At 47.6% G+C, this 137,798-nt stretch overlaps 5 protein-coding genes and 1 long non-coding RNA gene across 11 annotated transcripts; 3 read left to right on the forward strand and 3 right to left on the reverse strand.

Moving 5' to 3' along the window:
• Positions 1 to 16,161: 16,161 nt before the first annotated feature.
• On the reverse strand, positions 16,162 to 22,916 carry LOC131907200 (sperm motility kinase 1-like). Its single transcript, XM_059258198.1, has 3 exons — positions 22,809 to 22,916; positions 19,702 to 21,359; positions 16,162 to 16,359 (listed from the first exon to the last, which is right to left on the reverse strand). Exons 1-3 carry the CDS (start codon positions 22,849 to 22,851, stop codon positions 16,186 to 16,188), a joined length of 1,875 nt encoding a protein of 624 aa, XP_059114181.1. The 5' UTR covers positions 22,852 to 22,916; the 3' UTR covers positions 16,162 to 16,185.
• A 5,453-nt stretch (positions 22,917 to 28,369) lies between these two features.
• On the forward strand, positions 28,370 to 30,137 carry LOC131907201 (uncharacterized). The gene is made up of 2 exons (XR_009378327.1): positions 28,370 to 28,552; positions 29,907 to 30,137. It is a non-coding gene; the product is annotated as an uncharacterized LOC131907201 (long non-coding RNA).
• An 8,598-nt stretch (positions 30,138 to 38,735) lies between these two features.
• Chchd4 (coiled-coil-helix-coiled-coil-helix domain containing 4) lies at positions 38,736 to 47,793 on the reverse strand. 4 transcript variants are annotated; one of them, XM_059258201.1, is made up of 4 exons: positions 47,569 to 47,793; positions 44,397 to 44,562; positions 42,200 to 42,298; positions 38,736 to 39,765 (listed from the first exon to the last, which is right to left on the reverse strand). In XM_059258201.1, exons 2-4 carry the CDS (start codon positions 44,458 to 44,460, stop codon positions 39,470 to 39,472), a joined length of 459 nt encoding a protein of 152 aa, XP_059114184.1. In that variant the 5' UTR covers positions 44,461 to 44,562; positions 47,569 to 47,793; the 3' UTR covers positions 38,736 to 39,469. The 4 variants fall into 4 exon arrangements, with proteins under 4 accessions (XP_059114184.1, XP_059114183.1, XP_059114187.1 ...); XM_059258200.1 differs by lacking the exon at positions 47,569 to 47,793 and adding an exon at positions 45,981 to 46,780; XM_059258204.1 differs by lacking the exon at positions 44,397 to 44,562 and having other exon boundaries at positions 47,569 to 47,790.
• Tmem43 (transmembrane protein 43) lies at positions 46,896 to 64,123 on the forward strand. The gene is given in 14 exon segments (XM_059258199.1): positions 46,896 to 47,829; positions 47,937 to 48,153; positions 51,728 to 51,877; positions 52,738 to 52,872; positions 53,253 to 53,347; positions 54,141 to 54,190; positions 54,464 to 54,533; positions 55,797 to 55,867; positions 57,069 to 57,190; positions 57,403 to 57,477; positions 59,461 to 59,484; positions 59,486 to 59,563; positions 62,238 to 62,355; positions 63,758 to 64,123. Coding segments are annotated over 13 exon segments (1,203 nt in total). The 5' UTR covers positions 46,896 to 47,829; positions 47,937 to 48,141; the 3' UTR covers positions 63,961 to 64,123.
• Positions 64,124 to 66,509: 2,386 nt separating this feature from the next.
• On the reverse strand, positions 66,510 to 92,811 carry Xpc (XPC complex subunit, DNA damage recognition and repair factor). 3 transcript variants are annotated; one of them, XM_059258206.1, is made up of 17 exons: positions 92,616 to 92,808; positions 87,855 to 88,056; positions 85,799 to 85,908; positions 84,001 to 84,121; positions 82,248 to 82,332; positions 81,462 to 81,619; positions 80,889 to 81,009; positions 79,419 to 79,508; positions 78,024 to 78,606; positions 77,758 to 77,918; positions 75,644 to 75,804; positions 73,477 to 73,558; positions 70,126 to 70,260; positions 69,877 to 70,046; positions 69,308 to 69,401; positions 68,414 to 68,503; positions 66,510 to 67,462 (listed from the first exon to the last, which is right to left on the reverse strand). In XM_059258206.1, the coding sequence occupies exons 1-17, from the start codon at positions 92,707 to 92,709 to the stop codon at positions 67,247 to 67,249; spliced, it is 2,673 nt and encodes an 890-aa protein (XP_059114189.1). In that variant the 5' UTR covers positions 92,710 to 92,808; the 3' UTR covers positions 66,510 to 67,246. The 3 variants fall into 3 exon arrangements, with proteins under 3 accessions (XP_059114189.1, XP_059114188.1, XP_059114190.1); XM_059258205.1 differs by having other exon boundaries at positions 77,758 to 78,606; XM_059258207.1 differs by lacking the exons at positions 66,510 to 67,462; positions 68,414 to 68,503; positions 69,877 to 70,046 and having other exon boundaries at positions 77,758 to 78,606; positions 92,616 to 92,811.
• A 45-nt stretch (positions 92,812 to 92,856) lies between these two features.
• On the forward strand, positions 92,857 to 102,010 carry Lsm3 (LSM3 homolog, U6 small nuclear RNA and mRNA degradation associated). The gene is made up of 4 exons (XM_059258208.1): positions 92,857 to 92,990; positions 95,608 to 95,718; positions 98,596 to 98,691; positions 101,670 to 102,010. The coding sequence occupies exons 1-4, from the start codon at positions 92,970 to 92,972 to the stop codon at positions 101,748 to 101,750; spliced, it is 309 nt and encodes a 102-aa protein (XP_059114191.1). The 5' UTR covers positions 92,857 to 92,969; the 3' UTR covers positions 101,751 to 102,010.
• Positions 102,011 to 137,798: the final 35,788 nt, after the last annotated feature.

Raw genomic sequence — 137,798 nt, forward strand, 5'->3', positions numbered from 1 at the left:
CCATACAGTTTGTAAGCAATATAAGTCTCTGTGTTTACTTGGTTGGGTCTGAGCAGCTATAGGACTGGCGGGTAAGAGAGATTTGTCCTGACTGTGGGCCAGGCAGGAAAACTCTAGCTACACTCTACCACTGTGGAATAGAGGTGCTCATGGTCTCTGCCTGTAGGATGAGGAAGACAGTGGGTTTCACCAGCATATTATGTACTAGGAAATGACCCTTTACACTACCTCTGATTGCATGGGTCCTTATCCCACAAAAGGACTTGGAAGTCACACAGGGTCAGAACACAGAGGATGGTCAGATAAGACAGTACCTTGCAATTTCTGACATAGCCTAAAACCCAAGGAAAACTGTAGTTGGAATTTACCTTGGGCTGCCAACCATCTCCCAGATAAAGACGCAGAGACTTATTATTAATTATGAATGCTCAGCCTTGACTTAGGCTTGTCCCACTACCTCTTTTAACTTAATTTAACCTGTTTCTATTCATTTACATTTTTGCCTCAGGGCTTTTAAACTTTCTTTCATCCTGTAGGTCCTACTTTCCTGCTTCCTCCATGTCTGGTTGGCTGGGCACTGGCATCTCCCTGGTGTCTCTTTTTCTTTCTTCCTCCGAGCCTAAATTCCTTCTCCTACTTACTCTCCCTGCCCAGAAATCCTGCATATACCTCATCCCTCGATATTGACTGTTCAGTTTTTTATTACACCAATCAGGTGCCTTAGGCAAGCAAGATAAAACAGCAACACATCTTTACATAGCTAAACAAATATTCTGCAGCAGAAAACCACTGGCCAGGGCCTTTCTGAGAACTCCTAAAGGACAAACAGAACCTGTGAGACTCATGCTAGTGATAGATGCAGAAGCCAAGAGCTCACTGTGTTCAGAAATGATCAGACACGGTAGAGTATTAGCTGTCTTAAGCAGCTAGCATTTCAGTTAGAACCTTTTAACAAAAACAAAAAGCAGCAGTTTATGGCAGTCCCCAAGGAAGAGCCTGCCTATAAAAATTCATGGGATTCCAGCTTCTTCCACAGATAAGAATAATATTAAAATGTAAATCATGGAGAAAATTAACCAAAACAAAAAGCTATAATGATAATATGCACCAAGTGTTAGGGCAAGAGGCCATAATGGGATCTAGCATTTCTGATCATCACTGTTCTACTCATTCTTTTCTGGTGTGTGTGTGTGTGTGTGTGTGTGTGTGTGTGTGTGTGTGTGTGTCTGTCCATGTAGAACTCTTAGTCCTTCCAAACACCATTAGCAATAGGTTCAGAACAGTATCTCAGGTGACCAAAAGCCTGCAAATTTGCTTTGTGTCACTATGATTATACATGCTTAATTTTTTCCATGTGCCATGGGCCTTTTGACAACTTCTTTGGCTAGGGGTGTATTCAGGTTTTTCATCTGCTTTTTCTATTGCTGTCTTCTTATTAAGTGTTAAGGGTTCTTTGTATTTTGGATATAATTAATCATGCATATTGTTTGCAAATAGTCTTTCCCATATCATTCAGGGATTTTTAAATTTTAATACATTGAAATATGTTTTTTTTCTTGCATGGATTGTAGCTTTGTAGCTGAATCTACAACCTCCTTGTGAAGCCAAGGCCATTTTGATTTTCCCTCATGTTATCATTTTAGAACTTCTGTAGTTTTTACTTTCAGGTCTGTGAATGCTAGAAGTTAGAATTTATTTTTGTGGACTTTTGCATGTCAGTGTGTCAATGTTCATTTTTTAGGTAAGAATGTTGACTCTTCCAGTACTGAAGTCTAAAAACTTTCTCCTTCCTCCATCAGTAGCCTCTGATCCTTTGACAATGAACCCAATGTGTAGGCGGAGTTTTTCATCCAGACCACTAGCTCCCCAATAACCACACAAAGTCTTATAATTAATTATAAATGCTCAGCTGATAGCTTGGGCTTGATTTTAGATAGCTCTTATAACTGAAATTAACCCATTTCTATTCATCTATATGCTGCCCCGAGGCTTCTTTACCTCATCTATGTACTTCCCGTGCTGCTTATTCTGCATCTGGCTGGTGACTCTTGAGACCCCATCATTCTTCTTCCCAGTGTTTTCTCTGTCCTGAAAATCCTGCCTAGTCATCAGCCAGTCAGTTCTTTATTAACCAATGACAGCAATACATATTTACAGTGTACAAAAAGATTATTGCATAGAATTTCTCCCTTTTGTCTAATTAAAAAGGAAAGTTTTAACATTAACATAGTAAAATTATATACAACAAAATTAGTTATCAAGTAAGAATTGCAGTTATGATATCTATCCATCTGTATTTGGCAAATTTAGAGAAAATATTCTACGATCTATCTTATCTTTGTGAGTTTAAAATTTTATACCTAATTTACCTTCTATCATAACTAAGGAAAACTTTACATCTAATTATTAAGTCTTTAACTCCATCAAAAACCACAGAAGGGTGTAATGTTACCTAATATCAGGGACATCTGGCTGCCTGAACAGTCACCCAAAGTTCCTCTGTAATTTTGAGGCATCCAACTTTGGCCTATAGGCCTAGCATATTTGACAAACATTTTTGAGAAGCAGGGAATTTTGAAAAACTGTCCTACCTTGTCTTGGCAAAGTTTGACAGTCATTTTTTTGTACATCCTGTTGGTCCAGTTTGGACAGTATATGATTAGCAATTGAGGCAATGGCAGTTTCTTTACCCAAATGATTAGCTTTTGCCATAAAGAAAGTAAACTCCAACATGAAGGTTCTTTGATGCCCATCATCTTTTGAAGTAAATTGGTGCTGTCAGGAGCAGATGTGTCTCACTGTCATGAAAAGCCTTAGGTTATTAAATATACTAAATGCCATAATCTTTAGGTCTTTGAATTGTTTGAAGACCATCTATCTATCTTAATATATCTATGTATGATCTTGAAAACATACCTAATATGACTACAAGTTTTATTATAACTACTAACCTGCATTTTTAAATTAAATATTACATTTTGAAATGAGTTGCATAAGCACAATACCCCAAACAAAAGTAGAAACATGCATATAGTATAGCAAAAATAACTTTAAATTTGTATTAATAAAACAAAATCCATACCAATCTAAAATATTTTTAGATTAATAGTTGTTTTATGGATTAAAGTCGATTCAATAATCTACCCTATTTTCCTGTTATTCCTATATCATATTCACCTTTTTTTTCTTTAGAAAGAGATCTTGGAATTTAACTCTTTTATTTAGCTTTTTTTCTGACTATGACCAATAACAACTTGTAACCAACCCCCCTTAAATGATAACAAACATTCATAATCCATCTTTCGGGAATTTGGGTGTTGTTTTTTCTAGACTGCTTGTTTTTTCTAGACTAGGGGTACTAGATTCTTTGGGGCAATCTTGAGAAAATCAGGATAATTGTTAAGTCCTGGCTGGAGTAGTCAGTGAGGCTGGACAATCTCAGCCAGTAGCCTTGAAGCTGTTCTGGATGCAGAACTCTGGGGAAACTTCAACACAGGTGCTCTGAGATATTGGATCGTCTGGGCCATCTATTTTTATTGGTGTCTGGTCCCCTTGTTCTGAAAAGTACATAAAGTTTTAAAGGTAACATACATATCTGTATTAATACAAGCATAGATTGTGTGTTGTACACAAGTTAGCCAAAGATGATTTTTTGTTTTATGTTTGAGCAGGTAAAATATACATTATGTGTTTTGTAGTTTTTCTAGGTTTATTTTGTTATATCTGTAGCCAGGATTTTCATGAGTCTTCCCTGCAAATCCAATCCATATCAACCTTGAATGAATCTATAGCCTCTCATTTCCTGTGGAAATAAAATCATAACCTCTTCCCCAAAGCAACACATCTTTTGACTTCCATTTTGAAGTCAAGATATTTTAAAAATATATAGGTTGGTTTAATCAAGCAGCTTTCATAATCCAATGCCTCTTAGCAGTTATTGCTCATTCATCAGCACTCAAAAAATTCAAAGACAATACAATATCATACAGGATCCAGACTCTCTTTGAATTTCCCATCTTTATGTGGCTTATTTTTTTTTACTTTACTTCCTTTTTTAAATTTTTTATTCATTTTACATATCAACCACAGTTTCCCCCTCCCACTCCCCCTCACCTCCCCACAATCCACCCCCTATCCACTCCTCCAAAAGGGTAAGGCCTCCCATGGGGAGTCAACAAAGCCTGGTACATTCAGTCAAGGCAGGACCAAGCCCCTCTCCCCTGGATCAAGGCTGAACAAGGCATCCCACAACAGGGAATGGATTCCAAAAAGCCAGCTCATGCACCAGGGACAAATCCTGATCCCACTGCCAGGGCCCCTCAAACAGACCAAGCTACACTACTGTCTCCCACATGTTGGTCTAGAGTTCATGAGTTCCCACAAGCTTGGTTCAGTTGTCTCTGTAGATTTCCCCATCATGATCTTGATCCCATTGCTCTTACAATCCCTCTTCCTTCTACTCAACTGGACTCCTGGAGTTTGGCCTGGTGCCTGGCCATGGATCTCTGATCTGCCTCCATCAGTCACTGGATGAAGGCTCTAGCTTCTCTGGCGCTGTGGGTTGTAGTCTGCCTATCCTTCACTTTACATCTAGTATCCAGTTATGAGTGAGTACATACTGTGTTTGTATTTCTGAGTCTGGGTTACCTCACTCAGGATGATATTTTCTAGTTCCATCAACTTGCCTGCAAATTTCATGATGTTATTGTTTTTTACAGCTGTGTAAATGTACATTTTCTTTATCCATTTTTTGGTTGAGGAGCATCTAGGCTGTTTCCAGGTTCTGGCTATTACAAATAATGTTGCTATGAACATAGTTGAGCAAGTGTCTTGTGGTATGATTGACCATCCCTTGGGTATATGCCCAAGAGTGGTATCACTGGGTCTTGAGGTAAACTGATTCTCAATTTTCTGAGAAGTCACCATACTGATTTCCAAAGTGGCTGTACATGTTTGCACTCCCACCAACAGTAGAGGAGTGTTCCCCTTACTCTACATCCTCTCCAACATAAGTTGTCCTTAGTGTTTTTGATCTTAGCCATTCTGATGGGTGTAAGATGGTATGTCAGAGTTGTTTTGATTTGCATTTCCCTGATGACTAAGGATGTTGAACAACTCTTTAAATGTCTTTCAACCATTTGAGATTCTTCTGTTGAGAATTCGCTATTAGGTCTGTACCCCAGTTTTTAATTGGATTATTTGGTATTTTGATGTCTAATTCCTGAGTTCTTTATATATTTTGGTGACCAGCCTTCTGTCAGATGTGGGGTTGGCGAAAATCTTTTCCTATTCCATAGGCTGTCATTTTGTCTTATTTACCATGTCCTTTGACTTACAGAAGCTTTTCAGTTTCAGGAGGTCCCATTTATTGATTGTTGCTCTTAGTGTCTGTACTGCTGGTGTTATATTTAGGAAGTGATCTCTTATGCCAATGCATTCAAGGCTACTTCCCACTCTCTCTTCTATTAGGTTCAGTGTAACTGAATTTATGTTCAGGTTCTTGATCCACTTGGACTTGAATTTTGTGCATGGTGGTAGATATGGATCTATTTGCAGTTTTCTACATGTTGACATCCATTTATGCCAGCACCATTTGTTGAAGATGCTTTCTTTTTTCCATTGTAAGTTTTGGCTTCTTTGTCAAAAATCAGGTGTTCATAGGTATGTGGATTAATGTCAGGGTCTTCAATTCACTTCCATTGGTCCATGTGTCTGTTTTTATGCTACTACCAAGCTGTTTTTATTACTATAGCTCTGTAGTAGAGGTTAAAGTCAGGGATGGTGATGCCTCCAGAAGTTCCTTTATTGTACAATGTTGTTCTAGTTATTCTGGGGTTTTTGTTTTTCCATATGAAGTTCAGTATTGTTCTTTTGAGGTCTGTGAAGAATTGTGTTGGGATTTTGGTTGGAATTGTATTGAATCTATAGATTGCTTTTGGTAAGATTGCCATTTTTATTATGTTGATCCTACCTATCCATGAGCACAGGAGATCTTTTCATTTTCTGATATCTTCTTCAGTTTCTTTCTTCAAAGATTTAAAGTTTTTGTCATATAGGTCTTTCACTTGTTTGGTTAGAGTTACCCCCCAAGGTATTTTACATTATTGGTGGCTATTGTAAAGGGTGATGTTTCTCTGATGTCTTTCTCAGCCAGTTTATTATTTGTATATAGGAGAGCTGCTGATTTTTTTTTAGTTAATCTTGTATACTGCCACATTACTAAAGGTGTTTATCAGCTGTAGGTGTTCCCTGGTAGAATTTTTGGGGTCACTTCTGTATACTATCATATGATCTGCAAATAGCAAAAGTTTGACTTCTTCCTTTCCAATTTGTATCCCCTTGATCTCCTTTTGTTGTCTTATTGCTCTAGCTAGAACTTCGAGTACTATATTAAATATATATGAAGAGAGTGAACAGTCTTGTCTTGTTCCTGATTTTGAGTTTAATCTCCATTTAATTTGATGTTGGCTGTTGGCTTGCTATAAATTGTTTTTATTATGTTTAGGTATGTTCCTTGTATTTCTGATCTCTCCAAGACCTTTATCATAAAGGAGTATTGGATTTTGTCAAGTTTTTTTCAGCATCTAATGAGATGATCATGTGGGTTTTTTATTTCAGTTTGTTTGTTTATATGGTGGATTATATTGACAGATTTTCATATATTGAACCATCCCTGCATCTCTGGGATGAAGCCTATTTGATCATGGTAGATGATTTTTTGATGTGTTCTTGGATTCAGTTTGCCAGTATTTTATAGAGTATTTTTGCATCAATGTTCATAAGGGAGATTGGTCTGTAATTCTCTTTCTTTGTTGCATCTTTGTGTGGCTTGGGTATCAGGGTAACTGTAGCCTCATAAAAGGAGTTTGGCAATGTTCCTTCTGTTTCTATTGTGTGAAACAATTTGAGGAGTATTGGTACTAGCTCTTCTTTGAAATTCTGGTAGAATTCTGTGCTGAAACCATCTGGCCCTGGTCTTTTTTTTTGTTGTTGTTGGGAGGCTTTTAATGACTGCTTCTATTTCCTTAGAGGTTATAGGTCTATTTAAATTGTTTATCTGGTCTTGATTTAATTTTCGTATGTGGTACCTATCCAAAAATTGTCCATTTCTTTTAGATTTTCCAATTTTGTGGAGTATAGGTTTTTTAAGTATTATGTGATGATTCTCTGGATTTCCTCAGTGTCTGTTGTTATGTCCCCTTTTTCATTTCTGATTTTATTAATTTGGATATTCTCTCTTTGCCTTTTGGTTAGTTTGGATTAGGGTTTGTCTGTCTTGTTGATTTTCTCAAAGAACCAACTCTTTGTTTCATTGAGTCTTTATATTGTTCCTTTTGTTTCTATTTTATTGATTTAAGCCCTCAATTTGATTATTTCTTGGCATCTATTCCTCCTTGGTGAGTTTGCTTCTTTTTGTTTCTAGAGCTTATAGGTGTGCTGTTAAGTCGCTAGTGTGAAATTTCTCCAACTTCTTTATGTAGGCATGTAGTGCTATGAACTTTCTTCTTAGTACTGCTTTCATAGTTTCCCATAAGATTGAGTATGTTGTAATTCATTTTCATTGAATACTAGGAAGTCTTTAATACTTTTGTAAAAGCTTGTATTTGCCCTTAACAGCTTTGTTGGTAATGACTTTGCCATTTGCCTGAAGTTCAGCCCGCCTTTCTTCCTCAGTCAGGTTTTGCATGCATTCAATTTCTGCTTTCTCCTTTTCAAGCGCTTCTCGGTCTTCTCTGTCCCTCTTGATCTATTTTTTATTCTATGACTGTATTAAACACACTGTAACCTGTTTAGAGGTTTCTTTTGTTCAGATCTGTCTTTACTGAGTATCTGTAATCTTTTTTGTCTGTATGAGCAAAACTTAAACCACTGTGCAACTTAACCCATGACATGCTGGTGACTGGCTCCTTCCCCCTTGGTTCTGAGAGCTTAGCCTCATGGTGGAGGTACTGGGAATCGTATTTACCACCCCAACTCTGGAAAGTTTTGGGGTCCATGCTGCGACCAAGTAGCATGCCACCTACTGTTCATAAACCCCATATAAGTGTTCAGTAGCAAGGCCTCTTAAGAGAGCCACACATCTGTTTGTTGCTAGCACCAAGCCTACCTGAGAGAAGGCAGTTACTAGGAAGCTATGTTTGGCTCTGTTTTTCTGTTCTTAGAACTCTTTTTAAAGCTTTCTCGTGTTTTATGTGGATCTATGTGTTGCCCCACATTGGAATGTCATTTGTAGGCTGAGTTTTTCATCTGGACCACTGGCTCCCCAATAACCACACAGAGATTTATTATTAATTATAAATGCTTTACTGATAGCTTAGGCTTGTTTTTAGCTAGCTTTTATAACTTAAATTAACCCATTTCTGTTAATCTATGTGATGCTCCAAGGCTCATTTACCTCAATTATGTACTTCCCATGCTACTTATTCTGCATCTAGCTGGAGACTCCTGAGATTCCACTCTTCTTCTTCCCAGTATTCTCTCTGCTCTGAATATCCTCCTAGCCATTGGCCAGTCAGCCCTTTAATTAACCAATGAGAGTAAGTCATATTTACAGTATACAAAATAGATTATTCCACAGCACTATTGGACTTGTCTAGGTCACTTTTTGGTCTCCCTGTCCTGACCCACTGACTTCCTGTTGTGGTGATATATTTGTAACCTAAGAAATAAAGCTTTCCTGAATATCAGAGGACAGAGCCAGCCACAGAGTTGGCCACAGAGGTCAGGCAGTAGTATCACACACCTTTAATCCTAGCACTCAGGAGGCAGAAGCAGAGATCCATCTGGATCTTCATAAATTCAAGGCCATGCTGAGCTACATGAGATTAATCCAGTCTAAAAAAGAAACAGTGCCATCAGGCAGTAGTGGCACACACCGTTAATTCCAGCACTTTGGATCATACACTTTTAATCCCAGCACTAGGAAGGATGGGACAGGAAGTGATATGGCTGGGCAGAGAAAGGAATATAAGGCGGGAGGAGACAGGAGCCTTGCAGAGGCTCTGTCAGGCTGAGGAGTTGGTGAAGTAAGAGGTGGTAGCTGTGGCTTGCTCTGCTTCTCTGATCTTTCACCCTGATATCTGGCTCTGGGTTTTTATTATAAGACCATTTAGGACTCGTGCAACACCCTGTTCTCTCTCCAATATATGGTGCCAGTGGTTACTGTGGATTACAGTAGGACTGGAGCCCGGGATGATCCTACCTGAACCTCTCCTCTCAATTGAGACTGACTGCAGAGATCTCTTGCATTTCCATGTGAACTTCGGAGAAGTGATATCACATGAACTTGAACTTCTTTCCATTTCTTCCCATCAGTTGTTGCATGTCTTCAGACTGACACTCTGCATGTGTTTCTCGGAGCTGGACCTAAGTGTGTCTTTGTGCTGATATAGATGGTTTTTCAGTTTGCACTTCCATTTCCAGTGTTCAGCTGAAGTGTAGAGAAACATCTGGCTTTTCTCTGTTGGCCTTGATGCTACGGCTTTAATTGGTTGTAACTGGCAGGAGGTTTATTAATCATCTGGGGTTCTCTTCATGAAAAAGATACTTGCAAACAGGAAGTTTCATCTCTTCTTTTCCCACTTGCATTCCTTGCTTTTAGTGTTTCTCCTATTTAATGTTATTACAGGGCCAATGAGATGGCCCAGCAGGTAAAGCCTGATGTCCTGGGTTTGATCCCAAGAAATGGTAGAACTAATTTTCACAAGTTGTCCTCTAATCTCCATAACAGTGAAAGAAATGAGGGAAGGAGGAAAGACAGGAAGTTAGTTATTGCACTAGAACAAAATTCTAGCTTGGCGCTAAATAAAGTGTGTAAGAGGGACAACTTACCATATTCATGACCTTCAGAGAAGACTTGACGTCCCACTGTTAACCGTGGCATTGGCTCTCCGTAGTTTTCTGACTGTTCTTTATCAAGCTAAGGTGGTTTTCCTCTTTCACTTGTCTCACCATAAATGGGTCATGGATTTTGTCAAGTGCTTTTTCTGTGTCAGTCGATACAGTCGTATGCCTTTTCCTTGAGCTGTTGCGATGGACTCTACTCAGTGATCTTCACCTTCCAGCCAGCTTAAACACCTGGGGTGATGCACACTTGCACAAGGTGTGGACTCCATTGACAAACTGCTGATCCACCTTGTTAATATTTACTGAAGCCCTCTGCATCCATTGTGTTCTATAGTTTTCCTTTCTTGTAATGTCTTCTCCAGTTTCATTGTCAGGGTGATTCTTCCTCAAAATCAATCGGGTTTCTCTCTGCTTCTATTTTCTGGAAAGGTTTGTAACAAACCAACAGTACTACTTCTTTAAATGTTTGGTAGAATTCATCAGAGGAACTATCTGGTGACAGTTTTTGTTTTATTTTACATTATTTATTCATTCAATTTTTTCAGTGATAGGATTCCATTATAGTCTCTATTTCTCCTCTAGGAGTTTTTGTCTCTGAAGGAATTAATCAGCTTCATCTTAGCCTTTAACACTCTTAGAGAGCTTCTCTGTGCTCCTTTTCATATTCCTAGAACATTCATGTTATCAAGAGTGGTAATTCCTCTTTCATTTCTGGTTAGGTAAATAACATTTGAGCCCTTTTAGAAACTAGAATTGATACCCATTGATTTATTTCCCCTGTTAATATTCTATTTTTGGCTTTTAAATGATTTTCCTCTGTTTCTTTCAATGAATTCACTGTTTTCTAATTTACTCAGGTGAAATTTAAATTACTGACAGCAGATTTTTCTTCTTTCCAGGACACACAACCAGTGTCATGTATCTCCTTGTTTTTGCTGCAGACCAAGTTAGTAAGTTGGTTTCATTTCATCCTCCCCCAATTTCTTCTTTGTCCCTTATTTTCAGGGATAGACTCCAGGGCCTCACTATGCACATGCTAGAAAAACACTTCATCACTGAGCTACATGCTTAGCCCCTTTTTTTCCGATTTTAATTTGACTTTTTGTTTTGTTTTTCAAGACAGGGTTTCTCTGTGTAACAGCTATGGCTGTTCTGGAACTTGCTTTGTAGACCAGACTGGCACAGTGATCTGCCTGCCTCTTCCTCCCAAGTGCTGGGATTAAAGGTGTGCCCCACCACGCCTGGCTAATTTGACTTCTTTTAAACTCACATTTAATTTGACTTGCAGCTTAGAAGTTGCACAACTCACAACTTGGAAATCATGGGAAACACAACCAATATCATCTAGAAACCAAATGCTGCGTGTGAGAATAGATTAAAGGAGGGCTCCTGTCACATGAAGGGAGAGGACTCTTGAGTCTATGTTAATCTCACCGATCTAGAATAAGACCACTACCACAGTTTAAAGCCAAATTTGAAGCAAGCTTTAATTAAATACTGGCCAGGTGGATGGGCTCTGGCCAGGTTCATACCCAGGTTCCTGGGAAATGGCCCAGAATCACAGTTTGTAGCAGCTTAAGGAGGAAAACCCATAATTCATTGCATTTCCCATCAAGTCCAGTCAGGGGCAAGCATACATCCTGACATACCTCCAGCCTGTGAACCTCCTGCCCATATGTGACCAAGCACATCTGGTGCAGATGTGTCAAACAAACTTGTTTAGGGGAATGAAAAACACGTAGCTTGTTATCTCCCATAAACAACAGCCTCCAGCATTTCAGGAACTGTCTGTCCTTGAGCAAGGGGCTTGCAGATCAGAGGCATTTTTGTTTTCATGGATCTCTTAGGAATAGTAATTAAACCTTAAAATGTAACTTTGGCTCTACTAGGAACTCACAGGAAGTACCAGGACTCTGACAGGACAGGAGAGGCAACACTCACCATAAAATAGATTCCAGTTGATTATAACTTGGGACCAATCTTAGAGAATGCATGTGTGCCACAGGGAGTCAGGGTCTGTGTGTACGGGCCATGTTTTGTTTTTCCATCATTCACTGATGGACAGCCACACTGCGCCCAGGACTTGACGAGTGCTACACATGGTTGTGTAGGTGTTTGTATTCCTTCAGGAGTGGCAGTCCTTGGTGACTAGGAGATAGATCTGCAGTGAGGTTTTCAAGAGAAGCTGCCAGCCCTAGCAGCTGCCCCCCACCTCATGCATTCCTCTACCCCAGAAGATGTTTTCTGAGTGGTCCAATAAGGAAACTTTCTTCTCCGGGTATTTCTTTTAATTTTGAGACCTATATAATTAGCTCATTTGTGTCATGAGAAATACTAGTTTTAGCTTTCTGTTTGTTCTTTAATAAGATAACTTAACTAGCTAGAATGAACAGTACTCATTATCCTTATTATTACTAATTCGAAATACTATGTGTTCATATACATATTATCAGGGAAGTTATGTCTTAATTTCACAGTAATTAAATACATTGCTTTCGCCGGGCGGTGGTGGCACATGCCTTTAATCCCAGCACTTGGGAGGCAGAGGCAGGTGAATCTTTTTGAGTTCGAGGCCAGCCTGGTCTACAGAGCAAGATCCAGGAAAAGGCGCAAAGCTACACAGAGAAACTCTGTCTCAAAAAAACCAAAAAAAAAAAAAAAACCCAAAAATACATTGCTTTCCTTTTTTATCTTTAGAGATAAAATAGGACAGTTGTTGATATAAGTATCTTAAAGATCTTGAGGAATTTTTAACAATATTAAATGCTTGAGAAGGGAGTGGAGTTCATGATGAATACCTGCTCTCATGGTGGACACTCAACCACAAAGCATATGCCAGTGTTTATTCAGGAAAAATTATTATCCAAAGTTTACTATCAAAATTACAAGTGAATGAATGGCATTAGCTCTTTTTTCTTTTTATTATTACATTTTTAAAATTTATTTTACATACCAACCTCCCTCCTCTCCTCCTTTCTAGCCCCTTCATCCACTCCTCAGAAAGGATAAGTCCTCCCATGGGAGTCAACAAAGCATGGCTTTGTTAAGTTGAGGGAGGACTAAGCTCCTCCCCCTGCATCAAGGCTGAGCAAGGCATCCCAATATAGGGAATAGGTTCCAAAAAGCCAGCTCATGCACCAGGGACAGATCCTGGTCCCACTGCTAGGGGCCCCACAAACAGACCAAGCTACACAACTGTCACCCACATGCAGGGGGCCTCGGTCGGTCCCATGCAGGCTCCCTAGCTGTCAGTATAGGGTCAGTGAGCTCCCATAAGCTCGGATCAGTTGTCTCTGAGGGTTTCCTCATCATGATCTTGACCCCCCCCCATGCTACAATCCTTCCTCCCTCTCTTCAACAGGGCTCCCAGAGCTTGGCCCAAGGCTTGGCTGTGGGTCTCTGCATTTGCTTCCATCAGTTACTGGATGAAGGTTCTATTATGACAATTAGGGTAGTCACCACTCTGATTACAGAAGGCTGGTTTAGGCACCCTTTCCACTATTGCTAGGAGTCTTAGCTGGGGTCCTTGTAGATTCCTGGGATTTTCCCTGGCACCAGGTTTCTCCCTAACACCATAATGCCCCCATCTATCAAGATATCTCTTTCGATGCTCTCCCTCTCTTTCCTTCCCCTAACTTGACCACTTGCTCAACTATGTTCATAGTAGCATTATTCCTAATAGCCAGAACCTGAAAACAACCCAGGTGCTCCTCAACTGAAGAATGGATGAAGAAAATGTGGTACATTTACACAATGGAGTATTACTTAGAGGTAAAAAAAAAAAACAAAAAAAAAACAAAAAAAAAAAAAACAATGACAACATGAAATTTGCAGGCAAATGGATGGAACTAGAAAAAAATCATCAGAGTGAGGTAACCCAGACCCATAAAGACAAACAGTATGTACTCACTCGTAAGTGGATAGTAAATGTAAAGCAAAGGATAACCAGGCTACAATCCACAGCCCTAGAGAAACTAGGTAACAAGGAGGACCCTAAGAGGGACACATGGATTGCCTTGGGAAGGGGAAATAGATGAGATCTCCTGAGTAAACTGATGGTGGGGGAGGGGAGGGAGGAGGGGAACATGAGGCATTAGCTCTAAAACAAACTAAAAGATGTATCATAAATGTAAAACCAATTAATCTGTTTTCGAGTTCACACCCATTCATATTTGCTTGGCTGATACAGTAGAATGCATATTCAGTAACACACACACACACACACACACACACACACACACACACACACACAAACACACACAACCATACCACTGAAATAATGTGTCTATGAGTCCATTCAGTCCATTGAGACTCAATGCTGGGGAGGGCCAGAATTCTTCACTAGTACATTATCCTTCCACTTGAATTCACCAACAATCGTAGAAGTTTTACAACGCACTTGACACAAGAGGAAATAGTAGTTGGCAGCTCTTTCTATAACGCTTGGTAATCTTTAATGCACACAAAAGCTTAGGCACTAAAAGGGCCCAGCAATGGATACACACCCCCAGCCATGGCTGGGGAACCGTGGGGCCGATGATGCAAGTGGTGGTAAAAATCTTCTCCAGTGTTTCTCAGACATTTGCTATGTGGTTCTTTGCTTCAAAGACGAGAAAAACCAACAGACTGTGTCATTGCTATCTTAAGAAGCCCCAGTCATCTTCCACATCCTCGGGTTATTCTCCCCCCCCACACACACACACAGGGTTTCTCTGTGTAGCTTTGCGCCTTTCCTAGAACTCACCAGGTAGCCCAGGCTGGCCTCGAACTCACAGAGATCCACCTGCCTCTGCCTCCAAGTGCTGGGATTCAAGGCGTGCACCACCACTGCCCGGCTGCATTTCTCTGCTAAAGCACTTCGGAGGCAGAGCCAGGCGGATCTCTGTGAGTTCAAGGCCAGCCTGGTCTACAGAGCGAATTCCAGGACAGGCACCAAAACTACACAGAGAAACCCTGTCTCGAAAAACCAAAAAAAAAAAAAAAAAAAAAAGCTGGGCATCACCTGACTTCTAGTTATTCATTTTATGAGTCTCCGTATATTCTGGACATTAATCCTGTCATGTTCAGCTAGCAAGGTTCTGTAGTGTCCTGCTCCACCGCGCTCCAAACGCGCCTTCCCAGGGCGCCCAACCTGTAACGACCCCCCAGTCCTCAGATTCTGCAACCCACTCCTGGAACCAGAGACACCTGAGCCAGACGCGAACCTCTCTCTAGGGCGCCTCGGTAGAAATACCGGCAAGGGTGGCGCATGCGCAGTGGAGAGAGCCGTGGGTCTGGCAACAGCAACGGCGCAGTCTCGTGGCGTCAACAGAAGGCGCGGGTAAGTGGCGTCATCAGGCTGCGTCCCTGCCTGGCCGTGGTCCCTGAGCAACGCCTTCGGACCCGCCCCCCTTCCTCTCAGATCCTTCCCGCCGCTTTGCCCCCTGGAATGCTTCACCGAAGTCTGCTATAGATCTGGAGAAGGGAAGCGGCCTACAAATGAATGTATGTGAACAGTAACGTCCAAGCACTTCGCATCATGGTAATAGGTATCAAACGAAAAGGGAAAGCTCGCAGGCACGTTTCTGCCATGGCAGAGGCAGCCCTCACAAGGCTTCAGAAACAGGTTCCCCGTGTTCATCTTCCTTCCGGTTCCGGAGGCTTGGTTCCGGGTCTTCGATTTCCTTAACAGTAGTAGCACGTGGTGGGACTCAAATTAGTCCTTGCTGCTTGTTTCTAATCCCGAGGCTATCCGCAGACTCATTGTCAGCCCTTCCCTTTACTACAGGTGCTGTGAGACTTCTGAGATGACTATGGGAGTGTACTAAAATGGAAAACAATGCCAGTCACTGTGTGAGTGCCGATAAGAGTTCCCTGATCGCCACAACTGTGCCCTGCAGCAGCTGTTTCTACTGTCAGGCAGGAGGGGAGGAGCTGTCCTGCCTGTGGGGAAGCAGGCCCATGGGTTAGCAGACCAACTTGAGTTCACCCTAGGTGTGGTGTGGGCAGTCCACACCTCTCTGTGCTCTGTCTGTTGTATAGCACATGTTCCTGTTCATCTCAGGAAGCAGCCGAAAGGGTCAGGATGGTCCTGGAACACGAAGCCACTGTTTCGATGAGATTCTGCATGAGTGCTTGTCCACACTCATGGCCTGGAGAATGATGTGGCTTCCAGTCTGTCCCAAGCTGTGGTTAGCTGTAAGGAGTCACATGTGCCCTGAGTCCCTGTGGCCTGATGGGTTCCAGCCACCCTTTCATTTACTGGCACAGAGATGTGGCTTTGGGCCCATGACTGTTGAGCAAGGACAGCTCACAACCTGTCAGACTCAGGAGCCCTATCTCTGCTGGATCCCTCTCATTTCATGGGGAGCATCTGGGTGCCTCACTGTCTCTGGATCTACATCCACAGTCCCTCTTTGCAAAGTACCCACAGTCACACCTGGGTTCATGATTCAGGTTTCTGTCCATGGCCTCTAGCTCCCTGTGATGAAGCAGAACATCGTGGTGGCAGGTATGGTGAGCAGAGTGGCTCATCTTAAGGTGGCCAGGAAGCAGAGAGCAGAAAAGGCAAGGGACCAGTATCAAAACATACCCACACAAGTCACACCCTATTGACTTATTTACAGCAAGTAGACCTACCTTTAATAGTTCTGCCACTTACCAATAACCATTAGAAATATCATCCTTAACAGGTGTATCTGGCGTGTGACCCAGGGCCCACAGGCATCCCAGGAGCTATGAATGTAATCCAATACATATGTATATGAAGTCTATCACAATGTCAAAATGTGGACACCCCTGGAAAATACAAATTATTGTAGCTAGGGATGTCCTGTATGTTGTGAATATATGTTGCTATGATTGATACATAAAACACTGATTGGCCAGTAGCCAGGCAGGAAGTATAGGATAGGCTGGACAGAGGCTGGGGGGCGGGAGGGGGAATGCCAGGCTGCCGTCCAGGGAGCATCATGTAAAGGCAGCTGGTAGTAAAGCCACGGAACACGTGGCGACATATAGATTAACAGAAAATGGGCTGAGTATAAGAGTAAGAGCTAGACAATGGTAGGCCTGAGCTAATGGGGCCAAGCAGTTTAAATAATACAAGCGTCTGTGTGTTTATTTTATAAGTGGGCTACGAGACTGCCGGGGCTTGGCGGAACCCGGAGAGAAAAACTCCAGCTACAGATTATACCAGACACAGGTGTGTGAGTTTCTAAAATTCTTGGCATCTCTCAATCCTCACAGTGATGCAGTGATGCAGGCCATCAGGAGGCCCTGGGATCAGGTAGACAGAAAGGTCTTGAGTTCAAGCGCAGCCTGGGCTAGAGTGTGACTCTGATTCAAAAAAAAAAAAAAAAAAAAAAAACAACACTCAAGGGCTAGGGATGCAGCCCAGGGGTAGAGTTATGCCTCCCATAGGCCAGACGCTGGCATCAATCCCGTTACACATACCACCCCATCCCTCTCCCCTACAAGTGTAGGGGAGGGTGAGTGTAACAATTACAGATACAGACACTGTTTGGGGAGGAGGAGCAGAAGATAGACAAGACTGAGGAATCGAACACAAGCTATGGCGGCTCACATAGCCATTGAGAGGCAATGCAGACACTCACTAGGACCACTCATATCATTCCTGTGTGCCTCATTTTCTGTGCCTTAGCCTGGGTGGGCTCCCCTCCACTTTGCTGGGGAGGTGGGTGTTCCCGGTCTGTGTTCATCATGTATGCTCAGCACAGGGCCTGGAAGGTAAAACGAACCCTGGAGATCCCGCTCATCAGAGATAACCACCTGCTCCAAGTCCTCCTCATTCCCCAGCCCCCTCCAGCCTCACCTGGCAGTGTTGTAATACATCCATGACCGCTACACCTTGTGGGAAGCCACTGGGCCCAGAGCAGGAGGAGGCTCCAAAAATGGGACAGAAGGGGGACCGAAGAAAGAAATGTCAGAGCAGAGATCACCTGAGTGTTAGGTCACCAACGTCAGATACTATTCTCCAACTGACACCCTCTCTCCAGAACCTACATTCCTCTGGACTTTTCCCAGGATCCTGAGAGCAAATAACACCACAGCCTCACTGAGGCCACGCTTGGTTTTTGTTGCAACTTTACTTTTTCAGAACCTTCGTAGATAGTCTACAACTAGAGCTGTTGGTGTGACAGTCACATCAAGGACAAGAATCTACCTGTGACCCCCGAGCAATGACAGGCACACAGGGTGGGAAGAGAAGACACCACTCAGGTCTGGAGGAAGCGGGCTGTGGGATACAAAGACACAGACGGAGGCAGAGTGGCCGGAGGTGGCTCAGGGAGGAACTGGAGGAGCCTGGGAGACTCCACACTAGGATGAGCCCATCCATCTCTCCTCCTCCTCCCTCCACAGGCTGCTGCTCTGTACCCAGACCAGATTCCCAGGCACAGCTGGGCCTCCACCAGGAACACTCTCTTCTCTGCACCAGCTGGCCATACCCCGAACTCCTCCAGGCTCCGATCTTCCAGGGTCCTCACTCTACTCATGTTTGTCCACAACCTCTGCCCCACCCCCAACACTCAACTTTTTCTACTGCCTCAGGTGACCAGTGTCTGAGGTCAACCTGTCCCCATGGAGGTGCCCTGAATTTTGGAGATAGCTTGAGGCTAGGCCTAAGATCTCAGCAGAGCCTTGGATAGGCTCTTGTCCCTCAGCTTCTCATTGTAAAAAGATCTGGCAGCAGTCCCCCACAGCCATGCTGAGCTAGAACAGCCACCATAAGTAGGGCATTGGCCCCAAACACCTGTCACTTGGTCACTGTGAGATGCTGCAGCTGTTGGTACCAGCCATGGAAGCTGGGCTTCCAATGTGGTCATGTTGGTGGATGGATCAAAGTGGATCCAAATAGATCAAAAACATAGAAGCAGGAAGCTAGATGATCAGGGGCAGCATTGGGAGAAGGAACACAGCACTCCCTTGCCCAGATGAGGCTTTCCCAAGCTTTGTGTTCCATTGGTTCCCAGGAGTCACACACATGCACCGCACTCTGTTTTTGTGGACAGGACAGCAGGGTCTGGTCTACAGAGGTGTACCACAGGGCTGCTGCTGGGTGCATTCTCATTCTTGTGACCTCAACCTTGATACACATGGGCTAGCCTGACCTGTAATTATCTGGAGGTGACAGCTGTCTCATCCTTTACTGAAGACCACTTCCCCAGCAGAGAAACGTGGACAGAAGGAGAGAAGAGCAGGGCAGGTCAGGGAAAGGCTGTCTGACCTTCTACCAGGAGGGGCCCTACCTTGGCCCCAGGAAGCTCTGGGCATCCTTTTAGCTCAGTGTCCCACACTGAGTGCTGTGAAAGGCCAGAGTGGGGTCCTATTTCCCATGACTAACTGGGACTTAGCTTTAAAGACCTGCCTCAGTGTCCACACCTGCCCAAAGACCTCAGGGTTGTGCACATGAACACACAGCAGCCTACACTTCCAGCCTGGCTCACTGCTGTGGTGGCCTCAGTCCTTGCCAGGCTGAACTCACCCCATGGTTCACCATCCCCGAGGCTGGAGGGCTGCCCCCTCGCCACTTAAAAGCAGACAAACGAGAGAGAATCCCTTAGTGACTTTGAGACCCACACAACTTACTCCTCACCATGTGATAGCTGCCTGAGCTGATGCCTTGGGTCTTGACCTATGTCTCCGTCTACCAGCACTTCTCCTCCCGCCCCGGCCCTGGTTTCTACCCTCTGCTGTCCACATATACTCCAAGGTCTACATAAGTAAGTTCTGTGGATTTGTCCTCTTGAGATAACAGACACATTAAACCACACGCCCCACGCAGGTGCACAATGATGTCAGTTGAAAAGCACAGTGCAGATGAGGTCAGTGCACAAAAACATCTCAGCGCCTCACCTCCTGGCTTTGGGGGTCTTGCCATTGCCCTCTGATTGGCACCTCTTTGTTTCTGGAGACCTGAACTTTCCTCTGAACAGTCACGCAGCAGCACAGTTTTGCTACACAGCTCACCACTCGCCTCATCACTCTCTTCCAGCCTGAGCAGTGTGTGTGGGTACAGGCTATCATCACACCGTTAGGCTGGTCACTGGACAAGGACACTGGTTCTGGCGATAGATCCCCAGAGGATGAGCTGCTCTCTGTTGTACGGGCACCCTTGGTGGTCAGGGTCCACAGTTCCTCCCTGGGAAGTGAGTTGTTTTTTGGAAGCGTGTCCTGAGGGCCCACATGGCTCCCTGGCTCAGCACCGTAGCTACTCATGGAGTGGGTACAAAGGGCAGCGTCATCACCATCATGGCAGGCTGCCCTGAAATAAGAGATGGTCCTCTTCAGAAGGGAGCACTGGGGAGCAGCAGACATGACGGCCCTCTTGCCTCCCTCCGTCCTTAAACGTTTGTCATCATTGGGAAGCTGACATTTACAGGGGAAGGTGTGAAGGGCAGGCTTGCTGGCCGTCTGGTTCAGGGGAAGAGGGAAGGTGGAAAGATCTGCTGGGGTCACACAAGGTGGAACACCTGGCTGCCCAGGCTTCACTTGGTTCTCCTGGCTGTTCTCCCAGGGGCGCTTGTGTTGTAATATCAGATACGTAGCCATTGTTTCATTGAAGGTTTGTGCTTTTAAAGATTCCAGGACCTCATAAGGGTCATACCCCAAATCAGCCATAATGGTTATGATAATGGGGTTTGGGAGACTGGGGAACTCCTCCAAGGAAAACTCAAGAGAAGGCACCTCACCTTGCGTGAGCCATGGGTGGTGCATGATGCAGTCTATAGTAGCCCTCTTGCTGGGGTCCAGGGTGAGTAACTGACCGATTACATTTAGGACATTTGCAGAAAGATAAGATGGGCTGTAGTACTTCACACACAGGATCTTCTGCTTTATCCCGGGATTGGTAGGTGCTTGAAAAGGGAGGCACCCCATGGTCATAAAGTAGAGGAGGACTCCCAGGCTCCACATATCAGCTGCGGGTCCATCATAGTCTTTTCCCTGAAGGAGTTCTGGGGCACAAAAGGGGAGGCTGCAGAAGAAAGAGTGCAGCTTCTGCCCAGGGCTCACCTGAATGCCCAACCCAAAGTCACTGAGTTTGATGTTGCCCTCGCCATCCACCAGGATATTCTCTGGCCTCAGGTCTCCATGCACGACACCTTTTGAATGACAGTAATGCACAGCGCTCCCAATCTGCTGGAAAATTCGGCGGGCCTCCTCCTCCTGTAGATGTCCATCCTCCTGGATCTGGTCCAGCAGCCTTCCCCCGCTCGCATGCTCCATTACAAGGTAGGTGTTGACAGTGGTGTTGATTATCTGATAAAGCTGGGTGACATTGGGATGACTGAGGGATTTCATGATATCAATTTCTGATGTGACAATAGAGGAGTTCCTTGGCAGGATTTTCAACGCCACCTGGGTCTGGGTGAGGAGGTGGCAGGCGAGCTTCACTTCACCGAAGCTGCTTTGGCAGATGGTGTTCAAGATCTTGTAATTATTTCTGAGGGATGCCTCATCGGAGGCTGTGACCTTGAGGTCCAACACCACCATTATCGTGCCAGTTAACTGTGCTAGGTTAAAAATTAAAATAACGGAAATCAGTTCTCAGAGGGAAACGTGACTCTAATTCCCACATTAGAAAGGCAGAATGGGCCGTGCTCTTGCTACTTACTGCCCAGCCTGCCGCACCTGCTGTGTGCTCAGCAAACAAGTTGTCCTAAAATAAACACATCTCAAATAGACAATTTAATGATGCTCCTCCAGGCCACAGAAAACCAAAACAAGCCAAGCACTAAAGCAGTAGACTGAAAAAAAAAAAAACAGAGCAGAAATGAAGGAAATTGGATATAAAAGAATATGAAAGCTTATAGAGATGGAGAGTTACCAGAGAGAAGAGCTGAGCTGAAAGCCTGAACCCAGCTCCCAGAGAACGTGAATGAGAGACAGGAAAGGCTACAGTATTATAGCCGATACCACTGGCATCCAGAGCGCGAAGGAACATTTTCAAAACCCTCGTTCCAGCGAACTGGAAAAATCTGGAAGAAAAGGCTAAGTTTCTAGACACACATGGCCCATCAACATCAAACCAAGAAGAGGAAAACACCATATTGAGTACAAGCAACAAGATCAAAGTAGTGATTAAATAACCTCCCAGCAAAGAAAACCCCAGGCCCAGATGGATTCACTGAGGATCTGAAGACCTTTGACAGAAGGACCATACCAACATCTAACCATTCCCTAAGCAGAAATGGAAAGAGCTCAGCCTGCACAGCCAGGATGATCCTGACATCAAAGCAAAGGGGAAATTATAAGCCTATTTCCAGGACAAATGTAGATGTAAAAATCCTTTATAAGAATACTTAATACTCTACACCCAGTGACACATTAAGAAGGCCATACTTCATGACCAAGATGAGTTCACCAAGTAACCCAAGGATAAGGATGTTGCAACATACACAAATTGTTCACACACACACACACACACACACACACAGAGAGAGAGAGAGAGAGAGAGAGAGAGAGAGAGAGAGAGAGAGAGAGATGACAGAGACAGACAGAGACAGAGACAGACAGACAGACATAGAGGAGAGAGGGAGGCAGTGGAATGAAGGACAAGAATGACATACCTAGCCATAAAGAATGACTGTCATTTTCAGGAAAATGGGTGGAACTAGAGCTCATGTGTTATGTGAGAGCTTGATCTAAAACCTACACAGGGCCGGCCAGGTGGCTCAAAGGCAGTAAAGGTGCCCTCCACTGCCAAGCCTGACCTGAGTTCCATCCCTGGAACCCACAGTGGGAGGAGAGAACTGACTTCTAAAAGTTGTCCTCTGCCTCCACATGTGTGCTGGGGTATATGCACAAACAGACACAAAAGCAAACAAATGTGAAAAAGCAACCCAAAACCTCCAATACCTACCTATCTACTGAACCCTAAACTCCTAAGCCCAAACCAACAAGCCCAGCAGATCACCAGTGTCAGATCCAACACATCACCAACATCCAAGACCAAAACCCACCAGCCAACAGCTGTCCAAACTGTAAAACCCAGCTGCAGCCCATGCTTCTTATGGACAGGGACCTTGCATTGCTCACAATGGCTCCATGTGATGTCAGAGCAAGAAACAGACCAATCCCAGTCAGGCACAGCCCACAGAGGGCACAGCCCACAGTGGGTTTCACACTTTTCCTTCACCCAGACTATATTAGGTTTCTCATCATTGTGAGCAAAGACCTGAAACTTAGAGGAGGAAGGGATTCTTTGAGCTCATCCTTTGAGGGAGCAGTGGAGACATGGTGGTAGGAACCACTAGTACTTAAGACAGAAGCTGTGGCTGCTTGAGGTGGCTAGTCATACTATGTTCCATCCCCCACCCCAGTGACCGTCCACTTCTCTGAGCTAGACTCCAGCTCTCCAGGGTTCTATAATGTTCCCAAGCACCACCTGATGGGGTCAACTGTTCAAACACAGAAGACATTTCAAATCCAACCCATCACAGAGACTTTCCCACCTACCTGTGTCTGCCAGAATGCCAGCCCCTCCAGAGAGGACGGTGCCTCTGATGCATGGGGAAAGTGGGGGAATGAGAAAACCCACAAGCACTTGTGGGGGAGGTTTGCACTCACTGCTGGGCTGGTTGGAACATATTAACCTATTAACCAATTAACCAATCTGTTAGAAAGTTAAGTCCTTTTATAGCAGGTTTAGAAGCCTTTTGTCAGAATGCATTCATTTCTCATCTGGGTTGAACAAATGGTGAAGAGAGAAGCCTGGCATTGCCGCTGTTACTATGTTTCCTTTCCTTGGAGTGGGCTGCTTCCAAGTGAGCACATTCATTACTCAAGGGAAGCTCAAAGCAGAGAGTTAAGTCATTATCATGAACTTGCAGCTATTTTAGATTGTTATTTTATTATTTGTATAATAGTATATATTATATAATGTTATATTCTATACTATATAATAATATAATAAATAATTTTATTATCAGTGTGTATGCGTGTGTGTGTGTGTGTGTGTGTGTGTGTGTACATCGAGGCTCAGGTGTAGAGGTAAGAATTGGTTCTCTCTACCCACTCTAAGTTCTTGGGACTGAACTCACAAAAAAAGTGCTTTTGCATGCTGAGCCATGTTGCTGGCCACTGGTTTGCATTCTGGGGGGGGGGGGCGAGCTCCAGAACTGTCTTCAGTGTCTGGGTTATCTTGGTTCAATTTGACTGGACCTGGAATCAAGTAAGAGACTTGCCTCTGGGAAAGTTTCTGAGGGTGTTTCCCAAAATGGTTAACTGAGTGCCAAAGCATGTGGCACCTTCAGGTGGTGGCCCAGACACCATAGGCCTGAAGGAAATCTGTTGCTTCTTGCCTGCCCTTTGCCCCTCTGCTGCTGCCTCTGCCATCCTCTTCTGACAGAGCTCAGCTTCTACAGCCTTCCAGCATGGACTGACTGCCAGTGGCTCTCTAGGATTCCTCCAGGCCTCAAGGACAAGGCTAGGACTACTCAGGCACCCAGTGTTGAGGACTAAGCAGCTATCGAATTCCCAGATTCTCCAGCGTGTGGACAGCCATTGTGGGAGTATCCATCAGTTGCCATGCAAGCCAGTCTAACACATGTCCTTTGCAATGTATAACCCATTCTACCATGCTGTTCCTCTAGAGAACCCTGAGTAACACTCTCAGGGCAAGGCCATATGCTGGAGCAGGCACAGTTGAAGCATGCACATTTTGGCCCAGGAAGAAGTTCAGCCATGATCCCACTAGGATGAGAGAGGGCCAGTTATGCCATTGGCCTATCGGCCATGGGTAACATGAAGTCAGAGAAGGAATGAGAGAGAAAGGGATGGGTTGGATGTGGTAACCCAAGAATATCAAGGGCTCCCAAGAGAAAAGGGTAGAGGAAGGAAGAAAGGAGTATGTTTCCTGGTGAGACAGGAGCTTGTTAAGGAAGAGGAAAAGAGAGACTAGAGAGAGAAGTCTGACCTCCTGGCTGGCTCACCAAATATGCTGCCAGAGTAGGACTCAGGTTGTCCCATGAAATTCAGGTCCCTTGTATCTCTAAAGAATTGAGCAAGACACAGAACAGTAACAGTGAAAGTGTTGATTTATTAAAAGAAAGTAAAGGCTGGAGAGGTGGCTCATTCACTGAAGCATTTGTCACACAAGGATGAGAACCAGAACTCACGTAATCAGTACTGCTATGTCCTGTGTCTGTAACCCAAGGCTGGGACATTACGGTATCTAGATAGGCTTAGAGGCCGTTGAAGAGGGCCCTTACCTTCTATTTTGGACTCAACCCTGTGTTTCCTTGGTAATACTAGAAGGGAAGCATCACAATTGCCCCTCCTGGCTGGAGAGATGGCTCAGAGGCACTGGATGTTCTTCCAGAGGTCCTGAGTTCAACTCCCAGCAACCACATGGTGGTTCACAACCATCTACAATGAGATCTGGTGCCCTCTTCTGGCCTGCAGGCTGAACACTCACTGTATACATAATAAATAAATAGATAAATAAATAAATAAATCTTTAAAAAATAAATAAATAATTGCCCCTCCTTAGGCCTTAAAATGACATGCATAAAAGTGGAGATAGGGCTGGAGAAATGGCTCAGAGGTTAAGAGGACTAGCTGCTCTTCCAGAGGTCCTGAGTTCAATTCCCAGCAACCACATGGTGGCTCACAACCATCTGTAATGAAATCTGGTGCCCTCTTCTGGCCTGCAGGGATACAGGCAGACAGAACACTGTATACATAATAAATAAATAGAAGTGGAGGTATAAGGGCTTTGTTGAGGCCCATCAAGAGAAGGCTACTTTGTCCAGGGCAAAAGAATAAATTTTGAGTTCTACCCCTGGCCAAGGGAGACAAGACATTCTAAGTTTCACAAAACATTGCATACTATTGTCCCTCCCTTAAGAGTTAATTCAAATGTGCTGTGGAACAATCATTTTCTACACTATGAATATGCATTACTCTCACTGGTTAATAAAAAGCTGACAGGCCGGTACCTAGGCCAGAAGTTAGGCAAGAAAGCCAAACTGAGAATGATGGGAAGAAGAAGGGCAGAGTTACAAGAGATGCCAGCCAGCTGCTCAGGAAATGCTAGAGGCTGGGTAAAGCCATGAGCCACGTGACAAAACCCATAGAAATGGATTAATTTAAATGTAAGAACTAATTAGTAATAAGCCTGAGCTACTGGCTAAGCATTTTTAATTAATAAAAGCCTTTGTGTGATTATTTGAGACTGGGCGGTCAAGACAGGAAATGCCTGTTTACATATGGTGTTCAACATGGAGCCAAAATTTCCACACAAAACCTGACAAAGCTTTAAAAAGGATTCTAGACACACAAAACCAGAGATGAGCACAGCTTCTTGGTAGCTGCCTTTATCTCCGGTGAGCTCTGTTTGCTGGCGGTGAGCAGAGGAATAGCTCCTTTAAGAGACGGCTTTCTGGCTCAGTGCTAGCAGCAAAAACGGGCAGCTCTTTTGAGAGGTCCTACTGCCAAACATTTATATGGTGTTTATGAGCAGCCAGTGGCACAGCTATTCAGTGGCGGTATAGACCTAGGAACTTTCCAGAGCTGGGATGGTAAACATCCCAGAGCTGGTGGTCAACGCATGAGAACTAAACTCTCAGAGAACCAAGGGGGAAGAGCTAGCACCAGCTCACCACGATCTAAGTTACACAGCGGGTTTTCTTGCTCATGCAGACAGAAAAGGTTACAGATGCACAGTAAGAACAGATTCAGACAAATGAGCCTATAAACAGGTCACAACATGTTTAAAAAAATATGCGTGGGCTTGGGAGAGGAAAAAATATAGTTTTTTTTTTTTTTCAAGACAGGGTTTCTCTGTGTAGTTTTGGTGCCTGTCCTAGATCTCACTCTGTAACCCAGGCTGGCCTCGAACTCATAGAGATCCACCTAGCTCTGCCTCCCGAGTGCTGGGATTAAAGGCATGCGCCACCACTGCCCGGCAAAATATAGTTTTAAAATAGTAAAATTCTTTAAAAAAAAAAAAGGAATAGAGGAATAAAAAAATATAATAAGCCACACATAAAGATGGAAAATACACAGAGTCTGGATGCTGTATGTTATTGTGTTGTCTTCAATTTTTTTTTACTACTAATGAACAAATGATAACTGCTAAGAGACATTTGATTATGAAAGCTGCTAGATTAAATCAACCTATATATTTTAAAATATCTTGACTTCAAAATTTAAGTTAGAAGATATGTTACTTTGGGAAAGAGGTTCTGGTTTTATTTCCACAGGAAATGAGAGACTCTGGATTCATTCTGGGTTAAGAAAAATCAGGTTTGATTAAGGAAGACCCCTGAAAAATCTACAATGGGAATGGATGTCCCAGATGACCCAACATTTAAGAGTGACTCTGTTGCAGTTTCTTCTGAGTTCTGCATCCAGAATAGCTTCAAGGCTGATAGCTAAGATGATCCAACCTCACAGAATACTCCAGTCAGGACTTGACCATAATGCTAAATTTTATCATGGTCCCCCAAAGAATACCAGTGCCCCCAATCAGCAATCATCTAGAGAACTACGCCCACATTCCCAAAAATAAATTATGAATTTTTGTCATCATTTAGAGGGGTTGTTACAAGTTGTTATTGGTAATGGTCAGGAAAAAAAGCTGAACAAAGGGATCTCATTATAAAAAGAAAAAGGGGGATACAGAAATAAGATAAAAGGGTAGATTATTGAATTATTTTTAAACAAAAAAGCCAACTACTAGTCTCAAATACTTTATATTGGTATGGATTTTTGTATATTGATACAAATTTGAGGTTACTTTTGTTATGCTGTATGTATGTTTCTACTCTTGTTTGGGATATTGTGCTTAAGCAGCTCACTTAAAAATACAATATATAGGGGTTGGGGATTTAGCTCAGTGGTAGAGTGCTTGCCTAGCAAGCGCAAGGCCCTGGGTTCGGTCCTCAGCTCTGAAAAAAAAAAAAGACAAGAAAAATACAATATATAGTTAAAAATACAGGTTAAGGGGGCTGGAGAAATGGCTCAGTGATTAAGAGCACTGGCTGCTCTTCCAGAGGTCCTGAGTTCATTTCCCAGCAACCACATAGTGGCTCACAACCATCTATAATGAGATCTGGTACCTTCTTCTGGCCTGCAGGCATACATGTAGGCAGAACACTGTATACATAATAAATAAATAAATCTTTTAAAAAAATACAGGTTAATAATTAGTCATCTATAATAATCACATATATCTATCAAACTTATAGTTATGTTAGTTAGGTTTCCTAGGTATACAGAGAAATATTTCAGATATATAGATAATCTTCAAACACTTCAAAGACTTACAGAATATGGCATTTAAAATGTTTTTTTTTTAATTTATTTATTTATTATGTATACAGTATGCCTGCAGGCCAGAAGAGGGCACCAGATCTCATTACAGATGGTAGTGAGCCACCATGTGGGTGCCAGGAATTGAACTCAGAACCTTTGGAAGAGCAGCCAGTGCTCTTAACCTCTGAGCCATCTCTCCAGCCCCCCTAAAATGTTTTAATAACAGACCTTTTATGACAATGAGACATGTCTGCTATGGCAGCACCAATATACTTCAGAGAAGATGATGGGCATTGAAGAAACTTCATATGGAGTTTGTTTTCTTTATGGCAAAAGCTAGCCATGTGGGCAAAAAAACTGTCCTTGCTTCAACTGCTGACAGTTACTGTCCAAACTGGACCAGCAGGATGCAAAAAAGGTGACTGCTGAACTTTGCCAAGACAAGGTAGGATAGTCCCTGCTTTACAGGAAAGTCTGTCAGATATGCTAGGCCTGTAGGCCAGAGTTGGATGCCCAACATTACAGAGAAAATTTGGGTGACTGTCCAGGCAGCCTGACGTCCCTGTCATTGGTAACATTTCATTCTTCTGGGGTCTTTAATGGAGTTGTTATATATAATATAATAGTTATAATTATAGTTTTCCTTAGTTATAATAGAAAGTAAATTAGATACAAACTTTAGACTCACCAAGATAGATAAGTATTTTCTCTAATTTTGCCAAATGCAAATGGACTGGATATTGTTATCATAATTCTTACTTAACAACTTTGTTATATAGTTTTGCTATATTAAAGTTAAAACCTTCCTTTTTAATTAGACAAAAGGGGGAAATGCTGTGGAACAATCCTTTTCTACACTATGAATATGTATTACTCTCATTGGTTAATAAAAAGATGACAGGCCAGTAGCTGGGCAGGAAGTTAGGTGGGAAAGCCCAACTGAGTGTAGTGATAACGCCTGCGCTACCACCACCCGTTCACCATGTCTGAGTGAGGGGCTATGGATTGAAAAACAGAGACCAAAGACAGCTGGTCATTCACCTCAGCAGAATGCCGAATGCCGTTTATTGAAAGAGGGAGGAAACCTTAAATACAGGTTTACAGCATAATGGGAGAACCTCAGAGGCAGAAGTTCGCTACTGATGTTTATAATCTTGCATCTAAGCTGTTAACACCCAATATGCAGGATACACAAACAAGGAACTTCCCTTAAGCATTTGGGAGGGTGGAAACCAGCAGGGAATTAGCATAGGGAGGACATCAAGGTCAAGGTCAGCAAGCAAGGCAACAGCTACCCAAACCGGGGGCCAGGGTCCTACCACTGAGAATGATGGGAAGAGGGAGGACAGAGTCACAAGAGATACCAACCAGTCATCCAGGAAACAAGACATTCTAGAGGACAGGTAAAGCCACAAGTCATGTGGCCATACATAGAAATTAATTTAATAGAAGATTAATAGAAATGGGTTAATTTAGATGTAAGAGCTGGTAAGTAATAATCCTGAGCTATTGGCCAAGCATTTGTAATATAAGCCTCTGTGTGATTATTTGGGTCCAGGCTGTTGGGACAGGAAACGTCCATTTACACAAATGGACCTGTCAATCACCCTGGCAGGACCACTCCCCAGGAATGCAGATTTACCTGAAGACATGCTCAGATGGGAGGAATAATTATTCTTTTATGAGAAAATGTACTTATATATCTCAGAAGGCTCTCCCCCATGTAGTTGTTCACAGATCTTCACTGCTAAGCCTGCCTGTAAGCATAATTCTTTCTTCTTCTTATCTCTCTTTTTCAGATACCAGCCAAAAGCTTAAGTATGCGTTTCCTGTTGTCCTGGGCTTTTCCTCTTTCTCTAGATGTCCCCTCCTGCTTCCTACAGCAGCTTGCTGATCTCCATGCCTGATTTAAAAAGCATGACTTTCTCTGTTCTCAGTCTCCCATCTCCTGGTGGCTGCCAGGATTTTCAGCTTGCCTGCCCTGTTGTTTTTCACTCAAAATCTAATAAAATGGTCCTGAAGCCATCTTCTGAGTTCGTTGTTAGATGTTCTCATCAAAGAGACAAAGAATCCACAAAAGGAAACCTTGATAACCTCATGATAGGGAGGTGGAGACAGCTCTCTGGGGCTTGCTGGGTAGCCAGGCTAGCTCTAATGTGCAGCCACCAGGCCAACAGGAGACCCTGTTTGTTTCAAAAACCAGAGTTGGCACCTGAGGGAAGATGATACCTGATGGATGCTGTCCTCTCTCCTCTCACATACAGAGAGGGAGAGAGAATAGAAAGTAGAATAGTGGTGGGAGTGCAGCAAGCATGTGGCTCAAAGGGTTGTTTCTGGGTCAGGGTCTTATTACACAAGGGAAGGGAACTTCCTGGAGGGTACACCATTCTCAAGCTTTCAGATGGGACTGGTTTACTTTGATAGGTGAAGGGTTGTACAATCCTGAGGTTGGTCCCGGGCAGCTCTCAGTTTTTATTTATTGTTTTCTTGCTGGGTCCCAGAGTTAACCTTATGATTCACCGACTTAGGGAGGCTGGCCATTCCTTCATGCCTCACAGTGGTTTTGTCCATCTACATATTGTGTATTCCCGGTAGACTGGTAGTGTGGTAAGAAGACACTCTCCTTGTGACTAGGGACTGGAGGCTGAAACATCAAGGTTAACCTCTGAAAGAAGCCAGTTTGCAGAGGAAGAGTGAAGGGCCTTCTTTACTCAGGCTTCATTTAATGAACAGAACATGATTGAGAAAAGCCCAGGAAAAACAAATGGGCAAGGTGGTTTTGTAAATGTATAGAAGGCCATGCCCCTGGAGGCCCAACGGCTTCCCCGTCAGTTTACTAGCCCACTTCTATCCTGGAAAGTTCCATTTTCTTAATAAACTGTCTCTATTTCTGTTTCTAAGCCCATGTCCCTAGTAAAATCTTTTATTCTGCAACATGACTCAGGAGCCTGGGATGGGGTGCCTCTGAACTCAACTTGTAGGTCTGCACTGGGCATGCTTTCCCTTTTCTCTTTTTCAGATACCAGCCAAGAAACTGTGCATATGTCCCCCACCATTCTGGGCTCCCTTTGATTCTCTGACCCCACATCTGACTTAAAAGGCCTGGCTGTTTCTGTACCTCTATTCCTCCTGGTAGCTGTCAGGACTTTCCACTTGCTCTTCCTGCTGTTTTCTCTCAACCTTTAATAAAATTGTCTGGGGGATTCCTTCCTGTTCCATTTTAAAATTTTATTAATGAGAGGTCCAAAAAGAGACCTCTGCTTCCCTGATAACACTACCACTATATTTCCCGAAAAAACCCTTCAAACCACACTTACTGGAACAAGCCTTGAGGGCTTCACTCTCTCCTACCTGTTAGCAGGCACTGGACACCAGCCGTAAATAATAGCACAACACACCTTCATGCACGAGTCTCCCTCCCTTGATGACTTCCTGACACCAAAGTATAGGAACTGTTGTGTGATATTTTGATCATGTCTGACAAATAAAGCTTGCTTGGAGTCAGAGGGCAGAGCTAGCCACTAGCCAAACAAAATTAACCACAGAGGTTTTGGAGGACTGTAGACAGATAGGACAGGAAGTAGTAATGTGGGGCAGAGAGAGATCTCGCACTTTTTGGAGGAAGGAACAGAGCAGGTAGGAGAGGACTGGTGGCTTCTCTGCTTCTCTGATCCTTCGGGTTCTTACCCGATATCTGACTCCTGAACATTTATTGATAAAGAATAATTAGAATAATGCTTCAAGGAACAGTTTTGAGTTCCCTAAATGAATCCCCACGGTGTTTCGGGATATTTGATCACACTCTGGGAAGATATGTCTCTATCCTTGCTTGCCTAAGGCACCTTATGATTGGTTTAATCAAGAGTTGAACAGCCAATAGTTAGGCAGGAAAGGATAGGCAGGTCTTCCAGGCAGAGATAGGAACTCTGGGAAGAATCTGAGGTGGAGGATTTGCCAGAAAGATGTGGAGGAAGTCAGACTTACGGTATTGAGAAGAGGTAGTAAGTCACATGGCAGAACATAGATTAATATAATTTTATAATTTTAACTTTATAATTATATTAAATTATAATTTAATTACATAATTAATAATAAAATTAATATAATTTAAGAGCTAGTTGGGAACAAGCCTAAGCTAAGATCAAACTTCCATACTTAATAAGAAGTCTCTGTGTCATTATTTGGGAGCTGGTGGTCCAAAGAAAGATCTACACCATACTACATTCCTACAGCGTGAACCACAGACCTGAGCAGCCCAGCACTATGACCTCCAGAGAGGTGGGTCTTTCAGATCAGCACTGCCCTGGCATTATCTGGGGGATCTGATTCCAATTAATACTCTCACCTCAGGCCAATGAGATGGCTCAGCAGGGAAAAGTGCCGGCTGCCAAATCTGACTACACAGTTCTACCCCTGGAACCAATTCCCCAAGGTTGTCCTCTGACCTCCATAGGCGTCCCGCCCCCCACCCCACCTGATGAATAATTTGTCTTTAGATTATTTTTAATTATGTGTAAGTGTATGCCATATATGTACCGGTGCCCGTGGAAGCCAGAGACATTAGATTCCCTGGAGTTGGAGTTATAGGCAGTTGTGAACCACTAGACTTAAGTATGGGAACCGAACTTGGGTCCTCTATAAGAGCAATGCCTGCTCTTAATTCCTAAGCCATCCCTCTAGCCCCTAGAAAAAATTTTTAGTTCACAAATTTATTATGCTCTTATAAACAAACAAACAAAACTTTCTGGGGGCTGGAGAGATGGCTTAGAGGTTAAGAGCACTTGCTGTTCTTCCAAAGAGTTCAGTTCTCACGGAACTGACCATACTCTGTGACCCTCCCCCACTTCCTTCCTTGTTGGCCTGACTTTGCTGAGGAGCATATAAAACTTTACCTGTCTTTTGGGATCACCCCAAACTGCCTCCTCTGAGACTTATTTTTCTGGTCATGTCTGCCTTGCTTCATTTCCCACTTTCCTACCAATTCTCTTTATCCTGGATAACCTCTCCCCTTCAAGACCTTTTAGTAGTCAACAGGAAAAAAAAAAATCACCACCAAGATGAAAGTCCCGAGTCCTGGCTCCCACATGTAAGGACCTCAAGTATCTCTGGACTCAGAAGGAAAGCATAGCTAATGTCTGGAATGGCCTGTAAGCTGTCCCTACAGTCCAGAGGACAGCTGGGAAGACTCCTCAATTTGGGTGAGAGGTCTTTTCAGGTTGAAGTGGAGACAGCCAGAGGCCATCTGGCAGATTTTCCTAGTTAGTAGCTCAAAGCTGCCAGGTGGTTTCTCTGAAGATGATGTCACACCCGATAGCTTCAGCAGGTGAGGCTGCAAGAAAGGCAGCTCACAGCCAGGGATTCCAACCATAAAACTGGGAAAGATCTGGCATGGCTTAGACTTTTGTAGTTGAATAATATAGGAAATCCCAAGAATCCAGGATCAAGTCAAAACTGCAAGTAAATAATAAAAATCGAAAGGCAGTAAGCTAGGATATTCATGCACTGTAGTTTTCTTCTCGTTTCCCCATTTGTAAAATCTTGAGTAAAGTATAGTAAGAAGGGTCACTAGCCACACAGGCTTTAAGTTTATTTTTTGCAAAACTTACTCCCACCACCACCACCACCTTGGGGTGTATCGGCACATACCTTTAATCCTAGCACTCAGGAGGCAGAGGCAGTTCTTCATAAATTCCAGGCCAGCCTGGTCTACATAGAGGGTTCCAGGACAGACAGGGCTACATAATGAGACCCTGTCTCAGGAAAAAAAAAATGAACTTATGACCTATTTTTAATTATGTGTATATGTGTGGGAGTGTATGCCATGTTGTACAGTTGCTCAGTGGCCAGAAGAGGATGTCAGATCTCCTGGAGCCGGAGCTGAAGTTGCACGTGATTTCCAGCTGCCTGTCATGGGTTCTGGGAACTGAACTCAAGTCCTCCGCAAGAGCAGTATATATTTTAACCACTGAGCATCTGTCCAGCCCCAACCTCGTCTTAAAAAAAAAAAATCTGGCTCAGAGTTGACTTGTAGAAACTTGGGTGAATTTTCTGAGGCCCTCATGACAGGAGACTCCTATGGGCTGTTTGGATGTGTCATTTTTTTTTTTTTTTTTACAAGACCAAGAACCCCAATATAAGGAACAAAGCCAGTTTTCCAGGGCCACCTACTGATCTGTTTTCTTTAAAGCTTTCTGCTTACATTAGCTAAGATATTCCAGTTTGTGGTTTGAATGTGAAATGTCCCCACAGGCTCATGGGTTTGAACTTTGGTTACCAGCCAATGGTGCTATTTTATAAGGCTGTAGTTCCCTAGGAGGTAGAGTCTGGAGGAAGTGTGATTCTGTCTCATGTGCCTGTCATAATGCTTTCCTTGCCACGATGGACTGTTTCCCTTCAAACTGTAAGCCCAAACCATCTCTGCCTGCCTCCAGTGTTCTGTTAAGAAGTCCCTCTAGTCACAGCAGTGCACACCTATAATCCCAGCACTTGAGGTGGAATTGCAGCAAGTTTGAGGACATCCTGTGGCCTACTTACTGAGCTCAGGCCAGCCTGGGCTTCATAGAAAGACCCCATTTCAAAACAAAACGAAACAAAATAAATAAAAACCCATGTGGACACTGGGTGCTGGCCATCATCGTTAAATAACAGAACACCGTAAGCAGTTGCCCTTGACTCATCTCTCTTCCTCTGACCCCCAAGGCCATATCCTTTAATAGATGCACAAATTACAAAGATTTCCTCATAGTCTTGAGTTGGGCTTCCCAATATTTATATGCAGAGGGCCTAGGTCAGTCCCATGCAGGTTCCCTGTTGTTTCATTCAGTCTCTGTTGAGCCCAGGTTAATTGATTCTGTGGGTTTTCTTGTGATGTCCTTGGCCACTCTGGCTCCTACAATCCTTCCTCCCTCTCTTTAGGATTCCCTGAGCTTGGCCTGTTTGACTGTGGGTCTCTGCATCTGTTTTCAGCAGTTGCCAGATGAAGCCTCTCTGATGACTATTGGGCTAGGCACCAATGTGTGTGGGGGGGAGGGGTGTCAGGACTTTGGCCTGTGTGGCTGCATTCTGACTGAGCTACTCCCAGCCTGGCTCCAGAGAGTAGCACCTAGCCCTGATCCATCTTTTGTTTAGCAGACACCTTTTGTTTCTCTTGTTGCCCTAGGTGAGTCTTTTCTCAGAGTCTCTCAAGGATACAAAGCCCTATGCGAAACTTGGTTCAGGAAACCTGGAAAACTGTGGTACCTGAGAAATCGAGGAATTTGCACTTGGCATTGTCTTTTTGGGAGCATCTTTCAGGTTATTTTGAACATATGGAAATCAATTGGCTGAACTGTAAAATATAGAGAAAAATAAAAATGCCCTGAGTGAAGGGAAAGTCTTTTAGTCCTTAGAGATTGGATCCCCCCTGCAGCCACAAATGACTAAATTCATTCTTAAGGTGCCTCTGAGTTTTCTTTCCATGGATCTGTGTGAACCCACAAACCCATGCCGCAACACTTCAAGACAGGCTTGGCCTCTGGGGGGTAGGAGGCTTCCACCAGAGGTGTAGGCTAGGATCAGTTCAACTCTCCTTATAGATAATCAACTCTCCACTTATCTGTCATTTAGTTCTCATCAATTGTTTTTGCTTATGGAGACACATGGCAGTTTAAATGGGAATTATTGGGCTGGAGAGTTGGCTTAGTGGTTAAAATCATGTACTGTATGAACTGTTTTTCCAGTAGACTAGCGTTCCATTCCTAGCACCCACGTCAGATGGCTTACAATCACCTGTCAGCCAGGTGATGGTGGCACACACCTTCAAACCTAGCACCCCAGAGGCAGAAGCAGGAAGATCTCTGAGTTTGAGGCCAAGCTGGTATAAAGAGTGAGTTCATGACAGCCAGGGCTATATACAGAAAAAACAAAACATCACTTGCTAACTCCAGTTCCAGAGAATCCAACACCCTCTTCTGGCCTTCACAAGTACATGAACATACACACAGACACATAATTACAGATATAAATCATAATTATTACTTGTAGAGAGTCTAGCAGTACTGTGTAATATCCATCATTCTTTTCTGCTTTATGTGTGTGTGCTCCGTTCTTGCCTAGTTGCCCTGACAGATGCCATGTGTCATACTCTATACGGGTGTTGGGTTTCTTGAACCCATCTGTGAGTAATGCCAGACAAGTTTGTACATCAGCAACACCTTATGATTGAAATTTTACCTGAAACCATGTTTTGTTGTTTGTGTGTGTGTGAAGTTGCATCCAGTGAAATCTTCAACACTGTCACACTTCTCAAATTTGGCCAGCTCCATGGCCTGGGCTTTTTAAACATTTAAACAATTTAAAATTATTATTTGGGGGGCTGGAGAGATGGTCCAGTAGTTAAGAGCGCTGGCTGCTCTTCTAGAAGACCCAGGTTTGATTTCTAGAATTCCCACGGCAGCTCACAACTGTCTTAACTCCAGTCCCGTGGGATCTTGACATCCTTTTCTGTCCTCCGTGGGCGCCAGGCATACATGTGGTACACAGTCATACACGCAGGCAAAACACATACTTAAAAATTTTTATGTATGAGTATCTGCATGTATGTGTGCTATGTGCACATAGCATCTGAAAAGGACATCAGATCCCTTAAAACTAGAGTTACAGACATGGGTGCTGGGAACCCTCAGGCCTCTGCAAGAGCAAGTGCTCTTAACCACTGGGCTATCTCACCAGCTGTTTTGGCTCTGATCTAAGATTCACAGCTCTCTATCTCTCCACATCTCAACTTTGTGTATGGGTGTTGTACTGGTAGTTTTAGGTCAACTTGACATGTTAGAGTCATCAGGAGAGAGCCTGAATTGAGAAAATGCCCCATAAGATCAGGTGGTGAGCAAGCCCGTAGGACATTCTCTTAGTGATTGATGGAGGAAGGCACAGCCCATTAAGGGTGGTACCATCCCTGAACTGGTAGTCCTGGGCTCTATAACAAAGCAAGCTGAGCATGCTGTGAGCAAGCCAGTTAAGTATTCCTCCATGATCTCTGTATCAGCTCCTGCTCTCCAGGTTCCTGCCCTGCCTGAGTTCCTGTCCTGGCTTCCTTTGATGAACTGTGATGTGGAAGCCTAAGCCCCCAATAACCCTTTCCTCCCCAAGTTGCTTTGGTCATGGTGTTTCATCACAACAGCAACTCTAAGACAGGTGTTTTACTTGCATATATGTCTGTATACCACATGAATGCGGTACTTACACAGGTTAGAAGTAGGTGTTGGATCTCCTGGGATTGGAGCTACAGAGGGTTGTGAGCCACCATGTAGGTGCTAAGAACTGAACCTTGGTCCTAGCAGCAAGTGCTCTTAACCACTGAGCCATCTCTCCAGCCCCAACTTCTCAAAGTACTATGCTCTCAAGCTTTACAGTGGCAGCACCTGCCCCAGTGTGGCATGGCAGCATCCTGGTACTCAGGGTGGAGTATAGGCTGGGCCCACTTCTCACAAAAGCTGTGGCAGTGGGGGAAGCAACGCCACTAACTGGGGGCTCTGTGGGGGTAGCTTGAGGAGTGTCCCTCGGTTTTTGAGATTAAATTACAAAAAGGCTTCTTCTATCTTACTCTAAGGTAAAGTCCACATGGCAAAGAACCTGAGTCCTGCCAAAAGTGAGTTTGTGAGGAGCTGGCCAAGGCTGTAATTCCAGTGAAGGGAGGACCTAAGAAAGCCATGCCTGGGCTCCACAGCAGCAGAGCTTGTGAGGAAATCCTTATTGCGTCAAGGTTACCCTTACACAACAGTAACTAATGCACTCAAAACATCTGAGGCTCCATCACAGAGATGGATGCTGTTACTTAGCCTGGGTTGACTTTATTGGAGACATGGTGTCACTATGTAGCCTTGGCTGTCCTGAAACTCACTGTGTATCAGGCTGACCACAGACCTACCTATCTCTGACTCTCCTGAAATTAAGGCATGTGCCACCATCAAACTGGTTTACTAATACCTCTGAAGAGCACTTTCAATTTAGTTAATTTTTCCTAATTTTTTATTTTCTTCACAGAAAAATATCAGTAGCTCAGCACGATGTTTGGGAAGCTAATTCAGGAAGATCAAGGCCATCTTGGCCAACTTGGTGAGACCTTGTCTTGCTGTGGGATAGTCTGTATGTCAAGTGTGTTGCTGATTGGTCAGTAAATAAATCACTGATTGGCCATTAGCTAGGCAGGAAGTATAGGCGGGACAAGGAGAAGAATTCTGGGAAGTGGAAGGCTGAGAGGCAGACACTGCCAGCCGCCACCATGACAAGCCGCATGTGAAGATCCTGGTAAGCCACGAGGCAAGGTATAGATTTATAAAAATGGATTAATTTAAGATATAAGAACAGTTACCAAGAAGCCTGCCACGGCCATACAGTTTGTAAGCAATATAAGTCTCTGTGTTTATTTGGTTGGGTCTGAGTGGCTGTGGGACTGGCGGGTGAGAGAGATTTGTCCTGACTGTGGGCCAGGCAGGAAAACTCAAGCTACATTGTCTCAAAATTACGAAGAGCTGGGAAGGTGGCTTCCCAGCAATTCTTGCCTGGCACATAAATCCTTACACATGTTCAGTTTCCACCATCCCAAGAAAGCTAACAACTTTCTAACTAGTAAAAAGCCACATTCAAAATCAGACAGAAATTGTTTCTTTTTAATTGAGTACTTCATTCAGACGTTTCCTCTGTTGGCTTCTGCTCTGGAAGCAGCTAGGTCCCCACCTCAATATCACAACTGACTGGATTGAGTGAACATGGGCTCCAAACCAGGGCTTTCAGAACAGCAAAACAATAAACCGAAAACCAAGCCTCTCCTTTCATTTAGGAGGGACTGGGAGTCACAGGGTCCAATCCCACCCTGCAACTGTAGACACCTTGGAGTCTGGACTGCTAACACAGAAACTTGGGTGCCTGGACCAAGGCGGCAGCCCCATGCACTCCAGCTCAAGGATCTGACCACCAACCTCTTCCAATAGGAATGGACACTCTTGAAGGAGTTCTGGCATCTACTTAATTTCCCAAAGAGGTGTAAAAATCTACCAAAAGGGATAAAATGGGTCAAAATAAATCAGTTCTCTCACGATAAACTTTCCTGAGTAACAACTTTTGGTTGCTGAGAAGCCTCAGCACAGTATTTCAAAGTGGCAAAATCCAGGGCAAACACGGCGTACATCCAGCAGTAGCTTAACGCTCAAGGACAGGTTTATGCAAGACATAGGTGCACACCCCCCGCTTTTCTTCAGTGTATATGGCAAGTAGCCAAGACCCTTGATCATTAAAATAAGTTATTTTGTACATTACAGTGCATAGAGGGAAAGAGCTTTCATAGAGGTGACCAAAAGGCATTGTGCACAAAGTCCTGTGGCCTTCAGGAGCTTGACTCCTGTTCTTTGGCTGCAGAGGCTGTAGCAGCTGTTTCCTCCGCCTGCTCCGCTGGCTTTGCCTCCTCTTCCTCCTCCTCGTCTTGGGGATAGAGGTCCGGGTACTTCTGCATGCACTCCTGCATGGCCCGGAACTGGTCTATACAGTCTGATCCCTTGATTTCTTCTTTGCTGTAGTGGAAGCAGGAAAAGGCAGACTTGAACTGTTCCCCACAGGGGCCACTGGCCATTCCCCCAAGACATGGGCAATTCCAGTTAATATCTCCATTGGGCAGTATCAATCCTAGAACAGGAAGATGGACAAGGGAAAGGTGAGAGATCTTCTCTATGATCTTACACATGCAAAGTATGTTTGTTTGGTCTTTATTGTGTGGAAGGCGTCCCCCATGACCTCTCTATGTGTGTTCTGGTCTACTGTCTAAGCCACCTCCCAGAACTAGATTCAGAACTCTGAGACTTAAATACCAGGAGTCTCCTTAGCCAGAGCAAGTACTGATCCTCCAGGCCCTGCTCCCTCCCACAGCCCCTCACCATGCCTCTGCTCAGCGCAGTCTAGAGAGTGGTACAAATCTTAAAACCTGTTGTACAATGCAAAACAAGAGCTTTTAGACTAGTGGGGCTGGATTCTTCCTATACAAATCAAACATTAGGGTGGGGCATAGCACAGAGGTAGAGCAAGGCTTGCCATTCACAAGACCCTGGGTTCAATCCCCCAACCTGTAAAAAAATAAATCAAACTTTTAAGTTATTTATTATGAATGAGCTGGAAAGTCAGGTTATAGATGGGTTTTTAGTAAATGCTACATTGGCTTCTTCCTTTTGAATTTGGCTTTTTCTATGAATTTGTTCACATCTAAACAGAATTTTCTAGTTTTCCAAAAGGTTCAAATGACAATTCTACTTTCAGCTTTGTGATGGACACAGAAGGCAGTTCTCCTGAGCCTACGGAAGCAGAGAATGCTGACAGTTGAGCACTTGCCTCTAGTGTTGAGGATCCTTGCCCTGCAAAAAAAGGAAAAGAAGGAAGGAAGGAAGGAAGGCCTACACAAACTGAAATGCCACGTGATCCTTTACTCCAGTGCCATGCCCAGGCGTGGCTGCAGAGCTAGTGTCCAAAGTCCTAGGCTGAATCCTGCCTCTCCACGCCAGCTCTGAAAGCTTCACTCATCAGCAAACCTGCCCCAACTGTTTGGGGACATCAGGAAATGTCACTGGTGCCCGTTAGCAGGCAGCTCATCGGCAACGCCACAGCTGCAGAGTAAGTTCCTGTGCATGAAGCTGCGTGGCAACTGAAGTGTGCCCTCTGACACCACAGGTGTCTGGGCTTCAGAGCCAAATCAGGACAGTAGTAAGGCCCATCACATCCCCAACCCCCACTCCTCTACCTGCAACCTCTGAGGGACTCCCAGTGCTGAATATAATGCTGGCATTGCGGGTTCCAACGGGCTAACCCCCAGAACACCTTTCAAAAGAAAGAAGATTGACATTTAAAAACTGTAGCCCAGATGCTATCTGTGGTGGCACATACCTGTGACCTTAGCCTAAGCTATTGTTTTGGGACAGGGTCCTAGCTGCACTGAAGTCTGCTTTGTAGAGCAGACTGGTGGGTCTTGAACTCCCAAGTGCTCTTGTAGAGGACCTAGGTTCCATTTCCAGCACCCATATATATAAAATAATAAACAGTTAAAAACAAAAATAAAAGCACAACTCAGGTCTGCAGAATTCCTTGTTTTATTCTTCTCAGAGCCTCAGATAGGACAGGGTGCAATGTGAACTGGGACATACAACACACACTCACAAGATGGCAGCTTTAGCAGTCATAGTGCAGAAGTACATTTAAACACAAGCAGACATAGTCTGTCTGCTCACACCTCCAGAGCTCTGACATATGTGCAGCTAATGTGGACTCAAGGTAAACAAAGGACCAGAAGTGACATGAGTTCACAATTCTTCATTAAGAAAGACTGACTCAGGTCAGCTACAGCTGTCACTCTCAGAATACTAATTCTATGACATCTGCTTTGCCAATATTCCCAGCACGGTGCTAGGTGTTCACCCTTACTTGGCAGCAGGCTAACAGGTGAAGGTCCTGCCCGGAACACGCATCTGCTTTAGATCAGGTCTGAAAGTCCTGGCCACAAGCCTGTCCTCCAGGGCTGCCTGCTTTAAGCTCAATCTTACTCACCAGCAAGTCTCACCTGAAGCGCTTGTTCCAGTGCTGAATTGAGTCTTGTTGACACTATATGGACTGGGAATGCTGCATCCACCTACCCCACAGACTGGAGTACCTACGCGTCTAGCCCAAAGCCTAGAGAGTGACATCACGTGTCCAAGGGGCTACTGTTATATTTGGAGATGAGCCCAGGAGTGTGTGACAGCTCTGATTTAAGAGGGAGAAGGACCAGCTTGCTTGGTTGCTGCTCTCTTGCCTGCAAATTAGCTGGTACACATGGCAGGGCTCATCCCAGTAACCTGACAGGGCAGATATAACTTCAGTCCCTCTTAATCTCGTCAGGACAAACACGTAGAACGGAGACAGAATGTTTTAGTAAGAAGAAACTGCTGCCTGCTGGCTTGGCACAGTCCCAGCCCCTGGAAGGGAGACACAGCAACCACAGAGCTGGACATCTGTCCACGGCCAAGGGAGACGAAGTGGGAAAGCAGTGCTCAATACCAAGCCTCCCCTGGGGTGTGTCTGTGGGTCCCTCATCTCTCACCGTGCTCCTCATAGGGATCATTGGGGTCATCAGCCACCAGCTCTGCACTGCTAGGAGTTTCATGGTCTTCTTTGGTCACAAATATGATCCGATCCTTCCCTAGGGTTTGGAGCAGAGGAAGATGGATTCATTGGAGAGAAGTGAAACAGAGAACAGCCAATCTGAAGACGGTCCCCTGTATCTGTCCCCCATCACTGACGAGACAGCCCAGCAGCCACTTCCGATGAGAGCCAGCTGGAATAAGAATTCCACTCAGGTGGTGGGTGAGAAGACTGCATAACATCTAGCTCTCTAAGCTGAGGGGCAAGAGGAGTGCGTTCCCACCCTCCCCTTGTGAAGAGCCAGAGGACAACTCACAACCAGGAGGAAACTGGAGCACTGTGACCTGGGGACCTCAGCCCACAGCTGATGTAGCTGTCAGGCTCTAGAGCCAGCCTGGGGAAAATGACCCAGGCACCAGCCTCTGAAAGACAGAGCATATCCAGGGTCAGACATGGTGAGGAGCCTGGGAAGGGCAGATTTGAAGCACTCCTCAGAGGGGTCTTGTTCCCTCTTCTCAAACAGGCCCTAAGGGGACAGAATTCAACCTTCGCAGTCCCCTGCCCCCTTTACTTAGGCCTAGCTAAGCTCCTGAGGCCTCAGGGAAAAACACAAGGAGCAGGCATGTTAGACATCAGAGTTTCTCCCAATGGTGTGGGGACAAGACATGTCTCTTTGACAGAAACCTTACAGTGACCCTGTGAGGAATCCTGATGACCCCAGCTACTCAGAAGCTGAAGCAGGATAGTGAGTTCAAGACTAGCCTGGGCTACACCGAGAAACCCTGTTTCAAAAAGCAAAAAGAAGTCAATTTTAAAAAGGAAGACAACAACGGGCTAGACTGGCTCTCCTCAACACCCCGCGCTCTCCTCAACACCCCGCGCTCTCCTCAACAGCGCTCTCCTGAACACCCCGCGCTCTCCTCAACACCCCGCGCTCTCCTCAACACCCCGTGCTCTCCTCAACACCCTGTGGCTATCAATTGTCTGCCCCCCCCCCCCAGCAGCCACATATCAGGCATTTCCATTGTGGTGGAACCTTTCTCAGTACCCACAATGCACAGGGTGTCATCTGTTTCCATGGTGGTCCCTTGGGGGCAGACCTGGACTGGTTCAATTCTGGATCCTGTATAACAGGCAGCCCTCGACCCACCCACCACTCCTGAGGAGAGCAGCAGTGCCCTCTGTTCATAGTGATGACTTACATGGGCTGGAACCTCCAAAGTCCCTCCCGCCCAAGCCTTTCCAGCACCCACACTGTTCTCCTCAGCACACGACATTACTGACCTCTGACCTGAGCACTGAGCGTAACAATAAGGGCAACAGAGACCCACCCAGTCCCGGCCCCAAACTGAGGAGGAGGGAAAGGTCAAAGTCTGAAATCCCTAACCCTCCCAGGAAAAGTGCAAGGGCAATCCTGAGTCTTCTGACAGCCCACCCTGACCCTGGAGACCTGGGGTCTCCAGACTCTCACCCAGAGAGCACACTGGAAGACTTTTTCAGGTATGACTAACCCTGCCCTTCACGAGTAGCCCTGAGGGAGGTAGCTACTATGAAAGCTGAGGCCAGGCTGCAGACAGGCAGCTCCCTGAAAGCTGCCAGCACTGTGTCCACTTTCCTCCTGTATTTTGGAAAGTTCAGGTCCAGGCACGTGAAGGAAAAGTAAGGCAAAGGGTTGGGACCATGCTTGAGCTGGAATACCCAAGGAGGAGGTCTGGAGAAGGCAGACCATCAGAGGCTACCTTAGTAAAAAGGACAGTTTAGGGACAGAGGTCTCACACACTGGCAGACAGTAGCAATGAGCAGGTCTCTGCACACCAGGCTGGCCCCCCTGCCCACCTGGGCTCTCTGCCCAGAGGCAGTCTTGGCCTTAGCACCTAACACAGTCAGACTGCTCTTCCCACTGCTGGAGAAAGCATCTGAACAAGGCCACTGGGCCATGTTCGAGTGCCTGTTGACCCTGGAGACTCTGGCCAGGTTCCAGAACCCCTAAAGCCATTTGCATAACTGCTGAGCGCTAAGCAAAAGCAACTGACAAAAAGCTCTCAGCTCAGCTCTGACAGTTGTGACCTCCGCTGAGCATGGGCCAGAGGGAAGGGGACAAACCTGGACAAGTTCCTGAAACCCCTGGGATGATACACGCAGAGACCAGACCTCACCCTGCCAAGCGCAATCAAACTCTTTGGCACATCCATATGGCCCTAGGCTCCCGGACACTGACATCCAGTCTGGTTGGAATGAAGCAGCTTGGTATTCCTTTACACTTGTGAATTGTTAGCCCTCCTATCAACGCAGAAGCAGGTAGATATCCTCTACTTTCCTTTCCTGAAAGGCGAAGCAGGCAAAACACTTACATGCAAAAAAGAAAAAATGTTTTTTTAAAAAGGAAAGGAACTATGTCCATAAACCTTCAATACTTTCTGCTTGATATTAGGATTTGGGGGTGTCAGCACTGACTATGACACGCGCATCAAGTGAAGAAAACTGATTGGGACAGGGGCTGTCTTCAGAAAGAAAAACAAGTAATTCGCGGGTCTGGATTCCATCTGGGACTAGGATAGAGTTTAAAGGGACTGGGACCATCCCTCAGGTGGTAGAATGCTTGCCGAGTGTGCGCACAAATAACGAGGCAGAGTAGCCCAAACTTACAGTCCAACAGAGGCAGAGGCAGGATCAGGAACTCAAGGCCAAGTGAAGCCTGAAGGCAAAAGGTGGCTCTAGGAATTCAGGGTTCATTCTCCCATGGTCTAAAGACTGGGAAAGTTTTGAGGAAACTGCATCTGAAATGGTTTTCAAAGCCCTGGCAACCCTGCGGAGTCTTCAGTACACTGACTCAGCACTTTCCCTCTTACTTAGCAGATAGTAATTCTCCATCCATCTGGGAGTACTTTAATGCCAACCTCTTCTCATTCTGCGGACACAGAGAGTCTGTCACCGTACTACTACATGCCCAGTGGCTGGCATGAAATGTCTGCAATAAAAACGAAGAGGGCAGGCACTGACAGAGACACACTGGCAGCACAAGGCCAGAGTGAGGCTTACCCACACTGTGGGACTCCCTGAATGTCAACCTGAGATGTATGGACCTTTGACATACATGTGTCCAGGCAACCATTTGCTTAGAACAGAGGATAGGCATGGACCTGGGGTCATTCTATTAAATCCTGAGCACCCACTGTATACCAGGCCTCCTGCCAACTCTCAGGTTGGTGGGAGACGACAATAATTTCAGAGTTTATGAAGACACAAAGTATCAGGGAAGACCTGGAGGGAGAAAGCACCTGACAAAGGCATAGCCAGAGCAGCTGAGGAGCAAGTGGGAAAACATGAGGCTGGAAGAATAACGTAGTATGGTCACCTAAGGCCTTACATAGTTTATTTATTTATTTATTTTGTTTGTTTGTTTGTTTTTGAGACAGGATCTTACTATGTAACCCTGGCTGGCCTTGAACTCAAAGCTCATAGGTAAAGGAATATACCTTTAATCCCAGTATTTGGGAGGAAGAAGATCTCTGAGTTTGCAGCACATATCGAGACTATTTCAAACAAACAAAAAACTAAACACACACACACACACACACACACACACACGCACACGCGCGCGCACACACACACACACACACACACACACGATTGTTATCTTTCAAACCACGAAGACAAGTTCAACGCTGTAGTAGCAGCGAATGGACTCCTTCCTGGAGAAGCTGAGGCCTGTAAGCCCTTCAAGAGGCAGCAATGTTTACCTGCACAGCCTCCTTTCCCCCGACTCAACATCAACCCGCCAACTGGTGAACTAGACTTGGACTCTTGCTTTCAGGCACTAGACTTGGAGGAAACAAAAATCATGACAAGACTCTCCTGCCTAACAGTGCTGGGAGTTGGGGGCTTTTGTATAAGGGACACCAAGTGCTAACCAACAGACATAGTCCTCAAGAGAGATGTCAGTCAATTATGATGCTGGGAAGGGGGGGGGGTTCCTAGAGCAGGAGGAAAAGGCTGTGCCATGTAGACTGGGCCTTCTAACTAGATGTATGGCCTTGGGTGGATTAGTTCCTCCTTTACCCTTCAGATTCCCTAGACTTACAATGAAGAAGCTGGCCTACTCATCCTAAAATTCTGGATGACCCAAGTCTCTCTGTAGCTTTGTAGTCCCAGGAGTCCTCCAACCCATCCTTGCCCTGGGCACATGCTGTGTGAATACCACAATAAACGAGGGCTGACCTCTCAATTTACAAGACTGGGAACTAGGGCCTGGAGGGGTTGGCTGGCAGCTCAGACACAAGGAGCCAGTTAGTGCCGGGAGGCCATGGTGAAGCCCACAATCCTAATTAGTTTTAACAATAAAAGCAGGGAGTCAGATATCGAGGGTGAAAGCTGAAAGAGCAGAGCGGCAGCCACCTCTATCCAGACTGGGGGACCAAATGGGGCGAGATCCTGTCTCTATCCACCCAGTGCTGGGATTAAAGGCGTGTACCACCACCGGACTCTGCCCACCCATCTAGTGCGGGGATTAACCGTCTGTCTGTTTTCTATTTTAGACTGGTTCAATCTCGTGTAGCCCAGGGTGGCCTTGAACTCCTGATCTTCCTGCTTCCCCCCTCTCCCAAGTGCTGGGATTAAAGGTGTGTGCCACCACCCTCTATGGTTAACTAGTGGCTAGCTCTGCCCTCTGATCTCCAGGCAAGCTTTATTTGTCAGAACACAAAATAACACACAACACCATGGCGCAGACTAGGGCTGCTGCCTACAGGTAATAGGGAGAGGAAGTGAGTGGTCCTCAACGTGGCTAGAGACGGAAGAAAGGAAGGCTTTTAACAGAGGGCTCCCCACTGGTACTACAGCTTCATGACCGTAACCCGTCTCACTTGATAAAACGTGGACAATAACCGAACCGACTTATAAAGGTCGCTACGTGAAGTTTAAAGAGTGCCTGGTATACAGGAGGAGCTCAATAAATACTCCTGCCAGTGGCATTTCACCACGCAGCACAGCCCACGCGGTAATTTTTCGGGATAGTCGAAGAGCCTGTGCGGGATACAAACACGTGGGGCGTGCTAGGGACGATGGGGACTGATTCCTAACAGTCCCCGATTTCCAGCCAGATACAACGTGCTCCGCACTCGCGGGCCCCACGTGAGGCCTCCGAGGCCAGGGTTTGAGTTTCACGGTGACCTTGGACCAGCCTCGTTCCTCACGGAGCCTCTCCTTTCTCATCTGGAAACCGCCGCGTGGGGCCCACGATGGGCCCACGGCCGCCCTGTGGAAACCACCCCACCGCGTGTCTCTGGCAGGCCCGCGCCCGACCGGTCTCCATGGCAGCGCCCGACCCACCTTCTTGCCGGCAGTAGGACATGGTTGCTCCCGACGCTCGCAGCTCTCGAAGACAGCCGGGGCGGCCGTAGCGGATACACCTTCAACGCCGTGACCTCCCTTCTCTCCCCAAGCCTGGCGGGAGGCAGTGAGGCCCGCGCGGACCCGCCCCCTCCAGGCCTGCCCGCCGCGCGCCTGCCTCCAAGCCTACTAAGCACCAGCGCCGCTCCTCAGCCGAAAACTACGTTGCCCAGCAGCCCCTGCGCCCCTCCACCGAGGCAGGTACTACAATTCCCAGAAATCTTGCAGCACGCACGCGCACCAGTGAAGTAATGGGTGTGTTGCAATTTTGTGGCGAAAGTGTCCGACCAGCGGACTACATTTCCCAGCAGGCCTCGAGATGCGCAAGCTCAGACAACTTGCGGGGCGCAGACAACTACCAGCGGGGCGGTAACTCTTGTCCTGAGTCCCGCCAGGTCCCGGATTCCACGCGGAGTCTTGCAGCTAGCTCTGTGGCAGACAGGAGGTCACCGCATTCTGCATTCCGGTCGTTAGCAGAGCAGTGCAAGACCGCGGAGGCGAGCCGGGCCCACCATGGCCGCAAACGTGAGTACCTCCTGGTCTCCGGGCCACACCATCATCCGGGCCGCTTCTTCCCCGGGTTCACGCTGGGTCCTTCGTCGATGCCACCCCAGTGGGTGCGGCGGCCCTGACCTCCCCGCTTTCGTCCATCTGTCCAGTCACCATCAGGCTTCGCGTTTGTCGGACGCTCCCCTTTGTCGAGTCCGCTCGTGCGTGGCAGCTCCTTCCAGTCCTAGTTTCTGTCTGGGCCCCTGGGGGTATGAAACTCGGGGACAAGAAGGATCGCGGGGAAAGTGTCCCTCGGTGGGCAGATTGGCGAGGCGATCCCACCCGGGTGGAGCTGTCCAGCAAAGGCTGCTCTGGCCTCCGTGCCCTAGGGGGTGTGTACTCTTAGGCTGTGATGCTCCTGTGGCCAGAGGAGCCTGGCTGGATGACCAGGAGAGAGAGGCTTTTCTCTACTGCCTGGTCCCTGGTGCTCTTATTTGATAAAAAGACCCCTGCTGAGAATAGTCTCCCCACATCCACCCCCCAGGTCTCTGGCTTCTTCTTACTGCAACTAGTCCTTAAGAACTAGTGAATCCTAACATTCATTCAACAAGCGAAGCAGCACCACTTACTAGGGGACTGGGTGTGGGAGAAGCTGGTGACTCACCACTGCTTCTGGCGAAAGCGCCTCTGAAGCCAGCTCAGGAACGCTGCCAACCCTGGGCACATCCCCTCTCCCTCCTTGGTAGAGTGTCATCGCCACCCTCCTCTGGCCTGTTACACCCTCTTCCCCGGCCTCTCCTCTGTCCGGCAAACCTCTTCTTGGCCTCCTGCATCTCCCGAAAGGCCAGAGTGTGTGTCACCCACTGCCCAAGCAATGGCTGTTTGGCACATTGACAGGCCCTGAAAGGGGAGGAGAGCCAGAGGTCAGGAAAGCTGCACTGGAGCCAGAGGAGAAGGCAAACCTGTAGACCAGCCTAACGGGAGCAGGTAGACTCCTGCTGGCACCTGTCATCATCATCATGATGTTCTACAGTTCCCCAGCGGGAGACACCTGCCCGGGGGCTCTAAGCCAGCTTATGCTACAGCACCAGCCTGGGAAGGTGATGAGGGTAGGCTTTGGAGTCAAGCCTAGAGGCAAATCCAAACTCTTCCACTCTGGCTTCTCTGGGTTCACTCTCTCATGGGATCAGTTACTTTGAAATTTGAGAAAGATTGCTAGGCACAGAGCCTGGCACATGGGAGGTACTTAACCCATGAAAAAGGCACTCTTACAGGCTAGTACACACAGTCCTGGTAGGCAGAGACCATCTTGGGTGTGCTGGGGTCTGACACTCACTCATACCAATAAATATAGACACAATGGGATATCTTCAGTAGCCATGCCTTTGTCCATCCTTTGTTACACTACTTTCCTGGGAAGACTTGAACAAACACCCATTCAATCAGACAGGATAACTGTGAACCAAAGGAACAATTCCACCAACTCCATCTTGGTGAACCAAGGAGGTTATTGGGCATGCTTGCAGGAGCATAGGTAACCCCCAAACAGCTACATCACCAAAGTCCCACATCAACATGAGTGACCACCCCTGGAAAGCTGCATAGATAGTGTCGTCCCCTTGGCTCCCAACCCCGCTTCAGTTAGCCTTCTGCCTCCTGTGTACTCTAGCAGTACTCCATATTGCTGGGGGTGAGACATAGGGGAGGTGAGTGGCTGGACTCTCAGCTGAGGGTATAAAGACCCTCTTCCACTCTTCCAGGGAACATGCCTGATCATGTGAGGGGCTCATGTGGGTAATCAAAGCTGTTCTTATTTCAAGATGGCAGTGGCTCTGTCAGGCCTGGGGGACAGAGTACCAGAGTACCCATACTGTAGCTCAGCCACCAGGCAGGGTAAGCAAGAAATCTTAAGACAGTGGGTGGAGCAGAGGCACCTGAATTCAGCATAATGACTGTCCCATCAGGTAGGTATTACCAGCAAGTGAGGAACCAGGACCAGAGAGGTAGAGCATGTTACCAGGCTCACACAGCAACAGAGCTGGAATTCCAACCCTGGTGTGCTAATTTCCAGGCCCGGTGTATTTTCACCTATTGCTTCATTGCTTGTTGATTCTGAGCCCAGTGTGTTAGAAGTGGAATATGTTCCGGAGGATACATAAGTGTAATTATACACATGCATATACACACACCCATATAGGTGTGTCTTCCATCTCAACCCTCCCCCAGCTGGACGAACATCCTCCTGGCCTCTCTTCCTTTTCTCCTGCGCTTAGGAAGAGCAGGAGGAACACAGGTCTACTTTTTCTGCTTCCAATTGTTCAGTTCACATTACAGCTAAGCTCACGTTACAGTTAAGTGATAAGGAAGACAGTCTAGGGCAGAGGGATCTGCCTGGGTTTGAACACCCACTCATTACTTACAAGGAATTGATCTGGGCCGATATCCTAAGCAGTGAGTCTCGATTTCCTCATCTGTGAAATGGGGCAGTGGTACCTCTTCTACCTTGAACTGGCTCATGGCTGGCCTGGCTGATGGTCGCCTTCTTGTCGCAGTGATTGTCTCCACTGAGTTTCTGATGGTGTCATTCTGGGTTCAGTGGGTGTCCTCAGCAGGCCTGAGCCAACAGTGGAGAGCGGCTAGAAGTGGCATAAGCTGTCCTCACAGACTCCAACTCAAAACCATCCTCTGATCCTGGGCAGGAAGGGACCTGGCTCTTTGAGGTGACCACTTTGTATCACTGTGACTTTCATCCACACCCACAGTCTGGGTGGCAGCCCCAGTTTCAGTTATGGAGAAATCTGATAATGTTCCTATTTGCTGTAACTCCCACAGATGCCCATGAGGCCCAGGCACTGAGCCACCACCCCAAGCATTGAATGTCCACCTCCACTTTACCCATGAAGAGATGGAGGGCCCACAGCTAGTGGGTGGCAGAGCCAGGATTCAGGCTCAGTCTCTGCTTTTGGTGATAAGCACTAGACATACTTCTGACAACAGCAAGCTGGGCAAAGCCCTGCTCCACTGTCCTGTGGCTTGTGGCCTACTGGATGTTGCCCGGGCATGCCCATCTGCTCTGTCTCTCTACCAGCCCTCCACAGCCAGAGCAGACAGGATGCCACTCCACACCATTGCTCCACAGTCCCCGGCTGAGGGAACCCTTGTCCTGAGGTCTGCCTCTATGTCCCCTCCTCCAAGTAGCCTGTCTCGATGCCCTAGCTGGAAGGTGCACCCAGCACTGTGCCCACCTCTCACTAGACACTCAGCACAGCCTCCTGGTAGTTCTTAGAACTGTGACCTCACTGCCCCAAAGGCCACCTACCACTCTTCCAACCTCACAGAACAGCACAGTCCTCAGGAAACCCAGCCATTACTTCTCAGATTTAATTGAAAGTACATTTCTAGCTGCTCTGTAAAATACCTTGTTGGCATCTTTAACATATGCTTAAACATTTGCTTAACATATGCTGGACTTCTGGCCCAGAAATTCTTTGCCAAAGTAGAGCTGTCCCCCAGTGTCTGGGGAATGGGGTTCTTCTGAGAAGAAGAACAAATGATTTTCGACACCAAAATCATTCCTCAAAACTCATTAAACTATCGATTTCCTCCTCAGTACTCCAGTATCGGCAGTAGGAAAGAACATGTCAAAGTGACATCTGACCCCCAGCCAGGCTTCCTGGAGCGGCTGAGTGAGACTTCCGGTGGGATGTTCGTGGGGCTCATGACCTTCTTACTCTCGTTCTACTTAATTTTCACCAATGAGGTAAGGTGCAGAGCCCAATGGCTGGGCTCCGAAACAGAAGGCCTAGGTTTTACAGGAGGGAAAGGTGCTGAATTCAGAATTCTTCCTACTGTGACACACCTCAGTGTAAGGCAGCAGGCAGTGAGTCAGTTCACACACCTGAAAACCTGCCTCGGGCATGGCTGTGTTCGGGCACTCATGCTGGATTACTGGAGTTCTGCCTCTTTGTTGTGACATTTTTGGGGGGCAGCCCCTTCCCTTGGGGCAATTTCAGTCTCATACCCGAGCAGCTTAGACTCTGAGAGAACAGAGGGACCAGGCCTTTTTAAGTCAGTTTAGCAGAAGTTACAGCTTTCTCTCAGGTTCTTAGCTTAGGACTCAGTTCTTTGAACCAGGACCAGACTCAGCCCCACCTGACTACATGGCCTGTGAGGGGAAGGGAGTAATCAGGAGATGCTGGAAAAGGTCCCCTGCCACCCTGGGTTCTCCCAGAGGCTCCAGGCACCTTTGGGTGAGACAGCTGAAGTGTCGGCTAAGCTGAGAACACACCTGGTTGGCCAGTCCTGGATCGCATGACTTGGACAGTGGTTCAGGTTGGCCTTTGTAAGCCACATGGATTGGGAGCTGGGAGAGTGGAAGGCAGAGGCAAGTGGAGGCACAGGACTAGCACGGGACAGGGAGACACAGAGCTGTTCCCAACTTCGGGCAGTCTGAGATTGGCGGGGTCTGCCTGGGGAAGCAGGAATCCTGGGTTCCAGGTTGACTCTGCAGTTGCTAGACCTCACCATCTCTGCTTGCTGAGGCCCATCCCTCTCTGTGCCCACAGCAAGGTGTCAAGCAGCGCCTGAGCTGTTGAAATCCCTTTTTCTACCCTCTGACAGGGCCGCGCACTGAAGACAGCCAGCTCTCTTGCAGAGGGCCTGTCACTTGTGGTGTCCCCAGACAGCATCCACAGTGTGGCTCCGGAGAATGAAGGGAGGCTGGTGCACATCATCGGGGCCCTGCGGACTTCCAAGGTAGGCTGGGTGATTGAGTTGGGCCTCAGAAAGAGACCCACATAGGTGTGATTATGTGATTGTACCCTCTGTGGCTGTGTGGTCAAGTCACTTCCCAGTCACAGTGTCCCCTGTGCTAGTGACAACAGTCTGACAGTCATGTGGTGAGAGCATGTCAAATTACAGTTAGCACACAGTCTGATGATCGGGGCTCGGCTGTTGTCTGAGCTCAGGGTCATGGGCGTTGTGTTGAGAGCCGAGTCTGGCAGCTTCATGCTAGTCTCCTTCACTTCCAGTCCTGCCCATCTTGATCTCTCTTGCAGTTGGGCTGCTCTGGGCTGGGGCCCCTGGCCTGCTATGAGTCTGACCTTATAATCTTGTTTGTTTGATTCTTTTTGAAGCTCTTGTCTGACCCAAACTATGGGGTCCATCTTCCAGCTGTGAAGTTGCGGCGGCACGTGGAGATGTATCAGTGGGTGGAGACAGAAGAGTCCAGGTGAGGAGCAGGCATTGAGGGATTGGAGGGCACGAGGGCCTCAGGTGTTAAGAGAAAGGGCGGTGGCTTTCATGTAGATGCCATTTAACCAAACTCAGAGCCTAGTGTCTGCCTATCAGAAAAGTGTCAACCCCGGCATCAGTGCATGGCGACCTTTTATTTGGAGGTGACAATGATCTAGTGCAGAGTGGGCCAGAGCAAGAAGGGAGCTGCTCAGCTAACTTACCTGGACATTCCAGGCTGCACAGGCCAAGGCATGACAGGCTAGGCTCAAATGGTGTCACTAGGATTAGTGTGGCCTCCCAGCACTTTTCCTGCATTGGGTCATGCTCTCACAGAGGGCACAGGTCACTTCCCAATTAACTCACAGCTCATCCAAAGGTCCAGGGCAGGCTCTGAATGGCCAGAGGGGGTCACCTGGAGCCAGAATCTAACTCAGCCCCACCTGAACTACATGGCCCATAAGGGGTGGGAGTAATCAAGGAATACTAGAGCAGGTCCCCTGCCACCCTGCATTCTCCCAGAGGCTGCAGGTGGATATCTCTTTGAGCCCAAGGCTAGATGCCTTTGGGTGGACCAGCTGGAGTGTGTCAGCTAAGCTGAGAAAGCATTTCCCTCCAGGCAGGCCTTCAGAGATAGTGCCTGTCCATAGTGGCTGGGGAGTGTCTGTTCCTGAGTCTACCAGGCTTCCACTCCCTGTGGGGAGCTGGGCCTTGAGGCTACTTCAGACACTTTGAGAGTAGATGGCCCTGGGTGCCTGCACTGACTCCTGCTGCCTGTGCTTTTTCTGCAGTGAGTACACGGAGGATGGACAGGTGAAGAAGGAGACCAAGTACTCCTACAGTGAGTCCCAGACCCTCTAGGCCTCTGCCAATCCCCAGGACACGTGACTTCCACCCTAGCCCAGGCCGGCAGTGGTGGGCAGCACAGTGGGGTTGTGGGCAGGTGTGGAAGCACCAGGCTGAGTTCCTGGATGCCAGTCCTCAGAATCTGCATGCCCACCATCCAGGGAGGCCTGAGCAGCCACCCCATTCCCCAAGGGTCGTGGCTCCTAGTAAGAGGATGCTGAGACTATTCTTAACTGGTCTGAATTGCCCCTTCTTTCTCTTCATGCAGACACAGAGTGGAGGTCAGAAATTGTCAACAGCAAAAACTTTGACAGAGAGATTGGCCACAAAAACCCCAGGTGAGAGCTTGGCCTGGGCCCAAGTCCGGTCTTGCTCACCCTTACAGGTTCAGCCTCAGTTTCTTATAACCTGAGTGATAGGTTGAGTTAGCCCTGCCCCACAGGTTGGCAAACACTCGAGATGTAGTGTTAACACCACGCTCATGTTGGCGTCAAGAGCACAGATCAAGACCTGGTCTTTGCTGACCCTCAAGTTAACACAGGCTTGATGAAAGACTGAGAGGTCCGTCTGTGCAGCCAAGTGCCTTGTTCCTGTTAGCCAGGCATGGGGTGAGGACGATGATGTAGCACTTGGGCACGGCTAGATCATATGAAGCCATGGTCCAGGTTGAGCCAGGAAGATGGTCAGTATTTGGAGACTGCCCAGGCTGGGAGTGATATGTGGTCCAGAAAGGTTCCATTTCATGGTTGATTGTAGCAGGCTTTCTCAGACCACCAGCCCTCAAATCATGACATGGAGACTTAGGTATGAATGCTCGGCTTTATCTTATGCTTGTCCCGCTAGCTCTTGTAACTTAATTTAGCCTGTTTCTCTTCATCTACATTTTGCCTTGAGGCTTTTCGCCTTTCTTTCATTCTGTATGACCTGCTTTCACCGCTTCCTCTGTGTCTGGCTGGCTGTTGGCCTCTCTTTCTCCCTTGTTCTCTTTTCTCTTCTACCCCTCCCTCCTCTCCCTCTCTACCCCTCTTCCCTCCTTCCCTCCCTCCCTCCCTCTCTCCCTCTCCCTCCCCCTCCCCCTCTCCCTCTCCCTCTCCCTCTTCCTCTCCCTCCCTCCTTTCTTCTCACCTAGATTCCTTCTCCTACTTATTTTCTCTGCCCACCAGCCCCGCCTATCCCTCTTCTGCCTAGCTATTGGTTATTCAGCTTTTTATTAGCCCAATCAGGTGCCTTAGGCAGGTAAGGTGAAACCGCAACACATCTTTACATAATTAAACAATGCAGCATAAATGTAACACACCTTTACATCGTTAAAGTAATAGTCTGCAACATAAACAAATGTAACACATCTTTACCTAGTTAAAGTAATATTCCACAACAGCTAATAGGATGGGACAGGCTGGGTAAGAGAGTGTGAAGCTCTGGGTGACAGAATGGGGGTGCTCAGCCAGAGAGGGAAACAGGAGTTCTGGGGGTCATACTATGCCTATTTGCAGGACCCACTTCCTGGGTAGGGACTGTCCCCAGCACATTACAACCCAAAGGTGACCAGACAGCTCCCACCCTGGTGCCCCATTGTTGACTGTTCCTCCTCTCTCCCACAGTGCCATGGCAGTGGAGTCTTTCACAGCAACGGCCCCCTTTGTCCAAATTGGCAGGTTTTTCCTCTCAGCAGGTGAGTAGTCTTCAGCCTTCTGTGGAGGTGCCCATCCAAAGGCCTTTCCATCCCGTTGACCTCCTCCAGGACCAGGACCCCAATACCAAGCAGGCCCACAGCCTATGGTGGTCGGTATCAGGGTCAGGTGGCCCCCATCTCAGAATCATACTCTGGACTGGGGTCAGAGGGAGGTGAGTCCTTAAGGGGTAGAACCCCCACTCTAGGCAGTTCCTCTGAAGCCTGGATTGTTCTAGAAATTACCTCTAGAAATTACCTCAGGTGCTACACCCTTGTCACATTTCTGTGCATGTCTGTTCTGAGCAGACATTGCACCAGAGATCTGCCTCAGGCAGCCCTCAGCCAGGAGTGTACACAAGGCCCTCCCTCCCTCTGACCTTTGGTTCCATCTGTGAGCCCTACCTGGCATCTAGCTCTCCCACAAGGAGGTACATCACAGCCTCCTCTGTGACTGTAAGAAGAAACCCTCAAGGTTTAAGGTGGCACCATGAGTCATAGTAATGCTTGGGTTCCATCTCTGGGCCTAACCTGGGAAGGTGACAGAGGAGACGCTTGAGACCCTGATAGCCAGGCCTAGCCTGAGCTGTCCTAGCAGCTCTGCCACTCAACTAGTGCCTGTGGTCGGGGGGAGCTCCGGCCAGATGGGGACGAGTATGTTCTGAGGAGGGATGACAGAAAGCAAGGCCACTGTCCGAACTGTGGCCAGGCTGGCTTAGCAGGACAGGGCATGGGAAAGCCTTCCTGGAAGAGTTAGTGATTGAGTTGAGCACAGGGAAGTTCTGGAGATGGAGTTAGAAAAGGGGGCATTGGAGCCTGTGTGGTGGCACATGCCTATCATCACAGCACTCAGGGAGCTGAGGCAGGAGTATCACAAGTTTGAGGCTAACTTGAGCTGCATAATGAAACCCTGTCATGGAACAAAAAAGAATCCAGTAGTTGAGGAGTGAAGGCAGGACGATCAAAAGGTCAAGGTCACCTTCAGCTCTTAGTGAGTTTGAGGCCACCATGAGCTATATGAGACCCACTACCTAAAAAATAAGTCCACGGCATTTGGGAGACAGGCAAAAGCCAGAGGGTGTAGACTGGGTAGTAGTACATGGCCCTGCTGTCCAAGGGCTTCAAGGACAGTGTCAGGCTACAGGGTTAGCAGAGCAGGGTTTCTCACCGGAGCCATGGTTTCTGAGCATTCTGCTTCCCTCAGGCCTCATTGACAAGATTGACAACTTCAAGCCCCTGAGCCTGTCCAAGCTGGAGGACCCCCACGTGGACATCATTCGCCGAGGAGACTTTTTCTACCACAGTGAAAACCCTAAGTACCCGGAGGTACATGGACACAAGGGGCAGCTCAGATAACAGAGGCCAGGGCGTTTGAGTTGCTCTGAGGGGAGTGTTGAGCAGCTGAACCCAGGCTACACTGGGCCAGTGAGACTAGAGATGGGCAGGCCTCCTGGAACAGGACAGTCTCCGTGAAAGAGTAAACACAGTCAGGTGCTGGATCACCTCACTAATCTCTCCCGCTTCTCTTCCACCCTCAGGTTGGTGATGTTCGAGTGTCCTTTTCTTATGCGGGACTGAGCAGCGATGACCCTGACCTGGGCCCAGCTCATGTGGTAACCTGCTTCCCAGTCTTGATTCCCTGGGCCCAAACACCTCGGGATATGTCCTGACCGCTTTGTGCCTCCTGTGCACAAGCAGCAGGCATGCTCTTAGGCACTTTCAGAGGTCTGTGTCCTCCATAGTGGCTCTTGGACCCCAAGTCTTAGTGGGGCTAGTCCAATCATGGCAGCCCCTTCACCAGCCACAGTACTTGGTCTTGGTTCTTTATAGTACACAGTCAGAACGCCACCCCAGGGCCTGACCTAGGAGGCGGACAGAAGACTCTTAGGGCTCAGTCAGCCATGGTGGAGAAAGTACAGATGATCCAGGCCTGGACTGGTTGCTTGGTATGCATATCTGTTGTCATTCATCTGGTGCCCACTGTGACCACCAGTCCTAACCATAAGTAGCTCTCAGTCCAGAAGGACAGCAGGGCCTGTCCCTGCTGGAGACCTGCTTTGGCAGGGATTCAGGTCCCAAAGAGGATGTGTAGAGGCTGGGGGTAGAGCACGGACATGATCTGAGGGCGAATCAGGATGGCTGCCAGTGGCATTTATTGAAAAAAAAGAATACCCCTTTTATACTCGATAGCTGCACATATATGGGAGAAAATGGGCATGTGAGCTGGGTGTGACTTGAGATCAGGAGTTGAGGAATCTAGCATTGACCTTGACAATAGGCACCAGCCTTACATTAATGGAAGGGCCACAAGTTCCTCTTGCCAGAGATAAGAAGAGTAACTTCCTTTTAGCAAGCAGGAACTTTCTTCAAGCTCCTGAGGGAATGGGGACCCTTATACCAAATGCCTGACCTTGGGAAAAGGCCTTCTGGGACCAGACACTCCACTACAATTTAGAGCAATTTTCATTCCTCTAGAGGATAAGCCCTGAGCTGTTCCCTAATTGTGTCCTTTTGTGTCTTAGTCTTACTCTGTGGGTCTGTTCCTCTCATAGCTCCCCAAAGGGAAGGTCCTGATTCTTACTCTTGTCCCATTTCACCATACCATTCTGATTTCTCTACACCTATTGACTGAACTCTTGGCCTTAATGGCCCTAGGCTCTGGATCTGAACTGTAGGCATTTCATCCTTGGGATCAGGTGTGTCTAGTAAATCTCTGTAACTTCCCTGTTCTTGGTATAATTAGGAGTGCACAATGGAATTCCTGGTTCTGCAATAGTTGAGGGTTTTTTTTCCAAAGAATTATTTTGTTTAGAGAGGCTACCATTGTACACATTTTCATCCTTTACCAAAGCCCACACAAAATTTCCCAAAAGGAAAGGCTTAATAGGGAGAACCATTAAAATTGAAAGTAAAAAGGTGCTGGAGAAGTGTGGTCTGCAATGTTGAAATGCTGGAACTTTGTCAAGCAACAATGGCCGCCATGTGGTCCACGCCATTTCCCCTGTCTATGTCTGCCCAACCTCTGCTCCGCCCCAGCACGGTCTTAATCCTAAGTGCCTCCCTGGAACTTGGACTGAAGCAGCTTGGCAGGAAGCACCAGGGACTGTACCCTGTAGAAACAAGGAGAGAAGCCGCAGGTCTCACCTGGCTGGTGTGGAGTCTGAGGGGTGGGCTGTGGGTCTCACCCTGTGCCTCTGTCCCTCAGAGCACCCCACTCAACATCTTATGAATTATTGCATGGTGGTGGTGGGACCCCCGAGGGTATCCCTTGCGTGCAGGGAAACCTGCTGGGCAGATGCACGACATGCGGCCATGGTGGCGGCAGCCAGTAATTCACAACCTAGATGTTGCATCCATGTGGAGAGTTTATTATAATAGAGAGATGAAGAGAAAGACAGGAAAGAGAGAGACAGAAAGAAAGAGAAAAGAGAGAATAGGTCGAAGGTGCACACCTTGTGGGATGAAAAAACGAAAGAGAGGAAGGAGGGGAGTTTTTCCTTAGAATGAGGCTTTTATGTCAGGATGCAGGGCGGCACCAAGGGGTGGGATTTCAAGGGGCGGGTCAGAATATTAACAGTATTGACTTTTCTGATCAGGTTACTGTGATTGCCCGGCAGCGGGGGTGACCAGCTAATCCCATACTCCACCAAGTCTGGGGACACATTGCTGCTCCTGCACCATGGAGACTTCTCAGCTGAGGTGAGTTGCTGCTGCCCTGCCTGTGTGTTGGGGACAGGCACATCCTGTCCTTCTGCTCAGTGCTATTTAAGAAGCCCCACCACTAGAGGTCCTGGCCAATGCAGTATGGCAAGAAAAGGAAACAGGACAACAGCCTCTGTGTGACAGGGCACTGAGGACTGGCCCTGCCCTCTCAGGCTGTCAGTCTTGTGGGGAGGAAACTAGTGAGAAAGAGGCCAGGAAGTGAGGATCCAACATGATAGATTTCTAATAGACGATCAGTTTCTATGGCCAGAGCCTCTATGATAAGTCATTTTTGTGGAGGCCCTCAAAATGAACAGTCCACCCTAGAATAATCAAGTCAGGCAGGAAAGGGTTCACTTTGCCAGTGGGTGCCAGGAGAAGAGGAGACAGGGTGGCATCAAGGTTGCCATAAGGCAGAGGCCACTCTGAGGTGCCTCTTCTTCCTTCAGGGGCATCAGTAGAGGTTTTGGAGCTGCAGTATCAGGTCCATGTGAATGAGGCAGTCACCCACACACAGGTTCCACAGTCCACTGGGTGTGCCTTTCCCATCTGTATTTGGAAAGGCCATGCCTTTCCCAGTGCTGAGAAGGAGGCATGCCGATTGCTTGGGTCTGCCCCTTTGGAACAGAGAAGTGTCGATTCTAGCTCTTGCTGGTGAACCCAGGGGATCACTGCTGGAGCCTCCCTGTGTATCTTAAGCAGATTCGTGGATTTCAATCCAGAACAGCCAGAAAAGGCCAAGGGCACAACTGGCCTCAGAGCATAGCTGTGCCCCTTCTGCTATTACTGTGTCCTCAGCTGCCCTCTGTCCTCCCTTTCAGCCACAGTGGGTCATAGTGTTTGGGCCCCACCTGCTCCTTTTACCTGGCCAAGATAGGGTGTGGTCGGTCTGTTGTTGGGGAGCTTGGTTTACAGGCTCAGGGTGGGGCTACCACCTCCCAGCCTGGGCTATGAGTCATCCTGGGAACCGCTCTAAAATTAGGAAACCCTTTTCTTCCAGGGCTTTGCCCAGCCCCTGGTTTCCAGCCTTCTCAGGCAGTCCCAGGTCTCTGGAACTGTAGAGGGTAGTGGGTGGGATGTGTGGCTGAGGAGGCCCAGGAGGGAAGGTTTGGCTAGTGTAGGCAATAGACAGACTCAGAATTGAGAAGAAAGCTGGGCCCCAAAGTCAGGATGCTGGGACTCCAGCGTCTGGAAGTTCAGGGGCCCAGACCACAGCACTGCTCACAGGTCCCTGTCAGGCTCCTGCCTAGTTCTGGCTCTGCCTCTCACCAGCCACTTGAGCAAGTCTTATCCTCTCTGAGCCCATTTCCTCATCTGTGAAATGAAACATTTAAAAAAACACCACCATCACCATCCCCATCTCATGTGGTAGCTGTTCATGCAGTCCACACTTGCTCACTGAGCACAGGCTTATCAGAATGGCTTTCTAGTTAACGGCCTGTGGTGAAGCCATGGGGTTGTGTCACAACCTCTCAGAGCCTCAGCTTCCTGTCTTGGTAAAACAGAGAAGATTTCGATTAGGTTATTTTAAGTCAGGTCAGTGTGCTTGTAAACCACGGGGCAGTGACAGCTGAATACTGAGACAGATGTCCATCTTTGTGTGTTGTGTTAGAGATTAGACAGACGTACTGTTCAGTCAAAGCCTGGGAAAGGCTCTCAGAAGAAACCACCTCTTAGCCAAGACTGGAAGAAGGTGCAGAGCTGCTGGGCAGCTGTGAGCAGACAGTCTGCACACAACAGTGCACTTGACCTGACCTCACCACAGGTGGTCCAGGCCCAGGTGGAGGGAGGGTCAGAGGTGGTGGGCATGGCAGTTCTGTGTGAGATTGAAGGTGGGGTGAGGAAGCAGGAAGGCCAGTGAGGCAGGGGCTAATATAAGAGCCCCATGAGGAACAGTGATGAGGTGGATCATGGTAGCCAGTGGGGAGACAGCCTACAGAGCTTGTTTGTATGGTGAGGGGCGGACAGACCACACTGACCACAGGTTTTGGCTTGTGTAGGTGGGTGGGCAGTGGGGCTGTGTGCTGCCATGGAGAAGACAGAGACTCAGGCTGGGTGGGGCTCTGGATCAATGCTCAGCATGCCAGGAGGCTGGGACGATGTCTAGGAGGCAGTGGGAGCCAGAGGCAAGGCAGCACTAAAGCCGTGCTGGGCGTGTAGTGTTATCTTTGAGTACAGGCACATGGGACCATGGGGTGCATGGGCGTCCTGGGCAGAGTGGATGAAGGAAGCAGCCAAAGAATATCAGCATTTACAGGCCAGGAAGAAAACCAGGGACAGCAATGGGGTCAGAAGGCACAGCCTACAGAGTAGGAAGGAGACAGTCTGGGCCAGGGGTCCTGAAGCTGCAAGCAGTGACCTGGGTTAAGGGCTGATGCTTCACCCAGGACCAGCATGCACTTTCAAACTGTCCACTTGAAGGGTGGGAGGTGCCCCCATATGGACAGCTGCAGTGGGAAGGATAGTGACCCTCTTCCAGGTGAGACCATGTGCTAAGGCCATAGAGCTCTTATTCTACGTTCTTGAGCCAGACAGGCAGAGACTTAGCCACAGGTGAGAGGTTTGCCCATCTCCCTGTGCTCTGTAAGGAAATGGCCAACAATCTGCACCCCCAGGACCCACACTGCTGGTTGGTGACTGGGTCCTGACCCCATGCCACCTTGTCCTACAGGAGGTATTCCGTAGAGAACAGAAGAGCAATTCCATGAAGACATGGGGCCTGCGGGCGGCCGGCTGGATGGCCATGTTTATGGGCCTCAACCTCATGACACGGATCCTCTACACCCTGGGTAAGTGAGGAACATGCAGGAGCCATCCTTCCCTCTTGAGGTACTGTATTCATCATACTGCACTGGTCAGCCTTTCAGCCTGATGGGATCTTTGAGAAAGACACCAAACATCTGGCCTGTCTCTATGTGCAGCCTCCCCAAGCCCCGCCTCTCCCAGTAGCTTTAAGACAAATGGCAGAGAAAGGCAGGTATGAGGGACAGGATGTTCACACCTGCTGAGGGGTGGGAGGCTGGCCCAGTTTCCATGATTTGGCCAGCTCTGCTCATCTCTTACTCCATAACTGGACAGCTATGGGGAGGCGGCTTGCCAGCCTGTGCTATGAACTGGATCTGCACCTGAAATCCCTCAAGTCAGAGTCATGGATACCCCTGCCTGGGCTTCCTTTTCTTGCCCTTGCTCAGGAGTTTCCTGTATAGAAACAGCCTCCAAAGCCAGGCCAGGTTTGTAGCAGCTAACACATCTGGAGCCTGGGAGGGGCTGCTCACTTGCCCTAAGTCTGGCATCAGAGAGCCCAGGTTTAAGTGTCCCAGTTTGGTTCAGGACCTGGTGTGCCAGGCTGATATTGCCCATGCAGGATGAAAGCCTGCTCAGGGAGACTCAGTACCCAGGCCTCTGTCCCAGTGTGTCCCCATCCAGCCTTCTTGTGGTGCCAGTAGAAACCCTTCCCCCACTTAGGTCTAAGGACTAGGAAGAGGTGTGGCTGGAGCACATCCCAGATTGGCAGCAAGTGTTGGAGGTTGAGGAGGACTTCCTCATTTACAGATGGCCCTAGACAACTGAGGTATGCTCATAAATACCAGCCACATTGTGGGCATGACAGAGAACCATCAGAATTTAAGCAGAACTATCTTGGCCATGAGACTGAGGACTGAGGACAGGGCATTCCCTCTGTGTCTCGGTCCCCATCATGTTTGAGAAGCCCTGTCTGTGATCCTGATTCTTCCATTGAAGGCATGCTGGCAGGGCAGATGCAGTGTGGAGGGATAATGGGAGCTCCGGCAGGGCCTATGTGGTCCTCCCTGTCCATCAGCCAGGGTGACCTGCTGAACGCCAGGTGCTTCCTCTGCAGGCTTGGCATAGTGGCTCAGAGGTCAAGCTCTGACTGAGCAGTGTAGAGCATCAGCATTGGCTCTGTGGGAGGGAGGGTATTATGGGTATCTTTTCAGTGGCCTCAGCATGGACTTGAAGGGCCAAGGCACCCACACTTGAGACTGGGCTGAGCAGAAATAAAGTTGTGGATACCAGCTTGCTGAGCTTCTCCTCCCCTGGATATCCTAGGCGAGTGTGAGGCTGTTTGGCTCCACCTTGTTGACCCTTTCCTCCCTGGAAGAGCTGAGAGGAGCAGTCTAGGGCAGGGAGCACAGTGTCCTCAGGGACTCATGGCCTTTTCTTTCCCCACAGTGGACTGGTTTCCTGTCTTCCGAGACCTGGTCAACATTGGCCTGAAAGCCTTTGCCTTCTGTGTAGCCACCTCACTGACCCTGTTGACTGTGGCTGCTGGCTGGCTCTTCTACCGACCGCTGTGGGCTGCTCTAATTGGCTGCCTGGCTCTGGTGCCCATAATCATTGCACGGACCCGGGTGCCAGCCAAAAAGCTGGAATGAAGCCTCAGAGGCCAGGTCCCCTGTCACCTCTGCCCAGCTCCAGCTGAAACAGGCATCTGCACACCCCACTCTTCAAGGGGCCAGTGTCTACACCTGCATGTAGAGCTTGGTGTTCACCAGCTCACATCTCCACCCCACTTCTTGCCAAAATGCAGCTTTGGTGGCCAGAATGCAGCTTTGATGGGCAGCAGCAGCCTGAGGATGGCGACCCAGCGAGTACTGTCCTGCTTAATGCCTTCCCCTCTCAGGGCTTTATTCCACTCAGCTATCAGCTGACCTGCTGGTGAAGGACTCAGCCTTCTCACTGCTCATCCCTCATCACTGAAACCAAGTACCAGGACTGCCACAACCTCCGGCTACAACTGAAACCCCAGAAAGCAGCCATCATCCACTACTTCTGGCCACATCTCATCAGTAGGACACACCATACCCAGACCTGGAGAAGGTGTACCCCAAACCAGGTTTCTGGGTAGAACCTGATGTGGCCTAAAGAAACACTGAAGCTCTTATCCCAAAGGTCACTATCACTGCGGCTGGACAGAGTTTTGGTGCTGTTACTCCACTCTTCTCATGTTCTTTCTATCCCAAGGAGTTGAGAGTTCAAAGCCCCGTGAGTGGCTCCCGCTTGACAGTTGCTGTCATTGAGATTAACTCAGCAGGAATGCTGTTTCAGTGGGTGTGGCTTGACCCTGTTAGTTCCTGAGGCCATGGGGAGGCTGTAGCTTTGCGATGCTTTTGAACATGCAGTGTTAGCGGATTCTTTCATGCTGGGTTGGGACTGTGGAGGAAGCATCCTCTTTATCCTCTGCCACCACAGACCATCTGTTCACTTGAAGGTGATTTTGAGTCTGTAGTCAGTGTTACAGGAAAAGGCTGGAAGCTTTCTAACTAAGAGGTCTCATTCATTGTGACCTCCACTCAACTGAAGCCAAGAATCAGAGAAGCAAGGTTTGCTGGAGGAGACCCACGTCTGGTCTGGTGTAGACTTTTTCCCTAGGAATGCTTTTGCCCTTGGCACTTCAGCCTCAAGTAGTTGCAGCACAGTGGTTCGTTTTGCATTTAATGCCCATCACTCTCCTGTCACCCACTAATGGACATGGTTTCTAAGTTTCCTCTCTATCATTACACATTTGAAGGGATGCTTAGCCCCAGTGTCACAGATCCTTGGTTTATCCTGTACTCGATTCTATTTGCAAATTGCCCTAGTGGTTGCTGTAGCAACAACAGTGAGTTTGGTAGGTAAGATTTCAGAACCCTTGACCCTAGTGATAAATAACAGTCCCTTTCACATCCTGTGGTATCTGTGCTTTCTGCTGGGGTTCTTGGTAAAACTGCAGCCAGAGATGGCTTACTGGGTTTAGGATGGAAACAATAGTCACTACTGCTCAGTGCATGCTGGTACAATGTCTTCTAAACGCCAAAAGATGGTTTGGGAAAACATGGTACAATTAGTGATAGCTACATACGCAATCCTCAGGATTCAGTCTGCATAACTTTTTTATATGAGTTTTACCTGCCAGCTTAAACGTGTTCTCAAGAAAAAAAATTATGGAAAAATAATTTGATGTCTTTGAGAAACTGTTTGTATTCTTTGTATTAAAATTCAAAATAAATTTCTATTATCTTTTGGTATAGGATCTTGCCAGTAGTCTGGTTGGTTTTTTTTTTTGGGGGGGGGGGGGTTGTTGCATTTTTTTTTTAGGGAAATCAGCCATCAGACTCATTCCCACCAACTCAGCTCTCTGTTGCTGTAAGTGGTTTCAATTCTTTCCGAAAGGGCAGCTTGCTATTCCTCGCCTTTGAGCCCACTTTGTCTTGGCTCTATTCAAAGTGAGTGACTCATGCTTCACAAACCTTGAGAATGTGCTAGAAGTATACAGTGCTGGGAGCACTGGTTTTGAGTGTCACACAGCTCAAGTCTGTCTTACTAGCTCACGGTGTTGGGCCAATTGGTTGCATCTGTAAAATGGGAACAGAGCCTGTCACCACACATGGCTGTAATTAATAAACGAGCTGAACCCAAAGTGCCTACTGCACTGCACCTCTTCACTGTTTCCTTCCTGTCTGAGGCACTGCCATGCTGTCACCTAGCAGGCAAACTTTCCAAACCTAACATGTCATTCCCATCATGCCTTCTCATAGCTGACACCTGCCAGAATAGGTTACATCTCCAGAGACATGGCCGTGCCTAACTAAAACCCCCAAAATGAAATCATGTTTAGGAAGCCTGTCAGGCTCTGGTGCAGGAAGTGTGCGAATACGGTTTCCATGGTGACCCTAGTTTGTTTCTCTACCAGAGTGTCCAATATGAGTCATACCCCAAGTGTTTTGTTTGTTTGCCTTGGTAAGAGTGACTCAACATTTTAAAGACGCTAAGATCAAGTAATATCGAATACAGTCACATACAAAAAGCTTCCTTGGTGTGTAAGGGGTTCCTAGCCTCCATGAAAACAATCCTGAGCTTCCCCCAAATCTCAGTGCACACAGAAGTCTCTGTTACCTGGACCCTCTTAGCTGGTTTAAGACCTGAAAGAAAACACATAGCCAAGTGCTTTTAGGTGAATGCTTTATTTTCTGTCAAGATTTTATAAAAGGGCTTTCTCCTGAGTAGCTGGCATAGAGCAGCTAAGTAAACGTATCAGTACAGAGTAAATGTATCCAGAACTGAATAAAATAGTCTAATCTTTTACTAACATTTTCATAATTCTCAATTTGTTTACCCTTTCTTGATCGAGTTCTTTGTTCTAGTCTTCTGCCAACTATAAAATCAATCCCCAAAGTGCCTTGACAAGAGATGGCCTGTGTCTCTGACAAAAGAGCACTGGGCAGTGTTGAAAACCTGACTCAGGCAAAGGAAGGCCTGAAAAGCGAATGGCCCGGGCCTGCAGGAGAGGAGAGCAAAGCATCCCGGTGTGAACAGCACTAAAGAAGAGTGTGTCCACATGCTCCAATACCCAGAATTTCCCAGGGATTTCTATTTAAAAACTAAAAGGAAAAACCAGACAAGGCATGGTGGCGTAAGGCAGGGGATTTTGAATTTGAAACCAGCTGGGGCAACATATAAGACCTCTAAAAGAAACTCACATTTCCAAAGATGGGAATACCAAAGTCCAGGAGTCAGAAGGTATCTCCCAGGAAAGTGTTCCAACTTCCGGGGTGGGTTCTGGGTAGCTCCAGCACTGCCCCATGGGTCAGACCGAACTGCAGCACAACTTCCATTTGGCCTGTAGTCCCCAGACCACCGGCCGCAGACAAGAACTGCCACCTGGCCTGGTGGGCACTCGCTTCACAGCTTCTCAAATGGGAAGAGATGTGAAGCCTCTGCTGCCCGCCTCTTCCGGGTCATCTTACGGTACTCGGGCTTCTGTTCTTCTTTAGCCTCTCGGTTTTGTGGCCAGGAGGCAGCCAGGACTCTGGCTGTTTCTGCTTGTGAGCTGGTCCCTTCCTCTTCATCAGAAGAGAGTCCGCCTCCTGCATTTGCATGGGGAGCTACTGCCTCGCTCTGGGGGAAGACAGTGGAGGAGCCACAGTTAATGGCTAGCTGCAGAGAATTGACTTTAAAAGGCAGCAAAGTTCCCAGAAGAACCTGGTCTTGGGACGGGCCCCTTGGAAGACAAGGGTTCTGGGTGGTGCTGGTAGAGCCCAGGCTGCCTTACTGGCCTTCCCCAGGCGAGGAGCTCAGCGAAGCAGGTACTTAAGTGAGACCTGCTGGTGGAAAGAGGGTGCCAAGGCCGGCAGCTCAGTCAAGTCCAGGGGCAAACGGCTACCGCTGTGCATGTCGCTTCACTGACACACATGCATGGTATTTTCAACTGCTTAGTGCTTAGGACCAACCTTCAGCACTGGGGTGGTACCCCTGGAGGATCTGAGGTGAGGCTGGCTAGGTTAGCTGGGGGGAGGGGTCCTAGATGGAAAGGAAGACAGTGTATGGGTAGCCAGGAGCCAGTGAGAACAAGCCTGATGAAGGGGTCCCTGACAAGATTCAAATGAACACATGACTAAAATATCTTTAGCAAACAGGCAACGGGAAGAGAGAGAGATCATAAAGGGAAAAGGACATTTAGAGCACGGTCTGATGGCTCTGACTTAGTACCCATCACACAACTGCTCTAGGTTCTGCCTGTATCGAGATGAAAACCCTCCCCCAACCCAGCACTGTAGACAGGGACTGCAGGTGTGAAGTGTGCAGGCCCAAAGCTGGTCACAGTACTGGGAATCCTGGAAGCCAAGAGGTGCAGACACAGAAGGCCCAACACACATGGAACTTTGCAGCAAACTAGACCCAGTGCAGGTGTCCAGGTTAGGAGGGACAACAGGACAGGGCAGGGGCAGCTAGCTGAGGCCAACAGGCAGGCTTCCTAATATAGAGCCACTCTACTGTGATGTCCCAGAATCTGGGCCAGTGACTGAGTGGTAACCAGGCTTGTTTTGTCCACAAAGGCCCCACGCTGACCTTGGCCCCATATCGGAGTTGCAGCCTCTCTCTGATGAGCAGTCCTCTGACCAGCAGCTTCCAGTTCCCCAGCGCCCGCTTCTCCTTCTTCTGCAGGCAGAAATAAAGGGAGAAAGGTGAAGCCATGGCATCACAGAGAAACATAAGGCAGAGCCTGATGCTCTGACATCTGTCTATGCAATTCAGGTTGGAAGAATCTTCCTGCCTGGGGAGATGCCCAGTGGTTAAAGCACTTGCTGCACAAGCGTAAGGACCAGAGTTTGGGTCCCTAGAACTCATATAAATGCTGTGTGTGTGTGGCAGGCCTGCCTGTAATAGAGCCTCAGAGGGTGCAGACAGGATCCCCAGAGGAAGCTGGCTAGTTATCAGTGAGCTAACTTCCTCAACGAGTAAGGTGGTAGAATGAGGATTCCAGATATTAACCTTGGGCCTCCACATGCCATCAGTGCCCCTGCCCCACAAGCATGCATATACACATATGCATAACACACACACACACACACACTGGGAAAAGAAAACAGATAGGGTCTCCCATCACACCAAGTCTTGCTTCCAAACCACAAGTCAGATTTAGTAAGTGACATATGTAAAAGCCATTAGTAACCGAGTCTTTCAGAACCATCACTGAGTGGAAGGCAGCAATCAGGTCTAGGACCTGGGCTTTCCAAGTCAGGGCCCAGTCCCTGAGGCTGCATGCAGGCAAGTAGGCGACACATGGAGTGTGGAAGGGAGCTGTTTTACCCAGCACTCACCCTAGGATGCCCTCCATCAAGTCAGAGCACCAGACGGGCTAACACACGGACTTCCCCAGTCTTCCATGATGCAGGAGTGGCCTGGGCAGAGACCCCAGTGGAACTTGTTGCTCTTCTCCAAGGCCCCATTCACCCTACTCACCTCCTTCTCCTTCTTTTCAATGATGGCCTGTTCATTCTCCCAAGCAGTCAGCAGCACGTCTTTGAATTCCTCACAGACAATGTAGCCATCAGTTCTGTGGAGACAGAAACACAGATGAGCTCCCTGAGCTGGTCACCTACTCCACCCCCCCTCCTTCCTTGTTCAGAAGCCAGTGGCCTTTTCTGAGTACTTGGGGCCCTGATGGGCATTCCTGGCCAGCCAGTGACAGATGCCACTCATGCAGAAGGGTTGTGGGAACCCTGTGCCTCTTCCTCCACAGGCCCTGCCTGAGTGCTAGAGTGAGAATTCTCAAGCCTAGTCCCCACTTCATACAGGAGCGCTCAGGAACCAAGGGCACTGATCATGGTTTAGTCCCCAGCCTGTGACCAGCACGGGGTTAGTGCTTCAGCCTAGAAGTACCAGGACACTCATTGCACTGGGTCTGCAGCTTCTTGTTAGAACCTGGGACTGATCAGGGGATAAGGCTGACTTTAAACCCAGAGTCAAATCTGGAAAATAAGCCCACCAGCCTCAGCCTCCCCACCTGCCACCGAAGGCCCCTCACGCACACTGGATGGCAGTAGCCTCCATGGAAATCGAAGCCAGTGATGGCCTGCACACAGTCGATGCCCAGCTTGCGGGCCACACGGTGCAGGTTGGGCAGGTGCATCTGGACACAACCGATAGGCATCATGCTGGGCAGGAAGAGATACACGTTCCCAAACTCATTCCGAGGTACCTGCAGAGATGGGCATGCCAGGGAGTAGCTGGATGGAAAACAGGGTGGCTGACTCTGACCCCCCCAGAGTTGTCCTTACCTTGCCATCTACAGCCACAGGGGGCTGATACTCCTCTGTCTGCCAGTGGCCATAGAGGGCCAAGTCATTGTAGTCGTGCAGCTGGGGCTCCGAAAGCCGGGCTTTCCGGGCACGGTTGGAGAAGCCTTTCACCATCTACTCCAGAGGAAACGGCCAGGTTGTAAGAAAGGCTTCCTGCTCCGGGTACTCAGCCCACACCAGGCACCGGGTGCTGTAAATCTGACACTAGTGGACCTTCACTAGCCAGCTCCTGCAGGGCACTACATGTTCTCAGTGCTGACTCTCTCCTTTAGGGAGGGGAGGCTGAAACAGAAGTTCATTCTGCAGCCCAGGCTGGTCTCCAACTCCTGATCCTCCTGCCTCAGACTGAATCTGGGATTACAGGTGTGTCATCATGCCTGACCCCTGTGCTTCAGATTACTAATCTCAGTGAGCTCAAGAGGTGCAGCCCACTCACTCCTCTCAATTTTCCAGATGTGCAACATAGGCGCAAGTGATATGCCTAAAGCCACATGAAGGCTTTTACGTTCTGTCCTCCATGACAATGAAAAAGTGGGTTAGAGATGAAGTGACTGAGTTATGGTGCCGTGGCTTATAGGTGACAATTTAACCCGGATAACCCCCATCTCTCTGTAGAGTGATCAACAGCTATCCACCTTAGTGTCACCTGTGGAAGCAGTGTTTGTTCAGGACCTCCAGTACACAACAAATGCCTAGCAGCCAAGGCTAGACTCTTCCTAAGGAGCTAAGGAGAGGAGTGGTAAACACAAGTTGCATAACACAGACAAGGGCAGCACAGGCAATGGGCTACAGATTGGTTCCTGGCCTGGGCACACAGGCTGTTCTAGTGTAGGGGTCAGGTCAGCAAGCTCTGCTGGTTAGGGTTACATGTGCCTCTCTCATCCTTTAACTCTTTTCCTTTTAAAAACTTTTGAGAAAACCAGACAGGCAGTGGTAGCCCGTGCCTTTAATCCCAGCACTCAGGAGGTAGAGGCAGGTGGATCTCTGAGTTCAAGGCCAGCCTGGTCTACAGACAGTTCCAGGACATCCAAGGTTACACAGAGAAACCCTGTCTTAGGAGGGAGAAAAAAAAAAGCCTTTGAGAAAACCACTCTTTAGATGAAGAGCCCACCAAAGCACCAAAGGGGCTCAGGCTTGGTATGGTCCGAGCTACGTCTTGAACACCCCTGTGTAAGTCTAACCCCCTAGGCATAAGCTCCCAGCCACCCCTGTGGACTTCTGGTTCTGCCAGTCTCCTAAAGCAGCTGTTTGTTCTGGTTAGGTTTTTACTTGAACTTGACACAGCCTAGAGTCATCTGGGAAGAGGGCCCTCAACTAGAATTACCTTGATCAGACATGCCTTCGGCCATCTGAAAGAGACTGTCTTGATTGATGACTGATGTGAGAGGGCCCAGCCTACTGCGTGTGGCACCATACCCGGGCAGGTGGGTCTGGGCTGTGTAAGAAAGCTGGCTGAGCAAGCAAGGAAGCAGAGTTCCTCCGCGGTTCCTGCCTTGAATTCCCGTGATGATAGATTGTGATATGGAAGTGTAGGTCAAACAAGCCCTTCCCTCCTGCAACCTGCTTTTGGTCATGGTATTTACCCCAACATTAGAAAGCCAACTAGGTCACTGTTCATCCAGCAGTGTTCAGTGGTCACTGAGCATCTCTTACATGCCATGACAGCCATCACGGGCACAGATGGGAAGAAGCAGTGCTTGCTGACGGAGCTCAGGCTCTATGGGAGCTGTAAGGAATGCTGGGTAGAACAGGAGCAGGCCACAGCAAAGCCGAGACAGATATGGAACAGGAAAAGTTGATCAGAACACAGCTGGAGAGAGGAGATTTAGGACCCCAGCGTCAATCATCACCACGTGAGGCCACTGACTGAAAGGATGGGCAGCTAGGGCAGGTTTGCCCACACAGGGCACTGTGTTCCAGAGAACCACAGAACTGTAACACAGGCAATGCATTTGATCTAGGAAGAAAACCTGACTGCTACTCAAGAAAGAGACTGAGGCAAGAGCCAGGATAATGGAGATCAGAACAAAGGGAGAACTCTAGGGTCATTCTAGAAGTGTACTATCTGTTAGATGACTAATGATGGGACTAGTCTGAACTGAGATACTGAAGTGACACACAGAATTACAAAGAAGGACTATATAAAATTTAAGTATCTCAGACATTTTGACATATTATAACATACTTTTGACATACTTATAACACATTGAAATGCTACTTTGAATATATTTAAATGTTTTTTTTGGTTTTCATATGGTTACTAAAAATTGGGGGGGGGTGGTTGTTTTGGGTTTTTTTAGACAGGTTTTCACTATATAACAGCCCTGGCTGTCCTGGAACTCACTTTGTAGCACAGGCTGGCCTGGAACTCATAGAGAACTGCCTGCCTCTGCCTCCCAGGTGCTGGGGTTAAAGTCATGGGCCACCACGGCCAGCTTTGGCTACTAAAAATTGTAAATATGTGACTTTACTGTAATTCACTGGACAGCACTAGTCTGGGAGGGGAAGGTCGAAAGAGATCCCAGCAGGCCTCTGGGTCCAGCAGGGACTTAAGCCACTGCTGGTAGCAGCCACTATTGAAACCTGCCACCTCTTCCCACCAAGCTGAGGGCCCACCACCAGCTCCACACTTACAGCTCCACCAGGGCTCTGCTGTCTTCTGTAAATGGGCATTAATAACCACTGTGCTCTGCTACTGTGATTGAGCCAATGCCCGGAGAAATGTCTGTAACACCTCGATGAGTTAATGGCCCTCACAGGAAATTGACCTAAAGCGGTCACAGAGTCAGAGACAAGTGCTAAGAGCAGGCCTGTGAGTCCTGCTGAGCCCAGGATGTTACTAACTGCAAGGCCTACTGGCAAGTCATAGCCTGTCCGAACTCCAACCTTCTCATCTATAAAACTGACATTGTGGTATTGATCCCTAGGGTCACTGGAATGTATCAGATCACATGTGATCCCTAGGGTCACTGGAATGCAACAAATCACACATGATCCCTAAGGTCACCGGAATGCAACAGATCACATATAAACAAAATGCTTGGTAAACTGTCATGCAGGGCAACCAGCTAGTAGGTCTCTCCATGAAGCAGGGCTTGGACCTCAGAATAACCCAGCAACCCAGCTCTAACCTGCTGGCCTTCAAGCTCACAGCATGTGTCTCTGGGCTACCTTCCGGCCCACAGTCCTTACCTGGAAAACCTATTTCCTCTATATGCCTTACTAACACATAATTGAAATGCGTACGTCCTCAAACCGCACAAGGCAAAGAAAAGGCTACTTCCGGCTGCCAGCAAGCCTCTCCCGGCCCTGCGGGTGGCCCACTCTTACCTTGTAGGGCACTTCTCCAAGCCGTACCACTCTTGCTTGCTTCAGCCATGTGTCCCTGGAGTGCAGAGTATGCACACAATCCCTGAGGAGAGACGAAGGACACACTCAGTGCACTGTAAGGATGCAGGACCGCGGGCCTCACCCGAGCTGGTATGTAGCTGATGTGGGCACAGCCCTGCTGATTCTCCTCCCGGGCTTTACCTCACACCTGGAGCAGGCCCTGCTCTTTGCCCTTCCTGCACCACACAGTGCAAACAGCCTCACCCTCAGACTGCCTGTGCCCACCTGCGACCCTTACCCAGCTGGAGCTTTCTTCCTGAGGCTTTGTACCTAGCTTTGGCTGCCCTTTTCCCAGGACTGCCATTACGAGCCTAGGTTTGAGCTCTCTCTGTGGCCTGTGGGATGAGGTGAAAGCCAGCACGAGCAGGTGGCCGCACTCCCCAAGGAGTAACTGCTGAGAGTCTGACCACTGCTCAACAACATGGGGCCATGTGAATGTGTGGTAAACTCAGAAGAGGACTCTGGGAAATACCTGAAGAAGCAAACAGACTGGGGTGGAGGAAGATGCATACACAAGCAACGAATGACTCAGGGCCTGTGCTTAGGGCAGAGTCACTGTTTCACCGTCCCCAGCTCAGAGCCGCACCACAGGCCTACAACCCTCCATTGCCAAGCCTTCTTCAACAGACATGCCCAGCCCCTCTTCAGCTTGCACCCCTAGCCTGTTGAAGACAGGGGCTCCTACAAGCAGGGCATCGGGTCTGCACACAGCCTGAGCTTTGTCCATGTGCTTCCTACTGCTGTTTACGAACCTGCAGACACACACAGTGCAGCCCAGCCCAGCATGGGGACTCAACTGAAAGCTGGCAGGCCTGCGCCAGTCCCTTTACACCTCCCTAAACCTCAGCAGCCTTGTCCATCAGCCAGGAGAAGCACTCATCCTCTAGCTCACATGGCCACTGCCGAGGTAGCACTTCTCTGTTAGGACAGAGTCCATCCTGCACTCCCACTGCAGCCAGATCATCTCTGACTGCTCACAGGACTTCAGACAGAAACAGACAAGGCGCAGGCAGAGAGGCTGATGGGTAGGCATCCCATGGATACCCCTAAGAAACACAGCCAGAAAGTGCACACAGCACTCTCAGAATGAATGGCAGCTCCCAACCACTGGAACGGCTGTTACCAGTACTTCTGGTGAGGACAGTGACTGGCAGCACCATTGTGCACTGCTGGGGGAAGGTAAAAGGTGTGGCCACTGAGGAAACAGTTCAGCCACTCCCCGCAAACTCTCTGTAGTATGCAAAGCATGGACTCAACTAACACACATAGCAGCATCGCTCCCAACAGCCAAAAGGGGGGGGCCTGAGTGTCCACTCACATGAGTAAACAAAATGTGGCCTCTCAGGCAGGGAATACACTCAGTTTTAAGGACGGAGAGGCCAGCAAGATGACTCAAGGGTAAAGGTCTGGTGGGACTCCCCACCAGGGTTCAAAGCAGGACCTGTTCCCACACTCACCCTTGTGCTGGGGCTCTACAGTTCTTTTCTGTGCCTCTCGCTCTCCATTTATTTAAAGCAGCCCTTTGGTCCTTACACGTCAATGTTTTAAAAAAAAACCCTTCTTTTACTTGTTTTCTACTGCTACTGCTCAAAATCTCTGCGTCTGGTTTCCCTCTCAGCTCTAAATGCTATCATCTTTCTTCAGTTTTCCCTCTGTAAACATCGCACACTCGTTTTTTATTTATAGTACTTTCTTGGTGACTTCTTTTGCCCGCAGTGCACGAGCATACACAGAGCACAACATTTCAGCCACTCTTGAGGAGAGCTCAGCAACACCAGGCACACTTACTGTTGTGTGGCCACTGCCAGTATCCATTTCCCAACTTGTTTATTACGGACAGGGTTTGGCACACCTGTGAGTGTACCCTCGACAACTTCTTTTCTCCGCTTTCATGTGCACTGGGTAAAAGGAACATTTCTATGGTCTTGTATTTCAACTGTCCCACATTTATATAATTTTCCCTGTAGCTTTTTGCACTTGGTGTTTTATACATGTTTTGATCTCTCCTTCACAGTACACCCCTGCTGAGATTACTGTTAACAGAGGTGCCTATGCACCAGGTGCTAGTCCTAGGCCACCAGGAGGACAAGGAGGATGCTTCACACACCTGGAGTAGACAGCTTCTCCACGGCAATATCCAAGGACTGCAGCTGTCTCAGGGTAGATGGCCTGGAATTTCAAGAGGTGGCGCTTCAGGGCATAGAGGGGGTGGTTCTTATATGTCCCGATGGAGGTGGGCAAAGGCTTATCCAGGTGCTTCGCCTGAAACTGCAAAGGCCAGACAGACAGACAGTGGTGAGCAGGCGCCTAGACGAGGAAGGGGTATGAGTGGGCTGCTATACATGAACCTGTTCTGACAACAAACCGTGGGGTCCAGACCCATTAGTGACTTGGTGACATTGCCAGTCACTGTGGCCATGAGGTGCGCCAAGGATCAACCCAAAGCCAGGAAGCACTAGTAGCTGTGGCATGCACCAGCATCAGAAAGGCACCTGTCTCCAGTCTTTAGACACCCTAAGCCTCAGCCCACTCTGCTACAGATCTTCATGGGAGAAGATGCCAACTTCTCTACCATAGGCCTGACCTCAGTGATACTGTCACCTTATAGCAAAAGCAGGCTCAACAGGTTTACAGCAACTACCCTGCAGCTTTTCTGAGATCCACACAAGTCTTGTACTTCACTAAGAATTCTGGTGATTAGTAGGAAACCCCATTGCTATGAATCAAATGCTGTTTCCCAAGCTGGCTTAAGCTTTCTCTTGGCTTCCCTTCAAAACACCAAGGAACTCCTACAGACTGGCACCACTGTGTTGGTTGGTTTTTTGGTTTTTTTGGGTTTTGTTGTGTGTGTGTGTGTGTGTGTGTGTGTGTGTGTGTGTGTGTGTGTGTGTTTGCCAACTTGACACAAGCCTAGACATGTCTGGGAAGAGGGAATTTCAATTGAGGAATTGCCTCTATCAGATTGGCCTATGGGCTTGTCTATGGTACATTTTCTTGATCGCTGATTGATGGAGGAGGCCCAGCCCACTGTGGGAAGTGCCACCCCTGAGCAGGAGGTCCTGGAAGGTATAAAGCTAGCTGAATGTGAGCATGAAGCAAGTCAGTAAGCAGCTTCCTCCATGGTTTCTGTCTCTGTTCCTGCTTAAGTTCCTGCCCTCAAGGACGGACTGTGATAAGGGCATGTAAGCCAAATAAACCCCTTCTCTCCTACACTGGTTTTGGTCAGTGTTTTATCATAGCAACAGAAAGCAAACTGACCAACCACAGAGCAACTAAGGTGGAGAGTCTGCTGATTGGGCATCCTGAGGCTTCAGTTGGGTACAGTGCTACCTGCAGGATTCCCATTTAGCCTGTCAGCACTGAACAGGCAACTCCACATGGGCTGCAGCATACTCCCTAAGGCGATGCTACACAACCCCATGTCTTTCCTACCCTGAGTGGGTGTAAATCAACCTGTGGCCAGTGTAGGCGAGTTCTCACGCAGAGTTCCACCCAACACGGGGCTGCTGTACACGAGCACCTTGGACCCTTTCCCTGCTGCCAGGGTTAATTCTTGACACAGCTGTGTTACACTGGAGAAATCCCTGCTTCTGGAAGGCATCTGCTCTGCCTACTTCTTGGTTGGCTACAGAGAGTTCTGTGTTCTAAGTCCCTCCCTTCCCAGGAGACATGCTCTACAGGTGTGAGGTGTATTTGAGCTGTCTGTGCACGTGGAAGAGGGGCAGCCACACACAGGTGAGTTATCCTTTCTCCCTCAGTGAGATCACAGAGCTTGTAAAGTACCTTCAAGGTCCAAAACACTAACAGGGTAATAACTAAAGAATGCAGACTTCACATAGGCCCGAGTTCAAAGCCTAGCCACTCGATCACTTGGCTCTTGAAGCCTTTTATCAATAAAACTGTGGCAGCAACATCACAGCAGGTGAGCGTGGAGAGCAAGTCAGTAAGCAGCTTTCCTCCATGGTTCCTGTATCAACTCCTGCTTGAGTTCCTGCCCTCAAGGATAGACTATGATGGGGATGTGTAAGCCAAATGTTGGTGTGATAATTAAATATAGACAAACATATAGAAAAGCATCTATTTCTATGGCTAGTATAAATATCTTCAGAAATACATAATTAAGCCACACTAAAATATCAACATACTGCTGGGCATAGTCGTGAGCAGAAAAGGACAGTTTGATTGCTGCCCAGTGTTGTGCCTGGGTGGCAGGTGTCTTACCTCCTGGTCTTCCTTCTTCTCCCTCTCCGTAAGCGGGCTCTGATAGGGTCTCAAGGTCTCAGCCCACCACTCAGCGTCAACCCGGCACTTTCGGGTTGTGGTCATCCAGGCTGGGTCATACCTCTGAGTGACATCTCGGACCCAGCCATCATTGTCAATGCCTACGACATAGGTCATGGGTTTGGTGGCACATTTGTAACAGGTCAGAGGCTGGCCCACCACACCATGCACCAAGTCCACACACACCCACTTGGCCTGCGACTCACAGAACACCTCCAACCACTGGTCTACACCAGCAGCCTTCCCAGTTCCTGTCTCTCTGCCACCACTGGAAACCTTCCTGCCTCTCTTACTGCCTGAAGAGCTTGAAGATGCCGCTGGAAAGCTTGGCGGCTCACACTGGGTCTTGGTGGCACTCTTAGACCTGGTCTTTGTCCTCTGAGGACCTGGAGTCCTCTTCTGCTTTTGAGGGCCGGGCTCACAATCCTCATCAGAGGAATCCCGGCCCTCTCCACTGGAGAGTTCAAAGTCAGAGCCGCTGCCTGCCTCACTGCTCCCACTCTCCTCTTTGTAGGACACCTTGGCAGCCACCCGCCGCCGCTGCCGGGCCCGGGCCCGGCTCTGGGTTTTCGGCTTGGCTTCCTCTCCCTCGCTGCAGGAGGGCTTTCTCCGCTGCCCACTGCCCGCAGCGGCCTTGCTTCGGCACTTTGCACGGCACTCAGAAGAGGCGTCCTCTTCTTTGATTCTTCTGCTGGTCTTGGGCCTCTTGGGGCTTTCTGGAACGTTACTGGAAGGATCTGAAGAGCCTCCAGGACTCTCTAAGGATGTCCCCGTGGAAGACTTCTTCCCCTGAAACAGTAAGAAATTTTGGTACTCTTGAGTGTCATGCTGTGTGCCTGTAATTTCAATACTTGGGAGGTGGAGGCAGGATAATCAGGAGTTCAAGGTCATCCTCAACTCCAGTGAGTCTGAGGCAAATCTGAGCCATATGAAACTTTCTCTCAAAAAGCAGAGCAGGAAGAGAGAAGAAGGGAAAGATATGTTAATTTTGCTGTTCTGTCTTATTTGTTCCATAGTTTAGCTAACTTATGACAATCAACGTCCATTATTGCAGGCACCAGATGACATGACACCCCAGTTGGGCAGCACTGACATCCTTCCTCATACATTTAAAAAGGCAGAGTCCTTTACCCATCTGCTCTCCACTATGCTACCTTGGTGACTCTCTACTTGGCTCACAGGCTAGAAACAGCTTGGAAAACAGCCCTCTCTCAGATGACTCAGTGCACACCAAGCTCAGGGTGCTAAAGACCCACTTGTGTGTCCATCTCCTTTAACACAGGCTCAGAGGGGCCCAGTCTTCAAGAACACCAACTCTTAAAAATATGACATCGTTAGGCTGGCAAAATAGTTCAGTGAGTAAAGGCACCTGCTGCCAAGCTTGACAACCTGAGTTCAATCCCTGGGACTCACACGGTAGAAGAAAAGAGCCAACTTCTGCAAGTTGTCCTCTGATCTCCACAGCTATCATGATATATACACACACAAATGTAAGATAAATATAATAAAAAAATGATAGTGGCCAATTTTCTTTTAAATGTGCGATTTCCTCACTCTTCTCTCGTGGCAACTCCTTTTCTCTAGATGCCCAAGGACTTCACCTTTGTCACAGATGACTTCAGTGGAACGGGCTGTAGAGACAACACCAGTCGGGTGAGCAGCTGCAGAGCCCGAAGAATCAGAAGAAATATCTACAATGACAAGAGGGGATATGTTTAACTGGACAGTATGAGGAAGCTAACCCAATGTACGCTGCTGCTTAGACAGGAGAGGGTGGAAACCACCCCAGCACAGGACACCAGCCCTCCAGACACTGCTGTAAATGACACTGCAGAGACTCAGCTCACGGGAAAAGTCACCATATGTTCCTAAGAAGGATGACATGTAAATATAAAGACTATCTGCTTAGTTAATAGCACTTATAACTAGCTGCAGGTTGTCAGAGTCTCTTCCCGCTCACCTATCCTTTGATTGGCCTTGTAGTCAACAAGTATTATGTGTGCGATTAAAAGAAAATAAAATAAAATAGTCAGGGAAGAAAATGTGGAAATACAGATGTCGCCAGGTCACACGTATGCTTTCTATTTTCCACTCCCCACACTGAATCTTTTACCTGGAGGCCACACCACAGCTCTGAGTTACTGACCTGTGAGGATGGGAGCTGCTCCCTCAGGGATAAGCCTCATGGCGATAGCAATAATATACTGCAGCAAGGTCTCCCCCAGATCCCCACACTAGCTCCTGACTACTCTCATCAGTTACTACAATACCCTGGAGAGAAAGTCAGAGGTGAAGACCAAACATAGGAAGGTAGGCCATCTCAGAAGCCATGTGACCATGGAAAAGCTGTTACCTGTGACTTCCTTTATCTGGATGTTTAGAAAGCAACAAGTAAGGCAGCAGTCATATGGTGGTGGCACACGTCCCTAATCCCAGCACCCAGGAGGCCAAGGCAGAAGTCATGATTCTGGGCTAGCTTGAGCTACCTAAGAGACCCTGTCTGAACTAAGCAAGAGCCAAGGGAAGCAGCTCAACGGTAGAGCATGCTTGCCACCCTCAAGTCCCTGGCTCTGATCTCTGGCATCTCCCTGTAAAATTGTGAAGCTCACAAGGACAGAGAAAAGCCAGGAAACAATCACAAATCTAGAAGAAATTGAGGGACTCGATAACTCAGTGCAGCGTGGTATCCTGGAACAGGACAAGGCTGTAGTCTGTAGTCTGGCTGGTGGCACTGCACCAGAGGAAGCTTCTTAGTTCCTTAGATAGGGCTGAAATGAAGTAGCACCTGCCACTAGCTGAGTGATGTCCCCACACAGGCTTTTTCACTTGAGGCAATCCCTGCTTCTCCTTGCCCACAGCTCTAATGAGCTGATGAGAGAAGACAATGACTATGACAGTACCTGACATATTACATTCTTCAGAGCCAAATCTCAGGAAGTCTAAAGAAGCCAGGCATTTGGCCAGACATGCAAATGCAAAGTCCGATCTCTGTGCAGGCAACAGGCATCCTCCAAGGATGACATCGTATTTCATTCCTGTTAATGAGCAGTGCCACTGGAGGAACCACTTACATGGACCAACTCCTCATCATCCCTTGCAGAGTAAATGGCGATTCTCCTCTCCAAGGTTGTCTGCAGGCTGTCTTGCTCACTGGCTGAAAGGTCCGCATTGACCGTGAAGGTTCCAATGAACCTGGGGAGAGACCAGGTACTCCTCTACATAGTGGTCAAGGTGAAGAAGAAGTTCTAGTCTTTTACAGCCAATAAAACCAACAGCAAGTGACTCTTAGACTCACCTACCTGCACTGGCTCTTCTCAGCCCAGCTAGCTAATGCTGACCATCACTGAAGACCCAACTCAGCTGCCACCTCCTTGGGCACCCTTTCCAGAATGCCCACCCGAGGGAAGCACCCTACTTCCTGCATTCCTCTGTCTCAGAACTCCTCATACTAGCCTAAGTATGCAGTGCACATGAGACTCCTGCCAGCCCAGGCTTTCTTCTAGGGCCAGGATCATCCCAATGCTTCCTCTCCTCAATGCCATGCCCCTTCCTGATGCCAACTGACCACTACAGAACTGGCCTGAACCAGCCCAAGAGAAACCCAACCCTATACCCCAGCTCTGGAGGACAGAAGATGGCCTTACCACTTCACCAAGTTTGAGAGGAAGCAGATGTCCCTGTTTTGAAGTGGCACCTTGGTAAAGCGAGTTGGGATGATGGAGAGGCCAATGGCCAGCAGATCTGGCTGGCGGCAGATGCTGTTTCGATAGAAGCCACTGGCCAGCAGGCACAGCAGGTGAACCTGTGGAGCGGGGGGAAGAAGCCAGCATGGAGAGAGAGCTGAAGACAGCAGGGACCTTATGTTTGGTGGACAGGAAACCTTGGCTATGCTTCTACACACAGTACAAAGGCTGTGTCAGCCATACCCCAAGGCTTTGTGTCTCACTCTCTTCCCACTCCCTCAAAGAATTCATCAGTTCAAAATAATAACCTTTCCTCTCAGCAGCAATTCCTTTCACAGACACACTACAGGATTTTCAGGTGAAGCGTCAACCACCTGGGTCAGCTGCTGTGAGGTCAGCAGGGAAAGGTCGGAGACACAGGCTCAGAGCACCAACTGGAGGCCAGGCAAGAATCTTCCTGACTGTTTTCCACACACCCTGCTCATCTGAAGCCACCCTCCACTGCTAGGCACCCCACCTTAACTCTTGCCCTCCAGCCTCAACCGTGCCCTTCACCAACCTACTGCAATGACACCAAGGCAGTCTGTCTACTCTCTCCCACCTCCTTCCCTCAGCACATCTTTCTTCTCCACACCACGGTGAAAGGAACTCCACTTATCCACTTGTAAGCCCGGCCTCCAGGATGGCACCTAACTTCACGCGGGCCTGTCACCTCTGGCCCGCTCTTCCTAGCCCTCCTCGCATCACCTTGTGCATGTTCTCCTGAACTTCTTTATTGAAGCGCTTCATCATCCTCCGGAGGTACGTCTCAAGCTCCATCTTTATCTTCTCACTGAAACACAGCAAGAGACGCAAGACTGAAGCAGGAACCCCAACTTCTTACCATGGCATGGGAGTCACTTGCCCCAGTTCCTATACAAGGCTGTCCCACTCAGTCAAATCAGCAAGCGCCACCATCTGCTCCTTCTCTATGGGAAGAGGAGGAAGCCCTGAGTGAGTGCTGTCCTGAGTGAATGTGTGTTGTTGATATGCGCATGGCCATGTCAAGGATCCCATAGCCTCGGACTCATGGGAAAATGGCAAAGCCACCCCTTGCCCATGAGACTCAAAGAAATGGCAAAGGCTTTACCTTCCTCAGGGTATTATGTAACATCCGTCTTCCTATGGATGTTAATAGTGTATACAGGAAATGTCCACCTAGCTTCCCACCATAGCCTGAAGACTATTCCCCTACAGAGACATCTCCTACTGAGATGACCTAAACCTGCTCCCTTGATCCAGCTGCACACTATAAACCCTGCCTCCTTGTTTATCTCCATGTAATAACCCTGTCTCCATGTTCAACTACATAATAAACACACTGAGCTTCTGGAGGATTGAGGTTTCTCTGTCCAAGATCCTAGACCACCGGACCAGCTTTCTGTCCACATGTCTGTCTTTGCCCCAGTCTGGTCTGTCCCTGGAGCCATGCTGGATGCAACACTTCCCACCTACAAATTGCTCACAGGACACCGTGCAGCCCTAGATGCAGCATTTCCATCCTTAGACCCTCTCTTAGACACCGTGCAGCCCTGGACGCAGCATTCCCCGTCCTTGGACATCGTGCAGCCCTGGACGCAGCATTTCCCATCCTTAGACGCCGTGCAGCCCTGGACGCAGCATTTCCATCCTTAGACCCTCTCTTAGACGCCGTGCAGCCCTGGACGCAGCATTTCCGTCCTTAGACCCTCTCTTAGACACCGTGCAGCCCTGGACGCAGCATTTCCGTCCTTAGACCCTCTCTTAGACACCGTGCAGCCCTCCCAGCATTCTATGCCTCACCCACCGGCCTCAAGTCCCCTTCTTTCAGAATCCTGACTTCCTCCTCAAACCACCACACTGATGCTAAATTAAAGAAGGCATTTACATGACTGTTCTGCAAAATCTTTCACCCATGGCCCATCAACCTGCAGGAAAACCTTGCACTTCCTGAAAGACACAATGTCCCCCTCCTCCCTGCCTAATAACATGAGGTCTACTCCATCAGAGTGGACCTCATTAGCTAGCTTGTACGCTCCATTTTCCTAGGTCATCAGAGGCTACAGAGGAACTGGGCACTCTGGGAAGGGTGGGTGCTCCTTCCACAGGGGGTACCATCTCAAGTCTTGTAGTGATATGTGGTAGGGAAAGTGTGCGTGCCATGTCAGCCAGTAAGGATTCAGGTCTTGGATCCTCCACTCACTGGCTAAGCGGCTCCTGGACTGTCACTTAAGCTCTCTGAGCCTCTCACTTACAATCCTGCTCTAAGGGGCAGGTGAACGAAGAGATGAACAGAGTGCTCAGTCCTTGGCACACACCTCATCTCTCACCCACACAGGACACCAGGTGTCTCCTTTCAGTCCTACAGGCAAAGCCAGGCTCTGCCCTGGGGCTTCAGACCACTCCTGACACACAAAGGCTTTTCTCTGTGTATCTGCTGCCTATTTCCAGGACAGGAGCACAGGAGCAGGGCCCCGCCTACCTTCTCTTCCGTGCCTTCGCCTGCTCCGGGGTTTCAATTTCTATTTCCACAGCCTTCACAGGCAGGACAGACTGTGAGGTGGTAGAATCTTCTCCCATGTCCAGCATAGGCTCGGTAAGTTCTAGCAACAGTAATTTTAAAAGTTAATAATAATAATTGGGGCTGGAGAGATGGCTCAGTGGTTTAGAGCACTGACTGTAGAAGACTTGGGTTCAAGTCCCAGCACCCACATGGTGGCTCACAACCATCTGTAACTCCAGTTCCAGGGGATTCAATACTCTCTTCTGGCCTCCACGGGCAGCAGGCACATGGTGCACAGACATATATGCAGGGAAAATACTTATACACATAAATTAAAGTAAATAATATTAATAGCTAATACACGGAACAATAACAGGATTCTGCCGGGATAAACAAAATCAGGAATAGACAGGGAAGCCCGAGCTGCCCGACTGTTTATCTGACAAAACCAGAATATTATAAAAAGAAAGAGGCCAGGACTTTTCAAAGCAGGCATTGCTCTACAAAGCCAAAGAAGAAAGAAGGAAAAAGAAAGTGCCAAGTACGGCGGCACACATCTGTAATCCCAGCACTCAGCAGGCTGAGACCAGAGGTCCTACAGGTCCTACATCCCACGTCAGCCTGGACTAAATAGCAAGTCAATAGCCCTGAAAAGAACAAGGGCTGGGGCTGCCAAGATGGTGTGCATCCTGATGCTCTGACTTTGGGCTGGACCCCAAAAGGTGGCAGAAAAGAACTCTTGAGAGTTGTCCTCTAATCTACACACACACACACACACACACACACACACTTTAAAAACAAAAACCAAAAAAACCAAAGGATAGGAGTGGTAGTTCTGTGGCAGAACACCTTCCTAGTATTCCTAAGGCTATAGGTTTAATCCCCAGCACTAGAAGTAACTAATAAAGGTAGTACATGGTGGGAGCTTTAGATTAAAAAACAAAAAACTACAAACTCAGTCCCCAGCACCAGAAGTAATTAATAAAGGTAGTACATGGTGGGAGCTTTAGATTAAAAAACAAAACAAAAAACCAAAAACTACAAACTCATAATTTCTAATCTGGACCTGGATTAGAAGAAAACAACAGAGCTATGAAGGCATTTTTATAACAACTGAGGGTCGTTTTTCGCGTTTTTGGGTGTGATGAGGTTGCTCTGCCAGATAAGACAGTGCTACTTTCTTGGGAAAAGAATGCTGCCGAATGGCTGAAACTCATTTTCAAATAGCTACAGAGAGAAAGGCACATTAAATATAAAGGACCAGGTATACAGAGTACTTTCACTTCTTGGAAGATTTGAACCTTGTCAAAATAAAATGCTGAGGGGGTGGGCATGCCCCACAGAAGGAATCAGGAATTAACATTAGCTACCACTCTCACGGTGTGGACTTGGGGCTCAGGTCTGCCGCACCTGCAGCCTGACAGGATTCACAGTCCCATACAGTTTACAGAATGCTGCCAGAGAAGAAACCCGCCTCAGACAAGCAGAGAACTTGCTCACACAGCTATGCGGGACAGCGCTGGGCTGGAGTCAGGACTGTGCAACAACTCCAGCAGCACTCTTCCTCCAGCACTGCCTCTGTTTACAGTTTCCTCACCAAAAGCCACTGGAGGAAAAAAACATACAGGCTTCTCTGGAACCAATGGAATTTCGTCACTTAAAAGAAGTCACCACTGCAACTGTATTTCTTGTCTTTGTTTCAAAGAAAAACAACAAGATTGCAGCATGACTTGGCAAACAGAATCAAAGAGTTTGGAACACAGGACAGACACATTACCTTCCACCTCCTCCCAGTCATCCTCACTGTCCTCGTCTTCATCACTGCCTTTGTCCACCACCTCTGTCTTCGCATGTTTCTTTGCCTTCTTGCAGTCGCCTGGAGAGTCCCTGTGTACGGATCAAAGGTGCAGAAGGCTCACATACCCTAGTGTCACACTCGGGCTAAGCAGAACCTACAGGACTTCTCCTGTTGACTGCTGCCATCATACCCGTGAAGATGACACACAGCTGGCTCTCAACGTCTAAAGACAGGAGGTGGGAAGAGCTCAAGTATAAGGTTACCCTGCTACAAAGCCAGACCTTTGGTTCTTAAAACAAACCCCAACTTATTAACTCACAATCCATGTGGGAAAGAATCTGCTGTGCCTTTTGAAACGGTGAGGGCAAAATTAAAGAAGCCACACAGTCGCAGGAGTCTCAGAAAGCAAGGTAATGGTGCACACATGCACACAGCTGGAGGCCAGAGAGTTTCCCATCAGCCCAGCCACCTGTCAACAACTCAGAGAACGCTTTTCTCCCATTAGGAAACATAGCCCAAGGACACTGAGGCTGGCACAACTCCAACAGGACAAGTACGGTGTGATCACCCATGGAACCACAACCAGGACCAGGCTGGGCAGCTGCTAGTAGGGAAACCCTACAGAGAAGCAGCTGGCTAGACAGTGACGTGCAAGGTAAACAGTTGCCAGAATGTTGACATATTTCTGCAAATTCATATATAAATCCAGCTACAGTTCTGGGTTACTTTTGGTTCCCATAAACATTATGATACTTTGTATCAAGAGGAAACAGTCAATATTTTAGCACAGACAATTAAAATGGTCTCTGTCTTGAGCTCCAGTAACATTTTTGGTTTTGTTTTCTACCATTTGACATGGGGGAAATTTTGTTGCCATGACATCAAGAAAAAGTAGCAAACTACTAAACTTCTAAAGTACAGGTTGAACCAGTCAACCCTCACGTGAGAGGAAAGGGGATCCAGAGTCTTCCTTGGCAGCTCTGGACCTGTCTTTGTGTGGACATCCCCAGAGATGGAATTCAACAACTGGGTGGGGCAACCAGGAAGCATATGAACCATGGTGGAGAAAGTGCCTGCTTCCCCTGGCTCTTCCCCCTGACCCACTACTGCCCTCTGCTGGATTATTCTCCCATCATCAACAGCAGGTTGGATTTATTTAGCGGCAAAAGAGCCCTTACCAGTTTCCCTCTATTCATCCACCCTCCAGCTTGCTTAGGCTGGATCCTGAACTAGTCTAATGTTCACTGTCCCTCATACTGAAATAAGAATATTCACCTACTACAAAGGCATTCAGCATCTGGCAAACTACAGGCCCAGGCCTAGATGCCACAGGCCCCGTGAACACAAATGAAGCTCACAGTTCTAGCCGAGACAGGAGAGGTGTGATCACCCTAGAGGGTAGCAAACCTGAGCACACTGCACTGTCGTAAGTAACTGTCATCTGGCAGACACAGCGCACTCTTCAGCAGCAGCAGGACACGGGAGCAGAAAAGACCGAGACTTGTGAGAACTAGCGTCAGAAGGGAAGGGCTCCAGGTGGAAGGGAAACAAGAGTGCAACATGGGGAAGGGCCTGGAGGTGGAGCTCAGTGAGGGCCTGGGTCTGAGCCCCAAACTAGGAAAAAAATAAATAAATAAATAAAACTGAGAAGGGCAGCGGGGGACAAGAATGTGCCCAGTGAACGCTCAAAGTCCAGCTGGGCGGCAGTTGCCAGTGCCAAACACTGGGGTGGCAGGAAGTCTCTTGCCTCTCTGTTGAGTATCTGTGAAGTTGAAAGCACACTGGACCAAGAATCAGGAGCCCTGAATTCTGCTCCTGAGTGTGCTACTAGCTAGCTGTGTAACCAGGAATAAATCCCTATCTGTGAGCTGCCAATGAACTCACCAGAAAACTCTGAGGTCTCCAGTTCCTGCTGGCCTGGCTCTAGCTGGAAATGCTTGAAGACCCTCCGTCTTCCCACACCCCCCATGACTGCCATTATCCTCGCTTCTCTGATGGGAACACCTGTCACAGGTTTTGTGCGTGGTCAGCTCACCTGAAATCGTCCCCATCGCTGAGAGCTTCCTCCTTCGGAGCCTTGAGATTGTTGGCTTTGGCAGTGGCTTTGGCCACTTTCTTTTTTGCTGCACCATCTGTGGGGTCTCCTGGATCGCGGCTGCCTCTCTTCCTCTTCCCGCGGGACACTCTGGAGGGGAAGCACTTCTTTGGGGGTTTCTGATTCTCATCTTCAAAGTCATCTAGGTAACAGCACAGAGCAAGAGGTGACGGGGAGTCAGCTGGGAAGGTGGAGGCAGTGTGACTTACAGGCAAGGGTCCCCACAACCACATCTCTGTCACCCATCCTGTGTCTAGGCAGCATATACCGCTCAGCCTTTCACCTGAAGCCTTCTCTATGGTCACAATGAAAACCACAGAGCATATGCAGAGCCCCGTGTATGGTAGGGAAGCGCTACCACCAAGCTACACTACCAGAAGACTCTCCTTCTACGTCTCCTAAAACAGAAACCACCCTGTGACTAAAACTCTAAACTCCAATCTCAAAGGAAATGTAAGGGAAAAGACTCAAATCCACTCACGACACCTTGCTCGCCGACCACCTGCCAAGACCTATTAGAATCGACCACTCTCAGGTGAGACACTTGCAGTTCACAAACCTCTTTGCACCTTACTTTTGCTATTCTGTTTCTGCCATAGTCTAGAAAAGCACACACCTGGAGGCAGGAGCTGATGCAGAGGCCATGCGGGGGAGGGGAGGTGTGCTACTTACTGGCTTACTCCCCCTGGCTTGGTCAGCCTGCTTTCTTAGCCAAGGACCGCTGGCCCAGGGATGGCACCACCCACAATGGGCTGGGCCCTCTCACATCAATCACTAATTAAGGAAATGCCTTACAGGTCTGCCTACAACTGGATCTAATGGAGGCATTTTCTAAATTGAGGTTCCCTCCTCTCTGATGACTTTAGCTTGTGTCAATCTGACATAAAACTATCCAGCACATTTACAGTATCAAACTCTGAATGTCCAGGGGAGCAGGGTGGTATTACCTGTGATCCAAGCACTAGAAGAACAAATTGCAAAAGTCATAGGCTAGCCTGGGCTACAAAGCAAGAACCTGTCTCAAAAAATAAACCAAACCAAACCAAAACACTCTGAATATCCTACCATGAAGTGATTAAATCACCCTATGAAATATAACTTTTTGTTGTTGCTAAGGCAGGGTCTCGCTATATAGCCCTGACTGGCTTGGATCTCACTCTGTAGACCAGGCTGGCCTCAAGCTCACAGAGATCCGCCTGCCTCTGCCTCCTGAGTGCTGGATTAAAGGAGCACCGCCATGCCTGGTTTAATTAAATCATATTTAAGACAAAGGAAACATGACATAATACGATGCTCAGCATGAAATGTTGTTTTGGCTGAGTGTGAAAAGGCACAGACGGCAAGGAAATGGCCCAGCACTCGGCAGCGGTAAACTCGAGAGGACAGGAACAGGTGGCTTTTTGGTAATCTTTGCTGGTTGTTTTTTTTTTTGTTTTTGTTTTTGTTTTTTTTTGTTTTTTTCGAGACAAGGTTTCTCTGTGTAGCTTTGTGCCTTTCCTGGAACTCACTTGGTAGCCCAGGATGGCCTCGAACTCACAGAGATCCACCTGGCTCTGCCTCCCGAGTGCTGGGATTAAAGGCGTGCGCCACCAACACCCAGCCGCTGTTTATTTTTTGCAGGATGCCGGGGAGTAGGGAAGCCTCTCAACACATCTCCAGAACGTTTCCAAAATTAAGAGCTATCTAGCATACTTACTCAGTCCCCTTGAGCTCAACGTCATTTCAGTAGTTCAAGAATCACCACTGTGGCTTCCTTATCCAGCTACTGGGACTTAAGGGCACGTGCGTGCACTTTCTCAGAACTCCCCAAGGCACTTAGGATGAATTCAAATTCCTTAGCTTGATCTTCAGACTGAGGTCCCTGCCCTTTCGGTGACCTCAGTTTCCACCACTCACCTCTTCAGACTGTGTCTAGCCAAGAGTCTTTAAGCATCCTGTTTTCTTTGCACAGGAACCCCCCAACCCCCCTTCCCCTTGCACTCACCACGGAACTTCCTATGAAGAGCTCAAAAATCACACACAGTAACTGCTACAGTACCTGGACACTAATCCTGCCTCTTCCCCAGACCTGTGGCAGTCTGATTAGAGCAACTGTACTTACTCATCACCATGTGAATTTGCTTTTCTGTCTTTCTTTCTCTCCTTTTAAATCTTGTTATGTTGACCTTATTTGCCTCCCCAAAGAATATCAGGGTCCTAACAGCAGGGACCTTGCCTGCTTCATTTACTAGTATACTCCCAGTACTTGGAGCAGTGGCTGGAAATCAGCGAACAAATAGAGAAACTAATGAATTTCCCAATGAAGACATTAACACAGAGGGGGGGAAAAACATATGAAGAGGAGCCTGCTCCGTAACAAGGTGAGCGATGATGTTCTTTATTCCCAACAATCAAAAGGAGCCCAGCCTCGTCTTCATTTGCGTGCACAGCAGTGCTCTTCAAATCTTCTGTGCAGAAACTACCTAACTGAAGTACACCACCACACAACAGATACTCAAGAAATGTCTTCCGTGAGTAAATGAATAAGTGTGGAGTAAGCTAACTCCTCTGAAGTTTAGGAACTACTACTATTTCCTAGTAGACAATGAATTTATAATCTGTACACAATCCGATTCCAGTGTAGCAGGAGCCACGGGGTGGGTGTGAGGGACACTAAATTCGTCAAGTTTTCTATATAGTTATTTTAGAAGGTCGAGCATTCTTCTCTAGCAGCATGCATTTTGCATATTTAAAAATGGTTCTGCAGGACAAAAGATGGCTCAGCAGTTAAGAGCACTTGCTGCCCCTCCAAGAGAACCCAAGCTCAATTCCCAACACCAAATAAATGACAGCTCACAACTTTTTGTAACCCAGTTCTGGGGGATCCAACCCTCATCTATCTAGCCTCTGCAGGCATGGCCCACACATGCTGCACAGACATGCATGCAAGCAAACACACATACGCATAAAATTAAAAAAAAAAAAAAAAACAATAAAGTAAAATGTTCTTTTTTTTCAGGGATGAAAACAAGAGGAAGAACAGAATGGGATATGGAGGGAAATGAGCCTTGTTTTTATGACCCTTACATTTTACTCAAGCAATCAGAAATGAAGATCACTGTAGAATAAGAGGCTGACAGGACAGTAAGTCTGATTCTGTGGTAGAGGGTACCTAGGGATGACTACTTTAAGATGATCATGGAGTATCTTAGACCTCAAGGGAGAAGGAATTAGCCCCAGCAACAGCCATGAACCTTCTAAGCCAAAGAAACACCAAAGGCCAAGCCTCCAGATAAATAAACAGTTTATCTGAAAAACAGAAAGGTGGTCACTAAGAGCCAGGCATGGTGACATCTGTAATTCCTGTGGTCAAGAGGACGAGACGGGAAGATCCAGAACTCTAAGCCAGGCTGCTGTTTAAAATAAACGGGAGGAAGTCGGAATAAGAATATCTGGAGGCCGGGCGGTGGTGGCGCACGCCTTTAATCCCAGCACTCGGGAGGCAGAGCCAGGCGGATCTCTGTGAGTTCGAGGCCAGCCTGGGCTTCCAAGTGAGTCCCAGGAAAGGCGCAAAGCTACACAGAGAAACCCTGTCTCGAAAAACCAAAAAAAAAAAAAAAAAAAAAAAAAGAATATCTGGAAAGGAAGCCGGGCGGTGGTGGCGGTGGTGGCGCACGCCTTTAATCCCAGCACTCGGGAGGCAGAGCCAGGCGGATCTCTGTGAGTTCGAGGCCAGCCTGGTCTACCAAGTGAGTTCCAGGAAAGGCGCAAAGCTACACAGAGAAACCCTGTCTCGAAAAACCAAAAAAAAAAAAAAAAAATATCTGGAAAGGAGACATGCTAAGTGAGGTAGATGCTATATACGGAGGGCATAAACCTAAGAAGGTTTTAAGTAAGAAGATGGAGGCATATGAGGTTTTGTGGTTGTTCTACACCATCTGGCTGCTGGATGGAGATCTGATGCAGAGAGGAAGTCAGAAAAGAGGCAACTCCACTCACTCAACTAAAACACGACATGGGCAGGATATCAAGAGAGTTAGGCACAGATTCCCATGACTCCGAAGCTGAATTGGACTTGCTGACGAACTGGCAGTTAAGAAAAGGCGTGTTTTGGGGGCTGCCGAGATGGCTTAAAGGTTCAGAGAACTGGCTGCTCTTCCAGAGGTCCTGAGTTCAATTCCCAGCAACCACATGGTGGTTCACAACTACCTATGAGACCTAGTGCCCTCTTCTGGCATGCAGGCAGAACACTGCGTACATAAAAAGTAAGTCTTTAAAAAAAGAGAGAAAAGGCATGTTTTAACAGGTGGGTGAAGGGGTGATTTATTAAGATGGGACAAGTGGGGAAAGGATACGTTTAAAGGAGAAACTGGAGCTTTTGCTAGGATCAAGGTAAGAAGCGCATATCCCAAACCTGGAGCGGGAGTTACAGTAGATGCAACTTGGAGAGAGATCTCGCACTACAAGGTCTCCCTCTGTTCTAGTTTTGGTGTCTCCCTGAGACATCATGCAACTGCGAAACTTTCTCCTGGTCGGCCCTCAACTCCTGCCAAGAGGCTGGACTTGGCCCTAGGGGTTACGGCGGGGTCAGGGCTGACGGCAGAGGCCCTCCAGGCGCCGCGCATGCGGCCGTGGAGACCTTGCCGCAGACGCAGATCCGCCTGACCACCCGCTCCAGCCTCCGCCACCATCGCCTTGCACGCCGCAGACTCGGCCTCTCACCTGCCTCGCTCTCCTCAGGCCGGGCTGCTTTGTTGTCCTTGGCTTCCGGGCCGCGCCCCCGCTGCCTCCTGCCTGCAGGGTGCTTTCGAGCCATGCTGCCGGGGAGCGTCACTCCTGACTACCGCCTTGGGCCGCAGCTTGTCTCCGCGTGCTCGCTCCGCCCCGAGGCGGGCCGTGCCTGGCCGCGCCCCCTGGCCAGGGTTGGACCACGCCCTCCGAGGAAGCCCCGCCCCCATGTAAACTACAGGGGCGCCGAGGGACAAAAATAATGTAGGTCTACTTCCAGCGAGTGGAAGCCTTGTGTTTCTGAGTGCCTGCTCTCGCGAGAGGTGGAAAGGGCGCAGCGTTTGAAACATGGCGGACGACGTAGATCAGGTAAGTTTGTCCCGAGGCGCTGGTAGAGGGAACGCTTGAGCTTCCCGGCCCCGTTCGCTTTTTTCCGCGCTCACCGGGAAGTGGCCTGTTTCTTTTTTCCGAGTAACCACGGCCTTCCGTGGCTGCGCTAGCTCCTAAAACTTCCGCAGGCCCAGAGTTTTCTCAACCCGCCTCGCTCCCATCACGCTCGAACCCATCACGCTCGTCGTCGTCGGCTCTTATCTGCAAAATGCAAACGGCTGTCGATGCCCGACAGAAAGAGTGATGTAGTAGTGGACACCCGCTTAGTAATACGTGTAAATACCTGGTGCACAGGCAGTGGCTCACTTGGAGTGTATTATGCGGGAGGTCTGATAAAAGGTGCAGTTTATACGAGGTGGAGCAACTGGTAGAGATGTAGTACGAAGAAAACAAGCCAAGATCGGGTACACAGAATAACAGAAGGGCCTCCAGGCCTCTTCACCTGCTCTTTCCTGTTCCTTAGGTATCTGTGGAGTTCCCGGACCACCGAAATGACTTGCACTCCCTCACACGCACGCACCCCCCCCACACACACACACACGGACTAACCTACTGTTTGTTTTCAGAGCATGTTATTTTAAATATGTATTTCTTTATTTAATGTGTTACTTTCACAAATAGAAATTCTTTAATAGGGATTTTGGGAGGCTGGAGAGATGGTTTAGGGGTTAAGAGCACTGTTGTTTTTGTGGAAGAACCTGGTTGGGTACCAGCATCCCTATGTTGGCTTACCAGCATCCACAATGCATCTTAACTCCAGTTGCAGAGGATCCAGTGCCCCCTTCTGGCCTCTGCTACAGAGCACTGTGTGCATGTGGTGCACATACATACAGGCAAAACACTCACATATAAGCTAAAAATAAACTTTTAAAAGGGTTTTTACTTTTCTTTCCTTAGGTTTAGGACAGTGCTGGGAGCACTCAGTAGGTATTTATTTGAGGGAATAAACCCAGTGTTCAGGGGAAGCTTCTTTGAAAAGTCAGTATTTAAAGTTACAGGGTGAAAACGATTGACAGTGGGTTCCTAGACTGAAGAGAGCTGTCATGGGGATTTTTCATTGTTTTACAGCTATGTATTTATATGCCCTTCTCCGTACTAGAATGAGCTTCGTTGAGGGGGCTGTGACTTGTGTATGGTTGTAATCCAGTGAGTGGTTGGTTGTCGGGTTCTTAACAAAAGCCTGCTGAACTAAGGTGGGGAGGGGGGCATTGTTTGTTTCCTGTCATCCAGCCTCTTATATCTACACAGCCTACAATTTTCAGTCAACTTTCGCTGACCCCAGGTACTCACTGGAGAAGCTTATTGAATATTTTTACTAACTCCCGATGGCTGGAACCATCTCTTCCACGTAGCTGACTCCAAGTCATCCTAGCTCTAACCTTTGAAACCTGTCCTAACAGTTCTTGAAGAGTAATTCTGATTGACCAAGAAAAATAACATTCTTAAATCTTGAAGCAAGCAAGATATTATATTAAAGATAAGAACTACAGGTGCTGGGAGTGGGGCTGGTAAGATAGCGGGTAACAGTGCTTGCACTTTGCGAGCCTGAGAACCTGAGTTCAATCCCTGGAACCCAGGGGGAGGAGAGAACTTTAGAAAGTTGTTTTCTGACCTCAACTTGAATGCCATAACACACACACACACACACACACACACAAAATTAAAAGATCCAGAAGTGGCTCACAGCTATAATCCCAACATTTGGGAGAATGATACAGGAAATTTGCTGCATGTCAAAGGCTGTCATGGGCACATCTCTTCAAAAAACAAAAGCCGGGCGGTGGTGGCGCATGCCTTTAATCCCAGCACTCGGGAGGCAGAGGCAGGTGGATCTCTGTGAGTTCGAGGCCAGCCTGGGCTACAGAGTAAGTTCCAGGACAGGCGCAAAGCTACACAGAGAAACCCTGTCTCGAAAAAACCAAAAAAAAAAAAAGAACAAAAAACAAAACAGTAATGATGGTAATCATTGATAAGTATTTCCTTTTTACTTAGATAGACCCTTCAGTCCTTATAAGATCTCCAAGGGAAAGATGTTGCCTCCCCAGTTTGCAAATGAGGAGTCTGAAACAAGAGATGACATGATTTTTAATCCCAGTTCAGAAGAGCCAGTCCAGAACCTGGAGTTGAACACAGGCTGCCTGACTCTAAGTCAATTCTTTCAGCCTCTGTCCTATGCTACTCACTAGATAGGTTCATCTTGCTGGCCAATCAGCACCCTAAACTCAACCTGCCCTGTGCTGACTTCAGACTTTTAATTAGTATGTGTGAATAGGTATGGCAGGTGTCTTTTTCAAATGATTAAATTGTATAAAAGATAAAGCTAAGGTCCCTAAGTAGTACTCTAACACTTTGGATTTTGTGGAAGTTCAGTCATGTTTTAGCCCTCTTTTACATAGCATCAAGGCACCATTCTAAGCTTTCATATGTCATTTAAACCTGATAAATAGTATTATGGAAACACTATTTTCTGCATTTGGCGAATTAGACTAAGGTATAGACAGGTTAAGTGACTTGCCCTTGGTTGCACTGCTTAACAGTGATTGAAACACCATGCTGCCTCTGATAGTCCATTACTTAAGCCTGCTTCTTCCATCAGCAACAGACTACCAATACCGTAGAGGAGCCCCTGGATCTTATCAGGCTCAGTTTGGATGAGCGAATTTATGTGAAGATGAGAAACGACCGAGAGCTTCGAGGCAGATTACATGTAAGTCTGTCTGTTAAATTATCTTAAAACCAGATGTTCCCGTTATCCCTTCCTATCTCCTTACAGATTTAAGAACTGCAGCATAAACATGCTGTTTTGAATTCTGCAGTTTCTTTTGGGAGTTGGAAGATCTTAGACAATATGAATATCCTTTACTCATTTTTAAAATATTTTTCCCTTAACCAGAATGTTTATGTGAGAGAGAGAGAGAGAGTGAGTGTGTGTGTGTGTGTGTGTGTGTGTGTGTGTGTGTGTGTGTGTACCCGTGCTTACAGAGACCAGAACTGGACATCGGATTCCCTGAAGCTGAGTTAGACATGATATGGGTGATATGCGAGCCAAACTTGGATCCTCTGCAAGAGTAGTCAGTGCTCTTAACCTGAGCATCTCTCCAACCCTATAGAACATTTTTATCTCCTTCAATTTTATCTTCTCCTTACTTATGAATAAACTTATTTGTCCTCTTTGTTTTAGACAAGGTCTTGCCATGCAGCCCAGCTAGCTTTAAACTCAAGATCCTCCTGCCTCCATCTCCTTAGAGCTGGGATTACAGATGGGCACTACCATTCTTGGCTTTGTCCTCTATTCTTAAAGGTTATTGGACAAGGTGTTATTTATTTATTTATTTATTTATTTATTTATTTATTTATTTATTTATTTTAGTTATTGACATCTAAAACCTCTTTGTTATGAAAAAAATTATAACAAGTTACAGATACAGTTCACTGGTAAGAGTGATTGCTTAGCATGGGGCAAAGCCAGAGCACTACAGAAAGTGTTAAACAGCATAGAAATCTGTAGAATTAAAAGTGAAATCTCATTCACTATGGATGACCACTATTCAACGTTGGTTACATAGTCGTCCAGATCTTTTCTACGTGTGTACGTGCTGTCTGTGTTTAAAGGGGGACCCTACTGAGGTATGGTGGCATGTGCCCATGAGTCCAGTACTTAGATGACTGAGGCAGGAAGAGCATATGTTTGAAGCCAGTCTGGACTACACAGTGAAACCCTGTCTAGAAAGGCAGGGAAGGCTTTATATACATATTTTTAGTAGCTTTTCCATGTGATTTTTTTGTGTGTGTGGAATAATCACACAGTTGGTGATTGCACAGGATTCTATGTAAGGCAGGAATCACACTTTTTTTTTCCCCAGCTATAAAACTGCATTGGGCACTTTTTTATATACTATTACTTGTGCAGTGCACACTTATGATTTCTGTAGAATTGGTCCTATTAAGTGACATCACTGTATACTTAAGGTTTTGTCTCTTCTTAACTTGTTATTTTCCTTAGGGCTGTTGGTTTACAACATGGAATTGAACCAAGTCTTCTTAGTTCAGGCTTAGAAACAGGCCCTGTCTTGTCAGTGACAGAGCCACTAGGCAGTTGTACTTCAGTCTCACTCTCCAAAACTGTGATAGTTCCTTCCTTGAAACTTGAGGACAGAGAACCTCTGGAGCTGGGAAGAAAATTGGGTCACTAATCTACAAGCTAGCCTTTAGAAACAGCAGTATCTGTTTGATGAGAGAAGTGGGGTGGAGCTAAATTACATAGGTCTTTGGCACATGGAATGACACCGAGTCCAGACCAGTCACCTTTTTTTTTTTTTAATTTTTTTTATTTTTATTTTGCAATACAATTCAGTTCTACATATCAGCCACGGATTCCCTTGTTCTCCCCCCTCTGGCCCCCCTCACCTTCCCCCCAGCCCACCCCCCATTCCCACCTCCTCCAGGGCAAAGCCTCCCCCGCGGACTGAGATCAACCTGGTAGACTCAGTCCAGGTAGGTCCAGTCCCCTCCTCCCAGGCCGAGCCAAGCAATCCTGCATAGGCCCCAGGTGTCAAATAGCCAAATCATGCAATGAACACAGGACCCGCATCTTCAGCTCTTACCTCTGTACTAAGTGGCCCACCTTTCTGCTTGCTTCCTGCTCTTGAGCTGAACATTTTGCTCATTTGTGTAGCTGCCAAGCAGCTCCTTCCCGATGTGGCTGTTAGGCTATTTTTATCTTGATATGAGCAGGCAAACCACTTAGCACTTTGTTAGAAGAACATGTGAGTGGGTTCTGAACAGGCCCCAGGAGGTTTGCCATTTAGTAAAAGGAATGAACTTTGGAGGTTGTCTCAGTCCTTCCTGACATCCAACTGAGGCTGAAGCATGTTAAGCTGTGGACAGGTTATAAATGGGCAAAGTGGAGGTGGGAGAGATGGTCACTGGGTAAAGTGTGATCCTCAACACCCGTGGAAACACCAGGTGGGTGTGGTGGCTTCCCTGTAACCACAGCCTCTGGAGGCAGATAGGATCCCTGAGCAAGCTGGTTAGCTAGACAAGTTAGCAAGCTCTGTGTTCAAGGGAGAGACACTACCTGAATACATAAGGTGGAGAGCAACTGAGGAAGATATTCAGTGTCAGCTTCTGGCGTCTGTTTGCATGTCCACAAAAATGGGCCAGGTTTTGCTCTACCTGTATCATTTTTGTGAGGGTCAAATGACGTTGTCCTTGCTTGAGAACCACAGTGCCATCACACAGTGACAGGACCTTATGTTGCTAACTATCCTTGAAAGAAGTCTGACAAACAGAAATTTGCTGTTTTTCATAATAAACTGTTGTGAATGGTGGGACTTCCTTGGGTAGCAAGTAAAGTGAGTACTTAAGAAGTAATTTCAGATTATTTTGAGTGAATTCATTTTTTGATCGTAAGCAGTATTGTCACTGAGAAAGGCTTGTGAAGACACGATAGACTAGCACAGAGGGCATGTTTACTATTTGCATGTAAAAGTTTGGGGTGTAAGTATTGAACATGCTGCTTAGAATCCACTTGTATTGTTTGAGCCCTGTTCCTTGTTTCTCAAATCTCACCCTCCCACTCCAGGCTTATGATCAGCATTTAAATATGATCCTGGGAGACGTAGAAGAAACTGTGACGACGATAGAGATTGATGAAGAGACCTATGAAGAGATATATAAAGTAAGTCCTGCAGATCTTCTCTCTGACAGCGTCAGATCTCATTATGCAGCACTTAACACATTTGTGGGAACCTTACTATGTTTTGGCACCTACTTAGGGACTGTTGATACAATGTAGTAATTAAATGCAAGGATTTTGGAGTCACCCACCGTTTTTTTTTAAAACTGATTTTAAAGACAGCTTTATCACCAAAGCCCACCCCAAGATGGGTGACAGCTCACAAAGCTGGGAACCTGGAGCACATTGCACAGAGTGTCTTTTCCAGTCAACTGAGTTGGTCTGAGCCTTGCCTCAGAATACTGGGATTAAAAACTTGTGCCACCACACCCAGCCCTTGAATAAAATAGTTTCTTTTCTTTGTTTTTTAAAACTTATTTTATGATGCCAGGTGGTGGTGGTGCACACCTTTAATCTCAGCACTCAGGAAGGAGAGGCAGGCAGATCTCTGTGAGTTTGAGGCCAGCCTGGTCTACAGAGCAAGTTCTAGGACAGCCAGGACTACAAAGAGAAACTCTGTCTGGGGTAGTGGGGGGATTTTTGTATGTGTGTATGGTTGTCTGCATATGTCTGTGTACTGTGTACATGCCTGGTGTCTGAGGGGGCCAGAAGAGGGCATCAGATCCCTTGGAACTGGATTTAGAAGCAGTTGTGAGCCCACAGTGTGAATGTTGGGAATTGAACCTGGGTTCTCTGGAAGAGCAGTTCTCTAAACTATTGAGCCATCTCTTCATCCCCTACAATAGTTATTGTAGTGTGTCATGTGTGTGTTTACTGCAGGCACAGGCAAGACAGACTGTGATGTTGTGGGTAGTATCTACAGTCATTTCATGCAGCAGTGGAAAACGGTGCCTTGCTGTTTTGTATCTTCTCATTACCTTTGAAATGGGGAACCAAACAGCAGCCTCCCCTTGGCCCATTGTATGTTTTGCCCTCTCTCAGTTGACATAACTAATGAATAGTAACATTCCCCAAACTAGAAGGACCACAGACCACTGGGATTCCCTGAGCTTTTCCCCACAGTGTGCATAATTAACTCCTGAGTGACTGGATTGATACCAACTGGCCAATAGGAAAGCAGAAAGCAGTTAGCCCTGTTCTTTGGTTCTCATCCACCACAGAGTATTGCTTTTGTTGATTGCTGAAGTTCTGTTATTTGGCTCCAGCCCACTTTTCCTGCTAGCCATCATGTTTACCACTTTCTGTCACCAAGCAGCCCACAGTGTGGCTCGCTGCCTGGCTTCTCATGGTGATACTGTGCTTTTTGTAGCAGAACCTCCTTGCTTCTCATCCTGAAGCACCAGACCTCACGTAATTACAGACCTGCTGGAAACTGAGGAGACAATGTCTCTCAGACTACCCTGATGAACCCTCCCCTGGGCTTCATCAGGCTTCATGGTCTGCCTGAGAACAAAGTTTTTTAACTGAAGTTTTACCAGGCCTTGTCTGTCTTTTGTTTTTTGGTTTTTTATTTTTATTTTATTTATTTATTTATTTATTTATTTATTTATTTTTGGTACTTACCTGGGCTTAAAAGCACCTGGCATTGTTTCTTTTTGTCTGCCTGATAACTAACCAGTTCTTGCCTGATCTCATCCCTGTACTTTCCCTGCTTTATGCATCTATTACACCACAGCACTTACTAACATTTGGCTTTTTCCAGCCTTTGTCCCCAGAGTCTGTAGGTTTGGGAAGTCTTTTGGCTGTTTCCAAGTTCTGCCTAACATTTGCCAAGGCATAATGATGACTCCAGATTGTGCCGTGTTTGCTGACTGCCCAAAGCATGATCACCAAGCTGAAGCCTTGAAGGTTGCCTTCCCCATTTGTGCTCACAGGAGTATGTAGAAGCAGGTGTGATGGCTGGGCATGCTGGAGTCTTGAGTCCCTGCCTACAGGTCAACACAATGGCTTTCTTTCAGGTGCTAAGCTGGGGACATAGACTTCTGAAGCCTTCCTGCTCTTGAGATCTCAATGTTCAGGGTCCATCCATTGGTAAAACAATGACTGCCTATTGGCATTTAGAAGTACCCTTGAAACCCATGGCTAAAATCCAGTTGTAGCTGAGGATGTAACTCAGTAGTAAAGCATTTGCTTAGAATGCGCAGGAGTAGCCAGGCGGTGGTGGTGCACGCCTTTAATCCCAGCAGGGAGAGGCAGGCAAAGCTCTGAGTTTGAGGCTAGGCTGGTCTACAATTGAGTTCTAGGACAGCCAGAGCTACACAGAGAAACCCTGTCTTGAAAAAAAACAACTAAATATGTGCAAGAATTCAATCCCTGGCTCCCCCTCCCCTCAAAGCAATTTGAAATCAGACATAGTGGCATCCTCCTGCAATTTCAGCACCTGGGCTGGAGAGATGGCTCAGAGACTGAGAGCATTTGCTTCTTCCCCCTTTTTCCCCTTTAGTACTTGTTTTTGGCACAGTCTTACTCTGTAACACAGGCTCTCTTGGAACTTGACCATGTAGTGGGGTTGTACTTGAAACCTTGGTGACCTGCCTGCCTCACCCTTCTCCATCCTGGTATTAACAGTCGTGAGCCACAATGTCTGACTTGTTTTTATTTTACATCTATTTATTTATTTACTAAGTTTTATGTGTATGTGTCCATCTGTGTGAGTTCATGTGTGTCATGTACATACAGGAGCCTGAAGATGCCAGAAGAGGGCACTTACACACCCACACACATAAAATAAAAATAAATCTTAAAAAAAAGTAATAATCCCAGCACTCAAGGCTGAAGTGTGGGGATTAGAAGTTTCATACTAACATGGGCCATACAGTGAGACCCCATCTCAAAAAAAATAACACAAAAACCTTGTGCCCAGGTCTGGTTGCAAAGGAGCCTTGGAAATACCTTGTAGCGGTACATAGGCAGAGGAGCGTGGGTCTGAGTGCAGCAGTGGTGTCTGCTGCAGTCATGCAGGGAATAGGAGTGCTCCGACTGTTGGACCTCACTGTGCTTTCCCGCTTCATCTCTTCCAGTCAACAAAGCGGAACATCCCCATGCTCTTCGTCCGAGGAGATGGTGTTGTTCTAGTCGCCCCTCCATTGAGAGTCGGCTGAGACGGAAGACGGTCCTGTGTAGGAAGTGGAGACTTTGCCTCTTGAGATGTCCAGAACGCTCAGAGAGAAGGAAGCTCACGTGCATTCTGATGGTCAGAAATGACCCAAGGGTCCCTCCAGCTAGATGTCATGTTCCTTTTTCTCCAGCCTCCTGCCAGCGTAACCACCTTGCTCTGTTCGGGAGCTGATTTGCCCATTGTTCTTGCAGTTACTTTCAGGTTGTTTTTCTTTAAATTAAATTTGATGTCCCTTTTTTTTAATGTGTCTTGTGGATTCTCAAGCTTTTCCTTGGTATGTGCAGTGTTCTCTCCCATGTCTAGGGCACCAAGCTGAGTGTGAGGAAGGAGAGTGGCCATTGTGCCCCTGCTGTCGTCTGAGGAAGAGCTGTACCAGCAGGTCCGGGGCAGGGAGGTCATGGTCTCTCCTGTCTCGGGCCCCAAGAGCTCAGATGAGCACCCAGTGGGAACCAGGCCAGAGGGGAGGTGGCGAGTGACCTCAAGTCTGCCAGGAGGACACCAAGTATGACCTCTGTGACTGAAGAAATTATCCTCCGCTCATGGCTCACAGGCTGCTAGTGACAAGGAAGAGTCTGAGCAGGATGAGGCTGAAAGCAAAGCTACTTCCATTCTGGCTTCAGCCAGCCCCACTTCACATGGAATCACAAGAACACTTAGAACCAACACCTTCCACTAAGTAGGTACCCTGTTGTGAAATGTAAACAGTTGAGCTAGGGCTGTGGCTTTCAGGGGTTGGCTACCTCTCTTATATGCATTAGGGCCTTAGTCTCCAGCACACAACAAGAAGAAAAGTGTAGACAGTCTGCACTGTGGAGGACGTGTCTGTAAATGTGCTCAGCGAGTCTGCTAATCTCCTGTCAAATGCAGTTTGCTCATGTGCTCTGAGCCAAAGTCATGTTGAAGAAGCTTTGTTTCCATTATTTATTGTACCTGTCCCTACAAGTTAGAGAAGAGAAAAACAAGTGTGGCTGAGCTGATGGCAGTTTGGTTTTCAGTGAGTAGGCAGGGCAGTACCCTCCTGACCCCTGACCACCCCCACACTGTCCTTAGGCCTTAGCTGTGCTGGGTGGTGTCCTGTTCACTGGGAAACACAGGACTTGGGATTGGGGCTGTGCCAAGTGGTTGTTCTTTGGGATCCCCCTTCTTGAGTAGATAGCTTAACCAAATGCTGACAGCCCTGGCCATAACTAACTCGCTGAGCACCATGCCTCGGGCAGTCACTCTGTCATAGTCCTCTCAAGCTCTGCAGTCTTAAAAGGAGCAAACTGAAGCCCTCAGGTCACCCTGGAGCTGGTTTGTGGCATTGGGTGACCTCACCTGACATCAGCTGAACCTGTGGGTAGGTGGCAGAGGCCCCAGCTGTAGGTAGTAAACCAGTGTCCAGTGTCCACTGCAGCTGTGGTATGTCTGCCTCCTGGCCTCTTGTTCTCCCTCAGGCATGCAGGGTTGTGAGTGATACTTCTTCAGTTCTCTGCTTGCCAGCTCCCTGATAGACTGCACTAGAACTTTAGGCTGTGAAGACTCATTTTACACGTTTCTGAAACCTAGGAATGCTAGAGTTTGATTGACTCCACACCCAACACAAACATCAGCCCATCTAGCTACTGAGATAACAGCAAAAAACTAACTCTAGAGTAACTACCTGCGTTGCCAAGTTGAGGAATGGGAGGCAGTGTGAGGTTGGCAGCCCCTTCAGGTCTGGGACTCAGTCACCTACCTTGACAACTCAAGCAGAGCCCTGCCACTTCCCCCACACCAGAGCTACCTCATCTGCAGTAGTACTGTCGGCTGTATGGCAAAGAGCTCCTAGCAACTATGCCCTAGACTTAAAGCCAGAGAGCTGGATATCCCATGCTTGCTTCTGTAACAGTGTCTGTCATAGTTAACGATTTGGACTGTCCTCCACAGGCTCAGGTATTTGAGTTCTGGGTCCCCTGATGGTGCTGCTGTTCGGGGAGGCTGGGAACCTTTACAGGGTAATTGATGGAGAGGTGGCATTAAGATTTTATAGTCCAGCCCGCTTCCTGAACCCAGATATGAACAGCATCCTCCTGGAAGTTGCTTCTTGTCAAATATGTGGGCACAGCAGATGCCACACTTCCATTCCTGGGTTGGTCATTTTGTTAAGAGTGGTGGTTGCTTCTCATAAAGAAAGAAAATATGGAGCTGTCATTGGAAACCAAAAGGATGACATTGCTAGAGGCAAAGAAGACCCGTTTTTGTAGACAGTGCTTAGTTGTAAGTTACTGAAAAATAATTGGGTACTTTATTAGTGGTGACAGATTTCTTGAACACACCTCAGGCACCATGGTGTTAAGCTATTGCTGTGGAAGCTCATTGGAGCCCTGGAACCTCTCGGGGAATGGAGGTGAGCAGAGCTTAGGCTTGTTCAGTAATGGACTGGGCCATGGCAGCAGCGGGACCCTGCTGTGGGCTGGGTGGAGTGCCTGTAGAGTCCTGCTGTAGCACTGGGTGGGGTTGCTAAGCTGGGGGTAGGTATTGGCTTCCTCTGCTCTGGAAAGGATAGGATACTTAAGAGTTGAACACAGTCCCACCAGACAAGTTCCTGCTTGTATTCATAACCCCAGGCTTGAGGCCTGGCCAACAACTTGTCTTCCAGCAATGCTGAATGGGGGAAGATTAAATGACACCAGGCCAGCAGTGCTATGTGACTGGCACTGCAGACAGAAAGGGCCACTGGTACTTTGGAGAGACAAGCTGTGCACACCATCCCCCAGTACTGGGGTCTCCACAGCTCAGCAGGGCTTATATCCCTTTCACCCCTCAGCCATCTGCTCCCACGTGCCTGGGACTACCAGCAGGCGCCAGCTGCAGGCACCCAGCCAGGCATCGGTTTACATGGAAAACACCAAGAACGAGAACTACAAGGCCCAGTGTTTTCAACTCCTTAGGCCTATTGCTCTGCTCACAGAGCATGTCCATTCTTATTTTCTTGGCTGATGCTTAAGTTTCATGGGTGTGGACACAGCATGCCCCACTGTGGTTTCTGATATTGATTACCCCCGAGGGATTCTTTTCTTGTTGTTCTTCCCACCCACTTACTCTGCCATGGAGATGCAGGGTGAGGTGTTGATAGGCACCCCCTAGTTGTCCTTTGTGGGTTTGGAAGTTTCCCATAGAGGATCTTACAGTGTCACGGAGTCAGATAACTGAGCTTCGAAGTGTGGCTATGCCACGTTGCCAGCTGGGCAGATGAAGTACCCTAAGGTCAGTTGTAAGGACTAAAAAGCAGCTACATGAGCAGCCCAGGACAACCCTGGAATTTCACAGGTCAGGCATCGTCCCCAGGTTGGAAGCAGCACTGAGTCACAGTGGGCTGAGATCACTCCTTTATCTGTCTTTGTCTGCTCTCCACTGTTGTCTCCCTGAGTAGTTTTCAGGAGAATCTGGCTTTGAAATAAGTTGATTCATTCAATTAAAACTTACTTTGCAAGGGCTGAGAAAGTGGCTCAGCACTTCCCAAGTGCACATGAGGATCTAAGGTCAGATACCAGCACCCACGTGAAAAGGGTGGTGGCGCATATACCTGCAAAGGCAGCCCTCGGAAGGTCCCCAGATCTTGCTGGCCAGCTAGTCTTGCTGAATCAGTAAGCCCCGGGTTCAGTGAGAGACCTTGTCTCAAAAAATAAAGTGGAGAACGATAAAACATCAATCTCTGGCCTCCCCAAGCATACACTCGCATGCGCGCACACACATATACACACACACACACACATACACACACACGGACATGGACATGGACACACATGAACACATACTCCACAACAGGAAAAGAAATGTCTACCATGTGCCAAGCATACACACACACACACACACACACGCACGCACGCACGCACGCACGCACGCACGAACACATACTCCACAACAGTGAGGAAGAGAAATAAATGTCTACCATTTGCCAGAATCTGTCAGAGGACCAACAGGACCACCTAAAGGCCTAAGGGAAGTGCTATGAAGGAAGGGAGAGAATGAGGTGGGAGAAGACAGAGCATCCTCAGGGAGTCTGTCTTGGGAGGGTGTAGGCTCTGTAGGGTTTGGCAAAGCAGTGAGAATGGTTTTTTTCCTGGCGAAAGGTCAGCAGAAGCCAATCGGCTAGAGAACTCAGGTTGAGCACTCCGAGGTGAAGTGAGAAAGCCTAGTGTCACTCAGTACTCTCACCTCACAGGAGAATACAAAGACCTTGGGAGTGAAAGAGACCTGCCTAGGTCACAGCACCCAACCAATCGAATTCTGAAATGGAGTCAGGGCACCATGTGGCTCTGCTCCAGAATAGCTGTTCACACAGCTGAGCAGCCCCTGAAGTCAGTAGAGGACTCTGGTCCCTTCAGATCACGTGCCACCATCTCACCTCCTGTTCCCCTTTAGAAGAAGGATTCTGAGTGAGCAGTTGCCATTCAGGCTGACATGACCTGGTCTTCCATCCATGCTCACTATGGAGTAAATGAACAATGCCTTATGGAGGAAGCAGAGGTGGGCAGCAAACCCGCCAGTCTTTGCTCCGTTGCCAACATGCTTTGTGGATGTTGGTGAGTCTCTTCCCCGTTTCTTGTCTTCCTGTCCCATAGCATACCACTTCTGTCGCTCCTATCCAGCTCTAAGTTCCCCAGGACCAGCCAAGTGCACAGAGCATGTTTCGACACCAGGGGGTGCTACACTCTTACCTATTCAGCTTCCCCTGTCTTGGTTTGCTGTAATAGACTGCAAACAAGGCCATTTATTTCCTTAAATCCAAACAATATGTGAAACTCCAACCGCACTTCCAGAAGCACAGGACAGACAACATCACATGCACCACAGGCCCCAGGAGACAGTTTTCAGGCAAAATATCCCAACAGTGGCTCCTACAATGCTGAGCTGGAACCATCCACAAGAACACACACAATCTAGGCAAGATGGGTTTCACCAGCACACTGGTCCTGGATGTAGCGGGGTGGTTGAACTGAACTTTTGTCGGGGTTCAAGGCCAGACTCTGCCACCACACTGAGCAGATCCTTGTTCCTGCTCTTGGCCTTAGTGTCCTCATTTGGGCTGTGTCCTCCCAGCCTGAGAGTACTCTGTTACTGATTCAACAGTTTGGAGAGATAGAAAGGTACTTGAGAGCCATCGTTTGTGTGTTACAAGGTAAGGACACAGAGGAGTCAAGAAACCTTGCTTTTGCAACCAGCTGAACACTAGACTCAGTCACTCCGATCCTGTTTCTTTCCCCATAAGATAGGAGCCAGCCAATGCTCTGCTATTGAGCTGCACTCCAGCCCTCATCCATGTCTTCTGTTCTTCTTCCTTTATGGCTTTTCCAGGCTGAGAACTACTAGAATCCAGGTTGGATCAGAGGTAGTTGTGCTTAGAGTTTAGGGATTTAATGAGTGGGTGGGTGTGTGGGTGAGTGGGGTTCTCCTTTGCAGGGTTCCCCATTCTTCACTCCTTGGTTCATAACAATGGTTTGCTCAGCTCAGCTCTCAGGTGTGAGAGAAAAGAGCAGAAGCAGCATCATGAACAAGGTCACCCAACAGCATCACAAGACGATGACATCACCATCAGCTCTGGCCCAGCAAAAACCCAGAGCTCAAATAACCAAGGGAAAGGGCATGTCATCCTCACAGCAGAGCGACAGAGCTGGTGCCAGGCCTCTGCCAACTATCAGGGCCTGGGAGTGTTGCTGAAAGTTACCCAGGAGCTGCTCATACCTGCCTCTGCTCAGCCTCACAAGCTCAGAGCAGTAGAGTCTCACCAACAAGAATCCCCACCCCTACCTTTTCCTAGAAGAAAAGTTAGCAACTGCCAGAATCAAAGTAGATATGAATAGAATGGTGTGTCAAGACTCATGTTTAGTTCAAGCACACTCAATTGCCCGATGCCCTGTGGAGGACAGCTGAGGAGCAAAATTTTCAGGTTATTGTCACTTTGTTGGAACTGCCATTGCGGGCCTCAAGCCAGTAGCTTTTCTCCCTGGGCTGATGTTTCTGCCATGCTGTATGTCAAACAATCATGTCTTAGAGCCCAGATGTCCTGCTTTATAGGTGTGCCAAATGCAGAACCTACGTAAGGAATCGTTCTATTAAAGCAAATGGTTGTCCCAAACTTTATTCTATGTGCTGTAGTGGCATGCACCCCTGTACTCATGTGTATTTAACACACACACACACACACACACACACACACGAAACATAAGGAAAAATATACCATCTTACCAATGTGTAAGAGTAGAGTTTGGTCACAGTAAGCATTCATACTGTTGTGAATGACTGAAGATGTCCATCTCTATCTGCCAAGTCCCTGCTCCATAACACAATGCTTTATCATTCTGCCTAGGCTTCTTTTTCAAAGGTTTCATATCCATGAACAGTACTCAAAATATGAGTGGAAGGCTGTGGAGCACTTTCATCCTTCATCACATCCACAAACCTTTGGAGAGAACATGCTAAGACTGGTAGGTGGAAACGAGAGTGGCCTTGGGTTGACTGCAGTGTAGACACTCCAGTCTGGTGCTCCAGCTCACAAGCTACCCCCAAGGTTCCCCATCTCACTGGTGCAGCATCCAGATTCATGGCCCACCTCACGCACCTCTCCTACCCCACCTGCCTTTCTCACCCTCCTCTCCTTCAGTCCAAACACACTGGCTTCACAAAGGCCGGGTTCAGTCCCTCATAAAGCCCTTTCCACTGGATCCCACCTCCTTCTAAAATCATCTTCAGTCGTGCTGAGCAACAGCACCACTTGCCAGGCTCATAAAACTCTTAATGGCCAGAATATCCTACACCAACTAAATCATAGTTTCTGGAGCCTTCCGGGTTGATATTTAAACACAAACCAAAAAAAGGAAAACATCTCCCCTAAGACATCTAATATGTAGCCACTTTCAAGAGCCAATGTCCTGGATGAATGTTTCTCAAAATGCAATCCCAGGTCAGCGGCAGCAGCAATACTTAGAGATGTGTTAGAAACACACATTCTTGACTAGGTGGTAGAGAACTAGCATGCATAAGGCCCTTAGAACAATAGCAAATCAAGTTTTCCCTATTCCAAAGTTACCAAATGAGCAACTTTGGGTATAGGGCCAGGAGTATGCATATGAACAAGCCATGGGGTGACATGCACACCAGGTTCTGAGAAGTGCTGGCTTCCATTCTTGGTGCACAGGATGTCTTTGGGAACAGGAGCGTCAGAATTCCCCTAACCTTCTCAGAGTGCAGATCTCCTGTACCATCCCAGCTTGTAAACATGACCCATCAGATCAGAAGCTGCACTTCAACAGTCCTCAGTGACTCACACGTGCTAGGAATCAAGAAGCCTCCAGCCCTGTCCAGAGGGACTCAGAACCATGAAAACTGGGAGCAAAGCCTGGCCTGCCTGGGTCTCACATCTAAGTTATCTTTGCACACTGAAAGGATCAGAAAAAGGTTCAGACCAGGGCTGAGGCAAAGAAAGAACCAGCTGATCCTGAGACATCTTACTGTGTCAGATAGCAGGGAAACAGGCTTGGAATGTAGCTCAGTAAGTCAACTGTGTGCCCCTGCAAGCACTAAGACTTAAATTTGGTCCTCCGTACCCACTCTAAAAAGTTGGGCATGGTGGCATGAGCTTGTAATCCTCGTGATGGGTAGATGGAGACAGGTGGATCCCTAGGGCTCACTGGTGAGCCAGCATAGCCTGTTTGAGGAGTTACTGGCCTGTGAGAGAATGCCTCAAAAACAGGTGGGCAGGTGGTGCCTGAAGATACCACCTGAGGCTGTCCTCTGTTCTCTCCATACCCCCCCCCCTCATATGTACCTGTACACATGCACACACAGAGCAAGGCAATACTTCAAGAATAAGAGTGATGTCAGAGAGACACAGAAACCAATTAAATTTTGTATTTTATTTTTAATTATGCATGTATGTGTGTGTGCATTTGTAGGTACAGTATCCACAGAGGCCAGAAGAGGTTATTGGGCACCCTGGAACTGGAGTTACAGATAGTTGTGAGCTGCCATGGGGGTGCTGGGAACCAAACCCTGGTCCTCTAGAAAAGCAGCCAGTGCTCTTAACTGCTGAGCCATCTTTCCAGCCCCAGAAGCTACTTTAAAGGGTTCTCATTGGTCTGATTTGAGATGAATCTGATTGTAGTGATATAAACTATTAATAAGGTATAAGTCTGTGATTTTCTAGTTATATGATGATTATAGAAGTAAGTGTGACTGGGAGAAAAGCATCTTCCCAAAGGAAAACACCAACTTCTACAGTGTAGATTTGATTCAGTGAGCTTTAGAGCTCCCAAAACCAGTGTGGGTGAAGGCTTGGTCCTCAGACTGTGGTCCCACTGGGCAGCCGTGGGACCTTTAGGAGGCAAGGTCCAATGGAAAGATCCTAGTAAATTGAGGGCATGATGTTGGGATCTGGCCCATCCCTCTGCTTTCCTTCCACCATGAGGCAAACAGGTGGTCTGTGCCACATGCTTCTTCCTTGAGATCATATCTTATGATAGCAATGGGGCCAAATGACCATGGACTATTACTTCTGAAGCCATGAGCTAAAATTAACCTTTCTTCTCAGATATTTTGTCACAGGACGGAAAGCTGACTAACCTACAAGTAGTAAGGAGAAGCAAAGATAAAGGCAATTGTCCATGAATGGTAAAGTGAATTAGGGCCCAAATACGTGTACGGTAAAAATGCCACCTCTTCTCCCAACAAATGGCATAGTCAGAAGGAAACACTGATTTCATAGTGATCAGTCAGGGAGAGTCCTCCCTAACCACACAAAGTTATCACCATGTGACTCCTACCACCTCACACTGAAAGGCCATGTCCCTTTGGTGGTCCTCCATCCAAAACAGGCATAATCTCAGCTAAATCCTCAGGAACTGTTAGTCAAACCCAAGTGAGAAGGCTTCACATGAGAGGGATGGATGTGCTGTGTGATCCTGGACCTGAAAAAGGGTGTGACTGTATAAGGCTATTGTTGAGGCAATTGACAAAAGGTGGGCATAGAATGTAGATTAGATATGGACTGTGGTTATGAGAGGGAAGGTTCTTATTCCCAGGAGACACACAGTGAAGTATGGGGGCAGGGCAGTATGTTTGCACTATGTACTTACAGGGGTTCTGAGAAAAGGGGTGTACATACACCAGGCATAATGTCCATGATAGAGAGAGGAACAAGAACAAGGCAAGACACAAATACCTGGTGAGTCTAGACAAGGAGATGCCTGGCTTACTTTCCCCGTTGCTCTGATTGATTCTGGCTCACAGTATCAGGTTCCAGTCCATCACTGCAGGGAAGTCACAGCGGCAGGAGGCAGCTGGTCACATCATATCCACAATCAGGAAGCATAGGGTTCCCTGTGTGCTCAGCTCGCTTTCTCCATTTTATACAGCCTAGGATCTCAGACCAGGGAACGGTGCCACCCACAGTGGGCAGGTCTTCCCACTTTGATGAACCTAATCAAGATAATCTCTTGCAGCATGCCCAGAGACCTGCTTCCCAGGTGATTCTAGATGTTGAGTTGAGAAGAACCATCACCTTGTTCTATGAGTTTGTAATTATATCAACATGCATTCTCTTCTCCTTGGCAAAACAAAAGAGAACAAATACCAAAGACAGACCTTGGAGAAACAGAGGCTCAGTGTGCTAGCTTTCAGCCTTTGTCTGGCTCCGTTTGCAACCGCTCGGGTCCCTACCCTGTGTCACCTCCACAGAGAGGTCCTACCTGGTCACCCATCTAGACCGGGAACCCACTCCCAAGCCTCACCACCTGTTTTCACACCTCCCTCCCTCTCTCTCTCTCTCTCTCTCTCTCTCTCTCTTTCTCTCTCTCTCTCTCTCTCTCTCTCTCTCTCTCTCTCTCTCTCTCTCTCTCTCTCTTCCCTCTCCCTCTCCCTCTCCCTCTCCCCCTCCTTCCCTCCCTCCCTCCCCCCCCCTCTGTGTATATGTGTGTACAACTCACAGAAATCAGTCTTCTCTTTCTACCATGTGTGTTCCAGGGATCAAGGTCAGGTCCTCAGGCTTGGCGGCAAGCACCTTTACCACTGAGCCATGTTGTCAGCCCACATCACCTGTTTTTGTATTCTCCCAGCACTCTGTGTTGTAAACCATTCCTGTTTATATATATCTGTCTCCTTGTTTAGGGTCTCCTCCTGCCAGAATGTAAACTTCCTAAGCGTGGAGAATGTTTCTGTCTGATGCATCCTTCAGACCGCAGGCGCCTCGTGGGTACATGAATGTAGAACTCATTTTCCCATCTGCAGACAAACAGCTCCAGGTCCAACAGACTCTTTCCTGGTCTGATGATGAAGTGAGGAATCTGAGGATGTGGGTGCTTCTGGGGAGCCACAGGGACCTCTCTATGCTGCCCAGACCTGACTTCTGAACTCAGTAGATCATCCTGCCTCCGCCTCCAAGTACTTGTAGGCACATGCCACCATGCCTGGCTTGGGCCTCAGCTTTAGTTCTTTCTTTCTTGTATAATTCTCACCCTGATCCTACACCCCTGCTGACAACATTGAATTCACTTTATTCGTTGAGCTGGTAACTACTGAGCACATGTTATCTGCTGGGCACTGAGAACCAGTGTCTGGCCCCTAAGGAGCTTGCCAGGTTAGCAGGAGCTTGGCTGAGAAAAACTAGAACTTAGAATAGCTAGCTGCCTATGTGACATTAGCCAATGTCACATAGCAGATACACAGTTGAGCTGGGAAGCTCCCCACTTCTCTGCACTGCAAGTGACGTGGGACCCCAAAGACTAGAAGCTCCAGAGCCGAGCATTGCTCCGGTTCCAGGTTCCTCTTCAGCGCTTCCACACCCACCAGCGTCTCACGACCTCAGCCTGCATCCTCCACATACCCTTCCGGCAGAGAGACAGAATGTGCTGGATCTCAGCCCTTTCTGATTGTGTTCCTCATTACTCCATAGCCTCTAGGTCCCACTTCCTTTAGATAAACCAGGGGCTGCTCTGCTTCAGTGGGCAGAGGTCAAGTTCACCTCAAGAACTAATCTAAGTTGGAGCTGCGATCAAATAACCTTGTCAGGAAAACAACAACAAAGAAAAACAAAGTAACAAAACAAAAACCCACTTCAAAAACACCTCCTGAAGACACTGAGCATGAAGAATTGAAACGATGTCAGGGAACAGGACATTTCTTTAAAAGATGTTTTATTTCTCTGCAGCTCATTGATCCCGTCCCTCCCTGGAAGTTTGAAAGCTTTCTCTGCCAATTAATCGCTACACTTATTACCAGCCCCCACCCCGGTTATGATTGTCAGCCTCCAAAGCAAGGACCACAAGTTAGTAAGACAAATGTTTGTCTTGGAAGATCAATTACCGCACTGGGAGGTCTGAGATTCCTGGGGTTTAGTGCATGCCTTGCCTTGGACTTGCTGGGTGACCTTCGGTTCTCTGTACCGGGTTGTCTGAGACTGCACAAGGAGCCATGTCCTGAGATTGCCCTGAGTTTCCCCGCTAGAAAGTCGAAGAGGGTACTTGGCCAAGGATATGATTTATCTATGCCCATAAATGCTTCTCTCCCTCCTTCTGGAAGCCAGCTAATTATGTTAAGAATTGAAAATGCATTCTCTGTGGGCATCTGAAGGACGGTCTTTACAGGAATGTGTGGCAGTGGGTGTGTGAATAAAAGAGACACATTAACAAAGTTTTGTTATTCTAGAGAAAAAAATGCCATAACTCCATTTTTTTTTAATGGCCACAGAGCTGAGCAGGGGGAGAGAAGAGCACAGCATTTTTGCTGGAAGTACTGCTCACAGATGTCTCCCCAGGGGAGCAGCTTTTCTGGTGGTATGGAATGCCAGTGTTTTCCAAGTGAGCCAGGAGAGTGCCTGACAGGAAGACCCACCCGCCTTCTGCTGAGTTTCCCAACCTGAGACCCTGAAGGAGTAAGCTGGCAGGAGATGCTATGAAGTTCAAGTAGGTAAGATCCTCCAACCTTGGTTCAGGCATCCTGAACTGTTGAGGTCACACACACTCTATAGAAAGACACCATTTTTCCCTGCTGCAGTGCATGAGGACAAAGGACTTGGGTGGCTGGAAATTCACACACTTTGCGATTCAACTCACAGGAAGAAAGCATGGCTCTCTCTGTCTCTCTCTGTCTCTGTCTGTCTCTGTCTGTGTCTCTGTCTCTGTCTCTCTGTCTCTCTCTCTCTCTCTCTCACACACACACACACACACACATATGAACTGGACTGAAGAGCACAGAGATGTTTCAGCCCAGTTTCTGCTGTATTACAGAATGCCACAGACTAGGTAATTTATAAACCAGAAGTTTATCTCCAGGTTCCAAACTGGAAAACTCCAGATCATGGAGGCAGAATCTGGCAAGGGGCTTCTTGCTGCATTATCACAAGGTGGACTGACAGGGATTGTGCCCGAGATGGAAGAGCAAGAGAATCCACCTCTAACAGGCCCACCCTGTGAGAACTAACCCACTCATCATCAGCCCCTGCCACTTTTTAAAGGTCCTGGTTTTCAATCCTCTTATGGTGGCTAGTAACTGTTACCATGAGTGAGTTTTCGATGGACACTCAGGCCACAGCAGAAGGGTACCCTCTATGTATTTGAGCAAACATCTCTAATTAGGCAGGGCTGTGTGTACCAATGACTCCAGAATCTGCCAGGAACTCTGGCTATAGCTTTCAGCCACAGGAGGCACCACTACAGATGAGCAATGGATGAACCCAGTGTGAGAAACCCAAAGAGGGTGAGCACAGTGGTAGATGCTGGGGATGGTGAGCTGATGTAGTAACATCTGTAATCCCAGCACTCAGGAGGCTGCTGAGACAGGAGGTTGTCATGAGTATGAGGCTAGCCTGGGCTACAGAGTAAGACCATATCTGAGAGAGAGAGAGAGAGAGAGAGAGAGAGAGAAAGAGAGAGAGGTGAATTAATTTATTAGTTCTTTGTCTGTGGGCATTTTTAATAGTCGTCAAAATAAGACCATACAGAAGGTGCCCTGCACGTGAGTCAATCACATTTTTTTATGATTAGTAATGAGAGTCGCTGAGGAATTCGTTTTCTCCCCTGGCACATGCAAGGAGATGACCGTTAGTTCACTTTGCTCTTTGCCTTTCCCAGGGACAGCATGCATCACACCAGCAAGCATTAGTTGTCTGTGTCGGCCTCTCCCTCTGAGTTCAGGGCCTTTTTGACATTGTAACACAGTGTTACAGGCTATTAGCACTTTGGTGCTACCAGACAGGAAACCTACAGAGTTTTTTTTTTTTTTTTTAAAAAAAGGGGGAGCGGGGAGTCACAGCCAGCCCAGACGCACTGCACGACCAGGCCAGGGCAGGCCTGTTGCAGCGCTGGACTACCCAGGATGGCTCAGGTTCACTGGCTTGTTGACTGAAGCTCTGCTGTCTTGTCAGACTCTCCTTTCCAGCAAGTGGCCTTCCGTAAATTGCAACGGAACTCTATCTAAACTTCATTGAGCGTGACTACTCTATTGCTCAGAATCCTGCACCGTTTGAATCTCCCAGTCAAAGCAATACTCTCTCGGGGCTGGAGAGATGGCTCAGTGGTTAAGAGTACTTGCTGTTCTTGCAGATGTTCCAGGTGCAGTTCCCAGCACCCACCCATGTGGAGGCTCACAACTGTCTGTAATGTCAGTTCCAGGGGGCCCAAGACTTTCTTCCGTTCTTGTATGCACATGATACCCATACATACATGCATACAAACACTCATGCACATAAACTAAAAGAAAATAAATATGAACAAACAACAATAATAAAAGCCAGTATACTGTGAATGAAAATTTCTCATGGGCTGGAGAGATGGCTCAGTGGTTAAGAACACTTACTGCTCTTCCAGAGGACCCAAGTTTGACTCCCAGAACCCACGTCAGGCACCTCATAATGAACGACCTGCAATTCCAGTTCCAGAGGATCCAATGCCCTCTTCTGGCCTCTGAGGACACACACACACACACACACACACACACACACACACACACACACACCATGCATACATATACACACATGAAAGAAAGAACTTCTCCAAGTTGATAAGGACCCATAGATCCTGAACCCAGTGTTCCCCAAAGCCTATTTTATAAACACTTTCCAAGACATAATAGCCAGCAAGTTTCCTTTGTCATGGAAGTGTGGGGACTGCAGTGTGCTGTGACTTCCTGCCTGAGTTATGCCCACGGAAACTAAGGATCCAAGGCCCACAATGAGGAACCCGTGTTCACTGCATTGGTGGGTGTGGGAGGGAGTCACTTTTTAAAACATTTTCTAAAGAAATATATGCCTACTGGAAACTAAGTTGGGAAATGTCACTCTACTCAGATTCTGCATCCCAAGATGTGGTGAGTGACACTCGGAGATGGGAGGTGAGGACCTGAAGTTGTCCATAGTTAATGGCCAACCCAGGCTTGGAACTCTGTGTTTCCGAGCCCTGGGTTCACTGTTCTTATCGGCAGCCCCTCCCGGCTAAGGCTGGCAAAGAGCTATTGGAGAGATAGCCAGGCAATAAAGTGCTAACGACCCGGTTTTACTGTACTAGACAAACTGCTTCTGAAGTTTATTGTTCTGCAAAGATAACCGTGAAGCAGGCGACTTTGGTTCCTCCCAAGTGAACTTCCCCATCCGCTGGCGAAGAGAAGGCACAGCGGTGGCCTCTTTCCCACAAGGCATCTCTGAGAAGTAGGGGAGCAGAGGTGGGTGTGTGAGAGGAACATAGCTGAGGTGCATCCTCGAGTTTGACTCCAGCCCTGCCATGAGCCCTTGACAACAAACTCGACCTCACAGAATGCCACTGTCGTCCCAGTGTATGAAAAAGGGATGATAAATGCAATCTGTTTCCCTGGCATCACATGCTTCAAGGGCTTTATGTCATGATCCATTCGTGGGGAACATTGGGGAGCAAATACAGCGCTGTCTGGCTTAGAGAGAAGCTTTCCAATGATGCGGCGAGGCTGCAGTGATGCAGTGAGACTCGTTCTCACAGCCCTGGGCAGGTCTGAGCAGGCAGCCCAGTGTGGATCGGCACACAGCAGAGAGGACAGGGCAGGTGATAGCCTGGACAAAAATAGGTCACAAGAGGCGGGGGGCTCCATTGAGAAGGTGAGGGGCTGTGTGTGTGCGTGTGTGTGTGTGTGTGTGTGTGTGTGTGTGTGTGTGTGTGTGTGTGTTCCTCCTGCCTCAGTCTTCTGGGCACTGAGGAAGGCATAACTTTAATGAGAGTTAAGGCCAAGAGCAGGTATATAGAGATGAGCAGATTATTTTAACCAGCATTTTTTCATTAACAATCAAAAACAACAACAAAATCTCTCTCTCTCTCTCTCTCTCTCTCTCTCTCTCTCTCTCTCTCTCTCTCTCTCTCTCTCTCTCCCCCTACAGAGTCTCACTATGGAGCTCTGACTGTCCTGGAATTCACTATATAGACCAAGCTGGTCTGGAACTCACAGAGATCCACCTGCCTCTCGAGTGCTAGGATTAAAGGCGTGCACTATTCGCTACCCCTCACTCCAACCCCACAGCGTAAAAAGAAACATCATGTTCTCACTTCAGGTGTGGCTGGACCCATCTAGGTGCCCAGGTACCTTGCTCCTTCCTCACTGGGCTCACGCTGTTGCTGACTCCCCTGAGGCAGGTTTTCTGCCCCTAATGGCAAAGTAGCGGCTGAGCACTGACAGGGCCTCCTGCAGCTCAGCCAGCAGCTCTTTCCCTTACTGGCTCTAGACTGATGGGCCACTAGAGATGAGGTCACAAGCAGTGTGAGCTACCCACCAAGGGTCCTGGGAACTGAACTCAGATCTCAGGTCCTCTAACAAGAGCAGCGAGGACTCTTAACCACTGAGCCATCTCTCTAGTCATCCCCACCCCCACTCTTTGTTTTTGTTTTTTGTGTTTTGTGTTTTTTTTTTCTTTTAGATGAAAGTCTCTTGTAGCCTAGGTTGGTCTCAAACATGCTATGCAGCTGAGAAATAACTTCTGATTCTCCTGCCTCCACCTCCGAAGAGCTGGGATTACAGGTATGTACCACCATGCTGTTGTTCTCTTGAGACAATATCTCAAGTAATGAAGGCTGGCTCTGGACTCCCTGTGTAGCCTGAAAGGATCTTGAATTCGTGATCCTCTGCTTTCCACCTCGCAAGTGCTCGTACTGAAGGCATTCACCACACCCAACTTATTCTTGGCGAATTTGTTGGAGTTGGCTTTTCATTTTGTTTTAGTTCTGTACTTTTGGCTTTTTTTTTTTAAATGCACAAACATTTTAATGATGAAGTCCAGCTTGCCTACATCTTTTCATGGTCTGCACTTTGTTGTGGTATCAGAAACTATGGCCAAACCCAGGATGGCACCTTTGTTTAGTTGTGTGAGATTTTCAATTCAGGTTTTAGGCTGAGGTATCTGGTGCCTCTTGAGTGCCGTACCTAATACTGCATGGTGCATGGATCCAACTTCATTCTTTCACATGGATTCATCCCATTGCCTATTACAGACTGTTCTTTTTCAGTTCAAATGTCCTGACTTGGGTTGGAGAGTTGGCTCCATGGTTAAGAGCAGAGGACCTGGGTTCATTACCAGCACCCACATAGGGGCACACAACCAACTGTTATTCCAATTCCAGGGATCCAATAACCTCTTCTACCTCCATAGACACCAGGCATGCATGTGGTACATACAGAGAAGTGTTCATACATATAAATAAAAATTTACACAATCTTTAAAGAAAATAGAAGTATTGACACCCTCGCTGAAAACCAGTTAACCACAGATGTCTGGATTTGTTGCTGGTCTCTTGATCCTGTTCCCTTTCTTATACACCCACCCTTAAACCAGTCACATTCTATTGTAATTACTGTAATATTGCATTCAGTTTTGACATTTGGAAATGCAAGCCCTCCAGCTTCATTCATCCTTTTCAACAATGCTTTTGCTACTCAGGCTCTCTTGTAATTCCAGAGGAATTTTAGGATCCATCCGTCTGCTTCTGCAAAAACAGGTCAATGGTAGGGACTGTACTTGACCACTTTGGGAAATACTACCACTTTTGGGTACTTCTTAATTTCTTTTTCTTGCCTAACTTTCCAGGGTGGAATTTGTGGTACAATGCTGAATAGAAGCAATGAAGGAAAATATCCTTGGGCCATGACCTCAGATCTGTTTCTCACCACTGCATGTCATGCTAACTCTGGACTATTCTTATGCATGACATATCATGTTTGAAGAATTTCCCTTTCCTTACTAGTCTGTCAAGTGGCTTTGTTTTTAATATAAGGGAGTATGCTTTGTCAAGTTCTTTTTCTCAAAAATTGAGATGATCACAGTTTTAGTTTTTTAAAGTTCAATTTAAATCTGTCTTCAAATACTAATTGAAATAGATGTGACTATAGTAATATCAGGCAGTTCAGAGTATAGGGAAAAGGAAATTACCAAAGTCAGGGAGGATATTGTGAGTGGATCGAAGTGTGGAGATGATTTAACAATAATGCTATAAAATACAGACTAACCAGGGTTTACCTCATCTGTTTACATGGTCTATTACATTGACTAACTTTTGTGTATTGAACTATCCTTGTATTCCTAAAGGAAATCCTCCCTGGTTATGATCCCTTTATGAACAATTTCTGGAAGATGTTATTACATTTTTATCCATAAAGATACTAGTGTGCAGTTTCCTTGTGATGTCTGAACCTGGCTTTGGTATCACACCAGTCCTTGCCTTGTAGAAGTACCACCCTCAGCCTTTGAACGTAAGCTGACTTACAGTCTTGTTTACTAAACTGAGATGTCTTGCTTTCCTCACAACTTTAAAAAAAAAAAAAAAAGACGCATTTTAGCCGGGCATGGTAGCATATGCCTTTGATCCTAGTACTCAAGAGGCAGAGACAGGCAGATCTGTCTACAAAGCAAGTTCCAGGATAGCTAGGGCTGTTACACAAAGAAACCCTGCCTCAAAAAAAATGGAAAAAAAAAAAAGGACTTATTTTAATGTTTACTTGTGTATTTATGTGTGCATGTCTCTGTGTGGTTGTGTGCACAAATGCAGGTGTCCACAGGTCAGAAGAGGACACTGGATCCCTAGAGCTGGAGTTACCGGTGATTGTAAGCTGTCAAATGTGGGTGCTGGGGAACAAATTCTGGTCCTCTGCGAGAGCAGTACATCTTAACCCCTGAGCCATCTCTTCAGCTCCCCTACTTGCATTTTTCTTAGATGCATCTTGCTATGTAGACCACCCTCACCATTTTCAAATCTCAAACCATTGATCCTCCAGTCTCAGTCTTCCAAATGCTAGAAAGGGCTGCACTATCTCACTTGGCTCCACATGGGCCATTACTATTAATGTCTCCTCTGTGTATGCTGTACTTTGCTTCCTTGCAGACTCCTAATTTTTTTTGTTAAAAACAATTTTGTGTGTGTGTGTGTGTGTGTGTGTGTGTGTGTGTGTGTGTGTGTACAGGTCTCTCTATGTAGCTCTGATTGGCTTGGAACTCATTATATAGACCAGGCTGGCCTGAAACTCACAGAGATCCACCTGTCTCTGCCTCCCAAATGCTGGGGTTAAAGGGGTGTGCCACCATGACTGGTTGAAATTTTTTTAAGATTCTAATATTACAACTCTGAAAATCATATCCACCTATCCTCACCAGGGCTGCTTGTTACTGCCTGCTGTGACCATTCTATTGCTTTTGTTGGTCCCCTTTTCTGAATTAATCTTGTGCACATAGTGTTCTTTGGTATGTGCAGCCTCTGAGGAACTCATTCTGTTAGCCTGGCAGGCAGCCAGTGATTTTTTTTTTTATTTAATTTTGTGTGTGTGTTGATGTTTGTATGCATGTATGTCTGTGTACCACATACATGCAGTGTCCATAGAGGTCAGAAGAGGATATCAGAGCCCCTAGAACTGGAGTTACAAATGGTTGTGAGCTGCCATCAAACCCGGGTCCTCTACAGGAGCAGTCAGTGCTTTTAACCACTGAGCCATCTCTCCAGCCCACAGCCAACGGTATTAACTCACACTTAAACACTTTGCCTGGAACCAAGAAATAAAAAAAAAAAATCCCCAATGTTTGCAAGTGAACTATATACATGCTGGGACGTGCCTTTAATTCTTAGCCAGATATTTTACAACTCTACCTTCGTCTTCACTTCCTGTTTATGGAGGGCCACAAGGTCAGCCAGAAGTGAGAATGTTCGTTTTGAGCCTTCTGGAGCCCTGAGAATGCAGATGGGTTTCCACATCCCCAGGATGAGCTTTCATCCCTTGGTGTGTGTGTGTCAATTCCCCACTTTTCTTCCTGAGAAGTTACAGCCTGTCTGTAGCTTGCTCCAGGCTGCTTCTGCTGGCCCTCTAGAAGCAACTCATATGGCTGCCTTTCACTGTTTTTAAGGAAAGGCAGCTGGGAAGCTGACTCAGCATCAGCCTTGAGAAAGCTCAATAGTGAGCCTGTCCCTGGACAGCAAACCAGGGTTCTCTGGCGGGTGGATTTCCTCCCCTGTACACTGGGCTCCTGCACCAGGGATGTGAGTGGCTGGCAGCTGCGGGAATTCAGTTCCAGTGTTAATATTCTATAGTTTTCATTTCTCGGTTGGGCTTGATTAAGCATTCTCGTGACCTTTTAGCTCTCCAGTTCTAATAAAGTTGAAGACGTGGTATGCACTTCACAGCTGGTGCTGGGACTGTGAGGAAGCAAGGAGAGAGAAAGAGGTGGGCCTGTCATCACTCACGGCAGGAGTTCCTGGAACCTTAGGCCCTGAGCTTCTCCATGTCCCTGCACGGCTCATGGTGTGTGTGTGTGTAGAGGGGGGATACAGAACCTAAGCCCAACCTTGTTAAATTAGGCCTGTTATGCTGACACAGCAGTGGAGACAATGGAGTCTTAACGTCACGAGGAAATCAGCTGGTGTGGGATGACAGAGTCAGAAAAGAGCATGCTCACAATTCAAGGGCCACAGTAGGGCTCATCTAGATGTTTCCCTGGCCAGTGGTGACAGCTATGGATAACAAAATAACTGTCGTCCAACCAGAGAGTAGTGACTGGGAGCTCAGATCTGCACAGACAAAGGCTGGCTATTCCTCCAGAGCAGCAGCGTGAGGAACGGAAGTTCAGCAGTGAACACCAGGAATTGCCGGAGCACGCAGAACCAGTACAGCAGTGGGTAGCAAGCAGCCAGGTCCAGAACATTCCTGTCTTGAGGCTGGGTCTCACGCAGCCAAGGCTGGCCTTACACTCTCAATCCTTCCCTCTCTGCTTCCTAAATCCTGAGGTTACAAGTGTGCACCACCACCTCAGCACTCCAGAAGTACGCTTATCTTCTTTATAGTCAGTGTGAGCAGCCACCTTCTAGAAGAATCGGTAGAAGGAACTAACACAGGGGGCTCCAGTGTCCCTCCCATACCTCCTAGGTAGGTCTCTCTCACCATTTTTATGCAAGCCAGCCCACCCTGTCTGCCAGTAACTCCTTGCCAAACAGCCCTCCTCTGGCTGCTGGGACCTGCTTTTCCAACAAGCATGGCAGTCTAAGAGTGCCAGGTGAACACCTATCCCAGCAGCAGCCCCCGTTGCCAGCCTCAAGAGGAATACCAGGGTGTTCCACACTGGCTCCCGCAGCTCACTGAGGTAACCGGTGTGTTCACACATGTTTTCTCTGTTCCTTCTCTTCTTTATCTCAGCCCCATTCATCTACAAGTATGTCTTGGCATGAAATAAATTATGCAATGAAATCCCTGGCTGGAAGTCTACTTCTTGGGGAGCCCAGGATGTGTCTTGCTCACTTCCCTTCCTCTGAGGGATCTCCATCCATTTCAACCATAGGGAGTGGGCATTTGTGGGGCTGCACTCTGGGAAACAGCTCATGTCTCCTCCTGTAGTCTGCGGTTCTCTGCGATGCCTGACTTGGTCTTCCTCCCACCTCCCTCCTGGTACCCCAGAGGGCAGGCACTCTACTGGAGCGTTTGCTGGGTGTATTCCTGGTGTGCACTGATTATCCTTCTGCCAATTAGGCTAGAGAGAAATGTTGAAACAGGCTCTGAAGGTGTCTGGGGCCAAGGGGTGGAGGTGTTGAAAGGCAGGAGGTGCGGACTTTGCCAAGCTCATGCAGAGCTCCGGCCAGCTCTTGAGTGTCGGATGGGGGGGTGGGGGGCATTTCCAGGGACTAGGAGCCGCCTTCTTTTTATAATCCTAGCTTGTTCCTTATGGTTTTTGTTATTGTTGTTGTTGGTTGGTTGGTTTTTGATCCTTTAATGGCAAAAGTCTTAGAAGAACTGCTGGGCTCCCTGCCTCTCCCTGGTCTCTCCCTGGTCTCACGGGCTTTCCCACCTTCCACACCACCAAAGCTTTCCCTAATGGCCAGCAAGTGATCCCAAGTGACTCAGTCATGCCAATATCTTTCTTCACTGTTTCCTCCTTTCATTTTCATTCCTTTTTAAGTTAAACCGCACTGTAGATTCAACCAGGGCCTTGTGAATGCTAAGCTGGGAGGTAGATATGTCCCCCAGGATTCTAGCTCTTTCTTGTTCTGTCAGTTCTCAGCTTCCTCCTTTCTGAAGCACTGTCTGCCCTTCCAAAGATGATTCCCCTGGAGTGGTCGGCCCTCACTGAGCATGCCTGTCCCCTTCAGTCTCCTCACTGCCCTGATCTCTGAATACTGGGGGCCTCTAGGCTCAGTCCTAGTCACTCCTCTGACATCTGACACACTCATTCTCCTCATGGGGAGGGCATTCTGTCTGGTGTAGAAAGTCTCGGTGCTTCCTGTTGGCTGACCACTCCCAGACCAGCATCTCTCCCCGATCTGAACCTTTTACCTTGGAGCATCATAGATCCGTCTGGTTCAACCTGTCCCAAGGGCTGCTGTGGCCCGCACATCTGAGACAACTTAAGAGGAAGTTGAACAGTCTCTGGGGTTTTGAATTGTGATGTGTTGGTGTTGCTGCTCCAGGGCCTATGACAAGTCAGAAAATCATAGTAAGAGTTGCATGATGAGATGGCTCAAGGCCACTCACAGCATGGCTCCTGGAAAGCTAAAAGGGACAGGAAGGGGCCAGGGTCCCAGGAATTCTTCCAAGGACACTTCCCCAATGACCCACCTTCTTTCGACCAGGCCCTATATCCTAAAGTTTCCTCATCACACCTAGCAGCACCACAGACTGGAAGCCAAGCCTTCAATACATGGTCCAGAAGGGCCATTCCATATTCCAGCTATCACACAAACCAAAGTTCTGATTCTCTCTCACCCCACCATCTGCCATTTTCCCAGGCTCAGCAAATGAGAGCTCTGTTCACAAGCTCAGGCAAAACTCTTGATGTCCTCTGCCCGCCCCCCATCTCCGGTCCATCAGCATGGCAGGCCGTGGTCTGCTTCTGCCTGCTCCCTCCTTGTCTCAACCTCAGAGCCCATGTGACCTTTCAAAAGGTCAATCGGTTCTCCACAGATCACCTCACTTCTCTCTCTCTCCTCATCTATGGGCAAAAGACACCACAGTTCACCTCAAGTTCTACCCAGGAAACACTAGTGATTTCCATCATGTATGCTGAGCAAATCCAAGGCCCCAGCAAGGATGCACAGGACCCTACATAACCATTCTGGACCCCTTTCCCCTCCCCTCCACCACCTTTTCTCCTTTCTCCCCATCTCCAGCTCCCCTGGCTTCTGAGAAGGTCTCTCGATACATACCAAGCTCTCTGCACCCCTGGGCCTTTTCACTGCTGCGTTTCCTGCCCATGGTACTTCCTGAAGATAGCCTCAGCAGGTAGCTGGTTCACAACACCTCTCTTGAGCCCTTTTATCCTGGGCAATCCTGGGTCCTCAGAACACTCTGGCCTCTATCCCTCATCTGATATCTCAATTCACTTTTTCATTCCCCACCTCCCCATTCAGAACAAGAAGAGTTCCATAAAAGTAGAACTAACTGTAAGTCCTCTGTGGTTCCTAAGGCTGAAACAAGTCCTGCTGAAGGAATCAATGAGGGTGTGCTCAATGAAAACTGATGAATGAAGTCTGTGTTCACGTCCACATGGACCTCGGGGGTGTATACACGACTCCACCCAATGGTTGGAGATTTGAACTGGGGTTCTGCTGAGTCCTTCCTGGCTGCTTCATGTGCTTTTGTGCAAATCAGCGAAGACCCTATCCTGGTTTCATTCTGTTGCTGTGATAAAATTCTCTGACCAAAAAAAACAATGACTTAGAGGACGAAAGAGTTCCTATTTAGCTTGTACTTCCAAATCACAGTCCATCACTGCTGGAAGTCAGGGCAGGAACTCAAGCAGTAACTTGAAGCAGAAACCATGAAGGAATGCTGCTTATTATTGCTCACTGGTTCATGCTCAGCTAGCTTTCTTATACAACACAGGACCAGCTGCTTAGGAATGGTGCTGCCCACAGTGGGCTATGCCATTGTACATCAATTAAAAATCAAGACAACCCCCCACAGATATGCCCATGGGCCAATCTGATTTGGGCAATTCCTCAATCAAGACTCCCTTCTCATGTGATGCTAGACTTTGTCAAACAGGACAAATCCCAAACACCCTTTCTTTCCTCATAAAGCTCAGTGTAGCTTGCAAAGGGCCTGGGGCCTTTCTCTTGCTTTATGGACATCAGAGCTTCCACCATAGGAAGCTCCACCAGAGTTTCCTACATGACCTCTGCCATGATCTCCCTACATGACCTCTGCCATGGTCTTCCTACATGACCTCTGCCATGGTCTCCCTACATGACCTCTACCATGATCTCCCTACATGACCTCTACCATGGTCTTCCTACATGACCTCTACCATGATCTCCCTACATGACCTCTACCATGATCTCCCTACATGACCTCTACCATGATCTCCCTACATGACCTCTACCATGGTCTTCCTACATGACCTCTACCATGGTCTCCCTACATGACCTTGGTCCAGTCTGAACCTCTCATGGGTCTCTTCCCCACTTATAAATCCTTTACCATCTTTCAGGCTAGGGATTCCTAGTTTGTCTCTGCCTGGGATGACCATGCATTGACGCTTGACTTACTGACGCTTGTCAGATAAGCTATCTCAGGAGACGTCATCTTCACCTCCATTCCTTCACACAAAGCCCAGCACCAGTGTCCCTAGGCCTGCCTCCCTCATTGATAAAGTGTCCAGTAACTTCTCAATGAGCCCATGCACTGTAGCTGTGGTGATAATGGGCTATATCTGGCCACTCTGGAAAGCTGCCCATGTTCCATGGCTATGGCTATCAGTTATCTGTTGAGCATGAATGACCAGAGGCTGGAAAAGCACAAGGAGCTATGGTGGTGAAAAGTGGGAGAGATTAATTTCTGTCGAGGGCTGAGGCACTGCTCTCAGCAAGTGATGGGGGAGAGGGCGTGGTGACAGCTGCCTTGGAGTTTACGCCACAAATCAGCACTCTGCAGGAAATAGACTTCAGGGCTCTCAGGCTTGTTGACAACTTGTGCTTTCTGATAAAGTTATCAGGAAAAAAAAAAACCAGAAAGGACAGTCCCGAGAAGTTGGGAGTTTCCTGTCCTTGGAAGTACTCAGGGAAAGGCAGTGAGTGATGTTTGAGAGGGTGTAGAAGAAGTTGCATATGCCCAGAGAAGAGACCATGTCCCCTGTCTCTCCAATGCCATTGTAACCTGGCACTGCTGTTTGCTCCCTACTTGAGAGGGCCAAGGGTCAAAGGTCAGGGCTGATCTCTGCTTGAACATCAGTTAGATCTCAGGAAACAGCAAAAGAAAGCAAGTGACCCTTCCAAAGGGGTCGCCTAAGACCAGGAGAAAACACAGATGTTTACATTACAGTTCATAATAGTAGCAAAATTATAGTTATGAAGTAGCAACGAAAATAATTTTGTGGTTGGGGTCACCACAGCATGAGGAAGTATATTAAAGAGTCACAGTGTTAGGAAGGTTGAGAACCACTGCCTTAGAGGGGAAGCAGGGATGTGAGTGTCAGGGAATAATCACATCCAAAGATAATCAAAAGATGGAGAAATCCAGAGATGCAAGAGTTAGCAGCAGCAGAAGGAGGTGCTAAAGCAAAACAAGTCAAGATGGACCAGGATCAGAAGACACTGGTACCAAGACATCCTCTTTTATGAGTCTGAGAGGGTGTGATGCCTTGTTCCTTGGAAATTTTAAAATTTCTGGGTTTGATGGCACACTCCTATAATCCCAGCAACTGGGCGGTAGAGACAGGAGTTCCCTGCAGTCAAGGCTAGCCTGAGCTACACAGCAAAACTCTGTGTCAAAGAGGAAAAAAATGACCAGAAGTGGGGTGCATGTGCCTTCCGTACTTGCTGTTAACACTGCACAGCAGAGCAGCAGTCAGCTTATGGCTGTTGTTTGGGGATTTTGTTTGTTTTGATTTTTTTTTTTGAGACAGGGTCTCACTATGTAGTTCTGGCTGTCCTGTAACTCACTTTGTGATCTGCCTCACACAGAGATCTGCCTGCCTTGGCCTCTCAAGTGCTAGGATTAAAGGTGGGCACCACCGTACCTGGCTTAGCAGTTAGCATTTTATAATAAGCCAGTTCAAAAAAAAAAAAAAAAAAGAAAAGAAAAGAAAAAAGAAAGAAAGAAAGAAAGAAAGAAAGAAAGAAAGAAAGAAAGAAATTCTGATAAGCAATGTTCCCTCCCACATAGAATTAAAATATTTTTGTTAATGCCCATGGGGGGAAGTGGATTCTCTTGCAATCTCAAACACATACTTTATCTCATGTCATTTAGAAGTGTGGTATTGCTTTTAGCCACTTGGATGTCAATTCCTGAGCCTTCTTTGAGATGAAGACAAAAGGTAGCCACTTGTAAATCTTTCTTCTTTATATAGGTCAAGCGGTATGCATCTCAGACTCATGTGAGTTGTTCATAGTGCCTCAGCTCTCCTGTAGGATGGTAAGTGGCTTTTCAGTCATGGAGAAAGCAATAGACGATACACAGTATACAAGGAGTCCATGACTTAGACCGCTGACAACCCTGGGTCATCTCCCCCCTCCTTTGTTTGCAGTAGTTCCAGCCAGGTCAGAAAGCTCAGTAGAAGCTCCCAGCCCTGCGATTCCCACAGTTGGTGCAGCTCCAGCCTGGTTGGTCTTTGACATCGATGTGCAACAATCAAGTTCTCTATTTCTACCCTGACTATGTCACACGAGAGAGCCTGACCTGGGTGAGGTGAGATGAGGAAACTGGACACCTTCCCAGACACTCATGAGTCAGGTGTCTCTGGCCTCATTCTTTTGTTTGAAGAGAATTCCTGGAACATCACCCGTTGTCTGTTATCAATGCAAAAACACATCCATTGCCAAGTTGTGTCCTTTGGGGTCACACCAGTAGATGTACAGGCAAACTCCTCTTCAGGATAGGAGAGATGATCTGGGGGCAGGAGGCACAGGGTCCTCTTTGCAGCATCTCTGGGTCGATGGTGAGAGTCTGAAGGTTACTCTAAGAGCACTCAGTGTAGAAATGGGCCAAGATCGGGGTCCTCGGTATTAAAAGACATCTCTATCAGCAACATGGCTGAGAAGCCAAGGGAGACGGCTGGTCACTCTCACAGACTTCCTGTACTCCAACTCTGTGAACCAGAGGCACCAGAGACAGAGTCTGCTGTGCTCCTGGAGCTGATGGAGGTGAAGAATATAAACAAAACCACAGGAGATCTTTCCCTACAGTGGAAAGTGCCAGGGAGAAAATAAGACTGGGTGCCATGGTAACTCCTGACCAGAAAGAGAGGGCATGGTCACGTGTTCTCAGATGTTGCAGGAGTGGTCTTTCTGAGGAAATGGCATTTGTGCTAAGTCCCAGAGAGTGGGAATGTATGAACTGTATGAAAAGGGAGGTAGGGACAAGGGGCCTGCTGTACTTAGGAAGCAGCCTGTGCACAGGGCTTAGGGAAGGAATGAACTAGGCATGGGGCTGGGGAGTCCTAACCAGGGTAGAGAAGCAAGCAAGGTCAGCCCTACAGGTCATCCTGTCTGCACTCAGGAGTTTCGGTTTCACACTGAGGGAGTTTGAGCAGAAGGGCCAGTGAAGAAGCCAGAAGCCAACAAAAATGCATGTTGTGGACCCTATCCAGCCCCATGTGTTTCTGTAAATGGATGTGTCCAGCCATTTACATGTTATCTGTGGCTGCTTTCACACCACAAGAGCACCATGAGCACTGATACTAAGACCTACCTTCTCTGCTAAGGCTCAAGTCTTTTCTTTCTTCCTGGCCCTTTGTAAGAAACTCTCTTGGTTCCTTATCTAAATGGTGTCTTCTGAAGTTAACTGGGCCTGCTGTCTGGGGTCATGACAGCATCATGGAGGAGAGCGACCAGGTCACTGTAGGACAAGACATTGGTGTAAACTGTCCGGAGCATCGATGCCTACTGAGGATGTTCTCCCAGCATCAGAGGGCTGGACACTGGGCTGAGCCTGTCCGGCTCATATCTCTGGGTATGTACTCACTGCTTCTAATGCCAGAGGCTGCCCAGGAGGGCAGCCTCTGCTTCACTCCATCAGCCTGGTGAGGAGGGTTTAACTGCTGTTCACAGAACCCCCACCCAGACCATCACCGCCTGCCCTTTGTCTGCGGCACCTCATCACCAATTTGGGGCTTGCAAGCCAACATGGGCCAAGCAGCTGTTTCCCATTACCTGTCTGTCCCACATGCCCACACCACTCCCAGCAGGGAGCGGGAGGCTCCAAGAGAATCGGATCCTGTTTCCAAATCCCAGGGCAGACTGGTTTTGTTTTGTTTCTTAAGAAAAACATTAAATAAGTAAAATAGTTGAACACTGTGTTAGAAAACTAACCCCAAACATCTGGGGGTTTTGTGCTATGGCAGCTTATTTTCATTCCATTGGTTCTAACTGATAAATACAGAATAATTGAATTAGTCTATTTTGGTAGACGGGAAACCACTGGTGTTATGTAAAGAAATGGTGGGGGCAGGGTCACAAAGAGTTGGGGTGACACAGCAGCTATCTGAGCAGCTCATTAGAGTGAGGGGGTCAGAATGTACTTCAAATTTACGTTCATAATCATGAATGTAGTGGTTACTGTTGCGTGCTGTTAAACAAGGTCCCTGCCCCTTGGGGGTTTGTGATCTGTTAAACAGCAAATACAACCGTGATGCCAGGACAAGACAGTAAAGGCAAGCGCTGTAGAGGTCCTTCACACTCACGCCAGTCCTCTGACATGGATACTGTCCTCTCAGTTTTAGACAGGGACATGAAGAGTAAAGATACAATTGAGGTTTGAAGTCAAATGCATCTATCTTGAGATGGTGGAACCATTGACCCTGTCCCGGCAGGCCCCAGGCAGGTAGGCTTCAGCCCCAGGACAAACTTGATTGCTCCTTGCCCTCTGACTGCTGTCACACCCTGAGATCTCTCCGTTTTCTAAGCCAAGATGCCACCACGTTGTGACAGCAGAGGTGTAGCTGTTGGGTCTTGGATTTTCAGCCTCCGAAACTGTGAGCTTATAAAATAGCCAGCATTAGGTATATTGTCACAAATACAGAAAATGGACAGACGGACAGACAGACAGACAGACACACACACACACACACACACACACACACACACACACTCACTCACTCCCTTGTCTGAGTTTCCCATGTGAAACTCCTCTTAAGAATACGAGGGAAATGGGAGGGGGCTGCTGGAGAGATTGCTCAGTGGTTAAGAACACTTTGTGCTCTTGCAAAGGACCTAGATTTAATTCCCAGCACCCATGAGGCTACGTATAACTACCTTTAACTCCAGTCCTAGGGAATTGATTGCCCTCTTCTGACCTTTCTGGGTACCAGATGTGCAGGTGATGCACATACTTACATGCAGGCAAAACATTTTTACACATACATTAAAAAAAAAAAGAAAGTCAGTAATAATGAACCAGGTCTGCAATCCTAATATCTGGGAGCCTGAGGTAGGAAGATTGCCATGGGTTCAAGGCCAGCCTGGGTTACATTGTTTTCCAGCATTCCTGAAATACAGAGTGAGTGGATAATGTATGCAGGGAGAGATGTGGGAGTGGGTAAAAGAAGAGATAAGAAGGGGCTGGAGAGATGGCTCAGCTGTTAAGAGCACTGGCTGTTCTTCCAGAGAATCCAGGTTCAATTCCCAGCACCCACATGGCAGCTCACAAATGTCTGTAACTCCAGTTCCAGGGTACCCCAACACCCTCATACAGACATACATGCAGGCAAAACACAAGTGCACATAAATAAAGAAAAATTTTTAAAAAAAGAAGATATAAGAAATCAGACCAAAACCAAAGGAGCTGAGCTCTTTGGAATCTTTGGTGGGGAGTCCATGGGATCCAGCATGATGGAAGGAAGGGGATCTGTACTTGTGCTTGGCCAGCCACTCACTGTGAGATGTTCTGTAAATACCATCCTCTGAGTAACATCTGCGAACTGGACAGCACAGCACCTTCTTCACTGGCTTTGGGGATGATTAAACAGCCGCTGGTCACCATGCTTGGTCCAGGACAGGACTGGAGTAAGAGGGCCTGGGAGAGAGACAGGGCTGACTCCAGGATCAGGAACCAGTGGAGGGTAAGATGTTGTGGGTGGCCAGTGATTCAACCAGGATGACAGCCATGAGGCAGGCCAGGGCTGGCTGTGCATAGATGCTGAGTTTCTGAACCATGCTCCTGGGATGGGGCCCACTTGGACAAGATGCTGTTTGGAAAGGCCAGGCCAGTGCTGCTACTCTCTCCAGCTTCTCCTGCTCCAGCCAGCTCCTTGGCTCTCTAGCTCCCTGGCTCCCCTGCTCCCCAGAAGCAATGTTCCCAGAACAAACTGGCTTCTGTCCTTACAGAGAGGCTGCCAGAAGAGAATAGTTCGAGACTGACTCTTGGCTTTACAAGGGTCTGGATGAGACAGAGCTGATACGGAGGAATAGCTTCTTCATGGCCCAGGTGGAAGGATGGTAGGACCACGTGGGGACAAGCGTGGGACAAGCTGGGCACAGGTGTTTGAATCCTAGCTCTGCCGTTCACCAGCGTGCCTTGGGCTGGCTCTTGCTCTTCAACTGACAGTATCAACTGTGTATGCAAAGAAAGTTTATAAAAAAGATTAGATGAATCAGGCCGGGCATAGCGGCACATGCTATAATCCCAGCACTTGGGAGGTGGAGGCAGAAGGATCAGGATTCAAAAGGATGAAGATTCAACATTGTGCCTAGCTACAGAGTAAGTTCAAGGCCAGTGTGGGTACCAAAACAATAACAGACCCAGTTCCTCTAATTTGCCATGCCATTGTTTGCTCTAGAAAGAGAATGGCCAGGCACACATGTTGAATCCAAGGACAGACAAGGAAGGGTATGTGCATTACAGGAACCACCAATGTCTGGTCTTCAGAGGTTTTCCTCTTCAACTAGGGATTCAGGACACTCAAGCTTACAATTCCATATAATCTTGAGAGAAAAATATGAATACCCTTTTGGGGAAACACAACTGTTTCACACAGTCTGTTGGGTGTTTTTACTTTGACTTTTTATTTTTTAATGATTTGTTCATGTGAGATGGGAGAGTTGCACATGAGTGCAGTGCCAGGGGAGGCCAGAAGAGGATATCACATACCCTGGAACTACAGTGTCAGTTTCCTAACGTGCCTGCTGGGAATTGACCTTGAGTCCTCTACAAGCATAACACACACTCCTAACTGCTAAGCCATCTCTCCAGTCCCAGCACAGGGTCTCACTGTGTAGCCCTGGCTGGCCTGGGACTTTCTGTGTAGATCAGGCTCATTTCTTCTAGAGATCCATCTGTCTCTACGTCCCCAAAGCTGGGATCAAAGGTTCACATCACCACACCCCGTTGAAAGAACCTATTTTATGAAACACTACAAGAAGGTTTTGAGAGGCTGGAGACACGGCTCAACAGTAAGAGGAGCTTGCTGCTCTTTCATGATTTCAAATCCCAGCACCCATGCTGAGTGGTTCACAGATGTCTGTAACTTCAACTCCAAAGGATTGAACAAGTGGCTTCTGAGGACATACATGCGCGTGCACCCACCCACCCACCCACCCACCTCCCCCCCCCCACACACAAAGGTGACCCCCAAAACTTTGAAAGTCTAATGCTAACAAACACACCAACAGCTGGTCCAGCCTGGTCCCAGTCTGAACGTATCTTGGGAAAACGGAGGGAACACTGCTTTCTGTCTCAGACAGGTTACATTATATCAGGCGTGGATATCTGGCCAGAAAGTGATGGTAAGGCATTGTGGTGACTGGGGAGAAAGAATCCTGGGTCTTGGAGATCTGTGTGTTTATGGGATGGAAGTTCTGGCAGGAAAGCTTTGTTTGTCCACAGCTTGTGAAGGAATCCACCTTGAGTCGTGTCTGCCTGTGCGTCTGCTGTTCACAGCTTCACGGTGATCTCACTCAGGCGTTTACGAGAGCAAGCACAGACAGGGATAGCCGGAGTACACCTACGCAGTTGAAGTTTTTGTCAATCCTCACTCAGGCTCTTGAGAAAATAGTGGATGTTCAATGACTATACTTTTAGAGATTTATTACTATTAATTGTTAATTATATGTCTGTGTGTGGGTATGTGCACGTGAGAGCAGGTGCCTGTGAGGCCAGAAGAGGGCGTAGGATCTCATGGATTGGAAATTACAGGCAGTTGTGAGCCACCTGACATGGTTCTGGGACCTGGACTTGGATCCTCTGCAAGAGCAGCCAGTGCTCTTAACCCCTGAGCTTCTCTCTAGCCCTCAGCAGTGATATTTAAGGGACAGCTGCATTGCTATACCTGGTCTTCTGTCTTCTACTTCTACGAGCCAAAGAGTTATAAGCAAACCAATCTCAGATCATGAATCTTCTTTCTTGGATGGGGGTAGGGCTGGGGCTGGGGCTGTCTAGGATCTGCAAATCTTATAGTTGTGTCTACAGTGGAAAACAGCCTCTCTAGAGAAGCACAGAGGAAATCTGAATGTTTACAAAAATGGCTTAGTTGAGAGGCAGGATGCTAAAACAGATAGTTACTGGGAATCAGTCACTTGCTTTCCATTCCTGCTGGACTCATGGCCAGTGTCATTTAAAGGCCAAGGACGCTGCAAAGGTGGGGGCAGCCTGGGAAAGCTGGTACGTTCAGAGAGGGCAGAGTGTATCTGCCCAGAGCAGTTTATGAGGGCCATTATGACACTCTGAGATAGGCAAACCAAGACAAAGAAATGATGGGCAAATATTTCTAGGTGTGGCTTTAGCTGTTCCTGATGGTTGCTGGTAATTGTCAGCTTGACAGAATCTGGAGTCACTTGGGTGATGGGCCTCTGGGTATGCCTATGGTGGATCATTTTGATTGTGCTAATAGTGGTGGGAGACCCTCCCACTGAGGGCGACACCATTCCCTGGCTGGAATCTTGGACTACGTCAGTGAAGAAAGTGAGCTGAGCTGCTGGACGCATTTGTGGCTCTCTGCTTCCTGGTTACAGATGCAATGTGATCAGCTGTGAAGCTCCCAACACCTTGACTCCACTGCCACGGTGGACTGTGAACCAGAATAAACCCTTTCTCACTTAAGTTGCCTCTGTTAGCATATTTTATCACGGCCACAGAAAAGCAAGACTGTTACTCTCTCATACCCAACACATCACCAACAGTATTTTCCTGGAAGCTTCAGAGACATTGACAAGTGACGGATGAACACGGGGCCCAAGAGAGACTCTGCTTGCTTGCTAATACTCAGGGAGTTTCCCTTAACGCTGCTGCTGCTGGAATTCCAGAATGCCCATCTACTCAAACCATGGCTTTCCCACCCCCAGAACCAATGGCAAAGCCAAACATATTAAAGCAAGAATGCCCAGAAGTGAATGTGCCAGCCGTGGGTGCTGCCCAGACTGCACCCAGACCTCCCTGAGAAGATGACAGAAGCTTACCCACCAGTACTCTCCATGCTCCAGGGGAGGCTTGTCTCCTCTCCCCGACCCTCTGTGTGTGTGTGTGTGTGTGTGTGTGTGTGTGTGTGTGTATGTGTGTGTGTGTGTGTACATGTTCCTGTGTGGGGGTGCATGTGTGTGAGGTACATATATGTGCATATGTGTTCCTGAATGTGGAACGGGGTCAACCATCAGTTGTCACTCTTCAGATGGCCTCTACTTTTCTTCTTCTGAGACAGGGTCTCTCCTTGGCCTGGAACCTGCTAAGTAGGTCTGCTGGCTGGCCACTGAGCCCTAGGGATCTGCCTGTTTCCACCTTCCCAGCTACACATGTATGCCAGCATGCCTAACTATTATACATGGGATTGGGTAGGGGAGGGCAAACTCAGGTCTTTGGGAGCATTTTATTGAGCTATCTCCCCAGCCTCAGAACCCCACCCCCCTATTTTAATGTTAGTATTGTTTGGTTTAGTTTTTATTTATGTGTATTTATGTGTGTGTGTGCCTGCTTGCCTGTGTGTGCATAGCATGCATGTTGTGCCAGAAGAGGCCAGAAGAGGGCATCAGATCCCTCAGAACTGGAGTTACAGGCAGTTGTGAGCAGCCTGATGCGGTACTGGAAATCACACCTGGGTCTTCTGCAAGAGCAGCAAGTGTTCCTAACCACTAAACCATCTCTCTAGCTTCAACTCCCTCCCCCTCCTTTTATTTTAAAGAAAAAAAATAATATTCTCAGGTCTGTGGTATTGTCTGCATTTTATTTTTCCCCACCACTTGGTTTGACTCATTTTCCCCACTAGCCTATACATCTGTCAGGGGTAGATAGAATGACTAGCGTCTTGAACACGACTTACATGTCACAGAGAGGCAGACCGTCAGGGGTCTTTTTTGAATGCATGGCTTATTGTTCGCACATAGAAAAGGGGGAAACTCACAGCAAATGAATTTAACAACCCAACAATCTAGCTCTAAGTGATGCCCACCACGTCTGGAGGCAGAATTCACTTTAGACAGTGGGTTGAGATGGCATGAAGTGGGCTGCAGGTCTGATTGCCCAGTGCACAGTACACCACTAACCACATCCACACCCAGTGGTGGGGGAGGGACAATGAACATCTGCAGCAGATGCTTTCTGAGAGTGAGGGGGGCAGACTGGTCTTGGTCTCAGTTGTGCTTAGCCAGGGTGCCATGTGCAATGGTCACCAAGGTTAGAGCCAGGTCAGCAGCAGGACATTCTGGTGGGAGATGGGGTCGCTGGAAGGGTCCCTTGTTGCTGGAGTGTATAGCCCCTGTGTGCTGAGGTTTGTCTCGTCCTTGCAGACTTTTTGGGCCCTGCTCGTGATTGGTGTAGGCTGCCTGATCCCAGGACATTGTTGGTTACACCCAAGTACTTGCTTCTGCCTTCAGAGTGTCCTGATGTCGGGATATTGAGCAGGAGCCGCCATCTTGTGGAGCACTCCATTTTGTTTTCTTATTTATGTTCTAAGTGTTCACTACTACTAGACTGTCAGTTCCCACCCATGCCCTATGATCTTCTGCCCAGATCCAGATGCACCCAAGACATCTTAAAAATGTGTCTGTGGAGCCAGGAGGCGGTGACACACGCCTTTAATCCCAAGCACTCTGGAGGCAGAGGCAGGCAGATCTCTGTGAGTTTGAGGCCAGCCTGTTTTGCAGAGTGAGTTCCAGGATAGCCAAGGCTACACAGAGAAACCCTGTCTCAAAAAATTAAAAAATAAAAATGTGTCCGTGGGTATCTTCACAACTTAACTTACTTTTTTTTTTTTCTTCAAGCAGAGTCTCACGCAATCCAGGCTGGCCTCACACTTACTAGATAGTCCAGAATGACCTAAACTGATCTGCCTGCCTCCACCTCTCAAGTGCTGGGACGCCAGGCATGTGACACCAGGCATGTGACGACACCTCACCCAGCACTTGCCCAGGCTCGTCAAGCTGTTTGTTATTTACTGTTATAAGTAATTCTCTTCTCTCACTGGTTTCTTATAGAGCTTCAAAAATGGAAAGTGATGTCTGAGGATGTGATTGCAGAGTTTTGAAAGCCCAATTTTAACTAAATTGCTAAGAAATTTGTCAGTATCCAGAACTGTTTCTATAGCTGCTTCACTTAACCTGAGTGATCTGAAATTTCTTTCAGCAGATAGATTTTGGGGAAAACCTCCCCTGTTTATTTTGTAGAATGCTATCAAGGCTTAGGTATAAATCATGAGAGAGTAATAGGAACTGCATTCTTAGACCGGACGGTCATTCTACAATGCACAAAAGGGTACTTGGATAATAAAAAGTATACCTTAATTTTAAAGGCAGGAGAGAAGGCATGGTATGGTGGTGCACACCTTTAATCCCAATCTGGTCTACATAGAGAGTTTCAGGCCAGCCAGGGCTACACAGTGAAACCCTGTCTCAAACAATAGTAATTTTAAAAACGGCTTTCTCCCATTTTCTTCTTTTCATGTGTATGTGTGGTATGTAGTGTGTGTGTTCACATATATGTTCTCATGGATGTGGAGCCCCAAAGTTGATGTGGGGAATTTTCCTCAATCACTCTTCCACCTTATTCTTTGAGGTAGAATCTCTCAATTAAATCAGAGCTTGCTGATACGATCATTTCACTGGCCAGTTTGCTCCAGGGAGCCCATCCCCAGGGCTGAAATTTGAAGAGGGCCATCTGATATTTACGTGGGTCCTCTTGCGTGCATGGCAAACATTTTAACTGCTGAGCTGTGTATTTTAACTGCTGAGCCATCTCCCCAGTATACTCCCTGCACTCCCCCACCAAATGAGCTAAGGATCTAACCCAGGGTGTCAAGTAGGCTAGGCAAGTGCTTTACCAATGAACCTTCCTCCCCTTTTATTTGTTCAACCTTATTTTAAGGCAGGGTCTTGCTCTGAAGCCCAGGCCAGTCTTGAACTCAGCCGAAGGACTGTGCAGGAGCATCCATTGTAAAGTAGGTGGAGACAGTAGCTGCTGGGAATCTAGGTCAGCTACAGGCCGTTGACTTAGTAACAACCCTGAGTGTGCTGCATACAGAGCCTCGTGCTCACAGAAGCAGTTTTCCTGCCAGATTTTTGGTGCCCAAGTTATGCTGGTTTCATGCATGGAATCTGGAAGCTTCCCTTCTTTCTCTGAGCTGAGATGTTTTAAATAGCGTTAAACCAGCATTTCTCTACAGATTCTCTTGGGCTCGTTCACCAGC

This window comes from Peromyscus eremicus, chromosome 3 (genome assembly GCF_949786415.1).
Source record: "Peromyscus eremicus chromosome 3, PerEre_H2_v1, whole genome shotgun sequence".
NCBI lineage: Eukaryota > Metazoa > Chordata > Mammalia > Rodentia > Cricetidae > Peromyscus > Peromyscus eremicus.

Bases quoted from the DNA above. Each gene is read 5' to 3' on its own strand.
- Xpc (XM_059258205.1), bottom strand. From the start codon at position 92,709: ATGGCTCGAAAGCACCCTGCAGGCAGGAGGCAGCGGGGGCGCGGCCCG. The intron at 73,559-75,643 runs GTGTGTGAAGCA...GTCTCTCCTCAG, and splicing joins GGAGAAGCTGTCTACTCCAG to GGATTGTGTGCATACTCTGC. The intron at 68,504-69,307 runs GTGAGTAGGGTG...TTCTGCCTGCAG, and splicing joins TTGAAAAGAAGGAGAAGGAG to AAGAAGGAGAAGCGGGCGCT.
- Lsm3 (XM_059258208.1), top strand. From the start codon at position 92,970: ATGGCGGACGACGTAGATCAG. The intron at 92,991-95,607 runs GTAAGTTTGTCC...TTCTTCCATCAG, and splicing joins TGGCGGACGACGTAGATCAG to CAACAGACTACCAATACCGT. The intron at 95,719-98,595 runs GTAAGTCTGTCT...CTCCCACTCCAG, and splicing joins AGCTTCGAGGCAGATTACAT to GCTTATGATCAGCATTTAAA.
- Chchd4 (XM_059258201.1), bottom strand. From the start codon at position 44,460: ATGTCAGTGTCCGGGAGCCTAGGGCCATATGGATGTGCCAAAGAGTTT. The intron at 42,299-44,396 runs GTGAGGTCTGGT...TCCAAACCCTAG, and splicing joins GTTTGATTGCGCTTGGCAGG to GGAAGGATCGGATCATATTT. The intron at 39,766-42,199 runs GTGAGAGATGAG...TTCCTGTTCTAG, and splicing joins TGATCCCTATGAGGAGCACG to GATTGATACTGCCCAATGGA.
- LOC131907200 (XM_059258198.1), bottom strand. From the start codon at position 22,851: ATGGGCTGCAGCTGGGTTTTACAGTTTGGACAGCTGTTGGCTG. The intron at 21,360-22,808 runs GTGGGTTTTGGT...TTTTTAACCTAG, and splicing joins GTTTGGACAGCTGTTGGCTG to CACAGTTAACTGGCACGATA. The intron at 16,360-19,701 runs GTGAGGCGCTGA...GGCCACCTTAAG, and splicing joins AAGACCCCCAAAGCCAGGAG to ATGAGCCACTCTGCTCACCA.